Source organism: Hyalella azteca, unplaced genomic scaffold, assembly GCF_000764305.2.
Source record: "Hyalella azteca isolate HAZT.00-mixed unplaced genomic scaffold, Hazt_2.0.2 contig5294, whole genome shotgun sequence".
In the NCBI taxonomy this organism is placed as follows: domain Eukaryota; kingdom Metazoa; phylum Arthropoda; class Malacostraca; order Amphipoda; family Hyalellidae; genus Hyalella; species Hyalella azteca.
Window position 1 is genome coordinate 181,285 of NW_025935488.1, and position 144,179 is coordinate 325,463.

General features: G+C 38.5%; 2 protein-coding genes across 2 annotated transcripts; both read left to right on the forward strand.

Moving 5' to 3' along the window:
• Positions 1-4,310: 4,310 nt before the first annotated feature.
• LOC108666574 (nephrin) lies at positions 4,311-85,939 on the forward strand. The gene is made up of 20 exons (XM_047880359.1): positions 4,311-4,708; positions 47,624-47,764; positions 51,135-51,314; positions 51,812-52,027; positions 54,042-54,224; positions 56,904-57,170; positions 59,207-59,326; positions 62,873-63,052; positions 63,373-63,484; positions 67,693-67,868; positions 69,196-69,382; positions 72,139-72,251; positions 76,872-76,974; positions 77,230-77,675; positions 78,473-78,593; positions 79,773-79,963; positions 82,703-82,896; positions 84,683-84,847; positions 85,079-85,434; positions 85,881-85,939. Coding segments are annotated over exons 1-20 (3,702 nt in total). The 5' UTR covers positions 4,311-4,458; the 3' UTR covers positions 85,882-85,939.
• A 2,318-nt stretch (positions 85,940-88,257) lies between these two features.
• Positions 88,258-92,130, forward strand: LOC108666570. The gene is made up of 2 exons (XM_018153475.2): positions 88,258-88,864; positions 89,189-92,130. The coding sequence occupies exons 1-2, from the start codon at positions 88,327-88,329 to the stop codon at positions 90,223-90,225; spliced, it is 1,575 nt and encodes a 524-aa protein (XP_018008964.2). The 5' UTR covers positions 88,258-88,326; the 3' UTR covers positions 90,226-92,130.
• The last annotated feature ends 52,049 nt before the right edge of the window (positions 92,131-144,179 follow it).

The window sequence follows — 144,179 nt, forward strand, 5'->3', positions numbered from 1 at the left end:
GAGTCGTGTGCACAGTTTTACTGGCAAGTCGGATTTGCTCAGATCATACAAGCTCTATTTACGAAGTGTCTCGAGTCTTTGTGCCGCGTCTCGAGGCCTCGAAGTAACTTGCTAGAATTGTTAACAGTCGTCGCGCGAGAAAACCCTATTGACAGAGTTTTGCGTCTCAAGTTAACCCTTATAAGAAGAGAATCAATATATAAAATTAAGGTCAAGCAGAAAGGCTTAATGAAATAATTGCATAGGATCAAATTAGTTAAGTGATGGAATATATGGACAGTGTAACACAACATGAAATGATCATAATTGAAGAATGGAATCATGCTTAAATCGCTAAGCCAACTCCTCCAACATTGATGAAGTTGTGGAATTGCAAACAACACTGGAATTGATTGAGAATCAAGTTGTGGAATTATAAACGACATTGAAATTGATTGAGAATCAAGTTGTGAATTTGGAACAAACTGTTGTTCTATCAGAATTTTCAGAATTCCTTAACATGCGTTAGCAGACAACGAGCGCATTCATAGAATTAGACGTAGAATTAGAATTGCTTGTTGGTATTTGAAGGGTTGTATGAAATTTGGTTCCAAGAACTTCATTTGCCACTCCTACGGGCTTCGAGATTTTACCTTCGTGGTAAAACTCTCCGAGAAAGCCAGTCGGTAATTTCTGAATAAAGCAGGCACGTGGTTCTTGAGTCAGTATTTCTGTAGAAGTGGTCAGTGATAATTTAACATCATGACCAGGTAATGCGGACTCCCCCGGGTCCTTTGACTCTCGAAAATCAACTCAGCCATTTCTGAGAGAATTTCCCCCAAAAATGGTCGCTAGAGCGAAGGCACTTGACGGACTGGATGCCTCTTCACTGGCTGTCGGGAACTAGAACAGAGGGTGGCATCTATCTTGGAGAGTATGGATTGCCAGGAGGAGCAGCGGCAGTGGAACACGACAGCGACCGAGGCTAGGCCTTCAATGAAGCTAAAGCGATGGTCTTCCACCAGCGGATATTGCACGCGCTCGTCTTAATTTTTCCACCGACGAGCATTGCAGTTAAATTCCAACTGCCGCTTGTCGGCATCACAGGAAATGGAAGCTGCTGAGCCCCTCGCTATTTAACGATGTACATGGTTGTTCCGATAATAATTATTACTTAAATTTATTCAGTATTATAATCTTGAATGAAACGACCATGAGTCTTCGCCCTTGTAACAAACAGTGAGTAAAACAGAGTAGCACGAACTTTCATGTGTTGTTGAAAGTTCAATCAAGTGCCATAACTTTTTTTCGTAGAAAAGTTGTAAGAATTAAGCGATTTCAATTTTTGCTTGCATGTGATCTGGCCATCATATGGAAAATTCTATAGGCTACACACTCTTTCCGTCATTGACTTAAACCTGCCGAGCTCTTTAATGGCTGAGCTAAGGAGTATAACTTACTCGAAAGAGGCTGAGGTTTGGCTTAATGAACGGGTTATAGCCAATATGAATGACTCCAAATAACTGGCCGTCGGCCTTTCAGAAATCTTCCTTGACTATAACTCATTCCAAAGTACGCCATGAAAAATACAATTTCGTTAATTCATGCTCCTCGTTACTGATTTTATCAGCGTAGATAGAGGGTTTCTTCACCCGAACTTAAAGGTCGGTAGAAATAAGAAGTAGTGCGTCGGTAGTAGCTTGCGGGTTCGGCAAGTTCTTAGTGGAAAAATACAAACTAAAACTCGAGCTACACAATCGTGGCATTAGTGGACTCACGAAATAAAATCACGACTTGGAAGTTATTCAATTTCGTATACGCATGTGAAAGTCGCGTTTTTGGATTGCATGCATTTTTTCTCAGTGGGGTACATTTCTTTATTCGAATGTGATGATTGTTTAATGAAGTAGGAGTTTATATTATGCGAAATTTCATGTTTACCAATATATTTCATTGCTACTTATTTATCACATCACCATCGAATACTCATGAATCAAATATTAAACTGGAATGAGCTCGCCGAGTTCAATCATGCTCATGGTGCAGAGTTCGTCAAAAATTAGGCGCGTTCTCAAGGCAACGTTGGAACGCTATCAATGATGCAGCAGTAGCCCTGATCCTCGCACAGGAAACACTTCAGAACCTTGCAAAGTTCAGATGTCATGTCACCAACTGCGCTATTCGAGGCGAATGAAACATGTCAGAATTGTGCTTTACCTCAATCTCAGATATTTCTGTAACTGTTCTAACGAATGTTGTAGTAGTACCAAGCATACGAATTTACATATCAGAGTCGTAGTAAACTGATGAAGAATAATTCTGATCACTCAGTTATTCACTCACACTGCATTTAACAAAATAATTGTCCGTAATTTGAAATCATGCAGTTCATGCATGTTCTTATTCCGTTTTAAATACCACGACACGGTAAACACTATGCATAATGCCTTCAATTTCGTGAAATATTCATCGAAAGATCAGACATTTCTAAACATACTCGTCATTATTCAGCTATTTGATTTTTTATTTTACTGATCGCATATACTACACAAAATTTTATAATGGCATGAGTTTCGAGAAAGTGGCGAGACTTTTATGAAAACGTTTCGTCCATTGGAAAGCTTGATGTTTTAGAAATTGTTGACAACTTATTTTCTTTCCCATCGAGCCATGCGACACTATAGCTGAAAAATACAAAATAGCCAAAAAATACAATGTTTTTTTTTTCATTTACTAATTTTCAACATCATTTATGCTTTTTCTGCGTCCATGGAATAGAAAAAGGAAATTTTCGCATTAAATGAGGGAAATTTGAGCTAGACTGGCACTTTGCACGCAGACCCTAAAAGTCTTCTGATTTAACTTGGGCTAATCGATGCTCCTCTTTTGCAGGTCTTGTTTGATCTTCATTACTGCAGTGAACACGCGGTGCCGTCAGTGTGCTCTCCTATTTAAGGTTGAAGGCTACTAATTCAATGCGGAGTTTTAAAACAAAGTACCAGAAATTGATTCTTAATTAAGGTAAATGGCTTCCAAAGAAATGAAGACCGTTGTATCGCCAGTGGAGTGAGACTGTTAGGAGGTGTTTCAGTGAATTTGAGTTTTGTAGGTGAACGAGGAAAAAGTGTTTCGAAAATTTTTTGTAACATTGTCATAAAGTATTTGGATCCCAAATATTGTAGAATAAACTCTCATTAAAATCTCTGCAAAATTGAAATAATTTTTAAAACTGCAATAGTTATCTGGAACGAAGATTCCGACAAAATAGAGTTATTTTCAAAAATTGCACTTGTTATCTAGATTTTTTACATGCAAGAATTGAAACGTTCGCTCATAGAAACACGCTGACGAACAAGCGTAAAATTGTTACTGATTTGCCAACATGTATACTATATCTTAGTGCGCAGTCCATTATAAATAATGGTGCGTCATTAAGATTCATCGCCTCTGAAGCCTCATCAGCATGGATAGGGCGGCAAGTGGAAGGGCGATGAAGCGCTCATTTCTGTCTGCTTTTATTGTGCGGCGAGTGGCAGTAATGATACAGTCTGCTTATTCATGCAGCTCATCGTAAATTTATTAAGGAAATTGAAGCTCTATTGTTCAGAACATACTAAAGCTTTTAGTGAGGGAGTGTTTGAGGGATATGTATCTGTTTGTACCTGTTAGGTGCTCCGATTGAAACATATCAAGCCGGTCCAGTTTGCCTCCGCAGCGACTTTCACGACCTTTAAACACACGCATAATAAACTAATTTACCTATGATAACGTAACAAAAATTCTTTTGCACGATTCCCTCAGCGCCTTCCTCATTGGCCAAGTCCTGCATTAAATACACGCTTCAGCGAGTCGGAGGCTTTCAAATGGAACTACATAATTAATTGAAAAACTTTTTTATAGAACTTGCCGACCAGACATTTCAAGGGCGGATTTACATTTGAAAATTAACTTGCAATAATCTGATATTTTCTACCCAACTTACGTGAGAACTTTCGACAATCTGTCTTTTATGGTTTGTTCGGCCTGATCTGCCGTCTTCCAGTCCAGTGGCTCACAATTAGTTGGATCTTCAATGCGGGTGCGGCTAAAGCTCCAGTATTGCTGCCGGCTACGGAAGCGACGCATAGCCTGTCTGGGTCATTTGAAGATAACATGTCCTGGAAATTATTCTATAATATATCCCCTATAAAAATGCGGATTGGGGGCATAGAAACAGCCGCATTACCTTACGGTGACAAGAAGGACCTTTTGGGTGCGAGGCTGGATGCAATTAATAAAAGCCATTGGTTAACAGCTGTTCAACAAAAAGGAAAAAATAGGAAAATGGGGAGTGAAATATTTATTAATAAAAATTGTGAACATTTCTGTGAAAATTTTGATGCTGCGACTAAAGTTAGCTTGCGAAACTTAGCTAATTTTGAAGTGCGGACATTGAACTATTTGCTAAGTAGAACCCGCAAAATCCTTACAAACATTTGGATGCTTGTGTACTGTCTTGTGCCAAAATTGCTCATTTATTACACAATAATTATGAAATCGATGGGATTAATAGGCCAAAAATTGGCTGTGTTAAATTATAAAACTGGCTACTGTGAAACTCAATCGTCTCATCAGCACCCGAAAAAAGAAGTAAAAGGGGCGAAGTGCTCTCGGATTTCGGGTGCGAGTGACCAGAAAGGAATATCAATGCGACTTTTCTTCTCTGCATTATTATTGATCTACTTCCCAGGTAAGTGAGTACGCATGGAAAGACCACAACTAATAATACCCTATTGCAATAAGGAGTTGCTATCATGCTATCATTTTCTTTTCACTGGTGTTTGACGAGTGAATGACGGCAGCATGGATGCAAATTGTCCCGTAGAAAACTTTGATTCAACTCTGGTCAAGTCTCTAATTTCAATTTCTGACATTACCGGAGCGTCTAAAGATGAGCATAGCATGCAATGATAGGCACGAATGGCCTCCCTATTCCCATGTTCAACTTTGGCCATCGAGTAAAGTGGCTCAATTCTGAGTATCGTCATTGCGCTGCTACTGCGCCCCGCGTCTGCACTGGTACCTGGTGTCCAGACTTGTGAACAGTTGTTCCTTTGTCCCAGAATCTGCGTAATAATTAATATTATAATTAATATATTCTATATTCGACAAAATTAATATTATTCTAAGCACTTAGATGACCATGAATTTGTTATTTTTAATGGTGACATTGTTTAGTCAGACACTCTTGTTTCTAATTTAAAACACCTATGACCGTGGTTGGCAGGTAAACGTGGACAGTTTTTTCCATAAATTATCTAAGCACGTCTCTTGCTAACTTTTTCTCCCGAATGCAATAAAATAAATATTGTAGTTTTATACCATAATTAAAAAGAACCTTCAAGGATCGCAGCATCCAATTTAATTTAGGACGGCGACTCAAAAATTATTTTATTGTTTAGTTTGTTGCCGGTGCAGGTATATTTTAGAAGAACATGAGGAGCCATGATTTGTATAAATGAATTTTATATCATCGCGAATTAAATTCGCCTACCGAGTTATTATACCAATATAGAAAATGGCTATTTTTAAAATATTGAACGCTTAATTCAATTTTAAGCAAAGAGTACAATAAATTGCTAGAAAGATTTCAAGACATCCTTTTTCTTTGTTTTCGATTTCAACGTTTGACGAGTAACAATGTTTACTTATTCAAACTAGGAATTAGTAAAACAGTTGGTTAAAATGTTCTATATAATGGTATATGAATATATATTAATGTAGAGTTCGAAACTTTACAGATTACGTTTGTTTAAAAAAAACAGTTTTTTTAGACGTGGTCGCACGTCTAAGTTTCCCTTAGACGTGCGACCACGTTATACGTTACAGCGTCCATGCCGAAGTCCGTGTGAGCAGCCAGGGTAACATGCCGTATGATCTAAATATATTAGTTATTGGCTGAAATAAGCCTGAAGTAAAGAGAGCCACCAGATCTCGAACATAGAGATACATGACAGATGTTCAGGGCAGTGCCATACGTTACTCACACACGCCACGCGAATATTAAGCTTCGTGCAAACAACGATCAGCTCATTCCTGGCGGTCACGCACCGGCAGCCACGTGGCATGATAGAGCGTTGGTACATCATTCATTGTATCTACATTTGCTGTTAAATAGTATTCAGTGTATATAGTGTTACTTTTTCCCTCAAATAAGAATATTAATCTCTCAGAAGTAAGAATTTTCTCGTAAAGAGAATATATTTTTTACTCGCGCACAAAATTGGGGTACTGCTGAAGCAGTAAACGATATGACAAATGTTCTTTTATTGCTGTTATTCAAACATAGAACACGAAGTGAATGCAAAAATGAATTTTTTCTTCAAATGTTTCCTCCTGGTTTTGCTTATTTCGCGATCTGAGTGAATAAAAAGGTCCTGGTTTTAATTCATTCTGCCTCATTGATCACGAACGCGATGATTGTGATCCAGTATGCAAATTTAATCACACGCTCGTGAGAAATTGATGAGTAGCAAAGATAGAGAAACACATTAAAGGCTCCCTTGCAATGAACTGCAGACTGCACACTCGGAAGTGCCGTGCGCTCTGATAATGAGCTTTGAACGGACGATTACGGGCGTTGCTGCTGGCATAAAGTAGCAAGACTGCTGTGGGCTCAATAAACTTAATAATTGTTTTGCCCCGTGGATGATGACAAATTCATTGAGATTGGGCGGGGAATTACCTGGAGCCAAATCATTATATCTAACATCTAACTTATGCTAGCGCTTTACTTACTTATACATTTTTAATTTACGGAATATTCTAACAGCCTCTGATAGTTAGAAGCATGCAAACTCTATAGCACAGTACGAACTCATCAATGCAGGTGATAAGGGAGCATAAACAGGCCTTAGATTAAAACTTCTAAATTTTTCAAATCAATCTTCGCGTGCTTCTACATCCTAAAAAGGAATAGAATTTGCACCATGGGGTTTTTGTACATAGTAGCCTGGTAGGAGAGCAAATTGGAATATTTTGGTGGTGCATGTAGAAAGTTCTTTACGTTGCGTGGCGGGCGCTTTAATGAAAGCGTGGCGCGATCGATGACGTAGAGGCGGCGATGTCTGGTGCAGGCTGGTCGTGGACCTGTCTCTTATACACATCTAGATGTGTATAAGAGACAGGTCGTGGACGATGCAGGCGAGCGGGCGCTGGTACAGGCTGGTCGTGGACCTGTCTCTTATACACATCTAGATGTGTATAAGAGACAGGGTGCAGGCTGGTCGTGGACGATGTAGGCGAGCGGGCGCTGGTGCAGACACTGCCGCTGTTATTTTTGATATTTTATTATACAAGTTATTATTATAACATAGAAAGATAAAGAAGTATTCTATTGATTGGTGAGCTATGAAGGTCAATGGGTAGCAATCAAAATATTAAATTTTGATTATTCTTACTTCAATAATGTAGATAAAAATGAAAGGAAACGCACAAGCAAAATTTTTTGATTAAAAACACATTAAAAGAGTATGGTTTCGTCCAACTATAACTCAATATCTTCCATCGATTACATAGAGGCTCTGGAAATCAAGTTAAGCAGTTATGTTTCAGAAGTGATATTGATTCGAGAAACATGGCTAATACTTAATACAACATCGGCAGAATATAATTCCGAGTATATTTCCTGATAGCTTCAATAATACATATTTTTTTACTCAAAATCGGCATTATTTTCTATAAAATGTTGTTCTAAACAATGTGGGTTTTGGCTTTGGGTTTGCGTGTTAAAAATATTAAAATAAAATTAATGTTAATTTGTTGGCTAGGAATGAACCTTTCTTAAACGACGTCCTCGGGGATGCATTTTGCGAGAATATGGCTCCATTTATCAATGTTTCATGGGCCTGGCAATCAGAACTTCATGGCAGTCCGGCAGTTGAAGCCATTCAAGCGTGACTGTTTTAATCACCCACGCTACTGGCTTGACCACGCTGGCTTTGAATAAACATGTCTTTCATCGGCTTAGCCGAATATGCAGCGCTTGATTCCAATACAAATATTTTAAGCTGTATTTCGAATACATATTCATTCAACTAGTTTATAATAACAATTGTACAATACCACATGAAATGAAGACGTCAAAATTGGAATGATGACAACTCGGATGTATGTCATGTCGATGCGCGTGTAGTAACAAAGTTGTTTATTTTTAATGCTGCACACTCACTCCAGTTATTTATTTGTGAAATTATTTAGATGAGAAATTTCATCCATTAAACCTAGTCGATACAGGCAACATTAAAAAACTATCTATAGGAATTAGAAATGATTACAATTTGCATTCCTTTCTGAGAAATGAATCCTAACTACCATTTCCGTTATTCATATATTATTAATTTTATTGTAAGTTGCTCATTAATATTTTTTTTGTAATTAAAAACATTTGCATAGAAAATAAATCTCCACGTTATAGTTTTCGTATCGAGCGAAGCACTTCCCTGCAATATTGAAGTCGCTTCAATAGTCGAGCTTACATTGTTATCTTTTCCCTCGTGCACATTCTCAGTGTCTGTACTCGATTTAACGTCCAGACAACAAATAGCCATGAAATTTCAGCTGTCACTTCACAACGGAAGATAAAAATATATCACATTACTTATTGATGTTTCTGAATGTATTTTATAATCAATTTTTTATTTATATCACTTATTTATGAATTTATGAGCTGAAAATAATTACGATTGGCCGATGCAACCACTGTTAAAAAATTTGTTTTGGCTTCGTACTCCAAATTCGGAGAGATATCCTGTTTACTAACATTTGAAGATTAAAATTAGACCAGTTGATAACAAAGGAAAATTTGTTTTCATTGCCTGCGGAAAAAGCATTCGATCATTAGAGGGCATTTGAGCAATCGAAATTATTTGTGTTGAGTCGGGAATAAAAAGGAATCCCAATAGACATCTCTGATATAAACAAGGTTTTCCATCAAGTCAATTCCAATAAATTACTAACCTAACGACTGACTACCTGTCCCACCATGTCGGCTGGTGACTAAGAGCAATTTTGAAAGATGGTTCAGAAACACAATAAGTAGGTAATTTTAGTAACAAACGCTACAAAACCAAATTTATACATGAGCACCACAAGCGGATGAAATTGTTCCATAATGAACTTTTTTCAAATACCTGTACAAATTAAAGATTAGGTAATGGCAAATTGTAAGCTAAGCATCGACCTAAAAATTTTTGTTATTCGTGAATTTATGCTTCAACAAATTGTCGATATAAAATTTTCCCGATGTAAAACCGAACGTTTATGATCCACAGCGTAATAATTCTGACATCAAAGGATGAAAACTGAAGATAACACCTGAGTATAAATTTCTGAATTCCTCGTTAAAATTCTATGAGGCAAAGTGGATGAGGCCATCAAAAAGTTGTCAGCGTGCAGGATGGAGAGCAAGCTCCTTTGCGCCGCGGTTATCATCGGACTTTTTTGCCGTCATAAAGCTAAAAATTTGTAGCTTTTATGAGGAAAGCAGGTCACTCTATGCCTCCAAAATAACTAGGCTAAAAAATGCTATTTCCAAGTCGCAAGTAGTCGTGAAAAAACGGGTTTCCTCAGTGAAGGCGTGGTATATGTAAAACTTACGGAAATCATAAAGGAATTTGTATTCTCTCCATGTATTTCGAAGTAATTTTGGTACTCAATTGAAGGCATTCAATTCTATAGGCTGGAACGAACGAAAGCTATAAATTTTTATTAAATAAATGAGTAACCAACTATTACACATATCACGCAGTTACGCTGAATCTAAAAAGCTGCTCCCGGGCACCTTTCAAGTCTTATCATTTTCCTTCCAACTCGAATATTCCAATCTCTAGTCCTCCGACTCAAAGACATGCTTTATCTAGCTATTTTAGAGTCACCCCTTGTATTTAAAAGCCGTTATTCCGATGAAGCCATCCGCAGCTGACAGGATATTTTTATTTCTAGTTATCGCTCGTTGAGAATTGTTCATATCATGATGCCAGCCGTCGGGAGTCCGACTGTGGTTTTTGGCGATGGCGGACGAAAATGTTCTTGTAGTTCTCGTAGGAATATCATTAGTCAAGACGACCAAGGCAGGAATCGTCGCAATCGAATGGAGTAGAAGTCAATATTCGTGAAGGGAAAGAAGTTGTCTCGGCGTGTCGTCGATAGACCTGAAGAAGAGCTAGGCTAACGCGAGTGGCGTTGAGCTTACGAGGCAATCTTAGCTCCAGTGTGCAGCTGCATCAGGCCTGCGTGGAGGCCTATGCGACTATCACCCGACATTACAAGAAGATCTCACATAGCGAGCTGCTTACTCAGCACGCCATTTGCCGCGCTATGGATCAGACCTCGAATCGCTGATGACGTTGCCGGAATGACGACTTCTGTGCTTCTGCCGCGGAGACAACGCGCGCTAGCGGTGGTGTGGTGCTCTGTGCGGTGTTCTCATCAGGCGTCGGCAATGATTATATATTATGGTCCTTATGGAAAAAGTGCAGATTTAGGCTAGCGCATGAAAATTTTGGCTTACTTCACTTTTGATTATCAGTTTGACATACTAGTTCATTATTTTTGAGTATCTTCCCTAACATCCAAGGAAGGAGCTATGGTTCTTAGTATGCAAAATGTTACCTGGAGTTTAATTTAAATGATCAAGAACAAAACTGGAGAAAGGGAACTTCACCCATTAGACATATATTGGGAATTCAATTGACTTGAGAAAATATATTGAGTTGGAATTTGAACAATACGGGAATTCTCCCGTCTAGCATATACTTTTATTTGAGTGGTGCACCGTAAACGGGCGTAAATTTGGCTGGCATCTGCGTACAAAAAAAAACCAAATCTAATTTGTATTCATTTGATTCCAGCAAACATTTAATCATTTGAATGGTTAATAATTTAATTGGATTAGATCTTTGGAATGAACTGAGTTATTGCAGTGATTATTTTCATTTAAACTAAAATTTTGATCTCCAATAATCAAAAGTAGAGGATACAAATCTGGAGGAGATTTATATTTGAAGGACAAAAATCTGGTGGAAATCTGCTGCTAAAGGAGCTTGAAGCGGACCGCAAATCCAATGGCAGTGTAGGGACAAAGCAGTGGAGTTTGAAGGCCGCTAGCCCGGCCTAATGGCAGAGAGCGACCGTAAAGCAGGGCTCTACATCAACAATTCATTGCCAGCACTAAAGAAATACTCAGCGGTGCCAGGCTATGAGAACTCGCCACAAATACGGCACTCCCAGGCAGGTTTAAGGGCAGACCAAGACGCTTGGCAGCTCTACAAACTTTTACTGCTGGCAGCCCAACGCTGCTGGATCCTCGTCTCTGATTCTAGGAGTCTTCTTCAACTACGTCTCTGCTTGGCTGGATCCTCGTCTCTGATTCTAGGAGTCTTCTTCAACTACGTATCTTCCTGGCTGGAACCTACAGTAGTCTCTGATACTATGAGTATTCTTCAGTTACGCATCTGTATGACTGGATCCTCGTCTCTGATTCTAGGAGTCTTCTTCAACTACGTATCTGCTTGGCTGGAACCTACAGTAGTCTCTGATACTAGGAGTATTCTTCAGTTACGCATCTCCTTGGCTGGATCCTCGTCTCTGATACTAGGTGTCTTCTTTAGCTACGTTTCTCCTTGGCAGTCAGTTATGAGGTCTTTTTCGTGCTAATTATGCAATTTTTCTGAGTTTCGTGAAGTAACTTGCTTCTAACCTAGACCCAATCCTTACAAACTTGCAAGTACCTCATACCTAATCATTTACAGAGTTTGATCATTAGTTTTGAAGTGATTGCTTACTCAGGTGAGACTAATTCAGCTATATAGACTTATCAACTCGAGGAGAGAGTTTGCGTTACCCTTTCTTATGTTATTTACTTACCTTGCGTTATGTATATCACATATAGGATTGTACAACTATCAATCTCCACACTACATTTAAAGATTTAAAATAATTTCTGAGAGGCTCGTCAAAGGGTCAAATGTAACTCAAGAATTCACATTACTCGCCCAATGACAGAAATGATAGAAATTATTGTTACTATTGTACTTGTTAAATTTACGGGTTATTTTTATTGAGATTGCCCTTGAATACAAGCCTTTGAATTAAAAAAAGTAGTTTGTTCGCATCTCGCAATCAAAGATATGTTTACTCCAGCTTTAATTGTTTAATTGTTGTTGTTTTAAAGCGGTGCTGCAAAGTTTCTTAAGGTTGTTGACAGAGATAATTTCTTTGAGCACTCAAGTTTGTCCGGCTAAGATCTGAACTTTCACCCGCATGTCAACAATCACTAAAGCCGGGAAATCTAGCCAATATTTATTTTCAGCAATTTCTTTTGGAAACGAAATATAAAAAATGAAATAAAAAATGAGCAATTGGCTGTATATTTGGTGAAAGCTGAATATTATTATATAAATTGAATTAATTATTCAAGTTTTACCGATTTAAGAGCCGATTTTCGATCGCCTCGACAATCGATGTGGATTTCAAAATCATTTACAGAGAAAATAATACCAGCCATTAAATCTATACTGGCATAAAGTCTTTTAGTTATCTTTTTGATTGTGTTTCCAGAGAACTATCATCAACGATCATCACAAAATACCATTAAATAAAAATTTCTAAATATAACGAACATTATTTATTTTCGTAATCAGAACTATGAAAACTCATAATACAGACGATTGGACACAAGCAGAAACTCTTTTCGCACTGTTGACGGGGTTGAGATCGTGCTGGGAGTGATGAGAACAAATGCAGGTTATTCCAGACAACCTTGAACTTCTCTCTCAATCGATGCTGCGACGCAGGGCGTATCATTGAATATACGACGCATTTATAACTGTAGAAAACGCAGCTTAGAACTCGCTCAAATTTAGTAAGGAAATTTGTGCGTAAATGAATTGAAGTTCAATGATCATGGGCCAGATTATCGAACATAATTCCTAGATGATGAATACATTTGTCCAACTCGACTCATTACGTGTGCGGACCTGGACAAACTAATTAAAGCACAGGTTCTCCTGATATTAATTTTTAATGAACTATGACATTAATAAGATTTTTTATTTCTACTTGTCGTAACCTAGAATATCTCGAAAAAGTTCATTTCCACGTACGCGAGCACCCCGAGAATGAAAATTACGTTCAGTGTAACATCCTATTTTAAGTTTTTTATGCAGCTTTGAAAACTTTTTGGTCAAAATAGCATGCGTTTAGAATTCACAGACACGTATTATGTCACCCTCCGAGTTATCTAAATAAATGCATTCAAAAATATAAAATTATATTTTAATTTGCATATGTTGAAATATTCAAGCAAGCACGCTGCTTGTCCCTATTTTCGTGCTGGAAGCGCTTTTATAAATGTGACGCAGTCTTCATTGTTAATTTCTTTAATGAGCTCCGAAATTAGGTTCAGAACCAGCGAGCTCGCTAGCATTGCAAAATGAGACAGCGACACTAGAAGCCCCGGCGACGACAAGAACAAAGCTGCTGCTCCCAAACACGCAGGCAGGCACAAACTTGAGTGCCATTCACTGCTGAGGTCTTGAGCCACTCCTTGAATCTCCATGAATAAGGTCTGGGGTAGCTTTCACCGAAGGTAGCTCCTAATTTTTTGAGTAATTATGTTTCAATTCCTTCTTATAGCGGGTTCAACTAATAACGCACGTACGGCCGACCTCACACACTCTTTAGCTGCAGGCCAACTGATAACACACGTACGGCCGACCTCACACACTCTTTAGCTGCAGGCCAACTGATAACACACGTACGACCGAGCTCTCACACTCTTCTCCCCATGCTCTCTCGAGACGTTGTAGTTCTTATAAATTTGAATTTTGTACTGGGATAATTTTTTCGTCGAGTTTATTCGCGACACGGTTTATTTTTTCGTTTTTCGCTTTTTTGTAATTATCAGGACCAAAATGGCGTAATTCCTATTGTCTTGGTTTTTAGATAGAATGTCTCGATGGTTTCCGTTGTCAAGCTAGTACTTCATTCATTGCAAAATGAATCGTCGATTTTGTGGTGAGTTGCGTGTTACCAGCCCATAAAGCTTGACCAATGTCACCATAATCAAGTCTAACTCAGCTCTTTCATTTGAGATATGACACGATCAAGTCGCCCCCATATCAAGATTGCTGCCACGCTCACGATTTCTTAAATCTAGCGACCAGTAAAGTAGCACAAGAAAGTAATGTGACTCTGTTCCTTGCGAAGTCAGCTCGTCGAGTAGATGTAATATCCTGAAGTAAATATGATGGGCATCAACGAAGACTGCCTTACGATCGTGACATACTCGTATGATTGACGGACTATGAATGCATCCTATTTTTGTGTCAAGCACGTGATTCTATTCATATTTGCAATGATTGCCTTAAGAAGAGTTAACTCATCAATTTAGATCAAATGATGGAGATTGTAATAATAATAATGTCGTAGGTGTAGTGAAAACACACAGATTCAGTGATCAGCACACTCAACGGTCACATTAAAGCAATTTATTGTAAAAAAATCGCATCGACACTTACGGGTTAACTTCGAAGGATTTGATGAAAGGGCAATGATCAATCTTTTATTTAGTGAGATAAGCTACGCTACCTTCAAGTCTACGTTCAAAATATTCATTTCTCATTCACAATCTCTAATCTCGATTCGAGCTCTCTTTAAACACTCCCAAAATGTCATCAGTATTAATACTCAATTACTAATGCATATATATTTAGTAGAGCTTAATACTTGAATGATAAAATATGTAAAGTTTAATCCAAGACCGCTACAATAATCAACATGAAACTGATGATAAAGAGAAGTCAAGCGTTTTGCTCATTTGTGATCAATTTTTGCAGCTAGCTTGGGGTTTGAACCCACAAATCACTTCTCCAATCATGCTGTTCTTAAATACTCGTCCACCTAGACGATTTTGACCGGAATTAAAAGTGCAGCTCAAGGGTCAAATTTCTTAACTGCAACAACTGAACCACCACTTCAATCGTGCTGAAAACTTTTTATATGATCAAAGCGTCGAAGTCCAATTTCGAACAATTTGGAAACATATACTGGATATGGTAAAAAAGTCAAGGTTCAATTTAGAACAATTGAACGACGCAAGTTTTCTTCGGCAGGAAAAAAGATTCGATATCTTGAACGAAATCTTTACGTTAAGGATTTATGGCCAAGCAGAAAACTTCTTTGTAATGAGTAATGAGTTTTGAAGATTGATTTAATGATGGGCAAAGTTTTTCCTCAATTTCTGTCGTGTATGAGCGCCCGCAGCGTCAACAAATTCAAGGAATGGTTCTACTTCAAAAGACAGCGGCACAAAGGCGTCCAAAGCACTTTTATCTGCCGGGGAATCCGATCTCGCTTGTGTCTTATTGAAAGCAGAGACTCCACGCGTCCTTGCGGCCAAAACATAATAAGGAAAAGATCTATCGAAAAAAATTTAAATACTGACATTTCACAATTTTTAAAGGAGGCATGTATGCCATCTTTGAACAGAATTGCAAGTCTGAAATTTGTTCGCTCTGTGAACAGCTTCAGACCTTCATTTGAAATGCAAACCAGCGCATCCATGTGGGTTGCACTGCTGCTTAAAAGCTCACTTGCGGAAGGCGAGTTCAGTGCTGACAAAAGATTGTTTGAGCCGTGAAAAAGCCTTATTTACGCAGACTTGAAAGATCTTTCGTGTTCATTTGTGAATGTAAAGATAAAAGACAGTAGATACTAATTTTTTGATACATTTTTATCAATCACAATTTAATTTTTGTAGTTTTTACTGGAATTTTGTTTATAGCATTAAATAATTCTGCACTTTACTCCTTCGAATTTTAGGAAGGACCTTGCAATACTGTAGAGGACAGTAATGGAACCAATCGATCTTTTGATCAAACACTAACTCGAGCCAAATATTTACGGTGTCTGGCTAGAGCGAAATCTGAAACTTGAGCATCTTAGGAAAACATAACTTTGAAGAAAGTGCCAACCGTGGACGACAGGAGACTTTTTATTAGAAAATGACTGAACTCTTAGATTAAACTATAGCGCGTTTTATAGTAGTGAGGTTCATAATTTATTCGTTATAACTCACGTGTTCAATATTGTATCTTGTATTTTATTACTCGAAGCTCGAAGGAATACCATGTAAATTGTCAGCCTTTCTTAATATATTATTCACGTCGCAACAATTGTGACTTTCAGCCAGCCGAATGTAAGTAATTTAAAAACAAATTTTGCAGTCAGTGCGTTAATATGCGCATAGTGTGCGGGTTACATTTTAATTTTAAATAATCTAATAAGTGCGCGAGTGCGCGGGCGCTCCATGCGCGAGTCTGTGCTCTGCACAGTTCCCGTCTCTTCATCAGCTCAAGTTGGTCCGCTTGCCCCCCAACTTTGCCTTTGGAGGAGGGGGGTAAAAATTTCCCCATTTAATGGATGTTTGCTTAAAAAATTATTCCAGGAAGCTATTTCCAGAAACTTAGTTGCCGAATGCAAAGAAAATGGTATGATTTTTTTCTTACTCAAGAGGAAGAAATAAGGAATGGAGAACGTAAAATGAGATGAAAATTTTTTTAAACTGCATGAAGTTTTCGTCGAACTTTTTTTAACAAGAGGATAGGTTGCTCCCAATTGCAGTATCGCTTAGGCGTTGGCATAAGTTTTGACAGCTGCAGAGTTAGAAAAAGTTAGTTTATATGTACACATATCTTTAGTCCGCTTGAATCGAAAGTTCATCAAAAATAAAAAATAAATAGGAATGTGAAAAGTAAATTCACCATATGTTCAATAAAAATATTTCGGAGACCGGCTCCCTCATCAGTTCAGCAAATTTTTATAAAAGTCCAGTACAATGAACAGTGAAAGAGTTCATTATTGCAACGATGAGGATTTGCTATTTGCACCTAATTACCGAAATATTTCTTAGTGTCACACTAGTCAAATATTCAAGCTCATCTGTTGTACATACGTAGTTTACAAATGATTGACATAATACTCAATTGGTTTCTAAATTAGAGTGACATTGTTTTCGATTTTTCTTTTCTGAAACGGAGAGATGAAGCCAGTAAAAGTTTGGAGTGCATCAGTCAATGTATAGGATTAAAGCTGCTGCAGTCGATGCTGAACATATCAATGTAGAATTACTCTTCACCATGCACGCAGCGTTTCGCTCAACGTAGCATGTCGGAAACTCGCAAGTACTTCGTGCGAATCATAAAAGCTAAGGCTCATACGACTTTATTCTTATTTTGTTTTAGAATTTGATTGCTTTTGAAGTAAATGCGGTGGCACGTTTGCGTTTTACGCTTTGCCGTTTCGTTGGAGAGCTCCAAGCCTGTGCCCTCGCTCCTACATCGATAAACGTAGCCGTATAATTTCCTTGGAATATCCTCAGCCCCCGGAGGTGGGTTTACCTCGGCGTGAACCATCCTTTAAAGGCATCTAATTTAGAGTAGTGAGGGCAGACAATTTGAGAAGGTCGTAGTTACCCAAGAAAAATGGTCGCCTCCCAAGTACTAAGGGCTTTCCTAGCAAGGAAGTCCGTTCCTCGTTCACCCTGCAGGCCATAAATCTTTCACAGTCCCAGAACATCCGTTGTCGTGACGCTCACATTGCCATATTTACCACGGCAGGCTTTTTCTTCTTCGTGTAATTTGAGAGCGAAAATCAGGCTATCTTTAGTAGAGTTTCAGGACGAATGAAGAAAGTACAGGCAATGTGACTCATCCTGGCTCGGTCGGTAGTCTTTCAACGACTTTCCAACCTCTGTTGAAAGAAAATTGGTTTTAAATGGAATTTGGTTAAGACTAATGCTACCCGATTGTATTCTGTATTATATGATGGCCTTCACCAAATAATAGTACTAATTTTGATAGTTCGGAACAGGTTCTTAAAATTTCTCCTGCAAACGACATTCGCAAAGATCGGAAGTTGAATTATGTAGTACATATTATTAAGTCAGCTTCTGTTACGGGACCTCTCATGAGATACATTTAGCAGCACACTTTTTGCGAGTGGGCGGGAAACTTGAAAGACTTTTCATACTGCAGGAAAAAATAGATCTAGTTTGATAGCAGTGACCCAAAATAAAAACTTCAGGCTTTTTTTTCAGGCTTCTTTTATTATATTTTTTTATTTATCTAATGCTAATATTAAAATTCCTCCTAAATTTCAATAGAATGCTTGAAGAGGCGTATTACAATTATCATTACGATTTTTTGAGACTCATCAACTAAAAAACCTGATTGAAATGATCTGTTAGTATTACGTTGCGTTTTACCGAGCGCTACTGCAATTTAGACACACAAAACCTGCCTTTTCTAAATAATACTTGGAGAATCCTGCATGAGTCTGCTCGAGACTTGAGTAGTTTTCCGGCGGTCATCCAATAAAGTTACTCTTTTTTCCCGATGACAAATCATTGAGGCAGATGCATTCTTACTCGGCCGTTGACTGCCAGAGCTTGTGTGGACCGCAAGTAATTTATTGAGTTGAGCACATTTGTATGGTTTGTCCTACGTCTGCCGGTAGCCGCTGTCGAGCGCAGGCGCTCCGGCCAAGGATCCCATTGAAGGGAGTCCTGTCACTCGAGAAGGAGATTACTTCTGGTATCATCTTTATTGGTCAGCTTCAGGGAATACTGCGACGTGGTTGTGGTCATGTGAGATGGAACTCATGAAATCAGAGAAACCTTAGAAACTGTTTGTCGAGGAGGCAGGAAAATTACTGTAAATCGATTCAGTTACACATGATTGATCTTGAGCCAATAATGTTCGGATCTGACCTGAAAAATAGAAACAAAAGAAATTATTGGGCAATATAGAAACGCGAGGCTTCATTCACCTATGACCGAGTAAGAATTGTAACCCGAAATTATTTTGTGCGTTAAAATCAGTCACGATAAAGGCCCTCCAAACGCCCACGAGAAGCGAGAATTAAAATAAAATTACACAATTTGCGATAAAATAAACAGAAATGTTGCCCTGACCCCTCACAAAGGATTTATTTTGTCATAAACAATACATATAACATTTGGAGAATTTGTGTAATGAATGTAATTCCATTTCCATCCGCCTGGACATCGAGCTATCCTGCAACAGATCTCGTGACAGCTATTCGATTTGATCAGATGTAATTTTAAATCATAATTTAATTTTAACATTTTATTGCAAAATATGCCTATTTGGCGCACTCACCAACCTGCTCGTAATTGCTTGATAAAAATTCCTCGGCTGCACTGATTACTCAGTCAAATCCAGGCGTCGGTGATAATTTTATTTGGAGAGCAGGCGTGACGCAGTATGTGCCGACAGTCAACCGACACCGGCGCGGCTGATTTAGCTCAATTACTGTATTTTGAGCACCAGTTGCAGTGTTTGATTGAATCGAGCTCTTGGAATTGCAGTCATTCCAGCTCTGTGTCGAGGTCTTATTTGATAGAAGTTGGCTGTGCGACGTACCTTTGATGTCAGCAATCCTTGCTGATTCTGTTTCAGATCTCGCAATATAATGAAGATTTTCCTTTACTTTATATACGTAAAGAAAATTACTCTGTTAAAACAGCACACAAAGGCCTTCAAAGGTCATGATATTTATAGATTACGAATCTGTGTATTGAAAGCATACTAATATAATTCCAGAAAAAGAGGACTCTACGACATCAATGGTTGGCCATTACGTCCATCACAGTAAGAAGACGCAACTTCTTCCAGCAAGTCCATAATTTTGCTCGTAAAGGGCCTCAGATGCAGCAGGTACAAGGAACATCAGTCACGCAGCTGCTACAGTAGCCATAACATGAGCAGCCATAACACTGCCTCCTTACTGCCCTTATAATTGTCTTATGTGCGCCATAAGGATAATTATCCTCCTCTGATGGGCTTTTTACAGCGCCTTCTGATGGACTACGTGCCGATAAGACTCAAGGCCGCTAATGTTGCCTATACTCGGGATGCTTGGAAAAGGCCGGGAGCTGAGAGAAGTCGGTCAAAAATTCTGTCGGACAGAAAATTAGTCAAAAATGTTATATGCCTTGACGGCATTACCTCAACTATCAAATTTCGTCGATTTTAAAATAATGAAATGATTAAATAAATGGATTCTTTCAAATTATGTTCTTATAAAAATTAATAGGCTCAAAGCCTGTCGTTTGTGGTGCTGGAATGAAGAAAAACCCTCACTTGATGCGCCTAAGCCTCTTCTTTCATCTCGCGAAAAGTGGATTAGAGAAATTCCTAAGCTTTTTACAGCGTAAAATTCAGTCTTAGAGTCAAAGAAAATTTTAACCGAGCTGGTCTCCTTTTTCTGAAGATCATCCCAGTTCTTGGCGGTGGCATCATTTCTTAGTCAGGATTCCCTGGCTGTGCTCAAAAGCTTCTGATCCTGTTACTCATGCCACTCACAGTATTTTGTTGTTACCAATCACCATATAAACGCTAAATATCGAGAAATAAACAGAAAAAAGTCCGTTGCTAATATTATTACAGCACTTATCTTCAACTTCACTTCCTGTTGTTTGTTTGTTTTTCTGCTACAAATCTTATAATCGATATTTAACACATTTCAACCTCTCTAATCGTTCTGAAATTATGCACGATTGAGTAAAGTGTGAGACAATGCATGAATCAATTGATCGAATAAATAATTGTAAATTTTAAAATTTTCTTTAAATAAAAATTTTGAACAAATAATTTTTTGTGCTACAAATCTTATAATCGATATTTAACACACTTTTACATGTCCAGTTGATCTGAAATTTTGCACACTTACGTTTAGTCGGAGACAATGCATGAATCAACTGATAGATTAAACAATTTTGAAAATTTATAATATTTCTAGATATAAAAAAATGTTAAAAGATACTTTTTTCATATATGAAAATAAAATTATAAATTGATTGTAGATGTGTAACATCGGAGACACTGGATTCTTTAGAAGTATTATCTTTAGAAAGTAATTTTTAAACGCATATTATTTTTAGATGTTTATTTAAATTCGAGCTTAGGGTGTAATAATATGACACAAATAACTGCACAGTAAGAGCCTATGCAAAGATGAATTTCCGCAGTTATAACTTCTAGAAAGCTCATTCCTTGCTTAGTAGAGGAATGCCCGGTAAAATCTTAGGTGCGTAAAGCACACAAAGAAGATGAGAAGAATGAGCCAAAAGATGGGCAAAGTAAATTAAATGTCAGTTGTAAAAACCGTAGAGTTTTCATGCGATTCATTTCTCAACAAGTTTCAAGACTCCGCTGGATAATGCAATTTTGAAGGCAAGCTCTTCGTTTGAATGAAATTTTCCGGTTGTGTGTTTTTTGAAGACTGAAAATTTTGTTTCTCTACCATTGTTGCACGGTTGTTGCTGCGCTATACCGCATGGCTGTTGCTGCTCGGTTGCGCATGGTTGTTGATGCTCGGTTACGCATGGTAGTTGCTGCTTGATTGCGCATGGTTGTTGCTGCTCGGTTGCGCATGGTTGTTGCTGCTCGGTTACGCATGGTTGTTGCTGCTTTATTGCGCATGGTTGTTGCTGCTCAGGTTGCGTTATGGTTGTTGCTGCTCGGTTACGCATGGTTGTTGCTGCTCGGTGGCGCATGGTTGTTGCTCCTCGGTTGCGTTATGGTTGTTGCTGTTCGGTTGCGCATGGTTGTTGCTGCTCGGTTGCGCATGGTTGCTACTGCTCGGTTGCGCATGGTTGTTGCTGCTCGGTTGCGCATGGTTGTTGCTGCTCGGTTACGCATGGTTGTTGCTGCTTGATTGCGCATGGTTGCTACTGCTCGGTTGCGCACAGTAGATTCTGCTCGGTTGCTGCTGGTCGGTTGCGTACGTGAGTTGCTGCGCGGTTATGTCACGGTAAGGCAAGAATATCAAGTTTTCACCCAATAATTTAATGGTTGATGCCGACAGCAGTTTTGGTTACAACCAAGTTCCTAGCTGCATGGCCATTTTCATCCAACTATGTTTACGTTCAACAAATTTGCATGATCGGAATTTGCTTAGGTATTATGAATTTCACTGTTATTGCTTTATTTTAACAGCCTTCGTTTGTTTTTATAAACTAGTTCTTAAGTCTGCTCGTTCGAACGACGGGAAAATGGGAGCAATAAATGAAATTTAATTTTAATGGCAGTGATGTTATAAGAATTAATTGACCTTGTAATTTCGTGCTTAGAAGTTAGTAAAGAATTGATTAAAGCATCAATAGATGAAATTTTACTGATGTCCTGCTCTCAACGTTATGAATACTAATGTCTGCGAGCATTATTTCTGACTCAACAATCTATCATTTATGAGTTCAAAGTTTCTTCTATCAAGCATGTATATATTACACGAAGTAACAGCAACAGGAAAATGTTCCCTGACGGTTACCGCACCTAAAGATATCCGACCCACCAAAAGTTCAAAGGGCTGCGAAAAATAGAGCCGGCCATGTTAGCAATGTACGAGAAAACGTCTCTAGCGGTGTTAGTTGCCTGATGGGTGGCCGAGGCGCCTCCGACGTTTTTAACCTTAACTTCAAAATTATATATTATTACTTAAATAACTTATTATTTGGTATTATAAATTTTTTACCTAATTAAATATAGTGTAAATGATTGTCAATATTGAAAAATAATAGTTATGGGAAAAATTCATTAGGAGCAACTGAAAATAAGTTCGAACATAGCGCTTTAAGTTATGGTATTGGAAAATGAATAGAGAAAGACAACTATTAAAATTATAGAATCGAACTAAGATTTAGAGTCTTAAATCTCTTGCATGATTGATATTTCGGTCAACCTTCATTAAACTTCCAAGCCCCAGAATAAACGATTAAGGTTTAAATGAAACCGCGTCTACTGAATATGACCAGATTTGCTGGAAAACAAGTCCTATGTTTTTCTTAACGTGCATCAATTTTTCTTAACGCATCCATTGCTCGCGTGATTTATTTTGGATCCTGAACTTTGCTTGTGAAGGAAGCGGTTCATAAATCAAGCTTTGCCGTCACACCGAGCGTGACATCCTCGCTCGAGGCTCAGCCGTGACTGTGCTCAAGAAAGTATTACAGTCTGCATAGATATTCGCAGCGAGGCTATCAAACGTGCCTGAGGTATTTTGAGACTTTGAAGTCCATTCAGAACTGCAAAAAAAAAAAAACGGAAAATATCTAAAATCACTCGAGCTTATTCATTCAGAAATATTTTTTTTACGTTTTGCTTCTATTTAAAATTTCTTGTGCTATTTTCTCATGTAAATCGCCGTTAATGTAAATTTTTCATTTGCCAGTTCGTGATTTTTTCTTTTCAAGTTTCATATAACTTTAAGGTTTCTCTGAACTTGCATATTTACTTCCAACAAACATGCATAAATAAGAGCATCGCATTTTATTTTAACTTGAAATACTGTAAGACTGAGTCGAGCATGTGACTCTCAGCCCGGCGCTCATTATTAGGCTTCGCGCAGCGACGTTATTCACAAATAAAGGCGTGCTTCTTTCAATTGGTGCGTAGGCAGCGATTTAATGAGCTATTATGCCACGCTCCCTCTCGCGCTCATTTAATTTCAAGAGGCGACGGTGATGCTCGAATACAACTCTTTCGTTACTTTGATCTATCGCTCATTAATTCATTATTTTCATCCAGCGAATTAGAAATAAATTCATTACCGGCTCAACTGGAACGGTAACTACTTTCAAAACTTGGTGTGAGATTGAAAAAAAAATTATACTTGCACCTGTTCATATTCATTTTCATTTGTGCAGTGATCAGGTTCCGATGAGAGGTAAGAAACTCTTTCAGCATTTCCCACAAGACGGTATGACGAGTGAAGCGTAAACCATGTATAAAAGGCACGTAGCGCTGCTCTGAAGACCTCATTACTGAGTTTTCTCGCGCATCGACGAGCATGTCGCATAGTACGCAGCTGCAGCACTGTGCAATCATCAAAGTGGAGCTTGCATGTCAGGGTATGACTTACAGTACAATAGACAATAGCTTTATTCATGTCGTAAAGCACTGCATTCATTTTATATTTTTTTCACTTCTCTCCTTTACTCTCTCAATGTCTATTGTCCATGTCTGTCAATGATACTTGTTAGGAGTTTCTTTTCGTTCGATCATTGCTTATAATAACTGTTTAACTTGAAAATTTTGCAATTTCATTCATTTATGTAGTTTCATTCGTTATATTACAAAATATTACATGTTAGTTTATGTTCTCTGAAGCGTCTGTTATAACAATCCTCGCTTACTTGCTAAATATTTTGATAAATGAGTGCGGTTCATCATTGGCGGATGTCTTGATATGACACGAAGGTAAAAATTATTTTCAAGCTATGCTATGTTTAATTGATTCGGTCTCGTGTTTCGTAAAACCGAATTTATTTTATCTTTATTTCAGTTGTTGTATTATGGAATCATAATCTATCTTGTAAATTTAAAGATATGGAAGCCGAAAAATGTATTTCCCCGTTTCCATGGGACCTTTAAGAGTTATCCATAATATAGCAACCTGAAATTCAAGGGAATTGAGATAAGATGCAGCAGAGCTCAGCGCCCTGGGTCTTCCCAAGGCATTTTCCAGAGGCACTTGCATTAAAAATTGAGATGAGGGAGACTGGGTTCCAAGGACCTGAATGACGGGGTCTGGCTTTGTAGAAGTCACCTTCGGCTATTAAAAATCCGCACAAATATCAAAGAGAATATTTGCTCGGAGAGAATCAAGCTCCCCGGAGGCATTGGGTTTCTTGACGTAAACGATGCTTGCTGAAGCATTTTATATTTTATACGGCTGTATTTTCAGATGCTGTCGCGGGACTAAAAGAAATATTTGCTATGAATTCATTGCTAAATTTTGACCATACGCTGAATAATTTGGTGGAAACTTTCTAGGAATAAATTCTTCGTGGCATAAAAGAAAGGATCAATGATCATTGAGCGTCTTTTTATTAGGGATAAATTATTATAAAGGCGAACTATTATTAGTAAGAAAAAATAAACCGATTTTTAATCCAGTATTTTTTGGGACATGGTTACAAATCTGTGATCATGATTTAAAACTGCAATCTGTGATGTGTGGCGTTCACATTTATGTTAGTAAAATGGCCTCTGTATTCAATAGTGCTCTTTCACTATTACTGTCATCACTATTTCAGCACCATGGTAGATACAAACATTAGTTTCACAAGCAAAGGACTGACGGACGTCGAGCTTTCGATGTGGTCTTCAAAGAGATGCTAGAGCGAGATCCAACTGAACAAAGGCAGGGCGGTCGCCTGAAGAAGTACCTCTCAAGCAGACAAGGCAAAATTATCCTGGGAATAGCGTACTGCAAAAGCTGTGTTTAAGCGACCAAGGCCACAATATGAGCGGCGAGGGAGGGAGCCTACACCATTACCAGGTTTAATCCTGGTTGCAAGGGACGGCGGATTCAATTATGTAAACGGGACAAAGCGCGAGTCGCGATAATGTGATCAGCATTCAGACGGAACCTCTCACAGAAACACGCGACGCGCTGTGTACAAAAGCTCAGTAAATTCTCCACAATGACTATTGCTGAAGATCTTAACATATTTTGGGAAATTTAATTTGTGATTTTGCAGTCAGGCCGAAGCGGCCTCCATTTGAGTCATCCATAAATTGCAAGACAATATCAGCGAACTATATGTCCTCTTGGAAGCCCTAAGTTAAAATGTCCGAAATATTATTTTATTCGTGGTTTATATAAAATAATTCAAGCATTTGAAACACTATTAAATTTTTGGGAGTACATTTCAATTGATTCCTAAGCGATGTTTATCAATGCAAACGTTTATTATGTATAAGTTAGGAACTGCATTACAAGCAATGAAATAAATGGCGAAATAAGTGAGTAATAGCGTGCGCGTCTATATATATAATTCATTAGGCACACGCCAGGCTGAAGATTATCTAGCACTCTACGATACAATGGAACTACTTTATGTAATAACTGCTATACAGAAAAATCCACGACTGCTAGCAGCAAAGCTGATATCCTGATCGCAGCTTGTTGTTGTGTGTCAGTTTTTAATTCGTTAGGTCCTGGTCATTGAGACACGCCATTCGAGAATACATGGACTTCCTCACCTCCACTTTGCCTCTCCTCCATTATTTGGTGTTCAGTGAGAAAAAAGTACTGGCGGATGGAACTTTTTTATGCAAGTCCGTTCATAATGCCACAGTGCTGAGTGCTAGTTCTTGAATTGTGTTAGTGGTCAGGTCAAACTGCACCAATTTCGTCAGATGAGAAACTCCTAACAATTCAACCCAGCAATTATCCACATTTAAAAAGAACGTTTTTCTGAATTCAATAAGCAAAAATTTCACATTCTGATCTAAGGTTTGTTTAATAAATAGATGGGCTGACACCTGCCATTCGAAACAATAAACCCATTTTAGTATCATTCTTATCATATATTTTCAACACACACAAATCTATCAGCCCATTCTAAAGTTCAGATACCAAATATCCCAAATTCACCCAAGGTGGGATATTCCATCACGCGCTGTTCCTACACGCACCATGAGTCGTAAGTCAAAGACGGGCACGTCAGTGACACGTCGCCGGCGTCTGGGAGTGCGCATGTAAATCATGCCGTCCGAGTCTCCCAATCTCTTTGGAACGGCCCACCTCGGCCACCAGGTGCCGCTAAAGCGCGAAATATGGGTGACGCCATGGGTCGTTCAGGGCTAACTGGAGAGCATTAGTCGTCATGCTCTGCCGTGGTAGGAACAAGGCAGACCATCCGCTCTTAATTAGTGGCCAGCGTACGAGTCTGAGTGCTCTGTCCATGTTCTTGTTTACCTCGGACGGCGGCTTGTTGGCTCAGACAGATAGTGGCTTCTGGTCATATACATTTGAAGACAGCCAACATAGGCGATTTCGCCTTGAAGAACATAATGAATGTAGCAAGTATTTAGAGAATATAATATTATCCTTTGGAGAAAAAATTAATGTAGCTTTTGTGAGTACCGAATTCCAACATTAAAAATATCCTTTAAAAGTTCTGCTGTAAAAAAATGTACGAAAACGAATGAACGAAAACTCTCAATCGATTCTCAAATCTTTCCTTCATGGACATCACTTCTAAATCTTTATACACATTTTTCACATGAATTCAAACGATATACCGCTGAGTATAAGCATTGATGTTTTATTGTGATAAAAATGATTGTTAACTTAAATAATTAGTATCACAGTTTTAATAGATTTATCATTTGCGTTCTCGTTTGCTTGAACTATATGAACTTCTCTTATCTAGCTCATCCAAAGTACCCATGCATTCAAAATGTGCCTAAAAGAAGGTGTTGCTCTTTTATTTGGCCTAAAATATTGCAAGATGGTTTAAACAACTCACAAAAATTCAAATGAACGAATTAAGACTTTATAATGCGTACAGAATCTACACTATGCTTGTCGATGTTAGTGCTTGTTGATTCAACTTTATAAAGACTATTCCCAGACCATTAGGCTAACCGAACACTGCATTTTTTGCTTGAGATTTCTTATAGTTGAATTCTAGAATACGTGACTGACCGTCGGCCATTTATCTTCAAAAGACCTTAATGAGGTGGCCATCTGATTACAGGGCAATGCGGCGTTTAGGCGATCCTGGCGACGCCAGAATCTGGTGCTAAAACAGACGAACGTTTTGGCTTCTTATTTGGCCAAAGACTTTAATTGAGCTGCCACACCAATCATTCAGAGTTAATCGTTTGATGAAAACAAGAGTGAAAAACGTAGGCTAGAATTTTGCCTAATTACTCGTTGCACAAAAAAGTTCAAAACATTTTTCTGCCCCATAAATAAATCTCTTTTTATTGAATGACCTATAACTTTAACAACCAAAGGTAAATAATATATTGCACCATTGAAAAATTTACCATGATCATTTCATATGGTGCAGTTATATTCCGAAATGGATGTTCATGTTCAGAGCATGCCGTGTGTACAAACGTTAAGCAGCGTCAAGCAATTCCTCCATTAGTGACCGTCTAACTGATCTCGGTAAGACTTCGTCATAAATTTACACCTCCTTCATTATTGCTGATTTATTGAACTTCGATGGCACGCGAGGGAGAGATAAATGGGCTCAATTTTTCCACCTGATCTGAAATAATGAAAGAACTGAAGATGATCTCCAAGCGCGATACCGGCAGACAAGATTTCATGGGCACGCTACGTTGCAATACGACTCTAGAATCGTCTCAGTCAGATATGTCATGTTTTGATTTTAAAAGTTGGGATTTCTAAACTAAAAGAAGGAATTATATTCATTCTCTCACTTACTGACTACGATCATTTTCCCGCGTTATGCTACAGTTTTTGGTTTCCATGTTCTTAAGAAGCTTAGATGCATTTCATTTTCAACTAATTAACAGTTAAACAGCACACTTTTGATTTGAATCGAAATCTTCGATGGGGTTTTCAAGTTAGTTGTACGTTCTCTAGAAACTTAGTTCGAGAGAACAATCTTCTCTTGAAACTACGTTCTATGTAGAATGAAATTTTACCGTCAATAGCTACTATTTTAAAATAAGCAAACATAAATTTGAGGGTAACACTTACTGTTCAGATGTTAATATCATTCCACAACTTGTCTACAAATTCTTTACAAAAACCACGCTTCTGAAGTTACCTTTACCCACCGTGTGTTAGAAAGTACTAATTTCCTTTGGGTTCAGAAGCAAAACAATGCCGGGAGCCTAATGCACTTCAAATGGTAGACTCGCAATAAAACGAGGGGATATCGCCCTGCTCTGAGACTCGATGAATTTCTCTGAGGAATTGCGTTGTATAATAATAAGACATGTGCCCCCGATGCTCCCTCGAGCTCTCACTTCTCCTGCTTAAATTAATTTCAACTGATTGCTCTGGAACTCAAGATGAAACACTAATTATTATTCATACAACTAAGCGTGAATTTCTCGAGGGTAACTTAGCTAATAGTCGCATTTCTACTTTTTTAAGTTGTTTGTGTAAGCTGGGTTTACTTTCATTGAAGTACAAAAACATCTGCATTAGGCAGATTATGTGTCTGAAAATTTTGTTAGCCTTCAGGCTGAATAATCAAAACCTGAAATTAAGAATTTACATTCTGTAATGTCAGAACATCTTCTAGCAACAATCGTTACTGGAATCAAAGTGATATGATTAGACTTAATAATTTAACTAGAATATGTTGGACCGGTAATTTATATGCATTCATTAAATTCAATAATGTTAGGATTCCACTGTCCCTTCATCAGAAATTTTCACATGATCATGATGCGACACTTCGATTACTGGTACAAATTAATCCTCTGTCTGAACTGAACCTCAATTATGTTCATATGAAGGTATCCGTACATAAAAAAACTATGCAAAAAATATTAGACTTGAATTATGTGAGATTTCAGTAGGACTGTCATTATATTTAAGCTCATATCCATCCGATCGGCCCTTTACTTCTGCTAGCAGCCCAAGCGAACTTGCTTTAGCACTCCGGCCGTGCGCGCAGCTAGAGCTGTTTAAAAAATCCCGAGCCACAACCATGATTCACGGCGTCTTTTGGTGTAATGTTGCAAGTTTCCTGAAAGTATTGGGGAGAAGTTCTTTCGAAATATGGCTTCTTACTTTAGTGGAGTATGAAAAATCGAGGCAGCATTTGCATGAGGCCGCAGAAGTCGCGACACGGCGCCCTCTTCGGTGGGAAAATCTTCCTTCGCCTTAGTGGCTCCGCGGTCAAGGGTTAAAAGAACAACTTGCCACTTTTGTAGTGAGGTAGGCGAAGCTTTTATTTTACTATGGATTGTATAGGATATTTATACGTCGAACGTATATCTGAGGATCTTAATATGGATTTCTTATTGAGTACATGTGTCGTTCTAGAAAATTGCGAGGAGTCATGTGAGATTTTTAACTCGACTTGACAATTTCACAAATTTGACAGCAAGTAATGGAAATAATCAAAAATATAAATTCATATTATGCATATTTCACAGCCCAGTTTGAAGCGGTTGCAAGGGATGCTATTTAAAACATAGCGCTTCAAAGAGGTTCATTTCTAATCATGGAATAGGATGATCGATCTTTGATGTTATAATATTGTCTTTATTAACTCCACACCGCGAGGACCTACGCCCATAAGCGTCGTGCACATCTCTAATACTTTCCTCCAGTTTTATGCTTAGAGCCTCCATCATTGCTGTTGGTTTTGTCAATAAAGCTACAGTAATTAGTATGAGCTCTAGCTCCATCTTAGGCCGAGCAAAGCCACTGAATTTAAGACTCAGGCATGCTGCGGGGCTCGCAACCACGACTGGAGATTGGCTTTGAGATTAATTCGAATGAGGTTAGTTGGCTCGCTCCAAGGTCTACTTTAGTTGGTGGTTGCCCTGAGATTTGCCGCTCGATGCGAAGTAAAAATCTAAAGTATTTATCCGAGATCCAGCTTTGAATAAAAATTCGTTATTAATTAATTTATATAACTTTAGCAACGATTATCTATAAAATATAGTTTAAAAATGATTGATTTATTCGTAAATTTAAAATTAATTAAAATAATATTTGAATAGTTTCCTAACATGGTAGTTAAGCTGTTCAGTTTAATCCAAAATTAATTAAAGTATTGCTGGATCCTCTTTGCAACATTGCTTTTATTAGGAATTTAGGTACACAAATTTGAAGTAATAGGTTACGTTCTCAGAATAACTGATTCAATATCTATACATAATATAATTCAAAATTACATGCAACGTCTTTTAAAGATTTGCAAATGTTTGAACAGAACGCACTGCCATTCCTGATCAGAATATTAGCAAATATATTCTAATCTCTTACTGTCTATTGGCTGAATATTCCAGGCGCTGAATACATTTCATCACTCGGCTAGTTATTGAGTTTGCGTTGGTGTGCGTGACGAAGTTATAACAAAGAAACGTGACACGAGGAGACATGAGCGGGGCCCTCAAGCGAACACGTTATTATAATGACGATATGCTCATAAAGGCGAGCTACTCGTCTAGGCTGCTGGGTATTTGTACCTCAGCAGCCACTATAGCCCTCACCGAGGACATTTTCTGAGCAAGCTTAGCCCGTAATTCCGTTTAATAGCGAGCATGACTCATTAAGCGCAGTCTGTATGCGTGTCTCGTGAGCAAGTGTTATGTTTAGGCGTATTTTTCCGCTCCCTCGAGGGGATCACTTGTCGTCAACAGCCGCTCTTCATAATTAATTAAGTTTACTGCGTCGCTGAATTTCTTTTTAAATGAAAATTAGCTTGAATTACGAGGAAGGTTCAGCTCACAAATGAGGGACTTGGAAAATTTCGCGACATGAGTGTCCTTCAGAATTCATAATCTTAAGCATTTACTTGGCCAGGTTCAAGCAAGAAATTGAATCAAAATTTACATCATAGTCACATGTCAAGGAATAAAAATGGTTGGTGTTAAATTGAAATATTGAACTGATTTTTAGTTTGGATTTCTTCAATTAAGTACACTAATTCTGAAGACAATTTACCATTTGGTTGCCAACTGCAGAGTAACAAACTTCTCGCCATTTGCCTGATCACGCATGGCCACGCTACTTCTAACGATCCAAGTTAATGGCAATGATTGGTGCCGTAAAACAGTAATTCACTTAATTTTACCTTGTGTTCTTGAAGACAAAGGCAATATCTTAAATCAAGCTGGCAATTAAGGCGGAACGAGCCGAAGTTAGCGCAGGGTGGACGGCTCTCGCGCTCGCCTGAAATATTCGACAGTTATGACCTCGGTCGTATCGGCTCCTGAATGAGACTTGTGTAAAACGCGCTTCTTTTTGTCGATGATTATTGTTGAGCCACAGTTTAGATGTTGGACTCGCTCACGCGCTAACTTTTGGGCCAGGCTATGTTTGGGTCAAAGTTTTCCATATTTTTTCGCCCAGGAAATATTGTTTTCGCAGGCTTCGAGGGCTTCCTCCATACGTAGAGGCCGGCTCGTCCGCTACCAAATGGACAAAGAAGAAGCAACGGCCGCCGACGCTGCAACAAAATGAATGGGGGAGATTTGGGACGCTTCATTTTTCCTTTGGGGGAGATATTGTGCGCAGCCGAAGCAAGTTATTTGTTTCGTGATCATAAAGTCGTGTTACACAATTCCGACCACACTGAGAGTTTTACGATATCATTTTAGGAGATTAGGACCAGCAATATGAGATTAAATCAGTAATCGTATCACATAAGAAATACCACTTTACTCATAGAAAACGCGATGTGGGAATTTTCGTCTGCTATCTTTCCAATTTCTAAATAAAAAAAATGTTTCATATCCGCTTATAAGATACATTATTTTTTACTATATTCGGTCTTCCTAGGGAAAGTCACTAATAATATACGATCTGGAACTAGGAACTGATTTTCGAGTTGGTTTTAATTGACTCAAATCCGACATAAGCTTGCGACACACCCGCGTTGCTGGAGACGGTGATTCTGAAAGTTTACAGGCGAGCCTAGCGTTCACGGGCAGATGAGGCATAACTCAAGTTGGCCACTAATTTCCCATCGAAACGGTTCAAGTTCGTCATCAATCTTCAGGATTGCCATTACGACGAGAAAATTTGGGCTTCTCGTCTTCGAAATTTGCATTAGATGACCGGCGAAGCGCAAGACTTGGCAGTACGGCGGAAGAAGTTTAATTGTTGTTAAATTTTGTTTTGAATTGGGAAAATATATGATAATGGTTACTATTCAATACTTAAATTAAATTTTACAATACTTCTTCTTTTCGTTGATCAACAACTGTCGCATTTATCATAACTCGTGCCGTACGTCAATGATTTCATCGAATTTTGAAGCTCATTTTTTTCGTTTCTCAATTGCGGTAATATTTGGTCAATATTAATATAGTTATCTATTAGGATCGTTAAAAGAAAACCATGGTAAAAACCCGAAGCTAATATAAGCTATATTATTATGAATTTGCAAGCGTTAATAATGAATTATTCGATTTCCCGCGTCATGGCACTAAGAAGATTATTTATCGAGCTTGTTAAGCTGATAATGATTTCTCAAGGATTTTTTCTCATCGAATGACGACTTTTCTAAACAAATTTCCTAACAACTAATTAACGTAAGTATTCATGGTTTACACTATTTGCCTTCATCGTTACTAACCGACAATGCTCGCAATGGAATTGTACTTGTCTGAAGCTTAACCGCAAAACTCCGAGGATACTGATACCGATTAGCCAGCTTAATTGGCTTCCAATTTAACCCTCGCTTGGTTGTTATTGTAAAATCATTTGATCTCAACTCCAATTTGTCTGTTAGAAAGTTATATAGCAGTTGTTTGATTTCTGATGAAATGATGAATATTACTCTCAAACATTTTCCTGGATCTCATAAAATTAATGTGAGTCATTGCATTCGTGAAAAATGTTTCATCAAGATGCTATTTTCAGTAAGCAAGTATTATTAACAAAATGTATCAGATTAATTTGGTGTACTATTTCTATTAAAAATTATTTCCCAGGCATATGGCTCTGTTATGCGCTGCAAGCTCATATTTTATGTCTGCCAACGACATGATAAACTATTTTTTTCATGCTTTGGAGTTGGAAGAACCAGAGTTTACACTGCATATCTCTTCTGAGCCTCTGCAGGACAATCACCTGAATAAATTAGCTGGAAGAATTAACCGTGGTTGTATTTAATGTATTTAAAAGACCTGCGATTATGCAAGTTTTAAGAGCGATGAAGATTGCAAGCTGCAGAAATCCCGTGTAAATCTCCATGATTTACTGCGATGGCTTCAGTGCGAGAGAATTGCCATAATAAATTGGATTTGAGGCCAAGACCGTCGGTTTAGGTGCATCCACCGCCGAGGATAAACACGAGATCTAAATTGCCTTCTTAGTTGTGGATGCTTTGAAGTCGCGGGCCTGTGGCTTCAGAAAACATTCCCATTGTGCCTTAGAAACCTTTGACTTATAAAAGTCTCCTTTGCCTTGCGACAATTTTCATCTACAAGATAACTCTTTACGTTACGCAGATAAAGCGAGGAACGATGAGGAACATTATTACAGTCTTTTTCTTTGTACATTTGTTGAGCAAGTACTTTATTTTTTCGGTAAATTAGGTTCATATTCAATAAACTTGATTCTGTATTGATACACTTCCCGGAAGCGCACTGTCCCATCAATAATTTCGTAAAGTAAGTAATTTTTGAAACGATATTACCATTTCTCCATTAACATAGGTGCTTAATATAATTACAATCTAGTGACTTAGGTAGTAATTTAGAAATGCCCGATTCAAATTTTCCCTCGTCCCAATTCTAGAAGAAATGAATCATTCATATGTTAACTTCAATACGCATTTGATTATAAGGCGTGAGGAAGTTAAAAACCGTATCTCCCTGCAGAATTTGCTGGAAAAAGAAAGTTATACATTAATTATTCATTCAACTAATTCCATAAGCGATATCGCCACAAAATTTACTCGCTTCGCTAATAAAATCCGTATGCAATATCCACTAGAGCATCGCGAAGAGCGTGATAGCAGGTTGTGGAAGCGGGCACTGAGATGTGAGCAAAAAGAGCCAGACCATCAAACATTTATGATTACAGAACGAGACAGACTCGTACTTGAGCTGCATACATGGAACAATTCTGTGCGCAGCCTAGATATAGAAGGTGCAACTAACTGTAAAAACAATCCCATCAAACTTAGGGAATATTTACATAACTGTCTGCATGCAAGGTTTTATTTGGCTTAAAATAGTTAAGGTACTAATTTAATGAGAATTAAATGCTAGAAACAAATTAAATAATGATTATGTATATTGTCTCAAAGTTTTTAAGGTAAGAAAAAATAGTCAAGATATTTCCAGTACAAGTAGCGAATTGGTCTACGTGATCATAGATTTCGGCTTCACAAAACTATAAAAAAAATTATTTCTAGTGATTGGAAAATGGGATATGAATACATTCAGAAACGCGAAATTGAAACTTTCTTCCTGTATCCTGTGTCCAAAATCCAAGTATTTAGAGAGACACGAGCAATGTCGCCTCTAAATCAAATGTATCGTGAACGGTTTCACTGTGAGCAACAACATTGTTGAGGACATGTAAGGCTGAGGCACTGCGGTGTATAATCCATCCATCATGACGGACTGGAGCGGTAAGAGCCACGGCGCCAGCATGAGTTTTCTACGGGCCAATATTTATGAGCCTCACCTGACTGGAATGACGCAAACCTCCGCATTTCTGTTCCACATGAGGTGCAAATTTTCCGTACCTTTATTTTATTGTGTCACTTTACAATAGCGTTGCGCCCTCGATATTTCTTCACGAGGCTTTCAAGCTTTCCTACTGGTGTTAGATGGCTTATAATTTTAACTAGCCTTATGCAAGCATGCGATAAAAAATTAGCGTAGATTCTCTGTGGTGAAATACGAAACAATATTATTGTCCGGTTCTGTCTTTTTTCCCTATTTTTAATGTAAATCAATAAAAATCATTCTTCAGTCGTAAATTTCAGTCCAATGTAGCTAGCGTGGTTTTGTTCTTGCTGTAGTTCCTTTGAAATTCAGCGAGCAAAGGTAGGATGCTTGTGTTAAAGAACAGTTATGCGACGACCGTGCATTCTGTGTGCCCGTCCTTGCATTTGCACGGCTCAGAACTCAAGATCAATAAGGACAGGCGGTCTCAGGTTGCTTGAACGTGTTTACCGGTTGCTGGTTGTGGCCGCCCGGCCTTTTGAAATCCGCAAAATCCGCAATTGGTCTTCCAAATAACATGAATGTTGATCAAAACTTGAGCTTGTAAGCTGGTTTTGGGCTTCAGGGAACGATTTTGTGTCGTGTTTATTCGAAATCGTGACATTATGCCAGAAAAATTACACCAACGCAAATTAAGTGCAAATCGACTCTGAATAAATTTAAGAAGTTAGCTTACATAATTAAAGTTAAAATGATAGTCAATCACGCAAAATTATTGATGATTCATGTTGAATCCATTGCTCTAACAAGCAATAATATCTATTGAAAATGAGAGAAATTTTCTTTGCGCATTTTTTTATTCAGAGCTCACTGATATTATTGTCAAGTTATTGGAACTACTTTATTTAACAGTTATTGATCGTCATGAAATCATTCAGGCCTTTTTGATATACGACATGAAGTTATTAGATATTTGAAATAATCAAATCCTTTACTGATTATATTAATAAAATGAAACAATCAGTTGCTTCACACATATTCCTTAATTTTTGATATATTCTTTGCAACAAAATTCGAATTAGTGATAGTAATCGGCAATCAAAATTGAAACAATTCCAGAACCAATAATTCAATCGTTCAATTAATAAAAATGACCGTCAATAGCCCTAAAAAATTAAGTTACAAAGTTGAAGAATATTAGAGAGCATGAGGATGATTTTCTATGAACGATAAGATCTGAAATTCTTCAGATGATAACAGATCCTCTGTTTGCCCTTCGTAAAACATTGACGTCAACTTCGTATGCTGAATCATTCGAATTCAATCGCATTGGATGACAGAGTTGAATATTTCAAGGAATTTTGAGCGGTGAAACTTTTCTTATGCGATGCGATTGTGGAAACAAAACGACTGTTTTCTCTCCACTGGAATTCATACAACGAGACTAGGTATGCAGAGTCAGCAGGTCTTCCCAAACTGCTCGACCATCCGAATGTCGATACGAACAGATGGAATCACAACATAACTTTGGACTTTCTAGCTCTGCTACAATTTTTCCTCGGGACAAAAGGTAGTGGGGGGAATTTTATGAGGTCTGAACAAGGTTTTCCTTTTCTTGTGCCGTAACGTCAAGATTTAGAACTGTCAGGACGGCCGGAGCCGTTCTTGCAGCGTGTTCTGTTGCCTCCTTAATCTGGCAATTGATTATGAAAAGAACTTCGAAGGCTGTATCAGTGTGCTCGTCGCAAATCCTGTATTTTATTATTTGTAACTGGAACTACGTTGACATTTCCGTGTACCAAACATGGCTCACTCATTTCAACAATGAAATTCCGATCGAATTTGAACCTTATCAGAGATTTCCCGGAACCTCAGGGCAAACTTATTCTTTATTAAATTTTGTATTGAACCAGTACGGAGAGATTGGACATATCCAAACTTGCAAATTAATTTTGTAAAATTGGAACCGAAGAGGAAATAAACCAAGACATATTGGCTATGTAACTTTGACAGATTGAGATTTTGAACTACAATTGCAATCTGAGCTATCTGTTGCGATTGAGCAAAATCCTCAAGTTTGAAATCTTTCGAGAGTAGATAATATGCAATCTAAAAGCGATATAATCTTTCGTACGTATGTTTGCGGTAATCCGTTTATTTATTGCAGGGGTATTAAAATCAGAAGAGAAGCCACTGAGAGGAAAGTTAGAAGAAAAGCCAATTTCACATCATTGCCCAGTCCATTGCTCCGTAGGCCGGACGCTGTAATGCGAAGTTAACAAATCGACTAAAAAAGTCAACACAAATCAACAAGTCACAGTCAACAAATCAATGAATCAGAGTCTACACAAATCAACAAACAAGAACAAATTTTAAATTCCGTAGCTTTGGCAGGTTTCTTCGTACATTTTTCTTCGATTATTATTTCTAAAAGTTGTAGCTTTTTGGCGAGAATGATCGACTGAAACCATCTGTATATTCAAACTCTATGAGTTCGTATGAATAATAAATCCAGCGAGTGGATCTTAATCCAGGCGTTGCGTCTTGCAATCCATCATGCCGGTGGATGATGTTATAGTGGCCCACGATTTATGACTGTCATAACTCTTTTCACGAGGGTTTTGCTTCGGTAATCGCTTTTTGTCTTACGATAATTTATGGAAATTGGCAAGTAACGCAGTTTCTCGGGGCCTCTGAAACCGATCAGCAGCTATCTGCTTCATCCTGTTGATCAGGAAGCTGCGCATAATTAATGATTAAGTCACATGAACTTAGGTCCCATCAGGAGTAGAAATTTCATTAATATTTCAATGTAAGCTTGTCCTTGTTAAGCACATCAATTATTGATGCTGTCGATGTGCTAAAAATAAGTAAAATATTTGGTGTTTGTATTGATCTTTAAGGTAATGACGTATGAACCTGGTGCTGTGCTTCTGAATATTTGAATGAAATAATAATTACTGTAAAGGTAAAGATCTTGCTGATATTTCCCAATATATATGCAAGTATCTGCTCTACTTGAAAGTTTTTTTTTAAAGTTCGAACTTTAGGGATTAATAAGATTCAGTTTATGAACATTAAATACATTTAGGAATTACTTTTTGAATTCGAAAAGTTTGTTCTGAGCAAAAATCTCCCTTTCTTTTGGTGGCTCCCTTGTTCATAAAACTGGAAAGCGCTTGGAATGGAGGAGGTTCCATCCGTCGGAAGATGGCATTAGCACGCTCCAGGGATGATCAATCTTGGGCCGCGTGATTACCGTTCATATTCAGCTTCTTCAGCGCGGGCAGTCGAGCGTGCAATTTGTTGACTACAGAGTGAAGAATCACGTCCTTTTATCCTTAATATAATCTTTTTTAAATTTACAAAGATTTCGATTTAAAGCAATGTTAATAAGTTGGTTAAACATTTCGGAAATTTATCTCAAACTCCTCCATTACCAGAAAGTATTTTGTACATAAATAGCATACATAGGTTTTCGCCTATCAATTTATACACGAATATCGACTCCTGAAAAGTTCACAAACATTAAGTTTTTTATTTCTTCTATTTATGACTAATTTAATTATATGCAGCTGTTTAGTTTGCAACCGTTACAGAACCTCCATGCTCCCATTTTGCCACAAAAGCCCTGACGGATTTTCAGACAGGAATCTGTATGTAGAACAGCTATTATTGGCATCATGCCAATACGGCTTTGGGCTCTCAGGGGCTTCGATACGAATATTCGAAAATGGTGAAGGCGTTGGCGTTGCTTTGCGGGATGTGGCGGAAAGAGCGGCGCATAGGCCGCCGTTGAGGGCGCGGTGCGAAACGAGATAAGTTCTCAGAACTAAACCCTACTTCCGGACCACGGGGAAAATTTCGACAAAAATACTTGAGATCTTATCTTGCATGTTAGTGTTCTTCTAGACTGTACATATAATGTAAAACTAGCAATATCATCAAATTAGAAATGTAGTAAAATCGTGGATTGAGACGAAACGATACAAATATTCTGAGACATTTGACAATGATTTCAAAGATTGTTAAAGGTTTCGATTGTATTATAATCTAAACTGCACTAACTGAAATCAAAACTAAACTGAACTACACCAAAGTAACTGTATCTAAATTAATCTTAATTGTACTAAATTGAATCACACAATAACCGAGAAGTTCCTAGATGTGACCTGTGGTTGGCAATATTTGATCCGCCGAAGTCGGTGAGGTCGGCAGGCCGTGTTTTGCAGACGCCGCATGTTTCTCAGCTGGTGATCAGATCCCAAACTTTGGCCACTCATCAAAAGGGATGAGATTCCAATATTCTTCGACAGAACTCCAGGTCTAGTTTGGATCAAAAAGTCGAAGTTCATTTGGCCTTTTTCTATGGAACTTGCCTGGGGTTACGTTCAAAAAATTTGGCTCGCGACGAGCATGTACATAGATGGCGGCTGGTGATGTGCTGGCTCCCAACTCTGAGTGAGTTCTACAAGACAAGATTCCTGCTCGAAGTAGGATTACATTTTGTTGCTATGATGATGCTGACCCATGTTTGGAAGTATAGGCCTGTAAAATTTCAAATATGATGTTTTATTTGTTATTCTAGGATACACAGTGAATTGTTATGAATTGGTAATTTTTATTTGGTCTCCAGAGTGGAAAACTTGTGCGGTGTTAAATATTTTGAACTTTCCAATTTATGTGAATGATCTAACATTTGATTGATCTTATTTTAAATTAAAAGCAGAACATCTTCAGTAATAAATGCATGGAAAATTTTTCTAATGATATCATGGGCTGCATTATCCAATAAATGACTTTTCACCGCTTGGGAGTTCGTTATTATTATCATCCGCCTGTCGAGCCACGTACGTCACAACGCAGATGAGTAGCGTCTGTAGGCGAGCGACGAGCAAACAATGTCGTGGGTGCAAAGAGATGACATTTACATGCAGAAAACTTTCAAAGCGAGTTATCGCGGTATTAAAAGATTAAACCTTGAGGCCGAAATCCGTCACTCAATTGCAAAATTGGACTTCTATTCGTTTGCATGATTTAAATGCCTGAAATAATATCTATTGTCCAAAAGAACCAAACAACATGACATTACATTGGATCCACCCGTATCTTACTACTCTTAGTTCAAATTTTTTTCTGATTATTCCTACTTAATTTACTAATTAGTTCTGGAAGTACAGGAATGGTAAAAAGATTAATCTTTAATGAAAGCCAGAAATTATTTTGGTGTTTCTTAATATCGATTGGATCATCAGAATTTTTCTAGAGATTTAACTATTTGCATGGCGAAGCCAACGTTCGCGCAAAAGTTATTTTAGACGTCGGGGATTGTAAACGCTAAAGTTCACCTAGAATCACTAAATTCGGTACCTAAGTATACCTTATCAGCAGCGTTCGTTGCATGTTTTTCCTATAGTTCAATAAATAGTCGTTGTATCGATTGTGTTATTAATTCAACACAATTTAATTCATTTTTATAATAGCCTGATTAATTCATCACAGTTAGAGATCAAAACTGCAATTTAAACAAAATTAAATTTACAGGCTATTGAGCACTATTGAACACTAATTGAAAGTGTTCAATAGTGTTCAATAGTGCTCAATAATGGCTATTGAACACTATTAAACACTATTGAGCACTATTGAACACTATTTGAAAGTGTTCAATAGTGTTCAATAGTGTTCAATAGTGAGCACTATTGAACACAATTTGAAAGTGTTCAATAGTGTTCAATAGAGTTCAATAACCACTATTGAACAATATTGAACAGTATTTGAAAGTGTCCAATAGTGTTCAATAGTGCTCAATAGTGGCTATTGAACACTATTAAACACTATTGAACACTATTGAACACTATTTGAAAATGTTCAATAGTGTTCAATAGTGTTCAATAGTACTCAATAGCCACTATTGATCACTATTGAACACTATTGAACACTATTGAACACTATAGAACACTATTTGAAAGTGTTCAATAGTGTTCAATAGTGTTCAATAGAGTTCAATAGCCTCAAATTACAGGCCAGAGTGGATTTCTAGTATATTTTTATAATCTCCAAAGGTAATCTTAGCGAATGTTACAAGAGCTTCATTCTACGTGCAAAAAATCGACGAGTGTGTCTCTGTTCTAATACAGAGCATTTCCTCGTTGTTCACTGCCGATATTACCAAGTTACTTTTTGATCACACTCGCCAAGTATTAGGCACCGGAAAAGTCCCACGTCTCACATCTCAGCGGAACGACCGCCGTGACGAAGGCGCTGGCAATTTTGGGTGCTTTCCGCGACACTCGCGACACGCCGGCGCGACTCGGGGTGCTCGCTCAATTAGGCTGCAGATGACGACCGAGCCAATCTTGCGACGCCTGCTGGCCTGATGAGGGCTGCGTGCGCAGGGTCTAGAGGCTGATGAAGGCTTCGTGTGCAAGGTCTACAGGCAGACAGATGAAGGCAGCGTGCGCCAGGTCTACAGGCTGATGAAGGCTTCGCGTGCAGGGTCTATAGGCTGATGAAGGCTTCGTGTGCAGGTCTACAGGCTGATGAAGGCTTCGTGTGCAGGGTCTATAGGCTGATGAGGGCTGCTTGTGCAAGGTCTACAGGGAGATGAAAGCTTCGTGTGCAGGGCCTAGAGGCTAATGAAGGCTTTGCGCGCAGGGTCTAGAGGCTGATGAGAGCTGCTTGCGCCTGCGGGGTCTACAGACCGTTGAAGGCAGCGTGCGCAGGATCAGGAGGCTGATGAGAGTTTTGGGCGCAGGGTGCAGAGGCTGATGAAGGCTTGATGTAGAGAGACTATAGGCTGATGATAATTTTAAGCTACGGGTCATTTGAAGGATGAAGATTCAGATCAGAGTTTCTAGAGGATGATGAGGGCTTAACATGTGGTTTCAAGAGGATGATGGAGGCTTCACCAACATGGTCTCGGATGGAGAAGGATGGACAGGGTCCCTTGATATGAAAGCTGATGATCGCAAGTCTCACCCATGGTCAAGAGAGCTTATAAGGGCTTCGGTCATGGGAGGTGTGAAGGCTGGGCTCTTGAGGGTCGTGTGCTGATCGAGCTTGGATTTGCACTGCGTTTAGATTTTTGCCTATAAAAGTCTTTTGGTTCGGTGTCGAGGTGTAAAGAATGATGTAGGGTTAGAGGAAACGTGTTTCATTTATCTCTACATATGTAATTTATAAGCTGCAGTGTACTGTATTAAGTTTTACGATGTTTGTAATTTGTAGTTTTCGCTTACCATAGCAGTGACCCCCAGTAGTAGTGCGTTCTAAATACCATTTTATCTGTTGATTTTGCCCTGGAGGTGCGTTTCGATGAAGTCCTATGATATCATTTGGAATTGTTTAGTTTTATGGTGAATTGTGTTATGTCATTGCGATTAGTTTTGTGTAAATTTTATGTACGTATTATTATTAGGTTTAGTATTTAGCTAAGTATTTCAAACATTGTATTGTTCTATTTCGGGATGTCCTCAGATGCTCAATTGCTGGATTCTTGAATCCAATACTTGATACCCAATGTGCCCAAATCCTGACTGAACTTGAACTAAAGGGAGTAGTGGTTACTGGATTAAATTTCAACCCGCATGGGTTAGACTTTTTAGCTCATTTTCTCATTAATGGAAAAATGCCCTATTTGCATGTGCTCGTCATGTCCGTCCGTCCGTGATGTCCGTCCGTGAATTCGCGGACGCTCTCTGAGAAAATGCGCTCTCTGTCACTCAATGCAGTGAGTACTGAGTTATGTTTTGTTTATTAGGTAGATTTGTTCAACTTTTCGTATTTTCGTCTTCACTATTCTTTTGTTGTTACATTTGTTTCAAATTGCTCATTTATTGAAAAAGCCTTGTTTCTTTTGATAGTTTCGGTTTGACGGACGATTCGTTTTTTTGTGGAATGAGAAAACTGGGCTCACTAATTGATCGAAAAGTCTCCAATTCCAATACATCCTTAAACAATTTGACTAACATTTCTCAGCTAAGCGCTTCTTAACCAGCACTATAAGACATGCAGAGCTGGGCAGCGCTACTTTGAAATGTAGCGGCACTACCGTTACCGCTACATGCTCTAAATGTAGCGGGCGCTACCGCTACCGTTACATCCACTAGATTGTAGCGAGCGCTACCGCTGCCGCTACAGTAAAATGTAGCGCCGCCACATTAGCCGCTACAATGGCCAAAATTATTGGAAATCTCTAAATATATATTGTTCTGCTATTGGGATTTACTCATAAACATTTAATGATAATAAAAGATTTTCAAAACATATCAATGCAACTTTAAACCTAACCGAAACCAAAACATATTAACCTAACCGAACTAGTACGGGTTAGATACGGTAAATAAAAGTTACAATTATTTTTATGTTTTACCTTCCCTACATGGATGTCTACTTTAATCTACCAATCTCAAAAATTATCTACGTATACACATAAAAGATCAGTCTTTTATTTGTATATATATGTCGATTATTTTTGAGATTGATAGATTAAAGTAGAAATCCATGTAGGGAAGGTGAAACATAAAAATAACTGAAAGCAAACTGAAACATGAAAAAATACCTCAAAGTGGTAACTGGTAACAACTTAACAAGTAACAACTAAAATGTTGACACTAGTAACAGGCTGAGGTTGACAACATTACATTGAAATCTTTCGTACAGTTTTATTCTGTAATTTATATTATGTATGTATAATGCTGGTTTTTTAAATAATATTTAATACTATTAAGTAAAATCTAAAGGCTTTATCTATAAATGTATCGGTAGCGCTGTAGCGGCAAAACCACGTATCGCTACTTAAATATGTAGCGGGCGCTACCGCTACCGCTACAATTGCTTAGATGTAGCGCCGCTACCGCTACCGCTACTGAAAATGTAGCGGCCGCTATAGTAGCGGCCGCTACATGTAGCGCGCTACTGCCCACCTCTGAAGACATGTTCTTCGCAATCACCTTAAACTTTACGTGTATATTCAAAGTTTTTGTCCAGATTCGCAGTAATATTGTCTAGTATTACTTCATTCTTCGAGAATCGAGTGAGCAATCCCCGGCGGTTTAAGCGCTGACAGCTTTGATTCCTTTCCAGGAACGTTTCTTGGTTCGTCTGATTCAAGGAAAAAGTCTCTTTTCTCCTACCTAAACCGAGCTTTTAGTTTGCACTATCGCAAATGTTCTTTTTTCTAGGGATTGCATTGCTATTGGGAGAAGTTTTGACTTGATCTCGAGTCCCAGGTGGTAATGTTCAAGGCTGTCTTGTAATATTAATGAGAGAATTGAGTATCAGAGTCCCGAAACGAGTGAAAAACAGGGAGCAGCGCAAGAATCCTAAGGCTAATTTGAAGAAATTCAAAAAGTTTAATGCTTTCCGCGTGTTGCGCTCCGTTTCCAAATGCTTTCTAATGGGGAGCTGGAAGACCAAACTTAGCCAACGGATTCACACCTCTGAAACTTTTGCAGCTGCTAGGGTTCCTGTGATACGGAATATCAGACCATGGGATTTGGCAGTTTGCGCTCCTGACTTAATAGCAGTAAAAATAATGCTAATAGGAACCGGATACAATGAGATTGTTGCAACGATTGTTTGTTCAAAGGTAATTGCACACACATCTCTTCCACCAGGATTGGATATGCTTAGCTAGAATTCTCGTAATGCCTACCTGATATTGATTCGGTCGGAGAAGCCAACGGCTGCTAATTTCTCAAATTACATTTTCACGATGTTGTGGTAAATCAACTTTAGTTAATTTTTTAATTACCACTATTGCTTTGAAGACTTTGGAGTGAAAAATTAACGACATTCAAAAAAATTGGCGTTAAATTTTTTTTAATTCTGATGTTTTGAAACGAAAGACCAATTGACAGCCTAATTATTCGATGCATAATTTTTTCAATAAGTTTTTGCTGATGTTTTATATTTTAGTTCTTTGATCTAATTGTAAAACAAAAGTTCCCAAAATTTTTGTGTGATTCCGGTCGTTTTCGTCGAGACTGGAGCTCGCTATTGCGTGATGGATTTACTGCATTTTTGAAGAGGCTAAAATTATGTCGAGCTGGAAGGGCATCTCAGGAGACAATACCGCCGGCAGAGCTGCTATCCGCGGCCACGTCTGGATGTGGCTTTTAGGTGATTGGCTTCCTGGCGAGTATATTGCAGGTGCTGCGTCTCGTGGCGAGTATATTGCAGGTGCCGCGTCTCGTGGCGAGTATATTGCAGGTGCTGCGTCTCGTGGCGAGTATATTGCAGGTGCTGCGTCTCGTGGCGAGTATATTGCAGGTGCCTCGTCGTGGCGAGTATATTGCAGGTGCCTCGTCGTGGCGAAGATATTACAGGTGCCTCGTCTCGTAGAAAATGCATTAACATAACACAACATAGTGATGTCGGCGCTGAAGAGTAGGCCTTATGTGGCCTGTCGCCGATTCTTTAACTTTTCGTGACTTGTCTACAGAAGATCTAAAAATAAGTCATTCGCCGGATCTTTTCCAAACTGACGATAGTTTGAAATAGCTACTAGACTTCAACCGGGTCCGATATAGTGCTAGGCATTTAAAATCTGAACATATATTTCTCTATCTAGTCTGTTCTTGAGCGCGTTTAAACTTGGAGCGCCAACGATGTAACCGGGGAGGCGGTTCCGCATGCGTCTCGTGGCGATTATTCTGCAGGTGATGCGTCTCGTGGCGAGTAAATTGCTGGTGTTGAACCTTGTGGGAGTGTGTTGCTACCTGCATCGTAGTGACACAAGTTGAAATTAACAGTTAACTGCATACGTTGTGAAAAATCACTGCTACCTACATTTAATTAAACTTGCAGTTACATAGCAGATTACGCTATGCTGGATAAAGACTAGCAAAGAAAAGTTTCCGGTAGAGGCTACAACGCTATACGTTTATTCTATCTACATTTAGTTACTGTTATAATTCTTTCCAAGTCTACTAGAACGACTATAACGATTACAAACAATTCTGAATATCTCCTTTCTTCGATTACCCGTTTATGTACATTGCACACACGTCCATTGAACATAAAAGTTTGATAGTCACAAGATCTCTCAACATTTTACGGAACGGATACAATTTTTGAAATGGTGCAGCTAGTCTTCCTTTAAATTTCTTTGTTGATATTCAGAGCGGGAAACAATGTACCTTTCTTTTGATGATTGTTGAAACTAAAGTTGAGAGTTTTAATGAGAGTTAAGAAGTATAATATTTGAGCACAACGAACGTTAGTTTCTATGCCTTAGGAACAATTAAAGTTGCATTTGATTGCGTATACAAACGAATCGCTCGTGATTATTATAACACTTTTTGCCAAGTGCAATAAAATTTTCCACTGATTTCCAAAGCCTGCAACTTTTGTGGGGACTTGTTACAATTGCATATTTTGGTTAGCTTGCCGTGGACAAATTCCCGCTGGCTGGTTGGGTCTCCATATTTGCAGGCGACTTAAGAGGATAAAATGTTAATTTTCTAGCCAAATTCCGGCAGTCCTCTGGTGCATACGAAATGAGGGAGGTTGCGACTCAAAAATTTGAATAAAAGCCGCTTAGCTTCAGGCAAAAATAAAAAAAATAAGATTTTTTGTTTTTCCTAATTTATTTGCTTTGATTATTTGATAAAGCCGTTTCAATCAATATTTTTGAGACGGTAAAATTATTTATCTACTGTCACACAATATGACCATAACTATTTGTTTGCAAGTAATTTCTGGTGGAGATATTGTTTAATTCGGAGCAGTGGAGAAAGCATACCACATGGAATTCAAAATACTACAAAAATTTAATCATGCGTTAATGAATAAAGTTAGAGAAATTAGTTTACAACAGACTTCAAAATATTGTTTTTCTAAAGTCCTGATCCCATGATTGCAATTTTTTAGGACATTACTATATAGATTTAATATAACTATTATACAGAATGAAAGATTCTTATCCTCGTCGTATTTTTTCCCAACGAAGAATAATTTATGTTGATCATTCCCATTATCTATTTTTCGTTGCAGTAGCTTGGGAAATATCGAGAAATTCTCTTAGATAAGCCTTGATGTTCCTTGGGAAAGTGTAAAATTTAAATTATCGGAGAAATCCATTTATTTTAATTATACCTTATCTCTGATACATTATAAAAATACACTTCTGATGAGGAAACTTTTCATTGAGATTAATTGTTCTTGCCCAGTCGTGAAGCTTAAAATGCAACTCTGAAATTAAACAAACTCATTATTTATATATTTTACTTCAGGTTCAGGAAATTATACCTACCTTACACCAAAAACTGTACATATATTAATTAATGTACGTAATGACTTGTGTGACTGTTGCCTGGAGACCCAATTCCCAATTTAATGCTGAACTATTTATTCATTCTCTATTGTATTTTGCTAGTTGCGTTAGCGGTTTGTTACCGATATTTTAACTTAAACTCACTCCTCTCGCTTAGGACATGCGGCGGCGCAGCGGCAGCGGTTCGTGGAGGTACCGAAGAGTGCCGAGGTGGTGCAGGGTTCCAGCGTGACGCTGAGGTGCAGCGTGCAGGAGCAACAGGGTCGGGCTCAGTGGACCAAAGATGGGTTCGCACTCGGTGAGTCTAATGTTATTTTTTGTCGAAGTTTTCTACTAATTTCTATGAGAGTTGCTGAAAATAATAAAATGTTAATCCGTGAGAATAATTTGAACACGGAAAGCCACGTGTTTGGTCACAAAATAGCATCTCATTATTAAATTTTCGCTATTTGATTTATGAAGCAGCCTCTGAAGATTTACGTGGTCGCTCTGACCACGAAGCTGTAATTACGTTTGCTCATGATTTTCTCGAGAGATAATTAGGATTTGGCAGCGACTGCTTTGCCCAGATGATCGCTGCTCAAAGGGGCAACATTAGAAAAGCCCGCGATCAAAGAAGCGGGGAGAAGCTCCAATATTCCGTTCATTAGGAGTCTTGGCCACGCAAAGAAGGTTGCTGCTTTTGAAATCGAAAAACGAGTTTCAAAGCAAACTTTTATTTTACAAGAGCACGGTAAAGGGAAACAGTTCTGTGCCTCCTACAGGTCATGTTCAGATGCGAATTTGTTGGGTAAATCTGCTGGTTTAATGCGTTTGATAACTAGGGTTGAAAATTTTGAGACCTTTGCCAAAGACTAGAGAATTATTGCCATTTCTATCAGGTGTTGTGATAAACATCTCGGTAAGGTTAACTCTCGTACTGAATGCATGCATTCGTATTTAGAGAAAAATATTCGTATAGAGCTACATATGAATGCAATAAAGAAGTTCATCGTCATTAAAGAAGTACTGTACGATAATGGGTCAATTGTGATTAAAGTTATACCCGTTAATTTACCATTCAAATGTTTCCTCTTTCCTTGCATGCACGGTAATTAATGTTTGAAGAATATTCGCGGAAACGAATTCCTGCCCGTGGAATTTTACGATAAATTATGAAGTTTTGCTTATAGTTAGCAGATTTTTTCATCGCATTTTGTATCACACCCTAGGGCAGTAACGTTGCCACGTCTATTTGCTCTTCAATAATAGAAAAGGATGCGAGCAATTCTAGAGACCTGCGAAACCCATCCTCCGCAAAAATTCCTTCCGGGAGGCGCGGGAGGAAAAAGAGAGCTAGGAAGTTTTCAGGGGCGATTTCAATACGTCTTCGTTGACTGGCGCAGAGTAATAATGGACGGAGGAAGCCCGTGTGCTTTATTGACTTGTCTTGACCAGAGCCAATATATGGCGAGCAAAGAGACGCGTGTTGGAGACACTGCGCAACGGACCTTCTGTCCGGCATAGACTTTTCTGGATTATTTATCTTTATTCTTCGTGAAATTTCAGGCACGTAATAAAAAGGTTCAGCTCACTGAGAAATGTTGAAGTTACTCTGAGTTGTTGCCGTAAATAATTGTGAGTGAGGTTGTAACACGTAAGACGTTTCATAAATTCCAGCTGCGAAACGTCTTGTTCGGTGACCTGTGAAAAAATTTTCTCAGCCCCTTGAATTGTTCAAACAAATAATTTTAGGAAAGTTCATGTCTGAGGAGCTAGAGAGCAAAATTTATCTCCAGCATTTCAGTTCACATGCAGTTCGGAGTGCGGGTTTCCGATCGATCAAGTACCTAAGTGTTCTTTACTTGAGGTTTTACCCAATGTTATTTGGTGCATGAAGTGAAGTCTAAAAATTGTATAATTGATCAAATGAGCACCAGCTAGCTGCAACTCAAAGGGAAAGCGAGGCTTCGGGAACTGCAAAATTGAACAAAAAACGTAGGAAACAGAGCTCGAGCGTTGGACAGATTATGCCAAGCATGAAACTACTTTACTCTGCAAGCTTTCATTTAAAAACCAATAAAAAACCAGCATAGCTTCAACTATGTCCTACATTAGTGAACGTACACTTCGCTGTATTTTTGCTGTGGGTATTCGACCCTTCACTATCAGATACACTGAATGCAATACCAGCTATATGGAGTACAATGACAATCAGAGCTCGAACTTAAAGGGCTGTTGCTTGAAGTATTTCTATGGCTCATATGATCTCTAGATTTCATCGAGATAATTGAAGTGGTAAAGTCCGTGAAGAGCCATGCATGGAGGGGAGAATCCCTGTGTTCTTTCATCAAGAATACATTATTTCCATGTGCGTCTGTGATATAGACAACAGAGACTATTCTTGGGTAGTATATATTGACGTGATTCATTTGTAGAGGTTGATTTAGCATGACTGCACTCGTTTAGGCGGTCATATCACCATTGTTGTTTATGCCTCCCAACTCTCCAGCTGGCTATTGTTTGCGAAGATAGCTGGCAGGCCCGGAATAATGTATAAGGGGCAGTTATTTCATCGCCTAGATTAAGTGGACCGATACCAGAGTTTGCTTGCGCTCTCTCGTACCCTCGAATGCATGAGAATAGCTTCAGGAATTCAGGCTTGCTTGCAAGAGGTCGAACACGAGCTGAATTGAATCAGCGGTGGTTAATAGATATCCTTGGCGTTAATGTCAAAACAGACTGCAACGCGCAGGTCTTGCAAGAAAGCTAATTTGGTTTGGGTAATTGCAACTTCGAGGTTGGGTAATGAATTGCTGTTTCCTGTTTCCTTTGTAAACGGGTTGGAATGTATTACTATGAAAATTAAGAAACACTTCGAGGTTTCATTTAATTCCACTGGTGCAAAGACAGAATATCATGATGATTATTGAAAATAATATATTTTTCCTTTACCAATTGCTAAAAATTTTACAGCTATTTTTTTAACTTTAAATTCTTCGAAATTCGGCGTCAACGTCGGCCGCGTTCTGATATAGCTGCACCGTAAAACTTGAGCAATGGCGATGAAGATAACGTTGGCCAATCAATAGAGCTTTGGGGCGAGCTCTGGGCTTAATTGCGTCACTGGGAGAAAACCTGAAATTTTTTGCTCCACAGCCGAGGAGGCGAGCAAGCGTCAAGCAATTAATGTACAGACAGAAGCGGAGGTCGCGGGTTATTGCTTCGTCCGAGGTATTGCAAGCGCTGCGCTATTGCTCGACACTTCGGCTGGGGCCGCCAGCTCACAGCTCTGTTACTGGACATTTATATTTCAATAGAACTCCATCAATATTTTTTGTTACGAATTATATTGTTAATTTTGTGTGCGTTTAGAAGTTACATGACATTTTTCATACTATTAATAGGAATCAAATTATATACATGAAACCATGGTCAAGAAATATGAGAGCTATCGTAATGTTTTAGATAATTTTAGCATTGAAAATCCAAGTTCCTAATGATCGTTATTCAGCCATAGTTTTACCTTCACTTTACCAAAAAATTAACGATTTTGACATTCCACTATTTCCTTAACAACGGAAAAAATCCACTAAACTCGCTCGGTAATCAATCTAATCTCATTCATCACTCTTGACGCCATCTCCGCCTATAAAAAAACGTACTGTAGAAGCAACAATCTGCGTCAGGTTTCGAGCGCGACGTGCCTGGGTATCCACGCTACCGCTACGAAGGCGACGCCGAGAGAGGCCAGCACTACCTTGTGATCACGGGGGCCACTCTGCAGGATGACGGAGAATACCAGTGTCAGGTGGGGCCCGCCAGCATGGCGGCGCCCATCTGGGCCTCAGCATCCCTCACCGTGTTGGGTGAGTGCACATTAATCTGGTCAGAAGGTCTGTGCATGAATCATTGGGAGAACAGCTTGTATACGTAGATTTTTCTTCGTGGGCTTGGTGAGTAGAGGTGAAGCCTTTCAACGTCTCGGTGGCCGTTTCCATTAATTGTGATAACTGAATTAAGGCGTTTCTTAGAAAAACCTGCAAAGAAATCCGATTGAGCAGTTCAACAGACAAGCCGTTTGTTGAATTAATATATGATAAAACCGTAGTATATCAGCTTGAATAAAATTTGTTGAATGCTTAGATTAAATAATTTTTTTCATTGTTTTATTTTCTATGACAAGTAGAATGAGCAACCGCAGTATTTATAAGACTCATCCAGTAGTTCCCTGTGCATTTTAATTTATCAGAGCAATAGTTAACCCAGTTGATGTTTTCGCAGATCCCATTGTTTTTGTACACGCATTTAAAAAAATTAAGCATTTTATATATCATAATATCTCTGAATGTTGTTTTGTTACCAGTGCCTCCAACATCTGTGAGAATCACGACCTCACAAGGCCAGATGTTAGGTCACGGGCTGCATGGTGCTCACATCCCACGCGAAGATGGTGTTTATAACGACCACAAAATAGTGAACATCACAGCAGGGTCGCCACTCACACTCATCTGCCTCGTGGCTGATGCTCGACCGCCCCCGTCCGTCAGCTGGTACAGAGACGGTGATCTGCTCGATGCTTGTGAGTTGTGTTGTGTTTACAGCTTCCTTAAATATGAGATATAATCAATATCTTCTTCAGATTTCGTTAGACACTAGGTAACGTATTGAATAACTCTAATTAAGATTAAAAGATTTAAAATATGTTCATTATGTGGCATGAGTCTAGGCTCAATGAATATATGCTTAGTCATGCATTGAATTGATAGATTTTAATCAAATTTATTATAATTATGCGCGCAATTATTTTTTATGTATTTGATTTTTCAGATAATATTTTCAGCGTTTCCCGTAAGCACTTCGACATCAGCGAAATTTAATAAGTTATATGAACATGATCGTTTGTCCGATTGTAATGTTATTCATACTGCTGCATGCTTCGACTGCATGCAGAGACGCGAGAAATGAGATACAATTGTTGTGAGAGACCAAGTACTGAAATTTGAATAAATTTACCTTTTGATTCAACGCTGGAAACCGTAACACTCAAGTTCCTGGAAAAAATTGCTGGCATGAATTCGCGTTCCCTGACGCATTTATGACAGATATAAAAAGATAAGCCAACCACTTACGTAACCCATGACCTCCTCAGCCCCCGGTCATGGCAGATTGCGTCCTGAGGAAGACAAGAAACGACGCTAACTTTTTCCAGTGTCTCGCTCTCCTGGGTTTTTCTTTTAGACTTGCTCTCAATAAATTGAATTAAAGAGATAATTCAGTCAGTATCTCTGGGCATTTCGGTGGCATTTCGTGGATCCGCTCTCTCTGGCTCACTATGAAACGCGAAGTAAAAAGGGAGCTGCTACAGAAGTCTGTTTGTGTTAAAGTTAGTAAGCAACTAATTTAATCTAAGCTACACAATTAATAACATGTGCTCTCCCGAGACATCCTCTTTACGTTTATTTGAACGAAACAATGAGTTTTATTTTTATTGTTATTTAAGTAGTACCGAATGGTTAGAAAGAATACAATAAAGTTCTGGTCGAAAGTCCAAAAAGGAGCCAGAAATGTATTTTGAACTGCGCCATTTCATTTTTAACATCTCGTTGGAAGTATTTTTTGGGTATTTTGGTATAACTAATTACTTATAAATATGTTAAATATTTGTTCATGATTGTTATTGGTTTTTAAAATTAACTTCTTTAACTTCATTTTGAAGCTAAGCTACTAGATAAAAATAACGAGTAAGCACGGAAACGTGAGATTTTTAAGGTAGAAATTCAATTTTAAAGCCGAAGCGTCTATACCTTCGTTGCCGTTCCTCAGAAATTTGTTGTCATTACTGATGTCGTCCGTCGTTAGGTCGTGTCGCAATTAGTGTGGCAGTTGCAACACGCGTAGGAGGATTAGTATTGCAATTCCTGACAGAGAAATTTACCACCATCAATGTTGCTGTTCCGCACAATGTTGCGTTAGTATTCTCGGTGCTGATCCGGCACAGCCATCAACACTTTAGAAGATATTAGTGCTTAAAAAACAATGAGAACTTTAAAAAATCATTTACGTTGAGACATAGAGATGTGTCTTGTATCACTGCATCTGTTGTACAAAGAAAGACCTCCATTGCCTGTATAACTAATGCATTAAGATTTTATTCTAGTATCTTTGTAGCTGCCCACAGATAGAATAGAATAGAATAGAAATGTCGGCATTGAAGAAATAGGCCCATGGTCTGTTGTTTTTTATCACAACAAAAGCCCCATAGAACTGTGGGGCATTTGTTATGATGAAAGGATTAAATATCTTTGGGCAGTTACAAAGATGCGCATCTATTATTAATGTAGATGACCCACAGGGATGTGCCTCTTTCATCGTTACATCTGTCGCACGGAGATATGCCAGAATAATTAACGCCTTCTAGCATAATTTTCTTACTGGTATTACAGTTCGAACACGGAGATTTTGAATTCAAACACACATATTTTAATACAGAGATGTCCAACCGCATTCTCGTCCTCATACCAAAAAAATCCTCCAGCATTTTTGTCCGAGCACCTTGACCACCATCATTCTAACCCAAGCGATGTCCCCACCAGCGCTGCAGAAAGACACGGTGTTGAGCGACGGTCGTCACTTGCTCTCGTCTCTGCGGTCGGAGCTGCGGGTGGTGCCCGTGGGGCCGGACGACGGAGTGCAGTATTGGTGCCGGGCACGACACCCTGCGCTGGGAGACGCTACCGACGAGACCGTCGTGGACTCCATCACCCTCGCCGTCCTACGTGAGTGATGTAGTCACCCAGGGGTTTGTGGTGTTGCCCCCAGCCATGTGTCGGGTAGAGAAACGTAATTTGTTGAACGTGAATTCAATATGAACGCGGCCAGCAAGAAATTCGACATTTTTCGACTTATCGAAAAAAACAGTAAGAAAATTGTTCGTAAAAGGTATGCTCTGGTCTTCAAAAAACCTGCATCAATATGAATCATGCATATTTTTATTTATCAACCTATTATTAATAAAATGAAAGCGAAAGATTTTTTCGCATTTAATTGTGACGATGACATGAACATTTGCAAGGCTTCAAATATTTTGATGAGTGCAATTATGTTGATCGTAGTATTACCGATTTTCATTGGAGTAGGGATATGTAATTCCACTATTTCTTCATGTTACACTATTACAAAAATTACCTATAACGGTATTACCGGCGTTTCAGTTGCCGGGCGGCACGTGAAAAGAAACACCGCGTCGCCATTTTTATTCTAATTTCACACTAGAAATCCGTAAAACATCTGATAAAAACGGCGAAACAGTTCATTTTCAAGGGGCGACCGGCCACTAGAACGCCGATGGGACCGTTTTTTCACCGTTTTTTCTAACAGTGTAATTTTGTATGTGGTAAGCTCTTAAGTCATAATATGAATACTCATATTCCAAGTCACTGCATTTACTTGTATAATACCAACTCAAACTTTTTGTATTAAAATATATGAAATTAATTATAAAAACGCTGAACATGAGCCCCACTTTACAAATTCAAATATTTTCAACGATTTTAAGTATTTCAAATGCTACACCTGGGCTTCACAGCAATCCTCGTTATATTGCATGCTGCATACAACCAATTGGCATCAGTTGACAGCTTCAGGGTATTTACTCCGAACTAGTTGATCATATTTACTCCGAACCAGTTGATCATATTTACTCCGAACTAGTTGATCATATCCTCCATTGAGCAATGCAGGGCTGGCTGTGTTTGCCTCTTACATCGCTACGCTACAGACAAATATTAGATCCAAACACAGCAATATCGGCTCATCCGCCGGCATTTAAGCAGTAAACAGGAAAATGCAATTACTTCCTATTAGGCACATGAACTGAATTGGCTCGGTGCTGATCTTTGCATTCTTGTGCGGTGTAATTTTCCGTGTAATTTTTTTTCTTCGCAGCTTTTTTAACTTCTTGAGTGGCGGAATTGATCACTTTCTAATGTGAAAATTTGATTTTTATACATTCTTTTGAGATTCATTTTTGTGTCTCAATCGCTTATCGACTATGAGGATGCAATCTTTTGCATAATGCATCACATCGGAGCTATGATCTTTTATTGAAGTTTCTACGTTCGGCGGTAAACTTCGTTGAAGCGTAAATGTTTCCAATGTTTTTTCTGTGGCTCGAAATTCTTCAAATCGACTTTTAGAATCGCGGACCAGCAAGTTAGTCGAATGTTTTTGTTTGGCGGTCATATTTTGAGAAGATTGGCCGTTCTCTAAGTCCTGTCGATTTGCAACTCTCGAAACCTCTAAGTTCTTGATCCCAGTTGATCGAGGCGCGAAGTTAGGAGGGGAAAACCTGGCACGAATAACATCAGGTCCAAACAAGTGAGCAGTATAGCTCTGCTCCCTAACTGCTGCCCGCAGTGTAGCTCTGCTCCCTAACCTCTGCCCGCAGTATAGCTCTGCTCCCTAACTGCTGCCCGCAGTGTAGCTCTGCTCCCTAACTGCTGCTCGCAGTGTAGCTCTGCTCCCTAACTGCTGCTCGCAGTGTAGCTCTGCTCCCTAACTGCTGCTCGCAGTGTAGCTCTGCTCCCTAACTGCTGCCCGCAGTGTAGCATCGCAGTGTAGCTCTGCTCCCTAACTGCTGCTCGCAGTGTAGCTCTGCTCCTTAACTGCTGCTCGTAGTGTAGCTCTGCTCCCTAACTGCTGCTCACAGTGTAGCTCTGCTTTTTAACTGCTGCTCGCAGTGTAGCTCTGCTCCACAACTGCTGCTCGCAGTGTAACTTTGCTCCCTAACTGCTGCTCGCAGTGTAGCTCTGCTCCTTAACTGCTGCTCGCAGTGTAGCTCTGCTTCTTAACTGCTGCTCGTAGTGTAGCTCTGCTCCACAACTGCTTCTCGCAGTGTAGTTCTGCTCCCTAACTGCTGCTCGTGGTGTAGCTCTGCTCCTTCACTCCTGGTTGCATTGTAGCTCTGCCGCTTGCTCCTCGTGCTGTCGTGTATAGCACGAAAATATACTCCTTTAGTTTGAGCAATAATTGAAAATTGACAATTTCTGCGGCTTCAGCCTTGTTTATGGGGAGATTAATTGAAAAAAAATTTTCACCATGATATGTTTGACAACTATAATGTGTGGGCCAATGGCTGGCGAGCCTTGGAAACTTGTCTGCATAAAGAATCTGCCGTACAAAATAGTCTGATTCAACAAATATACAAAATTGAACTGCCAAACGTCTTCGTACTTTTTATTCAGTAGCATTAAAACTTTGATTGCTACTGCATTTTCATTGTTGTAATAGGAAACCATTCTAAAAGGACTATCTAGCTCTGCAGATCATATAAATAAAAACCTACTCATTAATATGTAATTGCAGACTTTTTTAGACATCAGGTTTAATACGACAAATTAAGCCAATATTTGCTAAACGAAAAAACTTACCACAAAGGAATTATTTTCCTCGGCCAGATCCTCCGAATGCGCCGGTGATACGAGGCCCGAGGTCGGGGGTGTCAGGCCAGACCCTGATCCTGGGCTGCCGGTCTGCGGGCGGCAACCCTAAGGCTGAGGTGTCGTGGCACCTCGGCGACGAGAAGCTCACAGCCTCGGTCCCTGAGGAGACGTCGGTGCATGTGATGCTGCTGCCGCGGCTGCACAAGGCTGTTCTCACCTGCAGGGCTGAGTCTCCGCTGCTGCAACAACCTCTTACAGCCACCACCTCCCTCACCGTGCATTGTGAGTATATTTAATAGTATGCATTCAATATTGCTGTAGTATTCTCAAATCTTCAAACTTTTCTTATTTATACTTTGACTTGCATTCAATATTGCTGTAGTATTCTCAAATCTTCAAACTTTTCTTGTTTATACTTTGATTTTAAAATCTGCAATACTTCAATAAAGAGTATTTATAATCAGCAATAATGGTAAGGTACTCAGAATCTTATAATTATATAAGTTTATTGTTAGCTGGCACGGTAAGTGCTTTAATCTTATTTTGCTGACGCTAACGTTTGCTAATTATTTAACATTCTTTAACATTTTTATCAACAACGTAGATATTGTGTGAAAGCGTTGCTAAGCATATACATTTATCTCCTATAATTTTTCAGGATGAAAGCAAAGTGTTCTGTTAGAAGTAAAAATGACCATGAAAAGTACTCTCAAACGTTGTTCACGAGACGTAAACGCTTATTGGCAAAATAAATCATGATCGTGAGAAATGCACGCTGGTCGCGAGAAGTGTGTATTTTTCACCAGAAGTAGGCGCTAATCGTGCGTGTTTCTGGAGGGAGTCGAGACGAAGGCGCGTCCAGGGCATCGGCGGCGAGCGTTAAATGATGGACGATGTGCGACGATGGATGACTCGGCGCTGCATGGCTGTTGCGGCAGCGAAGCGTCTTAAAAATACACGGGACTTAGGAAAAAAGCCTCATAAACGATTGACGCTCGGGAGAACGCCAGGCTCTAAGTTGCTTAATAAAAAAGTTTTACGCGCTAAACAAGAGTTACAATATTATTAAGAAATAGTGATGATTTAGGCATTTGCAGAAAATTCATGATATATGTAATGAAGTAATATTTAACGCAGTGCAGGATTTTTGCGTTTATTTTTAGGGCAAGTCTTGTATTGAATTGCTGATCCCGATGACAACTCATGCAGAATCTTGAGCGATTCTTACGTTATGAGTTTTGAAATGGAAAATTGGTTATTTTGTTCTGAAACTTACTCCCTCCAGCGGAATTATTATGTACTAATTAAAATATTGACTGCTTTCCGAAAGTCAATTAGTTGTGTTGCAGCACATATTGCGTGGATGGAAGCACCGAAGGTTTTAGACTCATGAACTCTTAATAATACTTTTTTAAACAAAAATTGCAGAAGCTGCAGAGGTAACGCCGTTGCAGGAGTTCGGCTAAAATTTCGCACATACATTGATTATATCGATAAATTTGCGAGAGTTCATGACGACAGTTCCCGGATATTTATTGGACTTTTCGAATATCACGTTCCGAGGCTCCCTTCAATTTTCTGCAACGTCAACAGTTTTATTGCGACGTTGTATTAATTAGTGTGCGTAGGCCTCGAACAACTTCAAAGCTTCCACCGTCAGAGTTCAGTCACATTTCCCTTTAAATATTGACGTTCATATTAATAAATAAATTCTTCTCATTTCGTTGGAGCGCTATATTAGCTGCACCCGTCAATTACCCTTTCAACTTTTGTGAAAAACGCCAATAATTTTTGAGCAAATTGAGTTCCGGAACTCGAGACTCGGTGGAGCGAGTGGAAGTAAAGGTCGCAAAAGTCGAGGTAAAAAGTGGTAAAATCATCGAAGGGAGGTTATGGGATATTATGAAGCAAATTACCACAGGATTTTGACCGTGATGTGTTTTTTACTACGAGTAGATTGATACATGGCCAATATTCGATGAATTTTGAACGCGCATTCGGGATGCACGGATTGTAATTGTTAGTTCCTATTTTTGTTTTGCCGTCTGATATTGAACCACAGCGAATAAATTTCTCAGTATATGCGGGGTAAATGGGAGGAATTTTTGATCTTTTATCCAAAATCACTTATCCAGTCGAGGTCAAATATTAAGGCTGATTCATTTAGCATTTTCTGATACTGACGTTATTTAAAGTTGAGCTAGACATTTATGAATAATTATATTAACAATACTAATATCCGGATTAATTATCACGCAAAATATTTCAATCACCAAACAAAAAACGTTAATGTCAATACCTGATATTTGTTTATGCAGTTTCCCCGGAGCAAGTATCGTTGAAGGGACCTGATAGCGTGAAGGTGAGCGAGAGCTTCAACGTCGAGTGTCTCACCAGCCCTGCCAACCCTCCAGCCAACCTCTCCTGGGCTGTCGACGGTAAGCAACTCAAAGAAAGGTTAGGTTAGGTTAGGTTAGGTTAGGTTAGGTTAGGACTGTTGCATGAACAATAAAATTTGTTTGCACACTGGCTTCACTGTCTCCGATGAATTTATGTCGAAATAAGATTTGTTAAATTTACAGTTCAAATTTAGGCTTAATAATGTAAAACTAGTAATGAGATTAGCATAAATGTGAATTTACACATAGTTATTTTATTATTTTAAAATCATTTGGAGCCAAGTTCAGAATTTATTCTAGGTGGTCTGTCTTTCAACACATAATTGCTACGAACATTTGGGCAATTTTTCAACATTTTCCTGGAGGTAAGATGATTAATATAGAGGCTAATAAGGTTTGATGGAAGACTCATTAATATGAATCTTCCGATCATCAATTTAACTTTTTTTGTCTTGTTTCCAGCAAACAAACTCATAAAATTCTTCAGATTACTAGTTCCTGAAAAGTAGAGCAATAGTTCGATATATTCTAAGCGAAAAAATCGACGTATTGTATACCAATAACATCGCAAATCCTAGCAAGATGAATGCATTTCGGTATACCAAGAAAAAAGATGCAGAAGGTCAGGCACCGGAAGGTATCGTGCTGGAGAAAGAGCTTCGTCGAGTACAGATCAGGCCTCGTATTGAACGCTTGCCTATAAATCTCGAGGCGAGAATCTGGTTTTCTTTTTCGAGACCTTAATGCCATTGTAGTTCCCATTGAAGTAGGTTAGAAGAGAACTTTGTTAGCATTGCCCTGGCAGTTGCAGTCGAGCTTTACGAAATTCTTGGATCTTCGGCCAACGTAATAGATGTTCGGAAGAAAGACAGAGCCTGATGGTTTCCCCAGGCAAAGTTCTTCAATGCGAAATGATCCGAAAGAAAAAGTCTTGGATTGGCAACTGCAAATGGGGATTCCTTCTTGTGCCTTGATGGGCCTCTTCAAAACAGAGCTTGATTTTTGGTGCGAGTGGTGAACAAATGTGATGGCTTTGCAGACGAAGGCAACCTTCGAGGTCAACGAAATCAATATCTTGGCTGTTGCACCTGACCTCAAAATTGAAGTGATCTGTAAGGACATGGCAAGGCTTTGCATTTTACCCAGAAATATAAATCGCATATTTCTCAGCGTTTTCTGTGTAGGATATGTTTGAATAAAAACAATGACAGGTACGTACGTTGGGAATCCAAACAGCCAAAAAAAAGCGTGCTATAGCTGTTCCGTGATAATCCGCATTGTACAAACTACATACTTCGTCAAAAAACAAGGCGCAAGGTAGTATATGGGAATTCGTTATGTTGTCTCGTGATAAATATAAAAATGCAATTTGTTTTGACAATCAGTAGTGACAAAATTTATGACAATCGCATTGTTCAATAATGTCTTTGTCCAGCACACGATCGTTGCAGGCCTAGCGTATCTCTGCTCATTACGACCTTAAATGCGAAGACAGTCTCGATGCTGATCGTCTAATGGCGTATCTGCAACAAATGAGCCAAGTTCTTACTAAAAATGGCTTGAATTGCCTTGCATTTAATCGTCTCTGCTACGTCGTAAGTTCTGAATTTTTAGCCCACTGTAGGACTTTTTGACCATTTTATTATCCCGGAATGAAAGTTGGAGATTCTTCCCTAGCGAGAAAGAAGAAAGGGGGCAACTTTCTCGAGAGTTGTAGCCAAGACTTTTCCATGGCCGTGACCGATCTTCGACAAGAAGTTTGCTTCCCCGACAATGGGAACCATGAGTACTCATAAAGCGATCTTCGCTCTCCTTGATTCGACAGATTTTAGGCCCTGGAGACTCGCACGGCCATCTACAAGTCACACGAGCTCCCTCTCTACTTTAAGAAATGCCAGAGATTACTCTCTTCTTATTGGATTCACTAGTAGATTATTCCTTAGAATTATAGAAAAAAGAGATGAAACTGTGAGCGTTCTTTCTGAGCTAAATAAGTTTGAAATCTATCACAGTGAGAAGTACCAAAAGTTATTTGTTATTTGCTAAAAACATGAATTTTTCAAAACCAAGATCCTGCAAGGATCGCGGCATAGCCGAGGCTTCAAATTATTATGAATGTAATGCATTTTGAATGGAAATGAACCACGTTTCGGCGCCGAGTCGGCTTTTCAGTTGAAATGAATGCAACTCCGATGTCTTGCGTCTAAAGAGATGCCTTCAATTCCAGCAAAATGAAAGTTTTTTTCCTTAATCGGGATTGCAATAAAAAGGCAAAAACGTCAATTGACGAATGAAAATTAATAAAATAAAATGGACTTTTTATGTAAATCGAGGTCTAAAATGCAGTAGAATATTATTGTGTAGATAATTTGCGATGCGTTGTCGTCCGCTCGACGCGCTGTGAAACAGAAGTGTTTCGAATAACTGCGGTTAAGCGGCCAGATGGCGCATAGAAACGGGAACAATTTTAGGCAAGTCATGTTTCGTGAATCACAAAGAGCTTGAACTATTTTTTCATAATGATGAATTGCAGAAAGAGTGATGACAGGCACTGAAATTTGTATTATATTGCCACGACCTATGTACGAATACGCTATGTACAAATAACAACTCATTCCCGCGCAGGAAAACGGAACGACTATAATAAACGCAAATCAATTAGAATTCATTGATAATGACGATGATTTTAATGATTTAAACTTGTTCATCGAAATAAAAGTTCGATTCAACTCTAAAAATAGTCTTACGCTGTCATAAAAAAAATATCAGTCATAGTTTTATCAGTCGATAAAACTATGAAAAACTCAATACAACGTTGAAAGACTCCATACAACGTTGAAAGAATCGCTTTATCGTACGCAGATCGTATAATAAAAAGATGGAGGACCATTTTAATCGCAGGAACTCCGAAATGTTTCGTTCTGATCGCCATCATGAGATCTTGCTTGAATCTGAATCCTTGAAGCCCACCAGTTAAAGCCATATTCTTCTCTCCTATTGATTTAAAGAACTTGGGAAGGCTGCCCCTAGAAGTTGCAAGTGTTGAAAATGAATTGCAGCGGATTGAATAAAGTGATAAATTAACTTGATGACTTGTTGTTTTCCAACTTAAATTATCGAATCATTAGGAATGAAGATTCATTGAAACGCGATAGACAATTTTCTCGGTAATTTCAGTGTTATTGCTGTAAAATTGTTAAATTTTCTCTTGCGTATGGAAGTCGTTGTTTTTAATTTTACAGTAATTTTTTTTTTGAAAATTCGTAAATATTAGCTTCTATTGAGCAGAAAATAATTTTAATTGGGAAATTGTATTTATTTAAACCAACCGTAATTTTATTCAAAAGTCCTGAATTAAAAAAATGTTTAAATTCGTCATTAAAAAACTTTTTTAAGAATTTTAGTTAAATTAAATTAAATATAATTAAAATTAAATTGAATTCTTTGTTAAATTAATTTATTATTCAGAGTCATGTGCAAAGGAAAAATTTTCGCTCGAAATCGCTCACGAGTCTCCAGTATTGCTCATATTGAACCAAACTTTTCGATCGAATTCATGGAAATTGAACTTCTCTCGCCCGTCAGGCCGGACGGTGCTGAACGACCACACGTTCCGCACGCGGGAGGTGGCGGCGGGCTGGATCAGCTCGTCGAAGCTGCTGCGCGTGCGCCCCACCAACTACGAGGGCCGCCACGTGGAGGTGGTGTGCACCGCCGCCCACCCTGTGCTGGCCAGGCACGCATCACACGTCGTCACTATCATCAGTGGGTGCACAAAATGATACACATCAAGCATTCCTTCGTCAATTTACTATTAACCTAATAACTCAAATAAATTATTCGAGAAGTAAAAATTTTCAAACTCTGCTATTGGGAAATGTCATCACTCGGTTTTGAGGACAGAATTACATATGAAAAATATAATTAAATTGCGGTAAAATGGAAAGTGTAAGCTTCTCCCTACATTTTGGCAATAAGTATATGTTGAAAATAAGTGTGACGTTGATTATAATAGTGAGAATTGATTACATAACCATATGTCGATAACCCGTTTCTCATAGAATATAATTATGACATATTATTAGAACCTCCCGGCGCTCCATCTTTGGGTGGTGACATACTGGGCCAAGTGCTTGCCGGGACTGTCATCACCATCGCCTGCACCACCAAGGGCGGCAACCCTCCACCCACCATCAGGTAAGCCATCATCAGTCGCCACCGCTTAAGGTTAAGCCACCGTCAGTCACCACACCATAAGGTTAAGCCACCGTCAGTCATCACCCCATAAGGTTAAGCCACCGTCAGTACACATTAACCATCAGCAAAGACATATCACCCCATAAGGTTTAGCCGCCAACAGTCTTCACTGTACGTCAGGCAAGCCAAAAGTCATCACCCTCATAAGGTAAGCCACACACCAGTCACTCCTCATCATCGGCAACAGGCCATGGGCCTATTTCTTCAGCGCCGACACTTCTATTCTATTCTATGATGTTTGTCACAACAGTTGTCACCATACATAAGATACACCACAATAAAAACTATGCATCAGATGAGCCAAACCAATCACCGTCCTCGTCAGGTAAGACACACCAGTCACCTTGCGCTATAAAATAACAGAATTTTTATTATAAAAAACTCAACCCCGAACAATTCCAAGCGGTTAAATATTCTTCCTATGGAAATGAATGAATGAAGATTTCATATTTGTGGTGGCCTCGTGAGTCTTCCTCATCATGGCGGCGCATTAGAGGGATTCTCGGTGGAAATTTCTAAGGGATTTTATCCTCATTTTTGGTGATTAAATTTTGCCTCATCAGTGATCGGGTGCATCAGTGATCTTAGAAATGTCGTCGTAAAACAGAAAACATTTTGAATAATGATGTAGCTTTTCATTGGTATTTCCTGTATGCAATATCTCAATGAACAGTGGCATGAAGATGTGCGAACTATGAAATTTTTTGGGCTTTAATGTGTTCGTGGGATGGATTTTTATATAACTGCATTGAAGATACGAGAATTGCACTGGTTCTTTGCTATTTTATCTTGCTTTATTTCTATTTATAAGGTTCCTTTGGCCTAACCGCTCTTGCAGGGCAGTAAATCTTGCATAGCTATCAGAGTAGATTTTATTAAGTTCATGGAAGTACATTCGAAGTTAAAATATGAAAATTCAAATCACATTTTAATCAAACTGACTGGAATTTTTATTATTGGTATCTTAAATTAATGTTTTCACTTGAAAAATCAATCATTAATTTGAAATTCAAGCAAATTTCTAAGCAATTTATAAATACTCGTGTGTTACAATAATACCGGTGATTGAGAAATATTAACGTGACAGAATTGCAAATTATTTTTATTGTATTCATTCGAGGTACGTATAAAGTTTGAGTGGATGATATGAAATATACGGTGAAATTTTTTCATTGGCTCTACGTCGTGAAGCCTGATTTACGTGGAGAGGGATACTGATCTAATTAAGAGAAGGCCTTTTTGGCTGCAAGAATGGGCTATTCTGCTTGAAGTTTCCTTTAGAAGTGTTCAGGATTTAGGAGTTGCGAAAAATTTCCCAGGAAATATTTTAGGTCGAGAGGTAAAAGGGCTTTTTGGTAGTCCCTCTTTTCGCTATCGCGCTCAGCAGCGACCGAAGGCTTTGACGAGTAAAGCTCTGGACGACTAGCGTTGATAGAAACGACTTGACGCCGCCAGTCTGAGTCGCGATAAAAGACCAGCGTCAAGCGCTTGTTGAGTAACGGGCGTTTCGACTGAGTCTCGTCTCATCTCGTGCGCTTTATCTTGCTAAGTCGAGGGATGAGGGACATGGACTACCCACATCTGAGGTAGAGATGAGGCAGGGCACCGCATTATCGGACGAGTGGCAGACTTCGAGTGATGCCTGCATCAGAGCTTAGAGCGAGATCGATCTAGTGGCGCCAGACGCACATGCAACTCTACGTTGAGCATATTTATAGGCATAAAAAACAGACGAAATAGCAGCTACAAGTGCCAGGAAAATCGATTGCCTGGTGCATGACTTTATCAAACCAAAGATTTACCGTCAATTCATTTAGAAATATATGTTGATCGTGACATAGAGCAAATAAAACGTTTTAAGTACACATATCTCATAAAATTCGGTCAGATATAGTTTAAAATTTATAAGCTCTATTGCTATTTGTATCGACAAGTTATTGAGCTCTAGAAATTAACCACAAAATTTTTGCAGGAGAATAAACTAAGACAAGCGGTGACCTCTTACCCTCAAGGCTGCTATATGTTAAACCTGAATAGTTAGGGGTAATTTTTCACGATTTTGAGTTCAGTAACTCATTGCAGACAGTTCATTACTATTGCAAATGACTGCTGCTTGCTCTCAAGAACTGTCGATGCTGAACATTGAATTAGCAAATTGGTCTTGGATTGCACTCCAGTGATTGAGTTCATCTATGTTTTGAGGGTCGACCCTCGAGAACCTATATTCTTAGAGCGGGATCTGTTCTGCCGAGCCCTCGTCGTTATCGTATTGCCAGATTCCCGCAATTACCGTTATCGGCGGCAATCTTGCGCAACGATATCGGGCTCTCTTTATGATTGCTATATGCACTTCTAAATATCGATAACCGAGTTGCCGCAATGTTCTTCATGAGAATTCGTTTGCATAAACACATTGAATGTGTCCTTATTATCGAGTGCGCAGATGTGCAGTCGCTACTGGCAATTCAAGTTGCGTTCCATCAGGTACGCGTAAATGGTTTGAATTGCGTCCGTTATGTCCACTTAAACCTCGATATTATTTTAGACAGTCCTGTAAGCTTCATTCTTCTCGGCTTAGAAGAAGAATATTTAATTTCGGCGAAACATAACTCCCTAATTCTTTAAAGTAAAATATTTATTGATGAAAATGACTTTAGAGCATGGATCGCGAAGTTAGTACAAAAATGTAACGTCATTGACATATACATAGACTGACTTTTTGTTGACTCTCTTGTGGGAAATTTTTGGCGCTATTTCAAATTTTTAGGAAGTGTTATTTTAGTTACGGAAGAGTCTCGTCACTATTTAACTATATGGAGAAGGCATCATGTGCTGACTCAGTTACGGGACGGAATTTTTCATACAACATTCTTAATTTTTGCAAGGATCGAAGATATTATATCTATCGTGTTGCAATTTTTGTACGACAATTTTTAAATGATCAAGCATGAACAAGATGCACTTGGGACTTGGGAAACTATATGGGAACCATCAATTACTTAGTTCTAGTTTGATATTAAGGTTATCAAAAGTTGCGAAAAAATTACTTGAGATATAAAAATTTCTTTGTAATATGACTGTACTTAATACCTGATCTGGCATAATCGTTTAAGAAATGCAAAGAGCGAAGAATAGCTCTATAGAGAAAAGCGCGGCTATAGAGTTAGTAAAATAATATATCTCTCTTTATTTTCAATGTTTAAAAAATATTAATATTCGGCGCGAATAAATTCTAATTATACTATAATTGCGAGCTGATTGTGCAATCGCGTTCATAAAACATCACGTCTGTGTTCTTAAAGAAAAACAAGTTGTGATCCCGCATCAGACAAAATGTTTCAAGGCATGATTAATGTTCTTAAAGTAAACAAGTTCTGAAGCAGCATGAAGTTGATGTTCCACGAGCTCCAGTGACGGTCGAAATAATGCCTTGATCCGAATACCCTGCGCTTTTGCGCTTTTAAGAACCCGGTTCTCTCTTACGACTCGCGTATTGTTTACGACAGCGCATCATCAAAAAATTCTCGTTCTGAACATCAGGAGGGAAGTCGACGACGAGGGTGTCAATAACGTCGACGTCATAAGGCGAGAGGCACGAGTGCTTGCTTCTAATATTGAAGAGGCACACAAGTGTAGAGCTGGCTCAGGCGTTGTGCCGGCATGACTTTCAGCCTTGCAATCATCTTGTGCTTTTTGCTTGATGCAGCACCATGGAAAATAATTGAAGTGATATAGTCGGCTATTCGCTGGCCATACTGAACAGGCTTGAAATTTTGGTGAGCTGTTGATGTTTTCGGTTTTTCTTCAGAAATGGCGTGGATTGTTCATTCCGGCGCCATTCGTTGAGCGATGACAGAAACGTGAAATTATCTCTAGCTGTTTCTGTTCCTGAGATCACTGCAACTCGTTATCAAACCAGTGCTTCCTTATATCAACTCGTTGCCTCAAAATTTTTAGTTGCCTTCCTGCACCTCACAAATATCCCTCTTGAGGCAATTGCACGAGGCCTGTAGAGGCCGTACAGATGTGGTCAGTACATGAGGCATACATGTCTCAGCCTTTAGTTGACTCCCTTCACCTCACATACTAGGTGCACACCTTCCTACACCTCACAAATGTATATCCCTCAGCCCACTTTCATGCCTCAGCCTGAGTGTGGGCGGCCAGAACCTGACGACGAGCGCACTGCAGGAGGGCGACGTGAGTGAGGTGGTGGGGCGCCTGAGTGTCACGCCGCAGCACAACCGAGCGCCGGTGCTCTGCGTCGTCACGGGCGCTGCAGAAGGGCAGGGAGGAAGCGTCGAGGCCACGCTTGACGTCGCATGTAAGATAACAACATATTTTGCAAAGGGCTTATCTCAACCGAACCTGGCGTCTGACATTGAAATAACGTTTAATAAACGTTTGCTAGACGAATTTAACTCGTAATTAACGTTATTTCAACGTCATTTGCCAGTAGCAGGATGGCTGGTAAAATACTTGTAACTTATTAATGACATCGATGCAGTAGTACTCGGTTTAATTTTTCGATATTAGATATTTTTTATTTTCAATTAGACAACATGAATTCATTTAGCAATAAGCATTAATTTTTTATGAGCCAGAGTGCATTTTCCAATTTATGATCTCGAATGTTATTTGGAAGTAAGGCATGAATTGATGTAATTCTCATTTTCAAGTTTTTAGTATGTCAATGTGTTAAGAAAGATGGCAATCAAGTCATTTTGCAAGCTGAATTTTCCAAGATGAAACTAATAATAGTGAAAAAATTAGGTAATTTGGAGCCATTTGTTGGATATCAGACCATTAAACAGCTTCAAGTATTTGACTATTTAATTTTTCAAGAATTGCTATGAAATTAAATACTTTAAAAGTTATTATCATTGTACGAATTACGCGTTCATTGCTGTTCATTACTCCCATAAAGTTTCCGATTAAATGTTATTATTAATAATGCTTGTTTACGTTCTGTCAGGAGCAGGTAATGCTCCTGCACGTATAGAGTAAGAATACATCGAGGCACCAAGTAGGCAACAATCATAATTTCCGTATTTATTTCAGAACATGATTTCTGGCGCAAAATTGTTTGTGGAAACCCGTATAGAGATTTAATTCGGGAAAATATTTTGCCTGAGATGGAAGATCATAGCGCATAAACTAAATGTCCCAACACATATCGTTAGCACTCAGACTGTAGGTGTGATCGAAGTTGACTCTTCCTCATTGATCAAGTTTTCGCTGTGATGCCGTGCCGTGAACTATTCGATCTCGCTTCAGTTAAATGCGATCATGATTTCTATCTCTTGGAGAAGAAGTTAACATTAGAAAACATGATACCTTTTAGCAGTCAAAAGGCGATGTCAGTCAAAGCAATAACATCCCACCTGGGATGCTACAGAGAGTTGTAGAGTGCACCTACGCAGGCGCGCTGCTCTGCTTGATCAATAAATGAGGATTAAAAAATGGTGCTGCATTTTTAAAATTAATTGGTATCTTCTTCGCCGAATTGCACTGAAGATTAAACCCTTTATATCCTCTAAAACTATGTAACTTTTTTCTACGTTATGTGTTCATTATGATGAAAATGATCCTACTTATGACCCACCCTGTTGAATGGGAATAACGCGTTGTTGCCTCATAAACATGTGCAGTCAGCGCGGCGTCGACGTCGGTGAGGGCAACGCCCCCAGAGTTGGACGAGGGTGAGACGGTAACCCTGACGTGTGACGTGGGCCCCAGCAACCCCCCACCCAGGGTGAGCTGGCGTAGCGAGGACCTGCACTACCGCGGGGCTCGCAACACCGAAACTGCGGCTGAGTTCGGCGGCGTCACTGTCAGGTTAGTATTTTATTTTGATGAATAGGTTCTCCGTGTGCTGCATTCTGTGTAAGAAGATATATTTATTCTAATTGTAGAGTATGACGTAGAAAGTAGGCACTCAAGACCTTAAATTACTCCTAGAGATGTAGGCTCGGTAATAATGATAGGAAAATATTAGTAAATCATTCGCCAACTTATTGCGATGATGGGTTTAAAGGAAAGACTGATATTTCAACATTTTCTGTCATAGGAACGTTGAAACCGAATTATATTACATGAAGGATATGTTGAAGAATCTTGTGAATTGCATAAATCTTTTACAGTCACGATGTTATAAATTCATTCAGCCCTAATGGTTCACATTTTGCTTGGTTGGTTAATTTTTTTCAACTCTCAGTTGACTACTTTGAATCATATCTTATCATAGGCAATTAGAACTTCCCAATTTGATAAAGTAGAATTCTTTCTCAAGCTGGAGAATTTTTTTTAGCTAGTATATACATATGAACAAATCTTCAATCGTTCCTGCATTTTACTTAGTTCGTGCAAGGGAACAGCAAAACGTGACATTGAAATCATCAAATGTAGATTCTATGCTTCAAATGAAGACCGAAAACAATTATTCGTCAATTCCGAGTCGCATGCATCACCTACAATGCGGGATGCGCTGATACCGAGCGCAGCTGCAACGAAGGATGACAATGCTTTCAGAACCGGTGTGGTTGTCGGGATCCGGTGGAGCAGAAGTGATGGTAATTCTAAGGGACCTTTGCGGAGATTGCTGACGTGTCACCTACAGACTAATGGTCTGCGTTAGCTGGATATGCTCCAAATTCTCAACACCCTGACGAAGATAACGAAGCAGAGTTCTAGGATTAGACTGGTACGGACTTGACTCAAATGTAAATGCCAAAGTGTCGAGCGTGTCTTGAAAAGTAAACTTAAGAACTTTCGAATAATTTACTGGCTACGTAAATACCGATAATGTAGGCAATAAAAAAGGCTAATAAAGTGTAACTTTTACATTCTAAAAATACATGGTTAAAATGCATCCAAGAATTTTTTATGTGCGGGTGTTCAAAGTATTCAATCGCGAACTATGTCAGAAATTTAGCGTTGAAAATAGTTTCAATGCTTGAAGCTTCACACTTTATGATCCCATTACTTCAAGGTGAATCGAGTCCATGGTTCAATGATTGCATCAATTCAAATGATAAAAGTTTTGCAATGTGCGAAACTTCATGGTATAAGTTGAGAAGTAAAGTTTACTTTTCGACAAATTTCCCTATAATTTTATTTAAGAGAAAGAACTCCAACATTATCTTGGATTAGCACATTTTCAAAACTTCGGTAATGATAAAATTTTATTAATGGAATTCGGTAAATCGATGGCTATGTTCAAAAAGTATAAGAACACAAATTGCAAGTCGCTGCAAGGTGAAGCCTGACCTGTTCTGTTGACTTCACTCTAAGTAAGCTCGTCACTGCACCTCTAGTTCAAATAACTTTCTAGAGAAAATACTTCGTCTAGAAATGGGCAGCCGAACACGTCTAGGTTTCTGTAGCTGGTCGTAATTAAGCTCAATATAATGTAGTACTGAGATTATTTTTGTTGAGGCGTGAAGTTTTATTCATAGTGGTATAAATAACAGTATAAGCAGAAGCAGGAAGTAAATCAAAACTAGTAAAAAAATATAACTCAGTACCCATTGCAGTGAGTGACAGAGAGCGCATTGTCTCGTCGACGAAAACGTGAAGTCACGGACGGACAGACAGACAAACAGACAGACAGACAGACGGACGGACGGACATGACGAGCACAATTAATAGCGCCTTTTTTTCCATAAATAAGAAATGCGGAACTGCAGTTGCTGAAGCAGCAGCAGTACTCTCAACATTACCTGCAATAACTTGTCCATATGCAGCAAAAATAATTGTAATTACACATTAGTCGCTGCAGTGGAAAAAGCAATGAATCATTCACGCTGGAAAAATTACGGATTGATCACGAGCATCAACATTTTGACTCCAAATGAATGTTTGCAATGTCCGCTGGCAATTAGATTAAGCATTAAGCGGGGTAGCAGACTCGGATCAGTTAATCTTCTTTCGGCACTTAACGAGGTCGTTGACGCTCTAACGTCTGATTAAGAGAAGGTCAGGAGTTTCACTTCTAAGAACAACCAATAGAATTTTCGATTGATAAACATGTGTATCAACCTTCCTATGCGAGTGAAAAAGTGAAATTTAATAGTTGATCCAATTAATTGAAAGAACGATGTAATATATATTAAGAAATTCAATGCATTTGCATCTATATGTATCTTTTACTCTATTGTGGAACCCTGAACAGAGATTAATTTAAAAAGTTTTCATGTAGAAAATGATCTTGTCAATTAGCATCTATGTTAAAAACGGAAATTCTATCGCGCAAAGCGAACTTTGCGGCGAACAGAGATGCAGCCATGATGAGACGTAACTCTTAAAGGGAATATCATACTGACACGCCTTTCTTTGGTGTTGTGTTTAAAGAATTGTACAGAATTTGAATTACTACTGATATGAGAAACGATTTATAACTGCGCGTTTATGTTACGGACCTACTGTAGATTGTTGTGAATGCTCTCGCCCAAAATTATTTTTGCACCCAATTAATAGGTGGTGGCTTGTCGGCCTCCAGAGCATGCTTTAAATACTTTATACAATATTATAATTAATATAATTGACCTGAACAACTGCACGCAAGTAATGTCACACGACGGTCTCGTCGGCAGGTCGGTGCTGGAGCTGCAGGTGGGTGCGGTGGACCACATGAGGGTGTTCACTTGTGAGGCAAACAACGGCGTCTCGCAGCCTACCTCCGCCAACCTCACCATCTCCGTCAGACGTGAGTATATATACAGAGTTAATCATGCCATTATGCAATAAATTTATGATGAAATCTAGATACATTCTTGTTATGCAATGGATTTGCGATTAAATCTAGATAAAGTGTGCAGCTTGTATATGCGCAGTCCATGGTAGTCCATACATCTTTGTTCGACTAATGACTGATCCTAAACAAGGGAGGGAACCAATTATCATCAATACTTGAAAGTATAATTTACAATTAAGCATTTGAAGAAATGCAGAATTAATATGTCAACATAAACAATTAAAAGAATTTATAACTAATTAATTCAAGATTAACAATTACAATTATTTAAAACTGGAAAGTTCAAGATATTGAGATTTTCATATTGCTCGGTCAAATAAATGTAAGACGATCTTCATCAATAGATAAATTTTATAAAGTTTTGTTTTAATTCGTTGAATTGCCGCTGTCGACATTCATTATTAGTCATTCCTTTGCAAAAAATCAACGTTGTTGAAAGCCTGATAAACATCAAGTGAAATTAAACTGCAGCCAGCGATACAGAAGCTGTAGACCTGGAGCCACAATCCCTTCCTTATTTCGGAGGCGGGCAACAGGAGCGCGTAATTTAATATTTCCAACCGCAGCCAATGTAGGGTCAGAGTGCGCCTGTAATATGCATTGCTGGAGCCATTCTGATTATATTTATTAGGTTACGAACACTGGTGCTCGGAAGCCAGGATATTGTTCAAGGATATGCGTAGCTTGCTTCATTCTCGTTCTTGAGTCGACAGCGTTTAGAGAAATTCACGAAACAAATCAAACAAGAAATTTTGGAATAAATTCTCCGGAAAATTTTTACCTTTGATTTGAATGAAATCCAGTTAAACTCAAATGAGCTTTGGCCATTAAGTTTGAACGACAAAATTTCTCATGGCTAATGCTTGATTGAAAGTGAACGCACGAGAGAACATCCACGCTGGAAACAAGCTCTGTGGGGATTTCGGTATAAGCTGAACATTCTGTACTCTGCCATCTATAGGACGGGTGCGTTCCCAAGTGCGGAATCAAGCTGCATTCTGGCAGAAAATACAAGAGAACGCCACGGTTCTTCAAGATTTTCCGCATTTTTAGCAAAACTTAAATGCAACATGCGTATTCGGCCACGCGACTCGGAATATCAGCGATCAGACCGAGGCTTTGCAAGGATGTGCAGTGTCTTGAATGCACGTGCCTGATGAGAATGTCACTGCTGCGTGCTTGCGTGATCCTTTGGCACCCGTTCGTGTCTCACGAGTGTCCATTCGTATCATACCTGCTGTGAATATGCAGTGTCTCACCTGACACTGGTTTGTACTGCAATGTCCCACCTGGCACAGGTTTGCACTGCAGTGTATCACCGGAAGGTAGTGCATAAATCTCGTGTGTCTTACTTAATGCTAATGTGTTCGCTTGAGTCTCGCTACACTAGCGTATCTTTGAGAGCCACGTCTTATACGTGCATCAGTGGATGTCTCACTAGCTTATGAAAATTGGACAAACGTCGACTCCACTATCAATTATTCCTTTGGAGCCGCCAGCTCAGCTTATTTATAGAGATCACAGATTTTCAAAAGTCTCGTCTCGCGATAAAGCGAAATTTAAAAGTTTCGCAAAATTTTTTCGCGGTTGCATGTGATATGATAAAAGATACGATGATAGTATTTCTAAGGTTTCTTCTGAAATTAAAATTATGAAACATTTCAACGAGGATACATGAAAGACTTACGATGTTGATAAAATACAGAATTAAATATATTCAGCTTAAAATAAATACAATGCATGCTGGATTTTAAATTGCAAGCCTTTAATTTAAAATATTATTGACTGCTTCTTGTGCTAGTTATATTTGAAACCTGATATTAGCTTAAAATTGGCACCGGCGAGGCTTTTTATTGAATTTAATTAAACAAAGGAAGTGATTATTTCCTATGTGGGATTTTTTATGCAGTTATATTGCATAAAATTTCCGTAATTCATGCGATAACCAGAAGTAAAATGTATGTGAAGGTAAATAATTGATTTAAATTTGTAGGATTTATACAAATTTTTGTTATGCCTTTATTATCGTAAGGTTTTGCATTTTTCTATCACAAACTAGTAATTAGGGAGCGTCAGCCACTGATTTTGAATGCACTAATTTAGGTAGGTAGTTTAGTTGAGTATGCCACGAGATAATCGTTTGATCCCGCATAAAATATAGCATAACTGGCTTTTTGTCTTCAAAATGGCAATGAATGATCTTTAGAATCATTCAAATTGGAAAATGAGCGCAGTCAGTCAGCAAAGGACGACTGCGTCGACTGAGGCAACCAAAGTCACTTATTCAAAGTAATATCAAGTAATTAACGCGTAGCTCAATATAACTTTCAAATAGCTTTAATGAGATCGTGTATCTCCTATCTTTATAGAAGTTCACAAGCAAATTTGAATGTTATATGCATGTATCGATTATTGATTATTTAATAGAACAGCTATTTTGATTACTACAACAAAACGAATGTTATTTGCGGTGATGCGAAACACTGAATGAAACTAAGGAAGATTGGGATATGGCCTAATTAAAATGGATTTTCTATTAATGAATGCATTACCCTGACTAAAATTCGTTTTCAAAACTTTTTGTAACATTCCAAACTATTCAAAGGCTATTTAATTCGGCACAATTTTCCAAATTGAAGATTTCTCTCACCTGCAAGTTTTCAGCAGTCGAGAGAGCAACTTGCAATCCTCACCCAAAGGTCATCTGATTATCTGGTCGTCAGCCACTTAGGAAAAAGGAGGCAATAATCTGGCAAAGACGATGAAATCAGGCAAGTTTTCTTTGGTTCCGCAGCGCTAAGTCGTTGTTGAAACTTTCGATCCAGAAGATTAGAGCGTCCGTAAGTTCCATAACAGCCTCCTAATGCCATCGCAATCTCGAATGGCGCTGTGTTTAGAAGTCTCTTTCACCATCGCAATGAACGTCCTACTCGGTTTGTGGAAATTTTCTTTTCGAAAAACTTGGGCTGGTAGTTACAGTGTAAGAGAAAGGCACGAGACATGAAGTGCTGGACAGGGATACGATTCTCAGCGTATAACTTTAGTCGTACGAAATAAATTTTTTCACAAGGCTTTGAAATTTATCCATGAGAATTTCGTTAAAGAGTTTTGTTGGATTCTATTGAAAAGAAACCGTTAAAAGATAACTAAACCGCAGAACTCTTCTCACCCCCGAAAAATAACTTCTTGCTGCGATTTTCGTTTGATTTGGAGGAATTGAAAAATTGAATTATGCATCGGGAATTCATACGTTTACCAGGAGAAAAATTCTCCTAGTAAAAATTCTCCCTCGTTTACTAGGAGAAAAATTCTCATAGTAAACGAGTCTTCTCTATACGTCTGCTTTATTATATTTTATTTGCTAATTATTTCTGCTTACGCAAATTGCACTCTATTGGCGCTGACGACGCTTGTGGGGGTCCCGATATAACTTAGCAGAGCCCATCCTTCTTGGCGCGTCCCGTGCGCCGAAATTCAAGTCCCGCGTCGGTCTAAACCAGAGGCATTTCTTTGCGGTCCCCGAGCCATCCATCTCAAGAGACAAGTCCAGAAGGTTTCTCTGACGGCCAAATTCATTTACAGTCTCACAGAAAACTTACAAGGATGTTCCGAAAGAGCTTAGACAGCGAACATTTCGATCGTAGTTAGTTTCCTCCCTCGGCCCTACTTCACAGCTCCGGTTTTACCGCTGGTTATGTATTGGAGTGCAGTTCCGGAGTACACGCTGGTATAGAGATTTGAATCTATTAAAATAATGAATTCATAATAACGTTCATCGTACTGAGTTAAGCTTGTCAAGAAAGTTTAGGCAGGAGAGTGTTGCTTTATGAAGTGTAGAGCTTCTCAAGCGGCAAGCGAATTTAGAGGAGTTATTAATTCGGCCGGATACGGTGGATGCGCTAATGTTAGCTCTAAAATTTAATGTTTAAAAATACAACTGGTAACCGCTGAGTATTTCGCAGCATAAAATGAATATTCGAATTGCTGTTTTTATTGCTTAAAGCTCCCTGAAAATCTATTTTTAATATGAGTTTTATTTTTCAGGCTTTTATCCTGCGACTAATGTTAAGAATTTTGATTAATAACGTCTACCAATTTTTCTTGAATATCATGTATTTTATGCCATGTGCGTAATTTCTCAAATTTTTGCCCTTATGTTAGTTAAACTTCGAACAGATTCGTGCACTTGTTCATTGTCAGTTCATGCCAGAAATAGGGAGCGTATCGCCATTAGTCAAAAGGCTTGTCAAAATTGCAAGATTCGAGCATTGAAGTAATGTTTGTGTTTATTTTTTCACACTCGTTTGTTGTTCTGCCGTATTCGCAGGGCATCTTTGTTCAATGCAGTCTCTACTCCAGAATTTCAAACTTTCCTCCATTCCAAGTTTCCGCTGTCGATTTATTTATATTTTTCATAATTTAATTCAAATTAAATTTTAATTTTATAATTTTTTGAAATGAAGTATTTTGTGCGTGGATTTTACTTCTACTCCGTTTTTCTTATCCAAATTAAGTTTGAGCAATTTCAGTTCTTTTCGATTAATTGAAATTATTGTTTATTCGCGTGGGTAGACTCGCCGGTGTGGGTGGTGGCGGTGCACGGAGCGCGACCTGTGAAGGAGGGAGAGAGCCTCGCCCTCACGGCCCTCGCCTCAGCCTTCCCGGGGCCACTGAGGTGAGTGACATCTGTGCGGCACATCCATATGTGCTAAGACACCCCTTAGATATATTTATGCGTCTCCTTTTCAGCTGTATTTTTCATAATTTTTGTGAAAACTACAATAAAAATTGGCATTTTAACATGTAAATGAGTAGTTCTCAATCTGCCTGCCTATCTCAATAATTTTGAGATAATAATAATTTAATAATATCGGGGAAATAATTTTTGATTAGACTACTAAATAAGCTAGCACAAAATCTACTCTCTCAGGTACACATGGGAACGTGCAGGACACATCATCAAAATTAAAGAGTATACCGCTGAAGAAATTCGTCTCACTAAATTCCACAACGCTCGAATGTCGCTGTCGGCGTCGTCGGAAGATGGCGTGGCATATCTCCTGCCTCAGTCTAGCTACGCAGGGGCGATGTCTTCTACAGGAGATCTCAGCTCCAAAGAACACGAGGTCTTCCTTCAGCCTGAACCTGAGCTCTTCTCGTACGGCGGCTCTCAGCACGGATTACTTCCGGGCTATGGACACGATCGTTATCGCTTTCCTGATGAACTCGTGCAGGAACAAAAGCCAGATTTTACAGATCAGCCAGTGGGAGTGCTGCTCTTGAAAGACATCACGAGGAAAGAGAGCGGAAAATACTCGGTAATTGCTACCAGCCCCAGAGGCAGCGTCAATTCAAGCTTCCACATCGATGTCATGTGTAAGTATGTGTGAATGCAATGTTTCTGCGATCCCTGCCTCTAACTTCTCGCTAAGCCCGCGCCCGCAATTGTTTATGAGACGTCGTCAACCGGAACGACGTGCGCACACAGCCGTGCTACCTATGTTTATTTAACACAGAATGCTCTTCAAACAATACAGATATCATGTTTGATTCATTATTTAGAAGCTATGTTCATTTTGCAACGCAGTGCAATGAAATTCAGAATTTAATTCCCACCTGCTTCCTCTTCGAAAATTAGAAAATATTACAGGAACTTTTTTCCATTATTTAAATCATAGTACACTTTCTCTTCGGTGTAGTGAATATTCCATAACAGTGTGTCTGTCCTCAATTAATTTTTAATTTTAAGATGACAATTTTTGCTTGAATAATTTTTCTTTTACAACTCTTTGTTTAGTGACATTCTGGTATAGAATGTTTAATCCTGGTTTTGTATAACAACTGAGGCACATTTTTTCATATTACTTATTATTATGATGAGTATTTTTTACTTTTTTACGATTTTTGTGCGTTCATCAAGATTGAGGCAATTAAAAATACACATTTAATCTAAAAAATGATCAGCTAATAATAGTTTCCTACACAAAAAAATTACTTATCTGGGAATTTCGATTGCGCATCAAGCTAAAATATCTTCGTTTGATGTTGATGTAATGAAAAATCTGTCCAGTTGTAAAATATAATAACAACAAATATATAAGATATCTTTACATATTACTTAATTTAAATAATTTAAATCCTTATGAATGAGCTTATGGTTTGATGTGGCGCAGTTCCTCCTGAGAAAGTGGTCGCCCCTCCGCGAGTGTTGGCGAGTCCCGGCGAGGACGTCGAGCTTGGCTGCAGCGCTGAGGGTAACCCAGAGCCCAGCGTCTCGTGGTACAGGCTGAGGGCGTGAGTAATGCTCATTGGTACTTCTCTAACAACAGCAATAGAGCCCAGCGTCTCGTGGTACAGGCTGAGGGCGTGAGTAATGCTCATTGATATTCTCCAACAGCAGCAATAGAGCCCAGCGTCTCGTGGTACAGGCTTAGGGCGTGAGTAATGCTCATTGATACTTCTCTAACAGCAGCAATAGAGCCCAGCGTCTCGTGGTACAGGCTTAGGGCGTGAGTAATGCTCATTGATATTCTCCAACAGCAGCAATAGAGCCCAGCGTCTCGTGGTACAGGCTTAGGGCGTGAGTAATGCTCATTGATACTCTCCAACAGCAGCAATAGAGCCCAGCGTCTCGTGGTACAGGCTTAGGGCGTGAGTAATGCTCATTGATATTCTCCAACAGCAGCAATAGAGCCCAGCGTCTCGTGGTACAGGCTTAGGGCGTGAGTAATGCTCATTGATACTTCTCTAACAGCAGCAATAGAGCCCAGCGTCTCGTGGTACAGGCTTAGGGCGTGAGTAATGCTCATTGATATTCTCCAACAGCAGCAATAGANCCAGCGTCTCGTGGTACAGGCTGAGGGCGTGAGTAATTTTAATTGAGACTTCTGTAACAGTAGCAATAGAGTCCAGCGTCTCGTGTTACAGGCTGAGGGCGTGAGTAATTTTAATTGAGACTTCTGTAACAGTAGCAATAGAGTCCAGCGTCTCGTGGTACAGGCTGAGGGCGTGAGTAATGCTCATTAATAAGCACCTCTCTAACAGCAGCAATAGTAGAGGGTGCTGGTCACTGTACTGATACTTCAATAGCAGTTGTGTGAGCTGCTGCTAGTCTGAAGAGTGATACTATTCTGAAAAACTGTAGTAAGTTCATGTTATGATATCATCAACGATACTGCACTAATAGTAGTGTATCACTGCTGTCTGTCTCAGTTATTTGCTACCAGCGCTTGAGCACCAAATGCAATTTCATTTGTTTGACCCATATTTTTCTTGTTATTGCTGTCATCTGCCATAATTTTGGTTACTGATAGTTTTCCGGAAGGAAAGGAAAAAAGTCTGTCTCTTTTTTATAATATGATGTTCTATTAAGAAATTAATATAATTGTATCTATGATGGGATGTTAGTTCGTGGAATTTCAGGTTAAAACTGCATGATTTTGCAATTAACGTATGATGTTCTCTGCGACGCAGGTCAGTGCCAGAGACTGCACTGTCAGACGCAGAGCTGCTGTCTGCCAGTGACATCGTGCGTCTTGACAACTCCAAGGACGGCAAGCTACAGCTGCTCGCCGTCAATGCTCTGGACACGGGCGCATATCAGTGCGTGGCAGAGAACAGCGTCGGCAGAGTCGCCACGCATCCTTCCAGCCTCATCGTCGCGCGTGAGTCTTGTCACTTGCTTACAAATGTCAAAAAATCATTTCAGGTATATTTAGGAGTAAATAATTGTGAATTTAATTATTTATTTATTAACAAGGACTAATGAATTAATTCAGTTGTATGAATTAATTCAGTTGTGAGAAATTTTTTTCATGAAGATGAGTGCATCTAAAAAGTGAATTGGCTTTCTGACTGAATTATAATTAGAATAAATTACTGAAATTATTTTGTAATGAAATCGCATTAAAAGTAATTGCCTAAACAAGGGAGTGCCTGCAAAATTAAAATTTCATTGATTGAAATATTACTAAAGTGTTTTTTTGAAATCTTTAGCATAACTTTAGACATACATTTCAGTTATCAGTTAAATGTAATATTATGTTGGTCGAGTGAACTTTGTTTGGTGTAATAGTTCGGTCATTAAACGATAATGGTTGATAATTTTTCATTCATATAATACAGAGGAATGTTACATAATTGAAGGAAAATCCCACCAACGGTGGTGCGTACGGAGAACGTTGTGATACAAAAAAGTTATAAAAAAGGTTTCAGTTATGGTCCGCCCTCAACCAGACTTGTATGGCTGACTGGGAGGCAGGTAGCGATGTTGCTGCCACGACGTCGGCACTCAGGGAGTTCCATATTCTGATGGCCGAAAGAAAGCAGGAGTGTAGGTGGACGTTGGTTCTGATGCGTGGGACCTGCATCTTCTAATAGTGTCCCTTTGTTGCGCGTGTATCATGTTGGCACAATCCTGAAAGATGTTGGCCATCGACTAGGCGATGCAGCATTTTGTACAGCATGCATGCTTTGTCTGCCGTTCTCCTCAGATGGAGCTGGCCCAAATTAAGCCTGGCTCCCATCTCAGTGGCACTGGATGTGGAGGCTAAAGTCACCTAGGAATCTGAGGGCCGTTCTGCGTTGTACCATTTTCAGGTTCTGCTTATGCGTACCCTAGGCAGATGATGCATAGTCCAGCACCGGTTGTACAAGGCCTTTGTAGCAGTGGACTCAAACTTGTGTTAGGCATCCTTTAAGATTTCGGCAGGGGAACGCGAAGGATCGGTTGGCTTTGGCGGCAGTTACCTCGATGTGTTTCTCCTAGGGCAGAGATTCTGATATTTCAACCCCGAGGTACTTGACACTGGGGACGTGTTCCAGGGCCTGTCCATAGAGCAAGTGGGTAGTTAGTACTTAATTCCTCGACTTGGAAATTGACTGCAGGTGGCATTTGTCAACGTATTTGCCATTTACTGTGGCATTTCAACGGTGACATTTACTCATATATCTCATAAACACAATAAATGGACTTCATTATATTGTAATTACGACCAATGTGAACAATTTCAACGCAATAAAAATTAAAAAATAGCAAAGTTGAGAAAGGGAATTCTCCAATGCTTATGATGGTTAATTCTCGACGTAGTCTAGAAAATATCAAGGCAGCTATGTTCGGTCTGATACCAATTTTCCATCAGCAAATAAAGTGACGATCAGTTGGATGCGCTAGCTGGCGTTCAGTAGAGTGAGGCATCTTTTAATCTTTATAAATTTATCGTCTGGGTAATAAAAGAACAGGGGCACACTGCCATTAAATTTCCAGGTAGACATTCTGCTATTCAGGTTTAGGGTGAGTGCGGCTGGTTATCTAAATTGGCTTGCAACTACAGGTTTAATCTGTAAAGCGTGATGTAATTAGCCATAAAACGATTTTCGCTTGCAGTAATAATTAAGAGTCATTAATTCAGTCACGCGGATATTTCTACGAGGCTGATGAATTTCTTGTTACAACATAAAGCTGATTTCTTGCTACATATGTAGTTCTAGTAATTACAACTCGTTTCTTCAATCACCAGCAGAAATAATTGAACGGAATGTGTAGTGTATCGCTATACTTTGACAAGATAAGAACAATTTATGCACGGTTGTTGAGAATGCCATTACACATAAGAGATCAAGAACGCTTTCTCTGCAGCTTCGCTTGTCCGTCATAAATCACTCAAAAGCCGCCGAAAAAAAACAATTTGCGTTCTTGCCAAACACATGAGTAATGCATCACATTTGCAGGAAACTCCTCAGCTGCTTTAAATTCCACCAAGAGAACTGATGTAAGTTGATTTAAATTTTTGAAATCGCTTCTTCCAGTAGCGTTTCTCGTTGGTCTGAATATTAGAGTATTGACTTGTTTTTGAGGCAGTTCCATTGGCAAGCTAATGTAATCCGGATAGGACGATCTTGTATCTTATTCATACTGTTGCTCTGTTTTCTGTTTGATCCTTAAAAATTCCTGAGATAGATTTATCACATTGTAATACTCACTCGCGCATTGGAGTCAAGCAGAAAATTGAGGAGTTACTGAATATATGAATTTAAATCTATCCTTGGCATCCAATGTATCGTATTAACAAAGAATTTTCTATTGGAATACTTTGCTTATTAGTTTAGCTTTGAAATTACGAGAGTCCGCTAGATTAATGTCCGTACATGAAGCATCTTGAGAATGGCACTCATTTAACGAAATGTCCTTTTATAGGAACTCGAAATTTGTACGAAAAGAACTGTTTCGCTGTTTTCTCATGCAGCGGAAAATGGTAAAATTCTAAAAAGCTGGTGGAAATTGATACCCTATAGTTTTGTTATTAGACTTTCAACATAGATTCATTGCTACCCTGTTTACCCAAATTCCGATGAATAATTTTTCTCAAACATAACACACAGTTTGCATTTTACCCACTCAACAGAGCCTCCAACTCATCGAGGAGGCGGCAACATTGGAGGAGCCTGGGCAGCGGTGGGTGGCAGTGGGGTGCTCGTGTGTCGGGTGAAAGCAGCTCCTACACCCACCTTCACATGGGAGCGAGCAAGGCATCCGGAGGCAGACTCGGATAAGATGGAGATCTCTTCTTCCAGTAAAGTGACAATTCATCCACCAAAGGTAAATATGTAATTAAAAAAATATCCATTCATCTATTGCTTTTATAGAAGTTGGAAATCCAGTGAAACTTCTGCCGTTAATTTCATCATAATTTTAGTTTCATTATTAATCTAAATAATTAAAAACACATGTTGTTCAGTATGAACACACAAGTGTACGGTATTCCAGTTTCATTTTCCAGTTTCCGTCCAATTTCATTTCCACATAATTGCTTATGATAAAGACGCAAAGTTAAACCAACGCGTTAACCGGGTTCATTATATGATTGGTTTCCGATATTTCAAAGACAAGACATAAAAATATTGTGCAGTTAAAGCTTATAGCTAACCTCTCCCGAAATGATATGAGAATTGGTATGTATCAGCGTTATATTCACTTTAATTAGAATACAATTGAAATCCAATCCGACGATGTATTGATTAATTGATAGAGAAATAAAGCAGAGACTGAACGATAGCCCGATGCATGGGATTCAAAAACAAATTTTTTTGTCATGATAAACGAGCATTCAAAAGCAACTACGATAATTGGTTTTCCTGTCATAAATGCATCCGACAAATCTACTTAAATCACATCTGTTGAGTTTGATTTTTGATTATATGCTATGATTTTACGGAAAGGGAAATTTCTATACTCTGATTTTCCATTTTCCTATCTTTTTTTCAACTTTTACCTCAAATGCGTGAATTTCATACTTGAGAGATGTTTGTGTTATGCACGCCGGTGTGAAAATGGATTCGTTACTCATTATTCAGTTAATTAAACACACATTGTACGTGGGGTTGATTTTCAAAATTATCTAAAATAACGGCCTCCTGCACACAAGTACCATAATGCTCTGTTACTATTGACGCTTTATAAAAAATGTCTAAGTACCAGCCCTCTGAAAAATATTATTCAAGCCTTCAAATCGAAAAATAGGAAAAATTTAGCGCAAATAAGAAAAATCGGGCTTCTGTAACATGTTATGAAAAATATTTATTCGTAATTGGCATGCAAATAATTCATTATGTTTGTTGCAAAGGAAGTAAATCCATACGAAATTATTTCGTGTCAAATTATTTATGAAAATTTATCAAATAAACAAATTCCTCCACAGGATAACACCCAAAACCATGATTTACGAGTATGTAAAATGTTTTACTTTGCAAAACAGTCACAAAATTTTTATTCTAGGTGTTCTTACATAATTTTATAAACAATTTCTTCAATGAATATGAATGATGACATTTAGGGCCTTTGCAACATCGATTGAGCCTGGCAATAATTATCTCACGCATTTTAGCCAACAATAGGGAGTTAAGTGTGATTAGGTCCAACGTGTAAAGGAGTTCAATTGTTAAAGTAGCACAATTAGCTCCGAACTGCCATTTCATGGCGATGTGAAACTATTTTCTTGTTACGAAAAAGCCAATCTTGTTAATTAGTCAAGATTGGTCTCGATCTGTTGATTGGTGACATGGTCTCGATCTGTTGATTAGTGACAAGGTTGCGACCCGTTGATTAGTGACAAGGTCTCGATCTGTTGGAGAGCCTCTGTTAATCATCGGATCTGGGCTATTACATCTCGAGCAGCATTTCCATAAATTCAACTCTGCATTGCGATAATTTCAGGTATCAGGTAGTCTTAGAATCAGCCTTCTCTCGTTGCAAGCTGCTTGCAGCGAGGGTTCCAATTAGAGGATTTTCGTTGACTGTTGGTTCCTGCAAGATTACAAATCGGTTGAGTTTTGTTGTAAGACGACGTTGCTTCGAGTCAGCTGAGGTTTTGTACGCTGATTTCCAGCTGATGGACGGGCTGGTTGAGTGGTCATCGCGTCTGGAGATCCGAGCGGTGGGAGTGGCGGACTACGGCGGCTACACCTGCCACTCCCGCAACAGCCTCGGCCACTCAGCCGCGGACTACATCCTGCGGCCACCCAAGCCCCCTGCCACTCCCATCAATATCACGGTATGATGAGTGGTCACGGGTGACTGATTAGTGGTCATTAGTTGATATCAAGTGGTCTCGAGTCGATTATGAGTGGTCTCGAGTGGAAGACGAGATCACTTTTATTTTGTGGAATTTTGTTTGCTTATTCTCTTAATTTCCTCAAATTAAAATTACGTTTCCCCTTAATTGGGATAACTCAAAACGAAGTGCAAATATCATCACTTCAAATGTTTAATTTGTCCTCTCAAGGTGGTAAATTTAACGACGAGCAGCATGACGTTAAAATGGACCTCACCGATGATGGATGCGCGTTATCAGAATGATATTAAGACCTCGGGAAAACTCGCACAAAACCGAGCGGGATTAGCGGAGTACGGCAGTAACCTGCATCACGACCAACACCACGAACAAAACCAACGCTATTCATACGATCAAAACAGGGACAGCAAGAGCTGCTCATACAGAAAGAGCGTAAAGATCATTCGTCAAAAACCAGACAGAGCTGGACTGATCCTTACCAGGATTGGACGACCAGTTCAGGAACAAAGCGTTCATTTCTCACGTATATTGTGCGTCACCAGCTCGCCGGCACCAATGAGGTCATGGTAAAGATAGCGTAATCTTAGCCTCCTTCTGTTTTATTTAGGTACCAATGTAATGGTAGGAGACAGGTAATTAAATGCTGGTAGTATACTCCGTAGAGTTTTCCGCTATGGATCCCAAAAAGGCAAAAACATTCATGGCTTTGTCGGACAATACAGTCATCTTACTTTATCCTTTCAGAAAGTAGGTTCCAAATTTTTTTAATAAATGGAGAAAAATGTGCTACCTGTGTCGAAAAAGTTTGCATTCGGTGTGGCCACATCTTCATTGATTTAGATTGAAAACAGTTTTCCCTTTGAGTGTGCGAATTGTTAATTTATTGAATATTTGTTACAAGTTATGTATTGGTTGAATCAACTATCAATTGTAGTCAACATGAAGTATTTTAAAGCACTTTTAATCATTGAGAGCGCGAACTCATTAGAACCTTTGTTGTGCGCGTGGTCAGACGCAGCGCGTGGGAGGGTCGGAGCTGCCCACTGCTACGCTGGACGACCTCGCTCCTGGCAGGTCATACAACGTACGCGTGCTGGCGAGCAGCGATGAGGGGACATCGCAGCCCTCAGCTGCCCTCACAGTTACCCTGCCTGGTGGGGGCGTCGCGGGGATGACGGGTGGCGTGACCATGGCGGGGGGAGGAGGTGCCTGGAGAGCTCCTCGACTCCTACTCCTCATTATGGCTGTCACAGGATCCGCACTTTTGGCTCTCAACTTGGCAATCATTATTTGTTTCGTCAAGAGACGGAACAGGGAGCAGCGGCAAGCAGGTCCGTCACTCAAGCTTCCCTGCTTTCTTACACCTGCGTAACAAATACCAGTTATTTATTTCATAGTAAAATACTTCGAATCAATGGAGTTAATAAATAGATTTTTAATTCGTGAATCGAAATAAAAAATCGAAATGAATCCTTCAGATAATGTGAGATTGATTATGAAGAATTTTTTATGTTAAATGGGTTCACTTTAGCGGACATTTTCTGCAAGATAACGACATTGAAGAGTAAATTTAATGCTTAATGAGTCTTGATTGGTGTCGTTCTATAATAAAATTTTTGAGAAAACACCTGTATTGCCGTCGTGGTCCTAACATTCTTATAATCAAACGCCTATATTTCCGTCTTGATTTAACATCTATGAGCATATGCCTCAATTTCCATAGTAAAATACTAATATTCATAAGCAAACGCCTTGATCTCCGTCGGGAAATTAATCTTCACTATGCAATGCGCTTGAATATCTCGTGAAACTTGACGATCTTATGAACATTTCTGCCTTCATTGCTCATGAAATCGAAATAATTCTTACTGATACAATTTTTTTCTGTTAAGTCAAATATTCACCATAATTTAGTATTTTTCACACAAATATTCGCAGCGGTGTAGAGTTTCTCGTTGAATTTCTCATCAGCATTGTATGTGCCGGGCATATATTTTCAGTTCAATTAAATTTTAAACAGAATTATTCTTCAGCACGCTACACTTTTGATCGCGGCTTGTTTAGGTTACTTCAATGCTGTCGTTTCTCCCCCAGCATCGTTCTTAAAGAGTGCCCCCTCAAGTGTGTACGGAGGGGGCGACTCGGGCTCCCCGCCCCCCGCGGGCACGGTTGGGGCAGCACTCATGGAGGAGGCAGCAGACTCGTGCCCCACCAGCTTACAGGTGGGGCAGTTGTTTGATTGTTATTTATTTTTATTATTGTTTTCCTTTACCTTATTTCATTACTTAATTTTTGCTGACTTAACGAGTGATGACGTCATGCGTAATCGCTCACAGCAGCAAATTCTTCCTGTATTCAACATCATTTGCAAATTTTAATTTTTCTATTGTTTATTTCCACACTCGTTCTTTTCTATTTGTCATTTAACATATTTTTTATTAAAAGACTTTAAATTTGATAATTATTCAACTATTTCTAATAAAGTCATCATTACCATTGGTTATGGAATAATTGTAATAAATAATACTGAATTAAAAAAAAAGTTGTTGCTCATGTTCTTTGTACATAATTGTTTTTTATTGACATTGGCATTATCTATTATTTTTCTCTTAATGTATTCTTAGCCTACGTAATTAATCGTTGCTACACCCTTCATTAAAGATGGCGTGTATATCTTAGTCGTACATTTTACTGTAATCTTCATTGATCACAGTGCAAATTCCGTGTAATTTGAAAAAAAACTTTTAAAGTTTTCTAATGTTTACATTTTTTCTGGAACGCTAACGGTAGAGAACTAAACCAATGAAATAAAAACACGGGCGATGCTCTTGTTAATAATGCTGCACATGATCTCCTATCGCGATTATAGCTTCAGTCTCTATTTTTTAAAATATATTTTTATCTCGAACATATTGTTCGAGATTTTACAAACAGAACGAGATTTTACGAATTTTACGAAGTTCAGTTAAATAAACAGAAGAAAAAAAATTGAAAATTCTCATTAGAATGCGAGTCATTTCTGTAAAATTCTTGTGGTTGCTAAAAAGAACGATGACTTAAATTAGGCATATTTTTTAATGAGTTCGGAATAAAAGCGAGCTAACTAATTATTTGGCCTAAATAAATACATTTCAGGTCAATTATTAAATTAAGAATGTATTTGAGGAGCATTGAGTTTGCATTATTGTGTATGAGTTTTCGATTTTTTTGTGTGTATTGTTAATAATTTCTTTCCTGTTGGCCTGAAAATGAAATACAATTAAAAAGGGTTTGTCGGGGTCTTTTTTCAACGAGAATCCCATTTATTTCTAACATTTCTTTCGGCGAGAAGGTTCACTTATCTTTCTACGAATATTAGATGTATTGTCTATTCATTTATAATTGACAGAATTTAAAAATTCTGTTTCAAGGGCGATGAAGTGGCTGTTTCGTCAATTGCCCTTGGTGGAGGATCAAGGATGATGATGGCTGGTGCTAGTGATGAAGTGCAGCATTACCAGCAGCAGCATCATCACCACCAGCATCAGCAGCAATACGCTGATGCAGATTCAGAATTGGATATTCACGAGAGAGATCAGGTTACGGCATGCGTCTCAGGAGAGTCCTCTGACATCACCAGTAAACCTGACTTGGTGAGACCGTCATCCGATAACTTGTCTGCTCTGGAGCAGGGAAGAGAAATGATCGCTGAAATGAACAGCACTGCACACATGGCGCAGATTATTGGCTTGAATGGACAAGAAATAGTTGTGCATCCCGGCAACGGTCACCAGATGCAGGACTCGAGTTTCACGACGCTTCAGAAGCAGGGCTACGCAAATCCCCAAGTTGATCAGCAAATGCAGTTCCAGCACTTGCAGCACCTCAAGATTAACGGAGCTCAATATCAGCCTGCAGTTAAAAGGGACTACGGAGCCTCGTACTCGAGTCTGAGTCCAGCAAATCTCTGTGAACTTGGAACAGAATATTACGCAACAACCTCTACAGCGCCCTCTGGTGAGTAAATCTAATATAAAATGAATTCAGTCTCGGTTGCCTCGAATCTCTTCCTAAATGTGTTTCAACATGATTCTCTTATCGCTATTTGATCAATTATCTTCCAGGCGTTTGTTTCAATGTATTTGGCCAATTTTTAGCCCCTGAGGAACAACAATGTTTAGATTCAGTTTCGTCAGTTTTCATCCAAACGAAGCAATAAATTGCATCCCTCTGTGATTGCCCAGGTGTGGCAATTTTTCTTGTTACTGAAATAGTTTCACTAATTATATCACTCTAAACTAACCTTGATAATAGCAACAATATTATTCTTCCCCCCTTAAGGAGGAACCTACGCCACTCTGGCTCCTCGCAACCGCAGCAGACAACAGCCCGCAGGCGGCTCTCACAGCTACACGCTTCACAGGCCCCCTCCTCTGCCCAAAGCTCCTCCCACCGCTCCTGGCTCCTCTCCTGCCCAAAGACCTGACATTACAAGAGATTTAGTGTCCCGCGATAAGTCTTGCGAATCTCGACCTGAGCAGCAGCAGCTCCAATTGCAAGGCCAAATTGTGGAAAATTTCAACCCCAATCTAGCAGCCGTGGAAAGTCTGAACGATGGAGGAAACAAACCTGATTTGACTAATCATATTATGCAGGGCAATCTTCCTAGAGGGAATGTAGAAAAGGATGAACAGCTTATATTGCTGAGGGATTTTAAGAGCACGAGTGTCTATAATGGTATACCAGATGCAATAATTCGTCAGAACATGAACAACAACCGATCGCCTTCACACCCCATCAATGTGGAAGTACCGGATTCCCGTACAGAAACCGCTGAAGATTACAATCCAAAAACAGGAAGAAGAAGCTCAAGGCGGGGGAGATCTAGTTCGGAACGGACTGCTGTGTCCCAGCTTTTTCACGACGATAAAGATGGTCAGAGCCGCCAACGTCAACCTCCTTCATCTGATCGGAGCGTCGGATCCCCGGACGGATCAGGGTCCAGGAGCAGCAGCAGCAGCTTGTCTGGCAGGAACAAAAGTCCGAAACGCTCAAAGCGACCAAGCGCAAGCGCCGGCATTTCTGAGTATCTAAATACAGACACAATTAGACGCAGCGGCCCGCTTACAGCCTCGCAGCAAGTCGTATTCTCTTCGTCCTACTCACCGCCAACAATTTACTACACCACCCGACCAGCGCGAAATGTTACCCCAGAAAAGTATAAAAGAAAAAAATCGCTTGGCAGTTATCCTAACGAGGATCTACGGTCGAGAAGAAACAGTAAAAGCAGATCCAGGGAAGAGCTCGAGAGAAACTCTACACAAAAACCTAGCGCCAAGTTTAGCTTAGAGAACATGAACTCTGTAGATCAATTGTAAATAGAATTTTGAGCTTAGAACGTGTGATTTTATTCGTTAGATTGCTGGCAGTAATCTTGCTACAAAAACGTGTCAGAATAAAATTTTTGTCAAAATAAAAGCATAATTTGTAATTCATTCATGCCATTTCTCGTTGATTATTGACTTTTTAGTGTGGGCGAGAAAAGGCACGTTGGATTGTAAATATTATAAAATATGTACAAGCTTATACATGGCTTTTAGGTATTACTATATGTTAATTAAATACAAAATAGGTACTTTGATTCGAGTTATTCTCGAATTGAAAAGAATTACGGTGAATTTGTGGCAGGAGCTGCATTGCTGACGGCAAATGAAGGCGGTGTGTGGGGCATGACAGGTTGGAGTTGTCTAGTGTCAATTTAGCACCTATGAAATCATTTGCTCATACCCTTTCACACTTATGCTTCTTAGAGGCGTTGCTACATTGCGGTAGCTATACTTCCGTGCAAACTTTTCTCTGTGTAAAAGGAATGTAAATATTTGTGAAAAGACTGGGAAATATTTCTTAAGATTTTGTAAAGATTTTTAGGGAGTTATTTTCGGGTGCCGCGGCCTTCATCACGAAGGACTTACGTCTGTGTGGGCAAAGAACCTCCAGGGAGTGGCGACTGGAAGCTCAAATCTCTTCTTATTTTATCCTTGTAGTTCATGCGCATTATGTACTCTCGCTTTTTTACATTTGTATTTTTCTTCCGTCTTAGATTTCCTGTCAAGATTCAGGCAGAATATGTGCTACTGGTTTGTGGTCTTAGGTAGAACCTATTTTGGGACATATCGTAATGTTATTAGATTATTTATTTGCACGGAAAATCATCTGACATGTCTGATTTTACGAAAATTATAGACGAAGCTGGAAAATTAAAAAAACAAACAAACGAGTTTATCGCATTATAATTATTTATCAGGTGTTTTTGTCTGGTATCTGTTTTTTCAAAATATCCTAAGTAATTACGATCCGATTTGAGGTGCTTCAGCGAAACATAAACAAACGTGATGAAGTTAGTTGCAATCTCGTCATTTCAGCAACTTAGAATTATAATGAAAATCCCTCAGAGGATCGTGACACCCTTCTACTGACACGCCTCTTCTAGTTGTTGAAGTTCATTTTTTATATGTCTAACTGGTCTCTCAAAAATGAGATGGACTAGGAACTAAGATTATAGTTTTTATTATTTACAATGTGTCAATATCGCTTGTATCGAATATTAATGCAAGTTGAGAAGGCATGGACGTTTTAGTATACGTTAAATGCTTGGCAATGTGACAATCTTAGATGACCCCGCTACCAGTGCTGCGTGTGGCATTACTGTCTTTGGGAAATCTGCTTGATTTTAGTACAGGCATTCCATTTTAGATAATGTAAAGTGATGAACCGTCATCGTATGCGAATAAACTTAATATAAACATATTTAATTCTTCTGAAAATTCCAACTTGCATGATTCAATGAGGAAAAAATATATTTGTTGAAGAGCCTTGTGCGACGATCATGAGTGAAGGGAAAGTACCCGAATTACAATTTGAAATTGAATATTTTGCGCACGTTGTCTTGTTACAATTTCAATCAAAGAGTATCCAATTTATGTCAGAATGTCCTGGATGAATAATCAGAGTAATAGTTAATTTAAGCAGTTAAAATATTATACGAGCTTCAATGAGATTATGTTGGTAATGATGATAATTTATGTTCAATGTTTAAAGCTAGGTAATAAAATAGACGGTTGTACTTTAATTCAATTAACTTGTAAGCATTTTATCGCTGAGATGTTGTTGGATAAAAAAATGAAAAATTTTACCGCATGCCCGTCTCAGGGTATCCGTGAAACTTCTCTAAGTGTTTTACATTGAATAATACCCCATTTATTTTACAAACTCTATTAAGAGAATTGGAGTAAAATAAGTGTTTGATTTCCCCTGCGATTTTCACATAGGAACAAAACGAATTATTATTCCTGGATACAACACACAAATTTTTCACTATGAGCAGCTTCAACTGAGACAACAAGTCGTAATACCTTAAATTTATAACTTTGAATCCTTCGTCATTCGGAAGGCACTATAATAGTGTAATACAGTACGGTGGCCCGATGTTTTTTACTACAATAGGGACATGATAAAAATTTTATTATTATTACAATGAAATCATTTAAACGAAACAAATTTTGTGATGAAAAATTGAACTTCTTATCGACAAGGAAATAGATGTCCTTTGGCCCAGTGACTTACGACGCTGTTCTAACCTTCGTAACGACGACGGCACATTAGATCCCCCGATGCTGCTCGAACCTTCGACGGCATTTACGATTTTCTGTTTATGGAAGTATCTGAAATTTGTTTAAGAGTAAATTGGAACAAAAATAACGTCATTTATACAGATAAATGCTAATGATTAAAGAAAAGGTGCGTTACTCTACAGTCAGCAGCCGAGCACCCGTGCTGCAGCACAGAGTCGCTTACCCTGACGAAGACGTAATTACCCCAAGTTTCTGGGGAACATTTCCTCGTGGCTAGATGCTGATGAGTGGTTAGCGATAAATCAACCTTATCTTCAGATTCAGGCAAGTGGCTCAAGTCATGGTGTTGCAATGGCCTCATTTGCGGTAAGAACCTGCAGGTTCTTACCGCCTCAGTTCCCTCACTGAATCAACGTAGTTTAAAGCCTTCTGATCCCTCCAGGGCTGAGCTCCCGACAAATGTGACTGACAAGTTTAATTTTGAAGCGAAACTATTTTTTCATGCTCAGTTCAGGTCGATTTTTTTCGCTCTACAAGGAGCTTTTCACGATTAATCTGGTACATGCTGTGATGGAGTGGGATAAAATTGAATGCCAGAAAAAGAAGAGACCACCTGAAAGTTATGATGCATTGCTATTAATTAGGAAAAATATTTCAACGTTTTTAATGGTAAGCAGCTAAATTGGCCACAAATAATTTATTTAATAGACAATTTTTTCCATGGGAATGGTACTAAGTACAATTTAAGTTTGTAATTTACTATACAATATTCGTGCTCGGCCTTTGTAATGCCAATAATTAGCCGTTCACGGCTAAGTTCTAGCGGAGGTGAGACGCGAAGTCTCGGCTACGGGAACTCGAACCGTCTCCTGATATTCCATCGCGCCGAACAACCGCGAGTCGCCGCGGGCAGAGAAAGGCAGGCACTGCCACGCGCTGCTTGACAAGTCCGCGTGTTTCTAACGCTGGCTTTCATTATCAGAGGCCAAGCGTTGCTGGAAGAAAATTGTACACTAATTGTTAAACACGGGCGCACTAATGCTAATTTCGTAGGTGACTTCTCGAGCAGGTTTCTCTGGGGTTCATGAAAAGATATAAGGTGGAAGGTTCGATAGGTGCACTTCTGAAATAAAACTTTTAATATGGGTTAGTTTGATCATGACAAATGAATGACAACACAAAAAAACCATATTACGATATTTTGCTAATAGTGCACAAGTATTAATGGGAAAGTAGGGTCAATAAAAAGTAAATAGATCGCCAAAAAATTCTCTAAATTAAATTCCTGGAATGCGACTTTCATATTCGCCATGCTCACAACGACTGACCTAATAATATCAAAAATTCATTTCGATTCTTGATAGAAGAAACTTCTTGGCTTATGCCAGTGCTATTTCTGCCTGAGTTGTGAAATACCAGATTATTAAAAGGTAGACATTGATATATAGCGTGATATAATTTGTTTATACGATAGTACGTAATGAAAAATGTGAGCAACATACAGAAAAATTAGTTGCAGATATACGAGATAGAAATTCATTTTTAATGTCAAACATTATTGAAAAAGTTCAAGTGAATTTACAGAAAAGTACGTAAATTTGCCGCATTACGTTAATAATGGCGAACAACACGGAAGAACAAAAACATTGAACGGTGTCCGACTGTCCGAAATCAGTGATTTAATTAATTCACCGCAGATTTCATCCTCTGGTTGAGATGGTGACGATTATAGAAGTAGAAAGAAATCTAATTCTTCTCTTACTCATACGTGAACCTTAAAAAAACGAAATTTTCAACAAATAGAAGCTACAGATAAGTTCTATTTGTTAAATATGTCATAACCCCTCAAATTGCGGTTGATAAATGCTGGACCTGGATTAATTGGAACGGTAAGATCAGGGTTCAAATAAAACATAGCTCATTAGTATCCAGAATAATTTTGGAATTATTTGAATAACAAGAGAATCCATTGAAATAAAATTATTATTTGGCATTTGAAATTCTCAGCGTGTTCCCCTGTTTACTTTTTGTGGATTAAATGGTAAAAATATTCGGGTCATGCATAAGCAAATATTTTTCGAAATAATTGTCATCAAATGCAATGAATCTTGTTACATAATTACTAACTACCGTGTAAATAATTAATTATGACTGTATGTACAATTATAAAAGTTTGTTTAAATAAATACCAAGCATCGCGTTAATTAAATTTTAACTTGAGCCAAAGTTCTGCACGGAATTGAATATATATAATGACCTAATTCTTTTATGATCTTCTTTTTTACTGAAATGCACCTGAGATCCTTGAGCTTAATTCTTTCATGATGTTGACGTGAATACAATGAGGCATGGTATAATGACGTGAACTATGAGGCATGGTATAATGTTTATGGAATAATGACGTGAACTGTGAGGCATGGTATAATGTTTATGGAATAATGACGTGAACTGTGAGGCACGATATAGTGACGTGAACTGTGAGGCACGATATAGTGACGTGAACTGTGAGGCATGGTATAATGTTTATGGAATAATGACGGGAACTGTGAGGCATGGTATAATGACGTGAACTGTGAGGCATGGTATAATGTATATGGAATAATGATGTGAACTGTGAGGCATGGTATAATGTTTATGGAATAATGAAGTGAACTGTGAGGCATGGTATAATGTTTATGGAATAATGACGTGAACTGTGAGGCATGGTATAATGCATATGGGATAGTGACGTGGACACTGAGGCATGGTACAATGCATATGGGATTGTAACGTCTACTGTGAGGCATGGTATAATGTATATGGTATAATGACGTGAACTGCGAGGCGGGGTATAAAGAATATGGTATAATGACGTGGTCTGTGAGAGGTGCTCGCACTTTAACAATAAATGAGCTTAGGGCGTGAGGAGGCAGTAGGTGCTAGTGAGTAACGCCGGTGCTTCTTTAAAACAAACAAGCCTCCGTGTCAGCTTTGCTCCTAAGTTGACGTCAGTTGACCAGAAGCAATTAATCATGAAGGCGTACAAAATTGATACAAATGATCTCTGCACGCTTCTTTAAGTTAAATGTTTATGAGTTGGTCGGGAGATATGACCAAGCTTCGTTGATCAACTTAAAAGGCCCCGATTTTGCATCAGATGAATTTGCCGCACTGCTAGAATAATAAACTGTAGGTAAGATTTTTTCCAAATCCAAAATATATCATTATAGGCTCTCGCTGTAACCATTAATTTTCCTATCACGACGCTGCAAATTCAGAAATTTAAGAAACACTGCAGGCGCAACACAAGTATAAGAAACACTGCAGGTGAAATACAAGTAAAAGAAACGCTGCAGGTGCAACACGAGTATAAGAAACGCTGCAGGTGCAACACCAGTATAAGAAACGCTGCAGGCGCAACACGAGTATAAGAAACACTGCAGGCGCAACACGAGTATAAGAAACACTGCAGGCGCAACACGAGTATAAGGAACACTGCAGGCGCAACACAAGTATAAGAAACACTGCAGGCCAAGTCAGCTGCCAAGTCGTTATCAAAGTCAGCAGCAGTAACAGCAATGCTATAAGCTGCACGACAACCCGGTGGTTTTCTTACCAGGCGGTAAAACCATGCAACTATAAACATGCAAGAAGGTAACCATGCAATCAGGTAAGTAAATTAAAATCAAAGCATTCAACAGCATTATAATGGTGGTACTATACAGAAGTAGCAACACAATAGTTAAGCCACAAGTAATAACAATAGCGGCAGCAGGTGATTGCTCGGAGACCGTGTGTCATCACGCGTTCTTAAGGTTAATTACCGACGGAAATGAGCTGACATCGAGCACGAGGAGCGAGCTTCTATGAGCTCAATGGCCTTCTGTCGCTCCTCACAATAGACTTAATTATGACGGGCCATGAAGGTATAACTGAAGCACTGCGTCCTAGGCACACTTGCCAACGATCATAAGACGGCGGTGAAGGCTTCACGAAAATTCTGCACTGTCTCAGTGCCGAGCTCCACGCTTAGGCACACATTCAATGAAATTAAGCGAAGAATAATACACGAGACTGTGAGTAATGAATTTAGACGTAATGATCTTCATAAGATGTTGTAGTTAAAATAACCTATTAAACATTAATAAAAGTTTGTTAATTTAGAGACTGGTACTGTATACCAGCAGCCGGGCGTGCATCCAAGATACTTACATGTATCTTCTTGGACAATTAACGGATTATGAAATTTCATCTTTGGTTGAGGAGTCATGGAGTATTAAAAAAATAAACGGGCGGGGAATAAATAAAGAGGTAAATTTTGCAGTGCTGTTTGTAAATTTTACTGTAGAAGAGCGTCACAGTCTCTTATTCTTTTTCTATTCGGTACTCAAGGGGAGCGTCTAGCCTAAAATTTTGGATTTTGGCTTTTCCGGTTTTTAGTCTCATCTTAGGGTACGCATAGAGTGGAAGCAGGTTTGCCCGCGCGGGCAACCTGCTCCAACCTGCCACAAGAATGATCATAGGATAATAATGTAAGTGTTCACAGTGAAAACCTGTACGAATAGGCTTCTGTATTTCTATGGTTTCAGGCGCCAGCCTGAGCAGGTAACCAGCAAACTGGCAACCTGTTTTCACTGTGTGCGTACCCTTAAAGCTGACATTCTGCCCTGTCCAACGGTTCCAAAACCATCTCTGTACGTTGATTTATGCGTTCGCGACATATCGAGAAAGGGTTAGGGGTGGTGGAGTTCTTTAACATTTAAGATAGGCTGAAATAACCGGCAGTCCACTTAAATAGCTAGTCTGAACTCGCTGTGCTTCAATTATCCGCCTGCAGTCGTACGGGATAGTTCTCGTGCCGTCGTTCGCACCGTCCTTGACAGAAATTGAGCTCCAGTATCGTCTAGTCTTGCAAACTTGCATTCTTGAATGTCTATTTCGAGGCGCGCGCGACTTTGTCGGGCTCTATTGAAAAGTTAACTTATTGTCACTGCAAACCTATCTCCTCCTACAGTTTTAAAGCTACAACAATGAGACATATACCGTTCGATTTTCGAAAGAAAGATCTACAATTCATAGTACGCGTTTTCCCAATTTCGTTATAGTTCGGATTTTATTCCGCAAAAGGGGGGTGGCGGGGGGGAAAATCGAACAATTTTCGAAAAATTAACGAAAAATGCCCCCACACCCAGAAAAATGAGAATTTAAAAAAACGCGTACTATGAATTATAGATATGGTCTTTACGCATCGAATGATATGTGTCTCGATGTTGTAACTTGAAAATCCTAGGAGGAGATAGATTTCTACTGTACCCCTTTTTGCCGTTTTCTAAGAATTTCACGTTTTCTTTCGAAAAATTTACATGAACAAAAAAGTCTAAGAATTCTGTTTTACATATACGCAACCAAGTTTCAAAGTGATCTGTCTGTAAATGACCAAGATAAAATTTGGGGTAGACGCTCCCCTTAAATGAGTTCCGTGTAAAATGTAGGTTTGCGCGAGTCTTCCGTTAACTAACTCATTTTATCTAAAAAATTACAACTTTATTAGCTAAATTCGAGATAATCTGGTTCGAAATTCTCCAATTTTGTGGATTATAATGTTTGCACATTGCATGTGCATTCTACTGAAGTAGTGGCAGGTTAGACTGCGAGCTCATGGCACGTCTCTGTCGGCGCTCTGAGGTATCCTGATATTATAGAGGTCGAGTTTTCATCGCTACTTAAATCTGCGTTGTATTGTACACTGTCCCTGCCAGCCAGCTGTGGTTATAAACTATGATATATAACATATTTTCACAGTAATTCCTTTTACTACTACTCGAAAAAGTTTATACCTACCCTATTTCGTATGAGACGATTGACTGACAGGTTGTGGTTCTGGATGCTGCTCAATACGAACCGCTCAAACGTAAAGAAATGAAACAATTCCGTTACTCTACTGTTGAATAAGTCCGGCATTCAGCAAAAACAGTCAGTTGGAACCACCAGTTAGAACAGCCTGTTAGAACAGTCTTGGAACAGTCAGTCGCAATGGTCTGTAACAATCAACTGGAACAGTCTGCTATAAAACAGCCAGTTGGAACAGTAAGTTGGAACCGCCAGTTGGAACAATCAGTTGGAATAGTCAGTTGGAACAGTCAGTTGAAACCGCTAGTTTGAACAGTCAGTTGGAACAGTCAGTTGGAACAGTCAGATAGAACAGTCAGTTGGGACAGTCAGTTGTAGCAGTCAGTTGGAACAGTCAGTTGGAACATTCAGTTGGAACAGTCAGTTGGAACAGTCAATTGGAACTGTCAGTTGGAACAGTCAGTTGGAACAGTCAGTTGGAACAGTCAGTTGGAACAGTCAGTTGGAACAGTCAGTTGGAACAGTCAGTTGGAACAGTCAGTTGGAACAGTTAGTTGGAACAGTCAGTTGGAACAGTTAGTTGGAACAGTCAGTTGGAACAGTCTGTTGGAACAGTCAGTTGGAACAGTCAGTTGGAACAGTCAGTTGGAACAGTCAGTTGGAACAGTCAGTTGGAACAGTCAGTTGGAACAATCAGTTGGGCGGTCGCTTGGAAGAGAAAACTATTTACGGTATTCTATTGGTATCCTGAAATACTGTATGAGACAAATTTTACATGCTCGAACTTAAGCTTATAAATCATATAATTGAAGAAGGTACGATTTCTCAAATAATTTTCTTTACAGAATTCTCATCACCGATAAATCTGGATTGGAAATAAACATTTCCTATTTCTCTGCTTCAGAAAACTCGTAACTTTGTTCTCATTAATCACTGGACTAACAAAATCTTGAGCTTGGTTTCATATCATTCAGCTTTTCGCAACTTTTTTTTCGTTCAGCGCAAAAAATTTCGCACCAAACTTCTGCTTCAATTCATTTAAGTATTTCAGCGTGATTTCTTACATTCATATATGAGTTTCTGCGGATGATAATGCATTGCGTTCGGGGGAATTTGCAGCGTCAGCGACGGGCGAGGATTTGCAGAGGCACCGGCGCGGAAGGTTTGCGTTGGCGAGGGAGCACATCCGACATTTGAACCATTTTTATTCTTGTGACTGGCGGATATTTTTTACTTTGAAAATTTAATTTGCTTCCATTCAAAGTAACTATAACGAATTAATCAAAATGTCTTTCATTGGGTCAATAATTATGGCAATGAACTCGTGAACTCAGCATTCTGAGTAACAAATGCTAAATATTTGGCTTACCTATTCCGCACATTGAAATTTTTTATAAGTTCATGTAAGAAAATTTTAAAATATTTACTAACGCTCATATAGATTTATTAATTTTATCAATAAAACATCAATATACTTCATCGTCCGAACGCATGGCTGTGTCAGCAACAATAATGTCAGCGCGACGAGGCGGGTTGCATTGAGTGTCTGTACTCGTTATCGAAACGAACAAAAGTTCCCGGGGTCTCGGATTAGCTCAGTCGTTTCAGCAAACGTTCAATAGCTGGTAATTGGATGAGCTGGGCTCACTACAATGCCGGCAAATACTGGGCCTCAAATAAATAGCGGGGAATGACCAGAAAATATATTGAGTGATACTGTTCATGGAAATTTGGACCATGTACTGCAGTACTGTCAATGTCACATGATAAATCGCGCATTCATTAATAATTGAGTAATAATTAATATAATATCCTAATAAATACTTTCATCAAATAAATAATTAAGTCGAATGAGTTGTTTAATTTTAGCGATTGTCAGAAAATGTAATTTTTAAATAAAATATTAGGCAGTTGATGAAAACTTGTCATAATAATTTTTTATAAGTCATTACTCCATTTTTGTCAGTAAATGTTTTTAAACCAAATAAATCGTTCCAGATCAGTAAATTGCAAAAAATTGAGGTCATATGTCGGTCCTGGCTAGGAAATGCGTTTAAAAAGTCATTTTATCTACCCATACAATCGTTAACAGTTTATAGCGAAAATCGACGTTTGAACTTGCGTATCATGTTCTCAGATGTCTACAACTTGAACTCGAAAAAATAGCGCCAAAACTTCTTAGATATCACCATGACCAAACTCTGTCTAGTAGTTGCTCCATCTTGAGAACGAAATCAACTATGAACATTGTTCGCCACAAAGTTCAGAAACTGAGATATAAACTTGCGGAGAAGTAAGGTAGCTACAAGCGATAACGAACAATCGAGGTTGAGGGCTGACCGTTGTTCCTTAGAGTGCTGTTAAATAACTCATTATGTTGTTGCTGCGGTATTGATGGAAATTCAGCACGGAATGATTTTACAACAAATATTTTATTATTTGAATCTGAACTTAGTTAAAAAAAACGTTTCCAATATTTCAGCAAGCAACAATGGAGTTCACAATTTCGTTTCTGTAACTACACTTAAATTTCAATGTTTAGACGAATCGTCTCCCACCGTATCTAGCACAATTCGCAAAAATATATAAAAGCCCTTGTATAGAAATAACAAGAAAAGATGTGTACTATTACAAAGTAGTAACAGCATCCCCGCAGAAATCCATAAGACGGTAAAAGGCGTGAAATGGAAATTTATTTGAAAAAATACGTGATGTCAGCCATCGCCTATGTTCGATCCACGGAATAAAGTTCTCAATCAACATTAAAAGTAACCTCGTTTCAATATACCGACTGCAATTTGATTTATTTGAGCGCTTTACCTTTTTCAGAGACAGCGTCTGATAAGACTAATTTAGACTATATATGCCATAGTTGGCTACATTTCTAGTTTACGGTAACTCTGATCAGCGTGGCTGCCGTGTTTCTTGGACAGAGGATGTGAAGCGTTGACATGCTTGTAAATTATGCCTGCCATGAGTTGAGATTTGGACAAGTTCACAACTGCATTGTAAATGAGGGAGAACTGGGAACGGAGGTATGCAATTACGTTGAGGTACGGAGAGGCTTGAATTTAATATCACATTAATTTCAGAGAGAAACCAATCGTGGTATTGCTTCATCGCAATTCTGAAATACAATTACGAATACAAATCTCCAAACCTTCAGAAAATAATAAATCTGAAGAAAAAATCACTTGATTTTGAAGAAACCATGTTTTTCCAATTTTTAAATTATGTCCAGTGATATATTATGCATCACATATATCGTAAGGGAAAATTGAAAGTTAGTTCTTTTTTTGAAGCATTGTAAACTTTATTAAATCAATGAAGGTGCTCTACAAATTATTTAACTGGGCAAAATATGTCACCACACTTGAAATTACGGTACATTATTGCGTGCTGATGATGGCAAACAGTAAGATCTTTCGATTCCTTCATCCTGTGCAGTATGAATCGTAACTATTCATACGCAAATAAATCCTTTATTGACTTTCTTATTAAACTTGGTGAATGTTAAGAGGACCGGCTACCCTCCGGAAAAACTTCTACAGTTATTATCCGATCATCATGACACTTCACATACATACGTAAAATGTGAAAATAAGAACATTTTGCTAAGATGAATTTTTCGAAAAAATTGATAGAAAACGTGAAATTCATAGAAAACGGTTAAAAAGGGGTACTTTAGAAAATCTATCTCCTCCTACAAATATCATCCTACAACATCGAGACACGTATCACTCGGTTCGTAAGGACCATACCTAAAAATTTGATGATCACTTTTTTCATTTTCCCCTTAGTTTGTTTTTTATGCGCGTTTTATCCCATTTTTCTCATTTTCCCCCCTCCCCCCCTTCTCCCCCATATAAAAAACGAGCCAGACAGAAATTCAAAAAAATGATCATCAAATTTTTAGGTAATTTCCTTACGAATCGAATGGTGTATGTCTCATTGCTGTAGCTTGAAAACTGTAGGAGGAGATAGGTTTTCCGTGACGATAAGTTGAACTTTTCAGGACGGCGCGACAAAGTCCCATGCGCCTCGAAATAGGCACTCAATGTAGCATGGATACCAAACTACAGGCTTCTGTAGCCTAATCCACTCAAGGATGCTAGCAGCAACTTGTAGCGCACCTCTACATACAATGTTATAGGAGGGTAACTGAGCTCAGATGCCCGATACACCAAGATATGTAGTCTTGCCGCTTTATTTTTCTTAGGTCTATTTAGTGAAGGAACTCCACCCCCCGCCCCCCATTAAAGCCCGGTCGTCAGCGTCAATATTGCCGTACATGGATCGCAGTAGTATCGTTGGAAAGCTCAGAATGTCAGCTTTAAGATGAGACTAACCATGTAACTGCAGCACAACTCAAGTAGAAACTATATTCAAAGATTTCAGCAGCTAATTACTTTATATCTAATTACTTAAAGAACTCTCTCACCCGCTTCCCTTTAAAGAGACGTCATGAACGTAAATATTGGCGTACAGCGATGCAGTGGTACCATTGGAAAGAGCAGAATTCCAGCTTTCAGATGAGCACAAAAATCGAAAAACGCCAAAATTGAAAATTTTAGGGTAGCCGGTCCCCTTAATTATATATTTTCTTAGATGACGTCATGCAGTTGGTATGACGCTCGAACTAGTAACAGAACGCAATTTTGAGGCACTTGCACCCTGCAACATCGCACACACACAACCCTATATAGCCAGGCTCATCAGGACAGCACTCTAATTCAAAGCACTTGCCAGGTTATATTGAAACGTGAATTACAATGGGCCTTTGGGTGGCAATCCCAAGTCATTATAATTATCTATTAATATGATCAGACTGAGTGGCTGTTTGCATGGTATTATAGCACCCTGCGGCATCAATTCAGTGTATTATATATTGCTGAAGGGTGGCCGATCTTGCTTTTAAATTGAAACGAATCATGAAAATTTAAAGTAGTCAAAATGCACAAATTCAAAGTTTTATTTAGTAATTCACGTTGATATGCTCGTCCACATGTATGAGGAGGAAATTTTATCTAAATATACTTCGCAGAATGTAATTAATTTTTTACAACTTCGCAACACAGTCATGACGTTTAGTTAACCATGTCCAGTATCGCTGTCCAATAATACTTGCATTTAATTTGGCACACAAATAAAACACTATCCTCATTCAGTCCTATGCAAGTACTTCGGATGAATTAATTGCTAAATAACTACTTCGAAAACATAGTTCTCTCGTCATAATTAAATGTTTACATTTTTTCCCCGCAATTTCATCAAATGGAATATCGCTCACTTTATCCCATAGCAAGAACTCCTTCCGACCCCAAAAAATTATATTCGATTGAGTGAGCGTGCGGGATTATGGCGTGAGCTCGAACAAATGCCGGCAGTTGTGAAGTAGGCCTAGTTTAGAGCAGCACAACAGCCTATTTGCGCCACCGAGAAGGGTTCGAGAGCTCCAAACGTGCTCCCCACGGAACACTTCACATGCAGATCAGCTTTAGTTGCGCCCACCGACCATCCCAATCGTCGAATATCTCACCAAGACAAGCTTTTATGCGATTCTTCGAAATGGACGATTTTCTTGGTTGCAGGACTTGCTACGCGTGGCGTAGCAAGCTATTCGGGGACTGCCGAGCGCTGCCGTCACACTACGAGGATGAACGCAGGCCTCTCTGGCTTCGTTTGTAGAAGAATAATGTACATACGTTTCAATTTATTGAATGAGTAAAATATGTGATCATTTACTGATGAGGTAGTAATTTATTGAAATTGGAACTTATTAGTCGTGAGTTTAAGACAAGTAAATTCATTTTTTTACTACCTTTATGAACATTACGGCTCTTCAAGTCCGGAGTAACGAAGCCCAATTTTCTCAATCGGTCAGTAACTCCAACGAGAATACATCAGTGGATCTTATTTAATTAGGTAACGCAGCACTAAAATTAACTTCTTTGATGTTTCATTGTTAGTACTCATGGTAGGTGGGTGTTTAGAAATTCAATATACCGAGTCATGCAAGCGTTATTCGAGGTTCTAATAAGCCAGCTTATGTTCGATACTTGGGTAGGCGCAACCTAAAGACGTAGTGTCAGCCGAACAAAGCGCACTTTGCATGTAAATTGATTTCGAAGCTGCGATAATATGGCCAAGGGCAACGCCTTACGTCAGCGTATCTCATCAACAAGCGGAGGTGCAGGTGCGGCCACCGCGACCTCAGAAGTTCGGAGTCTTTGCACGCTAAGCCTTCCAGCTGCACAAAATCCAGTCACAATTCGTTAGTCACTGACCTTGGGCCATACTTTCAAAATTCACTAAGTGAACGTAAGTCCTTACGCTTTATTTTCTTGTCTATGATTGGTGGATTTTGCTTGAAAGGCTGTCAATGATTGGCTGATGAACTTACGATCTCTTAACTTTTTTTGAAAGTATGGGCCCAGGGCCTGCACTGGTAACGGCAATAGGATGAAGGTTCTAAATCACCTACAGAGACACTGCGTTTTTCTTAGTATATTTTTGTTTTGACTAAACAGCTCATGTTTGAAAACTGTAAAAGGTGTTTCTACCAAATTAATTAAAATGCATAACCTGGGCCTTCTACGGTCCTCGGTGAAATGATACTAACTCTTCAAATAAATTGATTGATTGAGATCGCAGAAACTAATGAAATGTTACATGCACTGATGCCACTTTGCCGAAACGTTTTGCAAACAAGATGACTAATTGTAATTTTTGTTGACAGAAATAAAAACAGTTTAATTGTTTGGGTTATTTTGGTAATAATGATCGATATCTAATTTTAGAAATAATAATGATCAACAGCCCATAGAAACAATTTGGTGCTTTCTCATTATGTAGCGATTGGATAAATGCTTCACGTTTTCCCTCAAAGAAAAGTTTTGAAATTTTTGAAGTAATTATGTATGGTTGGCGAAAGTTATACAGCATTTGATTTAATGATTTCATTATCCCCGACTGTACTCGTCTTGTGATATGAAATTTATTAATTAGTTTTTTCTTCGAAGCTGATGTGTTATAAAGCCTCGTGAGAAATAAATCTCTAACAAAATCGAGCATTGGCGTTGAGAACACATTTGGGAAAGAAATTTATTTTAATTTCCCTGGAGAAAAGTAATTTCTATATAGCATTACATCCATCAAAAAATAACATAGCTATTTTAAAGTTAAACATTATGATATCATTTTATTATACAGAAAAAAATTCCCATGATGCATTCGTATTCAGTCGTCAAATTGAATAAATAATAAATTTAGTATGAGAGTGGAACAATCACAAAACTTAATACAATCAAATGTCGGTTCGAGAATTTGCTAGACTCGACCCGTGCTTATGTTGTCTGTTGTAACATGGATGGATGTGACGTCATGTTCTGAAGGCAGGGAGCATCAGCAGTGCACTGAACCATACACGAGTCGCATCGAATAAAATTCTGATGGAAGCTCAGCCCAGCATGCAAAGTCTGGGCTGTAAGAGTGATTTCTAAGTCGCGGCTTCTTCATTGAATATTCAGTCTGCGAGTTTTAAAATGCTCTATGCCGTCCCTCGCTATGGTACGCATTTCCTATAAGCGCATTTCTAGATGATTTTTTTCAGTAAGGCCGACTAATTTTTTTGCGAGGTTTCATGGAAACAATAACGATATTTCGAACGCAGTATTGAATGTAAAATTTTCAGAATATTATTGTTTTAGCATCATCAGATAATAATACATAATGTTCTAGTGTATTTTCGAGTGCGATGTTTTGAGGAATCATGGAAGTGATGACAGCTGAGTTAGGCAACGAGAATGTTGTCAGAGATGTCGTGCTAAAAGCTCTGCCATAAGAGCCTTAGGCTTCGTACGCGGAGAGTGAATTCTTGAGTGGATATGCACGCACAACTACCAACATTTGTCCCGTTTTCAATTATAACTTTTCCGGACTATGATTTGAAATAAAATACAATGTAAATATAATCACACATAAGAAGTGACCAGTGACATGCACTCAAAGTTTTTGTTAATGAAAAAAAATAACCGGACCGTAATGAAAAAAAATTAGTGTAGCTTACAGGACTGTTGCCTAGATATTACTCGATTGGAAAGTGCATTTTAGTTTTCTAGACATTAGCTTTGAAGTGAGACATTCTTGACTGTTGAATGTCATCACTATTTCGAGAATAGCAGTTCTATATCAGTAATATCTGCCGTAAGACAAGCAACCAAAGGGTTTCGTTTTAAGACATGATGTAAGTGTAGCTGGGAAAACTGTAAATTTCTATACATATTTTTATAATGATTATCGTCATACACTTTGTTCTCCACGATATTTTGGATAGTTTTTTCACTTATTGTATATGTTCTTTTAATTGAATAACAATTGATAGCCCATGGCTATCCTGCGTCGGAGCCATCAATTGGTTTGGAAAACAGCGATCATTTGTTCTTTAGGCGCGCCCCTGCAACAGCCGCCGGCATCCAGCAATTAGAAGAGCGTGATTGGATATCATTCAGCTGCTGAACTGCTGCTGCTGCTGCCCCTGATTCCGTGCTGTGTTTATTTTTAGTGTTGCTATCGTCGAATCTTTCATTTTGTTTCTGTCGCCGGAATTTTATCCGCCGCTACTGTCCTCCACTATAAATGACTAATATGATATGATAATGACTATAATACTATTACGAAATATTCATTATATGATATGATATGGACTATAAAACCATGAATATTTTCTGGAAAATATTTCGTAGAAATTTATTAAATTATTCACTAGGGCCAAAATGATCGGTTGTATATGAAATTATATGGTTGTTCAGTATTTTTTGTCAGTTAATATAACAGTTCAGTATGTCAGTATATAACAATGTGAATAGTAATTTGATATCAGAAAAAGAGTCAATCTTTTGAAAAGCAAAAATACAGAATCATAAACCGTTATTGAGACTATATACTGTAACAGAGAGATTTTTGTTCACATATGAAAACCATGAACTTGAAAGCAATGGAAATGCAAAAACAATCATTGAAAACCTTTCGGAGATAATCGGCTCTCAATTCAATTATACAATTATAGTCAAACGGACGACTATATTTACACAGTACATAGCAAACCAAAATAATCTTAAAGCAAAGTGCGGTAGAAGTATAACTGTGAACAATTTAAACGGATATGAAAAACACGCGTTCTTCAGACAAGTTTTCTTTGTCAAGATATTTATGGATTCCAACATCCTCAAATTACAAGCCACATACCTGCATACTTAAATCATAAGATCATTTCTATACATGTCTGCATTGCCTTGTTCTGCGTAAGGGCGCACAGTTGAGTGAGGTGGATGGGCAAGCAGATTTCCAGAACTATAACACCTTCCCCGGGGAGCGCCCGATCTGATGCTGAAGCCATGCGATCAGTCATGAAATTCGACGTGTTTACATTCTAATTTTAGAGTAAGAAATAACAACGATGATGAATACTAAATATTAGGCTCAGTTCAATTTGAAAATTTAGCAAGCATAGATACAAGTGCATTCCGTGTGCAAGGAGAATTTCAGGTAAAGAAATTATAATTACGCCGGCAAAGCGATTGATTATTGTATCAGACATCATTCAGAACAATTACTTATGAAAAAAATTTAATTGAAACGTGCCGATATTAGAGCTCTTATTTCGTGAAGTCGGGGTCTAAAAATGTCCGTGAACCCTGAATAGACGTCCTCTTCGTGTCGGTATTAGCAAACAATTTTGATTAAGTTGAACAGAAAAATATCTTTTCATGAGGGACAGAAGCAAAGGGTCTTTGATCTTCATATTGGATGTTTGTCTCCTCTCGCAACGTACCCTCGCTTGCCAGTGGATTTCATTATCTATTAGTGTTTTAAATTCTTCCCCTCGTGTTCATACGGTAGATTTAAATTGATAATATAGCCATATTTTTTCATGAGAGTGAAGCTCACGTGAAAAATAATTTGTCTATTACAGGAATATCTACTTCAAAGTAATTTGAAGCTCATCCAATGCGTTCTTCATTATTGCCAAATCGCGAGCGAAATCGTCCTCGGGTTACGTAGTTGCGTAATCGTATAGTGTTAATATAATGAATTGTGGAAACACTTCTGTTTGTGGGCATTTGCGATGAGTGAGTTGACTGCTAGAAATCAACGGAAAATTTTTGAACGCAAACTCGATCATTGATTGAAAATAATCTTGATCAACTGTTGATTTTGAAGTTTATGAATGTTCATCTCCGTAATTGAAATAACCAGAAAGTATCCTAAAAATCGACACATCGAAACCAAAGACATGCCAGTGAAGTACTTTTGACAAAACCGCATGAGATGCTAGACAAGCAACGCAGAGCATATACGTATAGCTACAAATTCAGCAAGAACAGACGGCAGCCTCAGAAACGATGTAGAGCAGCACAACTTACTCGATTGTTGCAAGTCATCATTGCACTGCCATTGCTGTTGCAACGACTTGGTAACTGCTGAGCTTAGAGGAGACGCACGCGAGTAACTTCGTGCTTAACTGATCAAACAAACCGTACCTGCTGAAGCTTGAGGCGCATCACCAGCGGATTAGTACGTGTGCTTCAAATGTCGTCTCACGTTAGAGATGCGAGGCACCTTCCATTGTCATTGAGGATTGCGAGACTCTGATGAATAGATGAAGTGAAATATATCAATGATGAAAATAAGTTTTTTGCTTTAGAAATTTTGTTGTGCAGTGGATGATTATTGTTGAAAGTTGTACAGTGAATGATTATCTAAAAAAGGCCAGTAGAAAAACGGGCAACGCTATAACTCGTGCGCTGTCTTACATATGAGAGGACGTAGCAGCTCTTGCATCATCACTTAGTCGTGAAGTTTGCCGTACCAATTACGTTATCATGTGAGTATTCGAAGAGCGTGGGAGGCAAATTTCCGCTCTCAACAGAGCAATCTTCCCGATTTTTTTACTTTCATAAGCTTGAGGAGATCAAAGTGCTCAGTCCGTCAGTAATATCTCTTCCCTTACTTCGGCATCGGCAGTTTGAGAGCGGAGTGTGATGGCTCGAAGCTTATAGAGCAGCCATATAACAGCCATGACAGCGCGCTACTTTACAGTTCTTCAGAATCGTTTCTTTGGTCACTTAAAGAAAAGTGATGACACCGGCAGAGCTTCGGTGAGCACTTCATTATCCCGACGAGATGGACTTATCATTCTCGTGAACCCCTGCCATCACAATACACGTCGAAAACTTCTTCTCTTTATCGCTATTTATTTTCCTGCCTCAACAATTTTGGACAGAGAAAAATTAAGTTTCCCCAAAACTTTTAACGTAAGTAAAAAGTTCTGCGTAACAGACTGTGGTCAACTGGTCGTACTCGGAAATATGTTGAGTAACAGCGAACTGATTTGTTACGTGACCTGATTTGTTACGTTTCTTGGCGGTGCGAGAACACTGTTCAGAAAAATTAAAGGAAGCTTTTAATTATAAGCTATTTTAGTGGTAAAATATTTACTTAAATATGAATAATTGGTAAACAATTCTCAGAAAAAAATCTACAGGCTAAATCATTAGCTATTTTGGTGAAGAAATATTCAGTTCAATATGGTTCATTAGTATTGTAAAGATTTATTTTGGTTTAGTAAAATAATGCTAGAATAACTGCTACACATCATTCCCGATAGCCGTGAGTTCGCACAAAAACAAAACCGCGAAAAATATTTAATACTAAGAAAATAATTTACACAAAATGTAAGGAATGTAATAAATATGCAAAATAAACTGGCCAAGTCAACTTACATGCGCTGAATCATTCATCAACGGCAAAGCAATTCATCTCAATTCATTACAAGTCACTGATCACTGAAACTCAATTAATTCATTTTAGCCTTCCATTCAGAGGGCGCTGTATAGTGTCGCAATTTCTGGTGCGTCTGTCATGATTTTCTTGGAGAAAAACGGGCATGTTCGTGAGAAGGCGAGACAGCAATTAGCGGGCAGCACTGCACGGCCTGCACAATAGTTCTTCAATGGTAATTGTTCTCTCGAGAAAGACACATTCACGAGCCTCACGCGTCAGCGCCTCGGGTCGCTCCGGCGACAATAGCTGATCAGCGTCTCTACGTTGTTCGCTCCTCAGAATTTAATGCTCGTTGCGTTATATTGCGTTATAAATTGCATTGTTTTGCTTGCTTATAAAATAATAGGAAAATTAATTTTTAATGCATTTTATATTTGAAAGACGACCAACACAGTTGAAAAATTTGAGTCTATGCAAATTTTTGGATGCCATTGTTTAATCGTAGTGGAAATTTGTACTAGTAACTAGAAATATTTCCGAGTAGATGCCGAAACTGACTTAAATGACAAGAAAAACTTGATTAAACTTCAACCGTTCGTATTATTCATGGGCGTAATTTCGTGCACTGGAGCCGTTGCTTCTGGAGCTCGCTGAACTTTTGCCATTGTTGCCTGGCAAACTTCATTACATTTTAAAGAGCAGCTCGGGCATCAACGACTCATTGGGGCGAACGCATATACAAAAACTAATACTCTCGAAAGAGTCGTGGCAGAAATACTCCCTGCAAAGTGCTGCCAAAAAATGGAACGCGCGAGTTAGAGGTAACCAAAAAAGCAGGTCTGCTGCGCACTCCAGTGCACGCATGGCAAATTTTTTTCCTGGAGGTGGAATGTTTAGTTTCTGTAGGGAATAGGCAGGCATTGCTTCATGTTTTCGTCGGTGGTACAAGCACGAGAAAAGAAATGGAGTCGGACCTGTCAATGGATGAATTGCTTGCAGTATTAGTAACAAAAACAAAGCAACAAACTAGAATCACCTGAACAATTTCAATACCGATGAAAACAGTACCTGTTGAAGCAGGGATAAATACGTTAATTATTATTGTGAACCAAAAAAAACGATATGGTAGTTGTAAAATAAATGGGAAATTTACAGCTGGAAATCCGACTTACAACTGGAAAGTCTATGAAAAAAAAATTTTGTTGGCTGAAGAACTGGAAAGACATACGACATCACAGATTTGGTGTTATGGACGTAGCCTGCAGAAACAGGGACACAACCCTTGATCTAATCCGAAGATCGCGAGAACTTGCCTCGTCTTGTGGTCCGCGGAACGTGACGAGAATCTCGGGAAATGCTCAGCGTGCAGCCGCGGATTGCGTCCCCGCAGCACGAGTGTTGATCAACATCACACTCTGGAAATGATGGAGCGCATCGCACCTCCGGCAAGCAGATGTCCTTGAGTAACAATGTGAAAACTATGATGTACAAGCCCGTGATACGCTATGAATAGAGGCATATAAAAATTTGATATTTCAGCTCAAGGAAAATCACGAAAAACAAACATATAAGATGCGTTGGAAAGCGAAGATCAAACACAGAACGAAAGGATTACATGTAACAGTGAATGACGTGACTATAACATATTTGAAGAAGCCACATCAGTTAGTATTATTGATGATCAGTAGTCTTTGAAATCATTGCAAAAGCCATTTGAAAGGATTTATATAAAATTATCGTAGACAACTTTATGAAAACGTTCGAGAATGTGCAGAGAGACAATTTGTGGAATGTACCGCAATTTGACGCCTCACTTGAGTCTCGGTGACTGTAAATTTGTTTAACTAAATCATACAGCAAAATAAACCTGATGTCTCTACATTCAAAATAATTCCTATTGATTTCTGATATTTAAATATATAGTTCATTAAATTTCTAAGCGGTTCTTTAAAGTTAAACTTACAATCTGTTTAATGCTTTTATTTAACCTGCTTAAAATTTACCGACATGTATACTACTAGTAAATTTTGTATAAAATTTCATTCTAACCACGTCCCCAACGAGCACATTCAGAATTAAACATTACCATAGGAAAATAATTCTCTGTAATTGTAGTTCAAGCTTGTGGACTTTACTGAAACCAAACAATGGAAATTCAAGTCAACATTAGTTCAAGGAAGTGTCAGGCTATCGTGTTCACGGTTTGCTGCAGAGCTGCTCGACTTACTAGGTGTCCATGCAGCCAGTTCCGGTGGAGAAACATCGTACGGCCAACTCCAGCATCGTGATAATCGGGCTCTTCTAATGGAAACTCGTCTATTTCCATCTTATCAATGAAGGAAAGTCGACTAAAGCAGTCCTATATGGCCATTGAGCTCATTTTACGATCTCAAGTACAGCCCATAAAGAGTGCTGTTTTGAGCGACTACTTTCAATGCCGGCGCTGGGACTGTGGGCGGGCAACGAATACCGCGTCGCAAAAATTCCTTGCTTGTCGTATTGGTTTGCGATGGAATAAACACGATTCTTTTACCAATGAAGATCGCTCGTATGGAAGCAATTCGAAAGTCAGGAAATTATTTTTAACGACGTTGGGATTTGAATGTTCGACGTTGGGATTAGAATGTTCGATTAGTAGGTTCTGGTTATAGGTATAGATGTAGGTAATTGAAAACGGCATTTCCGTGCATACATTAGTTTCTGCATTGCAATGTTATCGCCAGTTTGCACGAAATTTGTAATAACATTAAAGTAAAGTATCACTTTTTGCGAAGCTTCGAAGTAAATGACACTATATTTAAATTTTTGATGCAGTAAAAATTAAAAAAATACAATACAGTGGATAATTTTTTGATTGTGTCTTTTATGAATAGATAAAAAGTTATTGTTTTTAAACTGAGCAGATTGTTGCCACGAACTGAAACAAACATGATAACTATTTACATTTGCCAAAACATCTAAAGCAAGATGAATGATTCGTGGCGATGCATCGACAAGGTAAGATCCAAAGCGAGGCCTCATTTGCGAGTCAAGGCTCGATCCTGACGCATAAAGTGGGGCTCCTTTCACCGTCTCAACTCGTCGACTTAGAATTCCCCCACTAATATGAGATCCTTCGTCTTTCTCCTTCTAAAAACTTATTGAGAACTTCTAGGTCTGAAATGGAGTAGCTCTAAACATCTTATTTCCAAGACGGAGCCGTAAATTCTCCCACACATTTATAGCCATCAATTTTAACCGTTCTTAGTTCGTTGGAACAGATGCCCTTTCCCTCTCATAGAATAAGTATTATTCTCCGCTACGCTGCCGGGACGGATTTATAAGTAGAACAAATGGCGAACGAAGTCTGCGTGCGCAGCAAGCAGAAACATTGAATAACTATATTTTCATGCCAACCGATCTTACTTAACACACCGCTTCGTGAACCTACAAGACTCCTTCTGGGATCAAGCCCTCGCTGTCGAGCTCGGCCGACAGCAACGCAAGGGCATGCATGTTTGCCTGTATAATCAAGTGAGTGTGCGCATTGGGAGACTGTTGAATTTGAACTCAGCATGAATAGCGGTATGAGTCATTGCGGTTACAACTAAATTCAACACTTTTATTTACATTTTCATGATATTGTGTATATAGTCTGTGATCGCATGCCAACAAGCAGAAACGTATCATCTCTAGAAACGAGGTTCTGCACATTTTTTTACCTGGAGATGCATCATTAGACCTCGGTAACTCATGCCCCAGCGGCATCCACAAACCTCCTTGTTTCGCATGGCTGCAAAAAAGCATTCTCTTCTGCGCGAGAGTGACCGTCAAGTCATATAAGCTTGCTGGGAAACACACTCGTACTGTCAGGGATTTATTGCGCAGCGGCCCGACCAAGGCTTGCAGGTCAGAGCAACGAATCTTGAGGCAAAACTTTGCCCCTGTGGGCCAGGGTAAAATGCGTTGAGGGTAAATTGCGCGCGCATTTTGGTCTTTAGCGCCCGGGATTTGTTTCTGTCTTCTTTGCATCGTCGAGCGTGCCAGGGAATATACGACATGATTTGGAAAAGCAACGGAAGCCGATTCATCTTCCTGAAATAATGTTTTCCGTACGTAAAAAATCACTAATTTCCAAATTAATTTTTGTACACAGTTTCCAGTTGATGTAAACTCCACCACGAAAGTTCAAAATAAAATATATAAGGTTTTTGAGAGATCTAATGGAGCATATGTCGCGTGAATTTATAGTTTGATTGACTTTCTGTATTAGGTCTAGATTGCAGCGCACTGCTTTCTTGAACAAGTCTGCAGTAAACTGCAAAAATGCTTATGCCAGGACTCGGAACAAATTTCCCTATCTTAGAGTCAGCATTGATTTTCCTCCCTTAATTAAATCAGCATTCTGGTACAAAACCATGCCTGAAACTTTCAGACATATGGACCAAAATTTCATTGATCAACACAGATATCACGACGACTTCATATATGTATTTGGAAGCATATATAGTCTTCTATAATTGGGCTGGGATTGGTTATTAGGAGTATTGGCAGGTAGGATACCTCGAGTGTCTGGGCCACACCTGCACCCCAGAGTTTATACGAAGCCTTGGCGTTCATGAAGTCCACTTCAATCTCACGCAAGGATCCAGCCAATGCCAAGCTGCCAGCTTTTCACCGAAGATTCCAATTTGGCTGCCGTTCTAGATATGGCGGACCATTCTCATGGCTGCAGACGAGGCAATATCGAATTGAGGTGTGCCAGAGTTAGTGTAGCTATAGGGCTCTCTAAATGGGATCTTTGCATCAGGGTTGCCGCCGCTTTATTGAATTATCCTTCAGGCGGATTCGCCTGCTCCGGGTGTGCAGGCCAGGTTTAGCGATTGCTCTTCGAGTGAAGAAGTTGCGGCAGCTCTGTCTGCTGCTCCGTAAGTCAATCTGCTTATTGCAAGAACTACATCTGGTCCAAAACATCAATGGAATTGTATTATCCAATTGTATTATTACTCAGGATTCGAGCGCTTCATATATCAAAATGGATGAGTTTCCGTAAAAATACGAACGTGACTCAAGATGGTTTCACCAGGCGACTATATAGAGCTACCGTTTTGTCGTACAACTTTTTCATCCACGATGTGAATATACTGTAGAGTACGACAACTGACTGTAAAATTGGCAACAAAAACTAGCGAATAGAGTAGTTTTACTTTCTGTCAGCTTTTTTTTAATTAGTTAAAAACACAAAAAAATCTATTTCTTTGATATCAATAATGTAGCAAAAGTATATATAGCCTCAGGTCTTAAAATGCCTATTCAGGGTTTCCCACTAGATTTTAATGAAGGGCGAGTAATGTTATGCAAATTTAGTTGCTTCTTCATTTAGCTCAAATGAATTAATTTCAACCATCCACTCTTAGCATCCTTCATTTAACTGCAAAAATGATTCAAATTGTTTCGTGCAAAATAATAAATAAAGAGTGAGAGACATATCAAGAAATTTCCCGAATTCTGGATCGAAATTTCGGATTCGTAAAAACGATGCAAGCTGCAAAATTTCAGCGTGGCAGCGTACAGGATTCTTCGCCTCACAGCGGAAGTTAAAAGAAGTTAGCCAAGTTCCTGGCTTCCCTAAGGATTCAAGTGATCCAGGAAGCTAAAAATATTTCATCCAGGAACCAGGAAACACTTCGTCCTGGAAAATATTCTGCCCAGAATTCCTTCGGAGGGTTCCATTGAGAACAAACATGGGGTCGATCATGAAGAGGACGACTGCACGGAGACCACGAAAACGTGGGTAGCACAGATGAGGCAGCTTCTTTTTAATTTTGTTATTGAACTCGATTAACAGCTAGTAGGAAATGAAATCTGGAATATTTCGTGTAAGTTTTGTGCAATTGTTATATGGTGTCTAACTTATTAAGAAGAGTTTGAAATTAGTTTACTTATAAATAATTATCTTACGATAAACTGGATGAATCATCAACTGGTGGATTTACGATGCTTAAATAATTTCTACGTATCTTCTTTTATTTCTGTAAAGTATTTATATTATGCATGAGGCCAGCAACAATTCCCCGCTATGGGCGAGCCCTTTCATATGAGCGCCAGCGCTCTGCAGGCAAGAGCGCGATCAATGTATCGGATAAATTCGTGTAAACATTCCATGCGACGGATTATTGGAATTTATCAAGTAGCTCTTTCCCTTCCCTCACTCACGTCAGCCGCATAATTTTGTGTTATACACGTTAGAAATTGTTGTACTGGCTGCGCTTAAAAATGTCATAAAGAGCCATATGAAAATTTCAAGTAAAATCATGTCAAAAATAGAGACTAAATAACGTATATCGTAAAAATACCGGATTTTTTTATCGTCAACGCAATTTATGTTCGGATGAAGTCACGGGCTTGTGAACAATTAACTGTGGGTAGTTGACGTTGGATTAATGCGGGCAGTTTACAACGCTGATCTTCGTGTAGTGAAAACATTCCATGGGATGGAACTTGTACTGCGGCATTAACGGATTTTTTCGCCTCCATCTTGGAATGTTTGCTGCCATGACTTGCAGTTTCGGGGCTCGCGGTGTGCAATGGTTGCCCTTAGTCGTGTCTTATTTTAATGAATGTTTGTTGCAACAAGTTGTCTTCACTTAAGAAGATATAGATATATCAATATATGATGTCCTTATATGCTTTTATAACTATGGCATGAAATTAGTGAACATCGTAACCACGTAGGCAAAGTTGAATCCTTCGATGCATAAAATAGTAATAATCATAATAATAATAATAAAATAAGAAATAATTTATCTCGGAGATATTTTAGGTTCAGATAAAAAATATCTCTCGATCAATCACTTTTTTAATATATTAATCAACGATATAATAAATTAGAGTAGTGATATATACCACCAACTTTCCAATTGTATCTCGACAAAATAGCCTGAAAATATATCCCAACAACTCAAATCTTTTTAATTGAAAAACAACTCCACTGACTTCTCTTGCTCGAGTCATTCTCACTAACTTCTTAACTTCTCGACTTTTTGAGTACTTAAAAAACCTCTTAACTTATTGATCAACAGTGAAACGTGACGAAGATCCCACAAACTTTTTGAGAGGAGCCTGAGAAGAAGGGTCCTCCTAAAGTGCGGATGCGATTCTCGACAAACGTGCGCTGAATTTACGTTGCGGTGAGAATCCATTTCTTTTTCAGATTCCGTAGGTGTGCTACGTCGGTCCGAGCCTCAGGTGGTCACATGGCATTACAAGAAAAGTAGTTTGAATTTATTGTTGAATTTTGACATATTGTCATGTTTTATATTCATGTGTTGATGATAAATCACGATAATGTTGCCATACAATGACATGAAATGTGCGAATTTTGAAATAAATTAGTCACTTTTAACCTGTGTGAGTGTTTATGAATCTGGAGCTATAAGACTCTTCATTGGTCAAAATTAACTGAAATTGTTGTCATAAACATGACATGGTAATGTTTTAGTTTATTCTTCTAATGGACGTATCACTAAATTTAATGCTGATTTGTTATAGCTACAGCTGATTTGTTATATCTACAACGGATCTGTTACAGTTAATATTGCGCTAATAATGCAAATGGAGTGCGAATGTTAAAATCATACTTGCCACCCGATCACTTTCTAATCTATGAATGACTTGAAATGTTTCGTTGAAATATTTTTTCAACGTTAATATTTATTAATACTTAGGAAAAATCCCCATTTCAAGTCATTTGCTCTAAGAATTTAAACTAATATGCTTCAATTTATTCTCTTCTATCTATGTAACACATTTATTAATATTCACGATATTCTTTCAAGATAACTGAAATAAAAGTTTCATACCTAAAGCATGGATGACACCAAAAAAAAAGGCAACTCTTCAAGCAAAGTAGTTCTCCAGCTCTGCTCGAAAAGTCAGATCATGTCATTCTCGATCATATTCTCAATGGAAAGACTAAGAATGTTATTCCTGTTGAGCGGAGATAAGCTGAGAGGCCTTCGGCAGCTTTACTTTCCTAGGTCGCAGCCAAAATTTATGCTGTCATCTGACATTTTCTTGGATTCTTGGACAGTTACAACAATTGAAGTCACTTTAGAGGAAATTGGATCCACATTCCTCAAGAAATGTGAGCAAAGTTTTAGTAGGAGTCTTCAAATCCGCAGCGAGCTAGCCAGCAAAACAGATGAATGGATCGATAGGAAACAATGGCTTCGATGCTTTTGGAACGTCTCTAGAGCCTTTACTCGTGTCTTCGGATATGCAATTAAAAACAATGGGAACGTAATACGCTACACTATTGTCTAAGGTAAACTGCAATTCATGAATACCTGCTTAAAAAATTAATTGCTAATAGTAACTTATTAACTCAAAGTTATGGGAAATATATGGAAGCCAATATTGACCTTCAAGAAAATTCGGGAATAATTTTGAAGTTTTTATCCTTACTCCATTTATCCGGAGTGCCCTACATATTTTAGGCTTCACTCTTTACTGAGATTAGACGCCAGGTCCGGCCCGCTGGCTCGGGGCTCCGGCCAGATTTCATCGAGATAAAATGCGCTTTATATTTTGCTTCATCATGCGTGATGATTGCCCAACAAGTATGGGAGATTTTCCTGTGCTCCTCAAAGTATCTATTCAGTGGCCATGTGATAAGACCCTTAGAGTCTCATAATCGAGGAGATAAACTGGCTATCTGCATTATTAACGTCAACATAGAAGCACTTGATGCCGTAAATTTCTTAGAGACAAAGTCCAATCACTGCAACAACGGTGTCGTAAAAAGTTACGACAGCCGTAAAGTTTACCGCAGCGACATCATCCCTCCCGGATGAACCCAGCTCAGGCCGCAGGCACATCGACAACTATACATGATTGCTTATTCATAAACCTGGCCTCGCTAGGCGCGTGGCATGCGTGGCTGTGGCCGTGATTTTCGTATCACAGGTCAGCGCTCGCCGCGTCGCTTATAATTCCGCGCTAAGCTGGTGATGTGAGAAATACAGTTAAATATAATGTTGGGAATTGGATGCCTGTGAATAAAATTGATTACAAATTTTCGTAACATCGTCTTACGATTTCGAATTATTTTTCGTTGTAATTTTATTTGTAAGTACTTTAATTAATATTTATAAACTGTGCTGTTTCGCCGATGAAACCGGCTGAATCCTCAAAATATCCACTATATAAATTTTATAAATCCAAATTGAAAAAAAATTTAACATTAATATACACAAAACCGTATGAAATGCATGTTCCTGGACCAACTGAAATTTTATTAATTTTTTAAGTGAAAAATGCAGCTACTTGAAATAGCTACGTCGCAAGCATTCATTACGTTTATAAATAATAATCGCTGGAACTCCTAGCGGATTAACAAAAAACACTCGGTCCAACATGTCTTTAGAACCAAATACAAAAATATTTCTAGGTTCCGCAGCATTCCACAGTTTAAGGAATTAATCTCAAAATTAATCAAATTCTTTTATCTCGCACACATTGACTCATTGTCAGCGTTGAGGTCAATTTCAAACCTGTGCAGTAGCTTCAATAATTTCAGGTATGTGTATTTATACGTTTCTCAATAGTTGATTTTCAGATAAATGTAACAAATGAAGTTAGGTTTCGACCAAACTCGAAAAATATGGCAACTTTACACCTGTACCATGGCTGTAATTATTCCATGTATTCGAGTTTAGTCGTTTATAAATTATTATATTAACCGATAACACTGCATAAGCTTTTTTAATAGATACGGTCAATTAATTACGTAACATGATAGTTTTTCTTTCGCAGTGCTAAAATTCATACAAACGTGGGCCTTCAGCAGTCCAAAAGTCTACGGAAATCTCTCGAATAACTTATTTTACCGAATGGGTCACCCACAAGCTTTCAATTTTACATCCCTTCGAATATATTGCTAGAGTATTTGGATAAGCTGAACGGAATTTATGATTTAGTATGTAGGTATAGGGAAGTTTGCGCTTCAGATTAATTTACAATCTAATGCTACACTCTTTATGCATCATTACACTCCACATTTCTGCAGCTGTCACATAAATTACATAATGATAGAAATGACAAGTAAAACGGATGGAATATGCTATCCTGATTATTATTATTGTGTTACTTCATATTGTCGCATGTTTTAAGTTTGAATGTAAAGATTATAAAAAATTATCCCAAATACACCATTGAAATTTTATCTGTGTAACTTAGAAAAGGTTTTATTGAATTTCATACGTTAATTTATATGAGACTTCAACGTCTTATGAACTTTGCCCGAAAATTCCAGTCCAAGAAATTCATGGACGTTTTCAATTAATGCACTACATTTTATTACTACAATGCACCCACAAACATCCAAATGATATTTCTAACAAAAAATTGAACTTGCTTATCATCACGCCTAGTGAATCGAAACTTGATTTAAGAGGTGACAAGGGTAAAATCACAAGGTGAAAAATCAGCCTGAACTCTCATGTGCAGTTGACCCGCCTAACTTTTCTGGTTCCGGAGCAGAAGGATTTCGGCTTAATCCGTCACGTTCACGGGTCACTCGAGACTGACCCTCCAAACTTCATAAAAATGCGTCGTCGCGCACTCCACTCAAACTTACGTCAGGCTCTGCTCGAAAATTTCCGGTTATGACTCAAGCCTTTGATCAAAATAATCTCTGTTTGTGCAAACTTTTAGATATACGGAACGAAGTTACCATGCAAATTCCACTTTCCAATGCAGGAAAAACTTTCAAAGTGATATGAGATGTTAAGGAACCGTTTCGTGATATTTTTTAAGCAAACATGAAGTTTCTGTTAAATAAAATTACGTTTATTTTATTGAAAGTACATTATCACTATTATAATTCATCCGTGTCTTAAATACGTCCTTTTCCAACTGTATTCTGAAGAGATACATATTGTACTTCATATGAAAAAAAAATTAGTTCATGAATGGTTGTATTCACTTCATTTTGCAGGAAGAATTAAATATTTAAATTATCATTACAGAATTCACCATTATTTGAAATAAGAGAGTATGAAAAAATATTTTTCTTAACTTGACGTATAATTTACAATGAGATATGGTGAAAGAAACCGATATCCAGTTTATTTTCAAAATTATTTATCAATTTATCAACATTGTCATAATATATCAATCATCAACGCAAAAACATAGAATTACGCTTAAAAGCTGGAGAGATAATCCAGCATAGGAGATACATGAATAACGCAACTGCAAATTCATAGATAATATCATCATAATTTCATCGACGCATGATCCACGCTTCGACAAAAGCCAAGTAATTACAAATTTGATTGCTCCTTACGAAGAATAGAACGCAATTTAATTTTGAGGAGTCATTGAAGTTTAATTAGAGCATCGAAGGCTCATCTTCTCGTGCAAACACATCGCTTGAAACTCTTGTGCTCGGCTCGGCCATCTTTTGTGACACCTCGAGTGAACCTGGAGCCTGAATTGACAGAAGTGTCGCATAGACAGACATGCGACGAGTAGACAGACATGCGACGAGTAGACAGACATGCGACGAGTAGACAGACATGTGACGAGTAGACAGACATGCGACGAGTATACAGACATGTGACGAGTAGACAGACATGTGACGAGTAGACAGACATGAGTGACAAGTAGACAGACATGTGACAAGTAGACAGACATGTGACGAGTAGACAGACATTGGACGAGTAGACAGACATTGGACGAGTAGACAGACATTGGACGAGTAGACAGACATTGGACGAGTAGACAGACATGTGACGAGTAGACAGACGTGTGACGAGTAGACAGACATGTGACGAGTAGACCGACATGTGACGAGTAGACAGACATGTGACGAGTAAACAGACATGTGACGAGTAGACAGACATGCGACGAGTAGACAGACATGCGAGAAGTAGGTTCAAATTTTAATAACATTATTATAAAATTTATTCATGCTTCAACATTTATTACAATTTTAATTCAATCTGAATAAGCTGTAAGCCAGGAAAACCCGATGGAGAAACCAATTCCAATTGTTAAACTTGTTCAAGAGGATGAACTTCTCATCTGCGCTGCATTCATGGGCTTTACGTTCAAAAAGAACATACACGCAAAATTCAATTCCTTATTTGTGTTCAATTTCTGCATAATCATTCTTAGATTTTTCAATTATATTATATATATTCTAAAATTTTATTCATTATTCAGAACATTCTAACTCAGTTCATTCCAACGATTGGCCATAACTCTTTTTATTTGCATTTAGTAGCCTAATCACTCGAATAATAATTATTTAACAACTCTAGATTCGTACAAGTCAGCTCAATTTTACCATATTTCCGTTTAATGTAGCGCCTAATGTGAATACATAATAAAAGCTTTTATTTTCTAGACTGAATTTCCTCCTGGTCACGTATTTTTCAGTGTTTTCGATCGGATTGAGTGTTTGGACACTAAAATCTTTTGGTTCTGTGGAGACCACTAGAGTTTTGGTTGAAGTTATTTACAAGTTTTATCTGGTTGGTGATATTTGCGAGATACGCAAGTGGAAAGTTACTTTATAGTACGAACTGAAAAATTTGTGTACTTGCATAGTTACACAATTCTTAAAATTATAGTACAGTTTAAAATATGAGCGTGGTTTAACGAAATAAAAATTTCACGTCATTTGGTTCATTCATTGGGTAGTCAGAAAAATGATATGGATAATAATTAATGGAAAACATTAATTCGTAATTAATATTAGTTGTATTAATTTAATATTTTCTTCAAATTAATACACTCGGAGCTGCTACTTCCTCGACGAGTATTTCATGAGTGAGAAACAAACCCGTTTATGTTTTCGCTAGAACGACTCGACTAACAACGCATTTAGTGCGACGCTAAATATTACGAAATACAGCGCTGTACTTCACGCTTCGACCTTCCGTGTTCATAAATCAACCAAAGGACAGGCAATCAACTCAGCAACATCTGCTCCTGAAGGTTGAATGTATTTAGGAATTCCAGATTGGGCCTCAATCGCTCGTTTGCGACATTGGAATACTTTGATGTCATATTCAAGGCGGTCGGCGTGCAGTCGCAGCAGAATTTACGGCCAGTCTCGTTACAGCGACAACTGGACAAAATGCTCCGACATCGCAACGCGACATGAAATGATTCCTGGATGCTCCCGGAGGTTATGAAATGCTGAAGTGCGTTGATTTTACAAATTTCAGACGAAGACTTCCAGTTCGTTTTAGTTCTTATCTAATATCATGAGTGAAGTTTGGTCGCAGCTCAATTATTTGTGTAGCGAGGAAAGAGGACCGAGGTCGAATTGAGAACACTCAATTATTTATCGGTATAAATCTTAGCTTTCGTTGCCTCAAACGAAGTGCTAGATAGTGTTCTAACAATCGTTAGAGGCTAGAGCACTCATATGTTCTTAAGGATAAATCTTAGCTTTCGTTGCCTCAAACGTTATCACGACAGAATATACTTTTTGATTAGCTCCCTTAAAAAGACAAGATCTTTAACTCATTTCTTAACATTAACATTTCACATAAGAATTCGCTAGAATACTGCATTATGGACATTATTGATGCTTTAAATCTTCCAGAATAATAATAATACATTTTACCTTCTTCTGTGTGCAAATCATTGCATGCTACAGGAATAAAAAAACTTTTCGTCACTACTTAAACACTTCTGGTTATTAAAGTTCAACCAATCTTCCATATGAACAAGTCTTTTAGGCTCATTTCTCTATATCCTTCTCAGGACCCTTCATCAATATTTCCTTGGGCAAACGCGGCGCGGGAAAACCAGGTGGACAATTTTTGGCAGGTTCTTTGGAGCGCGACTGTACGCGGAAGAATCTGATGACATGGACATGTGAATGGGAGCGAGTAGGCTGTACAATACGTGCCTCTGGTCTCATAACAGCCTGTTTACATGGCGTGTTTGGGCAGCATTGTCAAGCAGGTATGTTTGGCAAAAACAGCAACTTCGTCGTCTTTCCTACGGCCTCATCTCGAACTTTTGCTTGTGCGGTAATTAACACAGAAACCTCGTGCTCTTTGCCACTAAATGATGCTGCTTCTCTTTCCCTTGCAACATTTTACTCACAAATGAAGTAGGTTTCTTTCTTAAGCTTCTACAGCTTCACAGAGTTTGCGCACGTCTGATTCGCTTCGCCTAATGAGAGGCGCTAGCTTAAAATGGAAAGAAAGCAGTTTTCATTTTACTGTCATATGATAAGGCGCTGAAAATTTGCAGTTTTTGAGGCTTGGATTTGACGAGACATCTTATCTCATTAACATGAATCCATTTGAAGTGATATGCTGGTATCGCCGCCAGACGAAGCGTTTAGCTTGCATGAGCGACCGCGAGGCGCTATTGCAATGATGTGAATATTTTGTAGCATTTTTCAACATAACAGTATAATGAGCTTAAAAGATTACAAATTACGTTTATATACGCGCCTCTTTTATAAGTATTGAAGATTAGTTTATACAAAATTGTTAGCATTCGCTAATAAATCCGAGTAATTCTTTCTAGCTAATATACGTAATTAATGCTCATTATGAAGTTGAAAATTAAAATGCTTGACAGGAATTAGTCTTAGCATAAAGTATCACCATTCAACATGGTTAATGCAGCATTCACATCATATTCAAATAAAACTAGCTCAGTGTAAATGTATTCAAGTCCTGCTAATGATCGTCAAATTTTTACTTAAATTGAAAATTAATGATGAAGCAACAAACTATTTAAGTATCTCGATAAGTTATTTTACTCCCTTTTTAATATGAACTTTTTCAGAAATAGGAATTTTTGCGCGCATTTGATCCCTTCTTCGTAAGCGGTTTATTGGGATGGAATTAACTCGCTACAGATAATCTAATTTGTTATTGCTTGATCGAGTCTCGCTTCACGCACCCCGCATTACATTCAATAAACAATGACTTTTATTACTGGTGAGGATGTGTTCAATTACCCGATTAAAAAGATCGTTAAATTATACAATTACGCAATGAACTTATAATCTCTTTTCCTACTCAGTGAGACCACGTTGCGAGGGCTTCGATTATACGTAATTAAAGCTTAATCTCTGGGTGCTAAAATGTTCAAGTTCTATTCATGCCGCGAATGAAAATACGTTCCAGTATTTTAATTATACTGGAATAATAAACTGTAATTATATGAAAATAATTCACAAATTCATTAACATGATTATTTCATCTATTAGTACAAGAAAACTATAACACAATACTCGTGTAATTCCAAAAGTACTAATAAGCAGTGAGAATCTACCATTACTTCTTAGTTGATAATCTGCTGTGCGTTTTAGAGCTTCGTCTGCACGCAGGCTTGAATTCGGAGGCTAACAGCAACAAGGATTCGCTTGAACTGTAGTAGCTTTTTAATTGCTCAATTTGTATTGAGATTGGAAAACCTAAATGAATGGAACTCGGAGCTCCAGTTCGGAGTCTGTGACGCTGACGCTTGGATCTCAGAGGAATTCTTACTTGCAACAAGCTTTGTGTTAGACTTCATCTTTAGACCTTTTTTCATTATATTATTGTTGAAATGTTTAACTTTAATCTAAAAAAGGAATAGAATTAGAGTGATGAATTGTTAGTGGAAAATTTTTAGCCGGCTTTGTCCGAAAAATTTACGTAAATAGATCAGGGTATATATTTGGTATAAAATATATATAAACTATTTTATATATTTTACGTAATTTGAAACGAAGTGCAAATTTAGAAAAAATAATGTAATATTAGTACCATATAGCCTAATTAATACTTTTAGCATATAAAAATGCTTAATTTTTCATTAGTGGTGCGAGTTGATGGTAATAATCTTTCTTGATGCTTCTGGAGACAACACTGGCATATGGCTATTTTAGTGATTCATTTGCAGGAGAGTCAAATCGACGACTGAGTCCAGTTTTAATTTGTAGCCAGAAATCCAGGCAATTCATGACTTGTCGCGTTTTGACGGGACGCTACAGAAAGGCAATATTTTGCAGGCTGAGTCGCTAAAATGCGTCGAGTCTGTCCAAATCATGCGCTTTTTCATTGGATTTTATGGAAGTGACCGCGAAAGGTGGCCGCCATCCACGGGTCTTTCCATAGCTTCGGCTTGGTTGCGCTGGGGTCGACGCTGACACAGCAAATATTGCGGCCACCTCCTTGATTTTGGGTCAACAGCAACCTGCTCTGCTAACGCTGTTCCCCCATGAAAAAAATGAACTGGCGTTAGAAAGATTCGATTTTTGCCGTCGTTGACAATTGCCTCATTCAAGTACGGGGCCATAAAAAGATGCCGTCTGAGGTTGCTCATTCAAGAACCTTAGGAACTTCCCCTTCCCGTTGACTCATTGCTTCATCCGATTTTTTTTTCACATCAAACTTACGGGCGAGAGTTGGAGAGACTTCTGCTGTCATCGCAGCTAGTGAGGAGCTTATCCACTCTGAGGTTAGCTTTAGCGAAGCTCAAGGATAAAAATCACAGTTCTGCAAAATCAAGGAGACAATTATTTGTCCAAGGCTCCAGTAGTCGAAGAGACGGAAATGAGACTTTTACCGCAATCGGTAGACTTCTGCTGAAAATAAGTAACGAATCAGGGCTAGCAAAAAGTCGACCATAGCCATCTGCAAACCGCGTTAAGTTTCTTAATGGTGATGTATTTTGAAATGTGTATTCATTTCCACCCACAGGGTGAGCTTTTTATGCAAACTTCGGACGGTAGTCTATTGAGCCATACGAACAGATCAATAAATCAAATATGACATTGCTCAAAAGTTGAAGTATATTATATTTGTTTTTTTTGTATATTTGCTGGATTCAACTTCTAAATATAAATGCAAGAGTGAAATTGTCGCTAAAATGTTTTTATGATATGTGAGTAAACGCCCCAAGTGTATCGCAATCTGCACATAAATGTATCAAGAGCATAGCATTTATGTGCATCATGGATTATTTTGCAACATTTTTTAATTGGCTCGGTGATCACGTTGCCAATCCAAAATCATAAAATTTAAAAGGTTAATTATTACTGAATAGTTGAAAGTTTCGAGATAAACGCTAAACAGCGGCCCTTATTTGCAACGCAGCGATTAAGTCTTCTGTGTGACAATAAATTTGAGTCCGCATTAATTATACATTTCCTCATCCATTCGAGATTAATACGAAATGCTTATAATTATTTTAATGCCAACGTAATACAAAATATTTATCTATCTGTAACACTCACAATTTTACTCCCGAATTCGACTAGAGAGAGAAACATAAGACATCAGCGGCCCCTCGGGGCAGCCAGGGTTATTTCAGGTGCCCGCGTTAATTTAAAGTGCGCCTGAGAAACAGTGCCGGGGATATTCTACGCGGATCCGGAGACCTCAAGCTTTCCGCTGTTTGCTAATTTAGATAAGAGCTCCGAGACAAGTTCGCGACGACCATATTTTCTCCGAAATTTTTCAGAAACACTAACGCGGCCCCGAGGAAATCCTTAAATGCAAGCAATCAAGACCAGGTTCATTTCTGAGGAGTAGTGCACGGAGATCTGTCGTAAATTGTATTAAATGAAATCACATTGGGAATTTCGAAAATAAAATTATTAGCATAAGTCAAAGAGATTCGTGAGTTGTTCACAATCATTAGAAAAAATAGATCTAAGAAGTAAATCTTGAAATTTTTGGTTTTTAGTTTCGCTCAATTGCTCACCTAGCAATTCAACTCAATGGAGGAAATTATAATTAGGAGGGAGTGCGAAAGTTTTGCTCCGTTGTAAAGGATATAAAATAGTCTGTCATTTATAGCGGAACCTTTAGGCAGCAATATTTGTATTAGAATATTGTTTGTTATTCAAGATTTTATGTTATAATTTTAGTTTAGAGTGTAACGGAGACAAAGTGCGGAGGTCAATATGGTCAGAGGATTATTCTATCGAGGCAAGCCGAAGGCGGTAGGTGCGGCGTTAGGATGAGAATATGCGTGAATAGATTTGATTGCGAATGAATTGGTGAATGTTAATGTTTCATGTTTATAAATATATTTCAATGTTTTGTTTGCCATTATTTATTTAAATATTCTTATTTACTTCTTTCAGGAAGCCTAATGCCAATTAAGACTCTAACCTCAAATCTCGTCTCGAATCTGCGAAGCACGCAAAGATGGATGCCACGCACTAAAATGTTGGCGTGTATGAGTGTTTCTTTGTCATTATTTTTGGCAGCAGATTGATTATTTAATTTACTTATCAGAAGAATATGGTTTGATGAAGTGCTTTAAATCATTGTTATTTATCGCAAACCCTCAAACCTATGCGATCATGTAGGCAAGTTGGACAGATTCCTAAGCCCCAACACCGTATGTGTTCCGAGTTAATAAAATCGGCTTACAGAACTTCCACAACAAGTTCAGATCCTCCAGTTATTCTCTCTTTAATCTCTCGTGGTGTTCTGCGACAGCAGTTATACTGTATTGTGCTTCTGTGAATGGTAAAAACTCATTCTATTACATCATACAATGCAACACCTTTATCATAGAAATTGTCACTAAGTATATGATCGAAGTTAAAGACTTCCCACAGCACAGCATTCATAATAAGAAAGGGTTATGTGATGCTTCGAAAACCTATAGAAATCAGGAAAAATATTTGCCGTTCTTGATGTGGAATAATTCTGACACTAGTTGCTTGAATGAACGTTCTTTTCTGTACCCAGACGTGGTCCGCGGCTGACGTGGCGCGGACCCACGTGTGTCCCAGACGTGGTCCGCGGCTGACGTGGCGTGGACCCACGTGGGTCCCAGTCGTAGTCCGCGGCTGACGTGGCGCGGACCCACGTGGGTCCCAGAAGTGGTCCGCGGCTGAGTTTAGGCACGAAATTAAAGGCAGGGGCCGTAAGGATGGCTCAGTCTTGTGTAGGTGGCCGTACTTTCTAACAACGACGGTCATTAAGTCGTTGTATGATGAAGCCTCGAGGTTAATGTCTAATTCCGGAAATTTGAGGCCTTCATAAAGCGCCTACAAGTCAACATCAATTGCTGCGCTCGACAAACTCGCACGTACGCGTCAATCTCAGCGAGAAACTTTCACTCAGGAAGTGAAAGTTACAAGAAAATAATATATACAACAGTTGTGTTTTTGTTGTGACTCAAGAAGAGGTCAAATGGATTGTCAATAATTTTGTTGATTTTTTATTACAGTCAGCCAATACTTCATAGTAATAATACACTAACACATGTTACCTTACATTACAAATAAATATATATAACGTAGGGTAATCGCTAGAGGGGTCATCCTCGTGGCCCAATTTAGCAATTTTCGTGTGAAAAATATATATGAAAGTTTGTTTTCGTTAGCTGTTTTAGGAGGAAAACTTCAAATAAATTGGATCACAAACTAAATTTATATAGAAATGCATTAACATTCAAGCCTCAGAAATAGTCCTCACTACAGAACCCTAAGCTTTCTTCTTAGGTTATGCTCATACCACACCTTCTTACCTAATACAAAGTATAAAGAATTGTTATTTCTATTAAATATATTCTCGGCTATGCATACTTTATTCAGACAGATTTATAATCATTATTTTCTTACGTTAGTTCAAATTAAAATTTTTTAATGTTTCTCCGACCGACTTGGCAATTGGTATGGCAAACATACAAAAGGATAACAATCCAAAAATTCTCAATTGTATAAGGTTGAAAAATAGCAATCGTTCAGAAACTAATGCCACTGTTTAGTTTGGGTTTTAAAGGATAATCTTATATCATTCTAATCATATATGCATGATTTTGAATGAGTTTATCCTCCTGGAAGGGCCTGTTTGCACGAGATGATATGAAAATCAGGTTCCAATTGCGGAATTTCTCAGGTGCTCGCTTAATTGGCAAGCAATTACTGGCACTGCATGCCTAATTGCGTCGCTGCAATATTTACTATTAATTTCGTTGTCTCCTTTCTGAGGAATATAACTCCTCACATGCAGCAGCGGCACAAACATTCAATGAAACTTTAGTGGGAAAAGTTCCCATTGTTTTGATCGATTTAATGCGAGATCTTTAGAAATAAATTAATTTTCCCTTGTAACTTTGCATGAGAACTGTGCGTCTGTGAATCGCAATCTTCAAGCAGATAGAGTATATGTACATGCTACAGCGCGTTAATGTGTAGTTGTAACGTGGCTGGCATTTCTTTCGTCAGCATCGCTCATTTTAATTTGCCATGCCTATTGAAATAAATGTCTGGGTTGAGGCACAAGGAGTAACATTTTCTTGATAAGTGCAGTAATTACGAAAATTTACCAGACCAAAGTTGGGCCACGAATGAAAATACATGAATGAAGCAAGTAAAAAAAAGAGTGCAGAAAATAATATAGGAATTGACATTTCTCTTCTAATTTGAGAGGTCTATCCAGTGTTATTGAAAATAAATGCACCGTTATTGAAATTCTGATTGATCCCAGATTTGCTAACAAAATGTCATCTGTTTGTTGTTAGGAACAAATCAAATGCCTCAAATGATTTAAAACTGTCTCCTGCTACAATTGAACATTATACCCAGAAAAAAACTTTTCGTGATCAGAACACCACTCCCGGATCTCGACGGCAACTAAAGCTTGGTTATGGCGGAGTCGAGGGTGTACTTCACTACCCTAAAGTTTCAATGCATATCACACTTTCCAGACTCCTCCAGCCAATTGAATACTTGGGCAAATTGGACGCTACTTTTTCGCCATCATGCAGCCAGTAGTTCGCGATGCATACTTGCTAGGCCTCCTTACAACTTCTCTGGAAGCTCATTGAAATTCGGCATTATCTCTCAAGAAAACAGCAGCGCGGCTTATGCCGGGGCTGTGAGCGCCATGCTTGCGGGCTTAAAAGTGGCTTTTTAAGATAGTCGTTGCTGGGACGGAAAGCTTTTAGTAAACGCGTATCAATGTTGAACATTAAAATAGTTTAAAAGTTGTTTCGATTAGAAAGTGCACGTAATTATTTACATGCATTGCATGCGAAAGATGAAAAATGACTGAAATACTAATTGGAAATGAAAAAGAGACATTGCTATGCGACCTACTTAATTGTAAGGTGACATTTATAAAATTAAAAATCTGAAGACAAAACATGACAATAAAAAAATTATTATGTTTTTGCGTGTGCATACAATCATAATGTCGGAAAATTGGAAACTAAACATAAAGATTTCAAATGTGTTGATACCAAGATACCTTGGTATCAACACATTTGTATTGGTACATTCACATACCGAAATATGGACGTAATTTAAAAAAATTAAAGAGCTATCGGGACCGATGCTGAAACTTACGACTAGTCACAATGATTACTAAACTCAATGATTTTGAATCTTCTCCCGATGCTCAAGCAACCTGAACTAAAAATTATATGATTCTATAGCGATGCTCGCATTCATCATTCGTCGCGTTTTTTTCATTAGATATTGCTAGTAAAATCAGTAATTAGAATTACAGAGTACAATTATTTTCCGTTTGCATATTTTCAGACTTTGACACATCTTGTATGAACGAAATTTATTGATAATTTCTATTTCAAAATTGCAGGTTAGCTTCATCTGACAACTAATATTATTTTCATTTACATTTTGATGGCACAAATCGAAACCATATATTAATTTCTCCGAATGTTTAATTCTTCAGGAATTCTTATGCCGGCGCTACTTATTTGCTTAAGTAAAAGTTGAATTCTTCTTCTTATTAAGCTATGAGCTCAGCTATTCTCTCTAAATCATCTTCATGTACGGATTTATTTATCCATACTATCTCCTGCAATTACTGCATATCCTAATAAAGCTCCTCTGAGCGCAGAATAGGATCGAGTTTCACATGTGATCGGAAATTTGTCGGGGTAACCTATTTCTTCGACTCTCGTGACAAATTTCCTCGCTTTTTGGGTCACGGGAATTTAAAAGCGCCTCCTGAAGAATTTCTCGTGCTTTGGAATGCCATTCCTATGAGCCTCCTTCCAGTCAAACGCAAGAATGTTCGCCATATCTCCACTCGAATCAAGCTAGCTTATTCCTATGAGTTACTTGCAAGATGATACACAATTTTTCAACATAATTTAATTTTCGGGACACGAGAAGATTTTCCGAAAATTGATTCATCAGGAAATAAGCTTTAATTGATTAGTTAAGGTATTTATTTCATTGAAAACTTTTCTTACACACTATATGTAAAAGGAAACTTTGCATTATCTTTAAAATGTTAGTGAGGAAAATAATATTGACAACGGTAATATCAATATGCTGCCATGATGGCAAACTTTGAACATATAAGAACTTAGCTTAAACAATATAACTTAGAGAAAATAGAAGTATAGAGGATGGACAAATAGATGCAAGGTTAAAAATTCTATGGAAATATAATTCTGTGAAAATTTGATTCATAAGACCGGAATGAAATGTTATGTAAAATTTAAGCATGCTCGAAAACCATCTAAAATTCCAAGCTGTATTACTATCGCATGCTTCAAACTTATGCTCTAGTATATTTGTTGGTCCAAATTCCAAATCAAGCATGAAACATTTCAAATATGATTTTATAAGATATGATAGTTGCACGTATTATGATCATAATCCTATCACCTTCGGCTTCGCGCAGCCCCAAAACTCAATAGCGTCTGGTCCCTGAACACGTATGGCCGCGAATCTAAATCCCAATCAAAATACAGTAAAGCCGGCAACATTAAACTTTTAGATTTCAATCGCAGAATCGAGGGAACATTTGTCAAGAGGCCCGACGCGGGAGAATTACTGTATAGTTATTTTCAATGTGACATAAAAGCCCCACGAATTGAGGAAGTTTCTCGGAGGTTTGCGAGAAAGAAAAAACCTTTCCCGCTTTATGACTGAGATTAAACTTCTATTTTTTTTAAATATCTTCTTAATTTTAGTGGATTGATAGCACCCTATTTGACCTCTGAAACAGATTCGTGCACCCATTTTTCTATTAAAAGTGTTTAAGAAAATTAAGAAAACTGAGCGTGAAATATACGAACAAATTGAAAAAAAAATTCATTCATTTATTTTAAATTTGCAGAAATCTTTCACAACATTGAAGTCGAATGATAGCGCGTTGATCAGAGACCGGCTTAGGAATACGTGAAACATTATACAATTATTTCTAGAATAAATAGAATTCTGAGCTTTAATTCGTTGCGCTGACTTCGTTTTTTTGCAACATTTTTTGTAGCAATTCCATCACTATTTTACTAACAATAGTATAATTTGTTGAAACTGTTAACATTTCTCTACAACATCATAAATGCATATGGTGTTATAATTTATGTAACAAATAATTTTTAAAGATTAAAGATTTATTCGGCGTTCGAAGAACCCACTTATAATGAAAAGAGTTGAGGTCATTTCTTGCATCGCTAAGGTTGGCCATAAACCATCGCTTGTGTCTGATTTGGGCTTGAGCTTCAGTTGCTGTAGGCTGAGAAAATAAGGTGAACAGAAAGGAGTACCGGCGCTTGATCAACGATCTCCCAATCGCCAGCAGGATTATGTAAATTCTTCGACGTTTTCATGGAGATCAAGCTTGCCTGAAATGGTTCAAAAAAGTGACGAAGCTTCAATATTCGAGGAGGAAACCTGTCGGCGACTGCGATTGAATAAGACGATTTTTACGAGTAATTCGTCGTTCTAAAGTGGCGATACGATCCAAGGTTTCCATTAGAGTCTGACGTCTCGGTGAGATCGAGAAAATTCACCCGTCACTCTGAGAAATCTTAATAAATATGAGGAAATGGCGCGTCACGAACACTGATCGCTGCTCCTCGAATTCCTGCTCTGATCTGCAGGCGCTTCTTCAAGAGCTCAATTGCACCTCTTGCTGAGGAACGGAATGTCATATCGTGAACTTATTAATATGCACATTACTTTACCAGCGCGGACAGAAGATGAAAAAATGGGGAAAATGTAAATTTTGAAATATCCGGCGCAGGACTTTCAAGCACGTAATTTTTAATGACGTTGAGTTAGGTGTTGTTCCGATTCCATGAGAAATATGCAGCAACTTTATCGTCATGAGGCCAAATGCAGTGGAGCGCTTCATCGCCGAGGCACCCGCGTTCATTCAGGCGTCGGCGACGGTCGGTGCAAATGAATGCATCGGAAAGTCTGGGTCGCTGAGATGTATCATTCCGAGGCCCAGTTGCCACCTGAGCCTCTCAACATCAAGTGTTCGGTCAACATCCATCGGCTCGAGCATCACAAGTCAAGAGCTCGCTGCCATCTTGAAGGAATCTCTGGTGACGACCTAGCGATGCTCTTTTGTCAGTCCAACTCACGCGGAGTCTTGCCTAATGCAGTATTGGAGTGTTTAAGAAATGCACTGCATTAGAATGACCATTTTTTACCTATTTTTTTTAATTCTCCTCTAAATAACAGATATAAACAAGCTTACAATAATTCTGAATATTGCAAGCTTACAATAGGTGTATGGTGTAATCATGGTGAAGTTTCGAATTTAGTGAACAAAATACGTCATCTCGGAATTTTTTTTATAATTCTAATTTTAGTTAAGGGCAGCGTGTCGTCATCACAACGCTGAAATTTGTGTGTGAAGTTAGTGGTGAAAGTGATGAGTGTAAAGCGTCAGCTTTAAGATTCGAAAAACGCCGAGGAAAATTACATAAGCGAAGAGAAAAAGCGACTTTCAATTATTGAAGTTTGTTGAATGCAGTTAAGAAAAAACTGACGTTCAATTTAAAAATATGTGGAAATATTTTCCGCCGGAAATTGGAACTGAAGAGAGACACAGCAAGCCTTGACAAGAAAGAATTCATTGAAAGCCATCCATTTTCTAGCGAAAATAACTGACTAAAAAAAACTTGGATAACAAAATTTCTAGATTAAACCGTCGCTGCATTGAATCATTCAAGAAAAAACTACGACATCAAGCGAATTCACCGCTTCACACAAAACTTAACTATTTCTTTGTTCAAATAATGGAGGATCTGTGATCCGTTAAACACCATTGTATTTAATGCATTAAAATTGAAACACAAATAATAGAATTCCCCTAGTTCAATCATTCAATTTTCGATTGCTCATTTTTTTTAACTCGATGTTTTTAATTTTTTAAATGCCCGACGATTTCGCATCTCCCCACCTCACGTTCGCCGGACATCACGGACACATTATATTTGAAATAATGTCATTCTGAAACTCAAATATTTAACTCGCGCAAAATATATTTTTCCAGATTACCCTCTAAAATATGCTGGAAACAATCTACACTAGCATTATTAAAGCAATTTAATGTTGAAAGGTATGCTCAATGCATTCGTAAAATAGAGTGGGAACATACCATGTCGAAAATAGTTGTGCGGAATGATGTGTGAAATCTAGTGGCAAATATTACGCAATAGCGTTAAAACAATTGTTTTTCTGCATACATTATTATTTCTGTCGAGCCCCGAACTATTGCCGCGTAGTGGTAGTTAACAATTATTAATACTATAAAAATAATTTACATTTACTGCCTGAGGCTTGATTTGCATAAGTTGTTGGCTTTCTGCATCCTACGAGCGAAATGCCATTGCTTGTATATTTAGCGTTCGGTTTTTGTTCCAGGTCCGCAAATGCTCGCCTTCAAAAGCACCAGAACTTGTGTTTATACAGCCTTTTTCTCTGAGGCCGATAAAAGCATCGGTCAGCAGGGCAGGGCCACCGAACAGGATTTTTTTTTGTATTTTTTGGAGGTTTTTGTTCTGCGGATGCGGTGTCGGAACAACACGAATGTGGTCTTCCGCAGCCAGGCGTTTTCCCGCGAGTAAAAATTTATGGAATTGCGGATGGAGGCTGACGGTTTAAAAATACTGGAAAGGTTACCACGAACGGTTAATAAGTCATGACTCGATGTAAGCTAAAAACCGAGCTGGCACCAAAATCCCGATAGAAGCCTTCAATGTTGAGCTTTGGGTCAGCCAGCATAAGCTCGGCTTGCAGCTGCAACGCCGTTCTATTTAATGATTATAAAAATCCTTCACTGAATTCGTGCACAATAAGTGAAATTAAAATTTTGAGCCATTCAATTTAGCATTAATCGAACTTAGAATAGCATTCAGCAAATTTGTTCTGTACATGATCTAAATTTTAAATTTATTTCCTGGATTCTTCTCCTGAAATATCCAAAAACTTTGCCTGTCCAATAAAACTAAAATTCTACAAGATTAATGTATATATTTTCGGATTTATTTTCAGAATTTCAATTCTCAGATCTCCATTTCAATACGCTCTACAATTTAATTTATTTAATTAATTTATATTTAATTTGAATTATACATTATCTGAATAATAGAATAATAAATAAATAGAAGGAACTAAGGAACCAAATATCTTTGGAGGTATTGGAGCTTCGACATTCCATTGGTTGAGCATGAAAGGTCATCACGACATATTCCATGGCGTGGCGTCGACGGTTTTGTTCAGCGCGCGCTGACTTCATTTATTTTAGAGTCGGCGATTTGTCGGCATAACTGGGACGTCAGGCCAGACTGCGCCGCCAAGTCTCATCCTAGGGAATACTCGCGGCGTATGGCCTCAAGCGTGAAGTTGGCCTCCCATGTTGTGCCGGAAGGGGTGGATCCGAAGCAGCTTAGAGCTTCGATGGAAGAACCTGGGCCATTATGCGCCTGAAGTGGAACAGCAACATAGAGTTGAAGGAGCCGACGAGCGATACAGATCATTTTAATGTGGCCTGTAGGTAGGAGCTACAGTCATGTGTTCAAACATGGGATCGCCATGTATTTCAGGCCTGTAGTTGGTTATATGCAAACATATATGCTACTGATGCAGAAACATCTGCATTATTTGCTGTCCATGGCCTGGTAACCGAGCCTGCCAGCAGTGATACAGAATTTGTATGACGAACATTTGCAGTATTTTAATGAAATCATCATCCTTTATTCCTTCATTATTTATTTAATTTTCATGGCAGATCCAATAGAGAAAATGTGTACTCTATATTGAACGACGTATGATATTTGTCAAGACTCCAAGGTTGTTCATTGTATTTTTCAAACAACTCGATTTCACGTGCCCGGTTTGGTTGTCAAGCCTGAACTGGGTTATTCTTTGAAGTCCATCTTGAAAGAATTTCTGAACCGAGAATGATTTTTGGGTCCTCATACGAAGATTGCCACTCACGAGTCAATAAAATGTAAATTCAAGATTTAGAAGCAATAGATTCTCTGGCGTCAAGTGTGAGATTCTCTGAAGGAGAAGTCTTAGTGATATTGGTGTCAATCTTGAGAAAAGCTCGACTCTTCGTGTAAGGATACGATGGTCGTCAGTTTATTTTTGAGCTGACCACGTGAGACGCGTCTCGACGTACATTTTGTAGTACCAAGACAAACATGCAACCACTTGAATTCGTCGCATATGTCACGATAGTAATTGTAATATAATTTTTTAAATAAGAACTAATTAATTTATAAACGAATAATTTGAAAAACGTTTATTAATTGCACTGTATTAATGGTCCCATAATTGTTTCTTGGCAGTGCACATATATATATTTTACTGCTGAATAGTATCTGTTAAAATGTAAGGCCGCATATTATGCAATTTTCCTTGTCAGAGTTATGTAGATCCCAAAGCTTTACAACGAACATGAGGCGACGTTCTGCAAATTCTTGAAGAATCTTGCATAATATCATGCACTGAATGCAACAAATTTGGAGTAATTTCCTAGACAAGTGATAGTGGCGAAACTTTGAGCTTCTTTTTGTCAAGTTCAGTCGATTGCAGAGTAATGCGTGGCTCGTTAAAACTTGCCTCTTTTCTTCTTGCCCGCAGACAAAACGGCCCAAACTTGCCAGCGTCCCATAAAAGATCCCACAAACTCCACAAATAATTACAAAAGACAAGAAACTTGTCGGGCAAAAGTAACACACAAATATGGTTGCAATTTAATTTTCTAGTCGAGGAAGTTCAACTTTTCAACGCACGACTTCTTTTCATGGGAATTCAAGCATAACCTCGATAAAGTTGGATATTTTTAAGATTCTATTCCGAGTCTTGACACTACTTGGGTGATATCGGGGAACTTTTTTGAGTTATGAAGGAAAAATTCAAGTTATGAGCTCTTATTGTAAATTTTGAGTGCTCTAGAAAGAATGATTTCCATGACGCTAGATCTCGAGCTGCAACAGTCGTACAATAGTACGAGTGAACGGAGAAAACTTTGATGAAATTAAATATAATTTTATTATAAACCCAATTTTTCTACAAATATTCCTTATCATTATTCACAATTTTTAATTAGACACGTTAGTGAAGTAATGGTAATTTGAGAAGGAAAATGTTCGATGCTGTAGATCATTAACTGACAAAAAATTTTGATGCCAATAAATCAAATCACCTTTGATTCTGAAGGTTGAGTATGTATAGCTGTCAATTAGGTGAAATACATTGTCTACATTTTGAAGTTTAAAGCTTAATCTAGGCAATGAAAAGATTAGAATCTATTATGAAAATGAGCCATCAAAATAACTAAAAATGCACCACCGGATAATCGCACTTGTCATAACAGCGAAAGATTTTTGTGAATTACTAGTGCAAAGAATCATCAACCTAAAAACACTATTAGACACTGAACAAATAAATATCAAAATACAAGGGGGCGATATTCAAAGCAAAAGTGCACACGGCATATCTGTCTACTGCCCCAGCACCAAAATCCCAGCTATTTTCTCAAATTGGATCCGATCTATTCTCCGTTTTGAGCTTTCGAATTCTAAGGGCGAGGCCCAAAATGCACCGGTGCTCCACAAGGTCGCTATGCAGACGATGCCATCGAGATTCCGCACGCGGCTCCTCTATCATTATTGGCGCCATCGGCAAAGATTCCGGCGATCGTCCGTCATTTAGGACTTGATCGCCAATTCTGGGCAGCGGGCGCTACGGACCTAGAATAACAACGCACCTCTTATTTCAACCTAAAAACCTTCATCAAATTCACTCATGACAAAAAAAATATACATAGATTTTTTCGTCCCTAACGTCCCTTGCAGCACAAAAAATATAATATTCCCGGAAAGATCACTTGAATGATCAAATTCAGTTTTCCAAATATCATTACTCAATTCATTCGCAAAGACGGCTGTTTAGACAAATAATTTGCTTCAAAGTACACATTCAATTTTTTAGTTTGTGGGACACTTCAGAGGCTTTGAGACTGAGATCGAAGATGGGATTGATCTTGAAGTCAACAGCAATTGTACCGGACGACAGTTTTTTGGTAATGAGGTATAAAAACTTAATTTCTTTTCATTATCATTTTCCTTTCCATTATTACTTTCACACTAATATCTCCTATAATAAGCTATAATTAGTGGAAATTATGAGTGGTGATTGATCAATATGGGATAAAAGATAATTTAAACCAGCAAAATTTGAAGAGTTTAAACATTTATGTTCTAATGAAATCTAGTACATGCATTGATGTTGACCGAGAGACTTGCCGCGTCGAAGTCCTAGTGGCCTTCTTACATCAAGAAGCCCCATGTGTCCTTCTTACTTCAATTAAGAAGCCCACGCGGCCATCTTTCTTCAAGCATCCCCATGTGTCCTGCTTACTTCAAGAAGCCCACGCGTCCTTCTTACTCCAATTAAGAAGCCCACACGGTCTTCTTACTTCACTAAGCCCACGCGCGTTCTTCTTACTTCAAGAAGCCCACGCGTCCTTCTTCCTCCAATTAAGAAGCCCACACTGTCTTCTTACTTCACCAAGCCCACGCGCGTTCTTCTTACTTCAAGAAGCCCACGCGTCCTTCTTACTCCAATTAAGAAGCCCACACGGTCTTCTTACTTCACCAAGCCCACACGCGTTCTTCTTACTTCAAGAAGCCCACGCGCTTCGTCTTTCACAAGCAATTAAGGAAGAGAATGTGTCTTCGCTGTGGCAGAATTTCTCAGTCATTCGCAGGCTTGTCGAGTTTATTACGATGTATAACCTAGAAGCAAGAGCTACCTTGAGCCGGCTAAGTTCTTAATGGCTTCACTGATCGATTGAACACCATTGACGGAACATAGCAGAACAATATGAAAGCCAATATGCCTATATATTGTATAGCACTTCTGCCGCTCCAGCTCTCAATGCGCTCTGAACAGAAGTTTGTCGCGCTGCTTTGTAAGAGGCTTCTGTCTCAATATCTTGAGTAACTAAGTAAAGCTCAGAATATACCATCGGCGGCGGCTTTCTATTTACCGGTACGGGTTCAGATCAGTTATTTAGAACATGATCAAATCCAAGCGCTGAGAGTGGAAGCTGAAAATCATTTGGTGGCTTGTAAAAGTACGACTATGTGAAGCAAGATAAGTTATATTAATTGAAGACGAATAAAAAATCTTCGCACTCCTTCATTTGAAGTGCAAAATCTGCAATGTATGAATCGAGTTATCGAGTTTTTCCATTCGCAGACCAAAATAATCTGCTTTTAATAAAGTCACTCCATCGAATATAGGGTAACATGGGGCAGCGAGCCCACTGCGGGTCATGGGCCCATAGCGGGTTTCTCGCTAAGTATGGCAGATATTGGTCCGTGTTCTCTACCGCCGGTCGACAGTTTCACTGGAATGAAGTGTACGGATTTACGTTTTGCTAAGTATTTGCGTTATTAAGTTATTTGTGAATAACTGTTTTAGTCCAGATAAAAATTTTTTTGCTGCTAAAGAAAAATTTTTTCGATTACCGTAGATGAAGCTTTTGAAATTACTGTGAATTATATTTTGAAAGTAATATTTATAGCGATAATTTTGAGATCAAGTTTAGACTATTAGCTTTTATAATAAAATGTTGACACGATATAAATTGAAATGATACCTAGTGGGGCAACGGGCCCATGCGCGTCACGGGGCAAAGCGCCCATGGTGAAGTCTTGTGTTATACATCATTAGATTTGTCTCAATGACCTTTTCAATCTATGACTAGCTTTTTGAATTACAAATTACACTTCATATTGCATGATTTTTTGATTTGCCGCCTCAAAGCAGCAGGTTTAGTTTCTAAATGAGCGTATTTATGACCCCTTATCGAGTTATTGACTCTTGCCTTGCCAAAAGTTGATTTCAGTCAACACCAATGAGCCAAAAGTTGATGAGTTTTTATGGTGTTGGCTGAAATCACGATTAGGTACGAATTCTCTGCACATAATATCTGGATTATGGATGAAACTGGAACGAAGTTTTTTTTTCTGATCAACTAAATATATTTTTTCTGGTCAAGGATACATTTTTTCATGTTTAGGACGAATTTTTTATCGCAAAGATATATTTTTCAAGTCAAGGATATATATTTTTATGTCAATAAAATATTTTTCTTCACATCAGTGATAGATTTTTTAAGCCAAGAGTATATTTTTTTCAAGTTGAGGATATGATTTTTTGAGTTGTTAATAAATGAGTGTATGTCATATTTTTTATTACATTTTCTTATTTTTAACTGTAAAGTGTTGTTTTTTAATTTTTAAACGAAAAATATGCATTTGTGGTAATGGGACCAAGTGTGGGCGCCTTGCCCCAAGCCCATGAGCCCATTGCCCCAGGGGTGGGGCAATGGGCCCATTTTGACACTTTTTACAAAATAGTGTTTCATTAAAAATTGAATAAATATATAGGCGTCTAATTCACATCATACATTCCTCGTTAGTTGCACCTTTAAACAAAACAAAGAACCACCTCGTATCAATTAGAATTTCATAAAAAAATTTGGTTTAAAAAAAGTGGGGGGCGCGCTGCCCCATGTTGCCCTATTTTATTTTGGCTGGCCTAGGGTATTTGAGATGTATTTATACCGCAGTGAGCAAACCATCACGTCAAAGCTCTATATTTTAAACAAGGAAATACGGCCTTCAAAACTGCCCACTTAAAACTGCAGTCTAACTAAACATTTTTTTATGAGAAGAGAAAAAACCTTAAGCCATTAAGTTTGCTTTTATTAAGAAGGCAACGACGCCGAGAAGCTGCACGCATCTCTATAAGCACTCGGCTGTCAAAACTTCAACTCTTGACCCGCGCTTAACGGGCTGCGCCAAAGTGACTTTGCGGAAATGACGTTGTTGGCGCTGTAATTTTTCTCGAGATAAATACAGACAACATTTTAGCGCCTCCAGAGATGACCAGATGAACTAAACGGCCCGAGCCTTCTTGCCATACTGACGTCAAAAAACAAATTCTACTCAGATTTACTCGTGAAGTTCTTAAAATAAACATGTAAGCTTGTCTCGGCAAATGTGCTATTGGTCACAAGAAAATGTTAATTTCCACCAAATGATTCAAATCGAAATATTTGTATTATGCATTTCAGCTTGATTTACACTTCATAATTGAAGCATTACGGGTTTTCAAGCTGAAATTATTTGTTCGATATTTACTGAAACCAACTAATACTAGCGATGCACAATCAATATGTTAGCCATTTCAGGAACTCATTGCTGTCCTGTCCTATCCTTCTTTACTTTATTTAATAACTGCGTACTAGAAGTAGAAGCAAATAATTTCCGTTTACTAGCAGCTTAATATCGCGATGATATTTTCTTGTATTCTCCCAGCGAACAGAGGTACAATCTATAAGCGCTCCATGCACAGATGGGGGACATGATTCGTAAGCGACAGATCTCAATTATTGAGCTTCTCCCCAGACGTTTTTTGGATGTTTGACATTTTGCTGAGAGTGTCATTGACAAGGGCTCATTGAAGTCACGCTCTTCCATTTAGCGACGTGACGATACGTAAGGGGGCACATATAATCTATAAGCGTATATGCAAAGTACTTTGATCGGCGATCGACAGTAGAAGAATCGGATGTTCATTTTGACTTTTCAAGGTCTCATGAACTCAAGCGATGGTGAACCTTCGATGCCTAATATATATTGAATTAAAATATATTTTCATCAAAAGATTTGCTATATTAACATCAATAAAATTCATGCAGCCACTACGCAGTTGGAAAGCGAAAGATTTTCTCGACAAATGTGATATTTAGTCTTGAATCATCTACGTTTTAATAGGAAAATTCATTGAGGGAAAAGCTGGACGGAAAGTCTGGAGTGAAGTTAAAATTTATAGTTAACAATTTTATTTCGCGACACGCGTAAAACTTGAACAGTCTTTTGCCGTTTTAAAGTGAATAAATTTGCAGGTTTGGAAGAGTTTGAAAGTTGACTTTAAAGTCGTTTATACTTTTTCTATTTCAGAATCGGCTGAACTGGACGCTCGAGAAATTTGAACCGTATTTTTGTCGTTTTAAGGCGACTAAATGACTAGGTTTGAGGAATTTTTAAAGTGAATTCAAAAAAAGTAATTTATACAAATCCTATTCTAGAAACGGCTGAACTGACGCAGGTGGAATTTGAATAGCATTTTTGTCGTTTTCAAGATGATATATATCAAGTGTTTGGGGCAAAGTCAAGTCTTCATTCCAGACGTCAAGTCTTCATTCCATTTCAACTTTGCGCTGGTCGTTTCCATTATATCTGAGGAGCATAGTCAAGAAATTCTCCCAGGCAATAGCTGTTTTTTTCTGGAGTCGCTCAACTCAGATGAACAATCAATTATCATAAATTTGATTCTGGTGTCGTTCCTCTCGCTTCACATTTTACTATTTCAATCCGATTACCTTGTGAACTTTAGCTTAGACTTTTTTCAGCTGTCATTAATCAATTTCGATGATCAACGCAATGTGAAAACCAATTTATTTCTTATATCTACTCGTTTGAATTAAAGTATTAATTTATTGTTTATATTAATTGAGTATGTATCTTAGGATTTCCTTTTTGACTTATATGGTATCTATGACTCTGGTTGCTGTTCCGGCCAGGATGATCGCATGTAAAGAGTTCTTTGCGTGCCCATCTGCATGCATGGCGGCCCGCTAAGTGGCCCCAACACCGTACACTCTTTGTTATCTAACTACCAACTAATGCCATCCGTACTACCAGCCTACAGCTGGTCTCTACAATCAACCTCACATGCCATCCGTGCTACCAGCCTACTGGTCTCTACAACCAACCACACATGCCATCCGTGCTACCAGCCTACT

What these genes read in the sequence shown, in the direction of transcription:
- LOC108666574 (XM_047880359.1), top strand. Translation starts at nt 4,459, where the DNA reads ATGCTTGTGTACTGTCTTGTGCCAAAATTGCTCATTTATTACACAATA. An exon ending in TTCCAGCCTCATCGTCGCGC is followed by an intron (nt 79,964 to 82,702) that starts GTGAGTCTTGTC and finishes CCCACTCAACAG; the next exon opens with AGCCTCCAACTCATCGAGGA. An exon ending in CCACTCCCATCAATATCACG is followed by an intron (nt 84,848 to 85,078) that starts GTATGATGAGTG and finishes TGTCCTCTCAAG; the next exon opens with GTGGTAAATTTAACGACGAG.
- LOC108666570 (XM_018153475.2), top strand. Translation starts at nt 88,327, where the DNA reads ATGATGATGGCTGGTGCTAGTGATGAAGTGCAGCATTACCAGCAGCAG. An exon ending in AACCTCTACAGCGCCCTCTG is followed by an intron (nt 88,865 to 89,188) that starts GTGAGTAAATCT and finishes TCCCCCCTTAAG; the next exon opens with GAGGAACCTACGCCACTCTG.